The 109,315-nt window shown below is 38.9% G+C and overlaps 2 protein-coding genes across 3 annotated transcripts; both read left to right on the forward strand.

Annotated features, from left to right (window-relative positions):
* Positions 1–10,297: 10,297 nt before the first annotated feature.
* On the forward strand, positions 10,298–53,383 carry erap2 (endoplasmic reticulum aminopeptidase 2). Its single transcript, XM_061986475.1, has 21 exons — positions 10,298–10,391; positions 19,342–19,605; positions 19,688–19,874; positions 19,940–20,109; positions 23,214–23,352; positions 23,426–23,560; positions 23,637–23,757; positions 23,833–23,987; positions 28,317–28,430; positions 28,517–28,648; positions 31,707–31,838; positions 33,920–33,988; positions 34,054–34,229; positions 34,311–34,390; positions 35,780–35,963; positions 36,614–36,770; positions 36,835–37,019; positions 37,105–37,266; positions 45,121–45,261; positions 45,336–45,417; positions 51,389–53,383. The coding sequence occupies exons 2-21, from the start codon at positions 19,442–19,444 to the stop codon at positions 51,539–51,541; spliced, it is 2,838 nt and encodes a 945-aa protein (XP_061842459.1). The 5' UTR covers positions 10,298–10,391; positions 19,342–19,441; the 3' UTR covers positions 51,542–53,383.
* A 2,372-nt stretch (positions 53,384–55,755) lies between these two features.
* lnpep (leucyl/cystinyl aminopeptidase) lies at positions 55,756–89,567 on the forward strand. 2 transcript variants are annotated; one of them, XM_061986478.1, is made up of 22 exons: positions 55,756–56,096; positions 69,919–70,013; positions 71,706–71,908; positions 73,023–73,134; positions 73,233–73,475; positions 73,773–73,963; positions 74,054–74,192; positions 76,430–76,564; positions 76,645–76,765; positions 76,882–77,033; positions 77,120–77,233; positions 77,296–77,427; positions 77,505–77,639; positions 77,719–77,879; positions 78,824–78,912; positions 78,997–79,180; positions 79,265–79,421; positions 81,771–81,955; positions 82,109–82,270; positions 83,366–83,506; positions 83,581–83,662; positions 86,704–89,567. In XM_061986478.1, the coding sequence occupies exons 1-22, from the start codon at positions 56,069–56,071 to the stop codon at positions 86,833–86,835; spliced, it is 3,093 nt and encodes a 1,030-aa protein (XP_061842462.1). In that variant the 5' UTR covers positions 55,756–56,068; the 3' UTR covers positions 86,836–89,567. The 2 variants fall into 2 exon arrangements, with proteins under 2 accessions (XP_061842462.1, XP_061842463.1); XM_061986479.1 differs by lacking the exon at positions 69,919–70,013.
* Positions 89,568–109,315: the final 19,748 nt, after the last annotated feature.

Here is a 109,315-nt window from a genome sequence, read left to right on the forward strand (position 1 = left end):
AAAAGTTTATCAGTTTGAACATCAAATATGTTGTCTTTGTAGCATATTCAACTGAATATGGGTTTAAAATGGTTTGCAAATCATTGTATTCCGTTTATATTTACATCTAACACAATTTCCCAACTCATATGGAAACAGGGTTTGTAGATCCACTCTACGTCCATTGCACCGGTCGCCCAGGGCGGGTGCTCCCACATCTGCGATCCCCTCCAAGGTTTCTCATTGTATCCCATTGGGTTTTTTGCCCTGATGTGGGATCTGAGCCGAGGATGTTGTTGTGGCTTGTGCAGCCCTTTGAGACACTTGTGATGAAGGGCTATATAAATAAGCGATTGATTGATATTGTAGTTTCTTCAAAATAGCCACCCTTTGCTCTGATTACTGCTTTGCACACTCTTGGCATTCTCTCGATGACCTTCAAGAGGTAGTCACCTGAAATGGTTTTCACTTCACAGGTGTGCTTGAAGCTCATCGAGAGAATGCCAAGAGTGTGCAAAGCAGTAATCAGAGCAAAAAGTTGGCTATTTAGAAGAAACTACAATATTTTTCAGTTATTTCACCTTTTTTTGTTAAGTACATAACTCCACATGTGTTCATTCATAGTTTTGATGCCTTCCGTGACAATTTACAATGTAAATAGTCATGAAAATAAAGAAAACCCATTGAAATGAGAAGGTGTGTCCAAACTTTTGGCCTGAACTGTACATTTAAAAAACAAAAACATTTTAACCACAAAAAACTATTATAGTGTACATCTATATATATACCAGTATACTGTCATACATCATAATATGTTGTTCGCGACTAATGTCAATATTTTAACAGAGACCGAATATCAATAATAACTCCAACAAGGCCATGTAGGACCAGAGAGTCGTGGATCCTAACAAGGCAGTAACTCGACATTAAGATCCTGGAGTGGCCTGTCGACGGCCGAGACTGAGATTTGCCGAGCAACAGCCTCAAAACCTTTCGGATTTGGAGAGTATCTGTAAAGAGCAGCGGACCAAAATCCCAAGATGTGTGCGACTCTAGTTAATGTCGGACCTCTGCACTTACAAAGACAGGTTTCCCCATCGTGTCATATAATATTTATTTCTGGATTTTTTTTGTTGATATTCTATTTTCTTTGTATAGGTATCCATCCATCCATTTTCTATACATTTACAAAACCAGCTGGGGATCAAATAATTATTTCCCCTTCTGTAAATGTGATAATGTACTTCAATGACACAGCGTACCTCAAAGTTTGGCAATACCTCAATTTTGATGCAGTAATGCCTGAGGGATCGAAGGTCACGGGCATTCAATTTTGGTTTTCAGCCTTGCTGCTCACGTGCAGTGATTTCTCCAGAATCTCTGAACATTTTGATGATATTACAGACCATAGATGGTGAAATCCCTAAATTCTTTGCAATAGCTCGTCGAGAAATTTTGTTCTTAAACTGCTGAACAATTTGCTCACGCATTTGTTGACAAACTGGTGACCCTCACCCCATCATGGAAGCTGCTTTTATACCCAATCATGGCACCCACCTGTTCCCAATTATCCTGTTCACCTGTAGGATGTTCCAAATAAGTGTTTGATGAGCATTCCTCAACTTTCTCAGTCTTTTTTGGCATTTGTGCCAGCTTTTTTGAAACATGGTGCAGGCATCAAATTCTAAATGAGCTAATATTTGCAAAATATAACAAAGTTTTCCAGTTCGAACGTTAAGTATCTTGTCTTTGCAGTCTATTCAATTGAATATAGGTTGAAAAGGATTTGCAAATCTTTGTATTCTGTTTTTATTTACGATTTCACAACGTGCCAGCTTCACTGGTTTTAGTTTTTGTACAATATATGAGTGTAGAATGTTTTCTTACCACTTTCTAACGGCGTGCGCTGTCACCACACAGTTAAAAACAAGAAGCTTTAAGAGGAGCAGCCTCAAGATGAAGACCATCACCGTGTTGGTCCATACTGCAGCATCTGGAACGTGCCAGATTACACAATATTTAATAGGAATTCTTTGCTTGTTTTTTTTTTTGCTAATTCTGATAATACCAAGTATGCTTTGTCACTTCACAGAGAGAAAAAGACAATAAGATAAGATAAACAAACAGACTCTAGGATAGGGGTGTCCAAAATGTGGCCCATGACTCAAGCTTTGTGGGCCCACAACATAATGTCAAAATGAAATCAAACAAAAAATAACAATAAAAAGGGGGGGGAAAGACCAAAAAGATGTACTTTTATGAGAAAAAGCAGATATGTTGACACTAATATTTAACAATAATAGACATTGTCCCCTATAACGGGGGTTCTTAACCTTGTTGACCTCGCAGCCCAACTTTTCCACAACTGAGGGCCCCAGGTCCCACTCAAATATCAACACTGAATTAGTAATCTTACTCTTGATTTTGTCACGACGAGGATTATGGGGGGTTTGTTTTCCCGAGATGCAAGAGAAGTTGGAGTGGACATGGCGTGAAGGTAAATACATATTTATTCTGACTATAAAAAGAGTGAACAAAAAGCGCGCACAAGGCGGAGATAAAACTTGGCTATGAACAAAAACTTACACTTAACGAAGACTAAGGACATGAAACAAAAGAACTGCTAAACGTGACATGAATAAACAAAACTTACTTGGAACAAGCATGGAACAATGGCATGGAAGAATAGCATGATAGGCAAGGGTAACAGAAGCAATGTCGCCAGGACGACCAACAGAAAAAGACAGGCTTAAATAACAGAGACATGATTAGTGACAGGTGCGTGAATCAAAATGTGCAACAGGTGAAACTAATGGGTAACCATGGTGACCAAACAAGGGAGCGTAAACATGAACTAAGAATCTTAAACAACCAAACAGGACATAACTTAAACAAAACATGATCACAGACATGACAGATTTTAATGGTAATCAATAATTATATCTAACCTGCTTACAGTTTACAACCTTGCCAAATGATACGAAACGGTATTAAGCACAAATATTATTATTTATTTAACACATAAACCCAAGGTTTATAAGGTACCAACTAAATATACAGAGACTCATAATTAACTGATGGAAAATGCCTTTACATACATTTATGTAGTGCTAAAATAAATAAACGCAATTACTCATAATTAATACTAAATGTATTTTTTAACCAAACTGTCGATAACATTTTTAAATAATACAGCTCCACCACTTTAGTCATAATTTTTGCGCTTAAGAAACTTTTACATCACTTCAAGCAACACTGACCTATCACACAAGACTGACACAAATGTCTGTCCTTAAATAAAGACTGTTTTCAGCATTTAAAAAAAAAAAAAAAAAAATTCTAAAGAAAATATCAAAATGGCCCACACATGCTTTGAATATATAGTACCTTGATGGAAAATGTTTGGACACCCTGTTCTAAGTCATAAAAATATGTATCAGTATATATGTAATAGTATATACAGCTAATTCAATTATTTTTAAAAGAGGTTGAGATTGGAAAGTAGAGAGACAAATGTTACGACTTATACTTAAAAAATGTTTTAAAAAAAAGATGTTTTTTTCCCTGACAGGCTTGTAGGGATGATATAGCCTCCGTATTTTTTCCTGACCAAACGTATATACATATACATACATATACATATTAATATATATATATATATACACACAGGTAAAAGCCAGTAAATTAGAATATTTTGAAAAACTTGATTTATTTCAGTAATTGCATTCAAAAGGTGTAACTTGTACATTATATTTATTCATTGCACACAGACTGATGCATTCAAATGTTTATTTCATTTAATTTTGATGATTTGAAGTGGCAACAAATGAAAATCCAAAATTCCATGTGTCACAAAATTAGAATATTACTTAAGGCTAATACAAAAAGGGGATTTTTAGAAATGTTGGCCAACTGAAAAGTATGAAAATGAAAAATATGAGCATGTACAATACTCAATACTTGGTTGGAGCTCCTTTTGCCTCAATTACTGCGTTAATGCGGCGTGGCATGGAGTCGATGAGTTTCTGGCACTGCTCAGGTGTTATGAGAGCCCAGGTTGCTCTGATAGTGGCCTTCAACTCTTCTGCGTTTTTGGGTCTGGCATTCTGCATCTTCCTTTTCACAATACCCCACAGATTTTCTATGGGGCTAAGGTCAGGGGAGTTGGCGGGCCAATTTAGAACAGAAATACCATGGTCCGTAAACCAGGCACGGGTAGATTTTGCGCTGTGTGCAGGCGCCAAGTCCTGTTGGAACTTGAAATCTCCATCTCCATAGAGCAGGTCAGCAGCAGGAAGCATGAAGTGTTCTAAAACTTGCTGGTAGACGGCTGCGTTGACCCTGGATCTCAGGAAACAGAGTGGACCGACACCAGCAGATGACATGGCACCCCAAACCATCACTGATGGTGGAAACTTTACACTAAACTTCAGGCAACGTGGATCCTGTGCCTCTCCTGTCTTCCTCCAGACTCTGGGACCTCGATTTCCAAAGGAAATGCAAAATTTGCATGGTTGGGTGATGGTTTGGGGTGCCATGTCATCTGCTGGTGTCGGTCCACTCTGTTTCCTGAGATCCAGGGTCAACGCAGCCGTCTACCAGCAAGTTTTAGAGCACTTCATGCTTCCTGCTGCTGACCTGCTCTATGGAGATGGAGATTTCAAGTTCCAACAGGACTTGGCGCCTGCACACAGCGCAAAATCTACCCGTGCCTGGTTTACGGACGATGGAATTTCTGTTCTAAATTGGCCCGCCAACTCCCCTGACCTTAGCCCCATAGAAAATCTGTGGGGTATTGTGAAAAAGAAGATGCAGAATGCCAGACCCAAAAACGCAGAAGAGTTGAAGGCCACTATCAGAGCAACCTGGGCTCTCATAACACCTGAGCAGTGCCAGAAACTCATCGACTCCATGCCACGCCGTATTAACGCAGTAATTGAGGCAAAAGGAGCTCCAACCAAGTATTGAGTATTGCACATGCTCATATTTTTCATTTTCATACTTTTCAGTTGGCCAACATTTCTAAAAATCCCTTTTTTGTATTAGCCTTACACAATATTCTAATTTTGTGACACACGGAATTTTGGATTTTCATTTGTTGCCACTTCAAATCATCAAAATTAAATGAAATAAACATTTGAATGCATCAGTCTGTGTGCAATGAATAAATATAATGTACAAGTTACACCTTTTGAATGCAATTACTGAAATAAATCAAGTTTTTCAAAATATTCTAATTTACTGGCTTTTACCTGTATATATACATACATACACAGGCCAAAAGTTTGGACACACCTTCTCATTCAATGGGTTTTCTTTATTTTCATGACTGTTTACATTGTAGATTGTCACTGAAGGCATCAAAACTATGAATGAACACATGTGGAGTTATGTACTTAACAAAAGAAGGTGAAATAACTGAAAACGTGTTTTGTATTCGAGTTTCTTCAAAATAGCCACGCTTTGCTCTGATTACTGCTTTGCACACTCTTGGCATTCTCTCGATGAGCTTCAAGAGGTAGTCACCTGAAATGGTTTTCCCTTCACAGGTGTCATAGTTGTGATGCCTTCAGTGACAATCTACAATGTAAATAGTCATGAAAATAAAGGAAACGCATTAAAATGAGAAGGTGTGTCCAAACTTTTGGCCTGTGCTGTACATTGAAGTAACATAGCCTACCTGCAACTTCATCTTCATTGCAGATGTCAAGTTGGTCCTCTAGAGTGAAAGTGACAAAAACGTTTTAATAATGGCGGAATGAAGTAATTATTAATGAGGATTATTATAGTTTGTGCTTACCTGAGAAGGTGTAGTGATGTCTCCTCCTGCTCAACCTGGGAAGTCGGCTCACAGAGCAGCTGTATGACGGCCATTGGCTGGTTGCCACCGTGATGGCGGCCACAGCGCGGCGGTCAGGATGCTTGCGGTTGGCAGCCAAGCGGACCAGCTGATTGGACGTGTGGCCTTGTGAGGGCGACCTCCAGCTGATCTCCAACGTCCCTCTCCTCAAGTCCCTCACCATGCATAGCAGCAGCGTCCAGCCCTGCCTCTTCCCTGACAGGTGGACGGGCGCTGCCACTGATGCCAGCATGGCACAATCTCCTTTTCAAAATAAGAGAAATATGTTTTTATCTGGGAAGGAGTTCCCGATAGGATCAAAAATATTATCATTTATTACTTTTGGTTCCAGACTGTCACGAGAAGACTGCATTGCTTGCAACGTGACCCCCAGGATGTAGAGATAGAAGACAATGTGCAGGTAATAAGATCATTCATTTGGCAGAAAAATAAAAACTAGTGCAGCGAGTTGGAACCCGCTTGATTCAGTCCCAGTTCAGTTCTCAGTTCCGCCTGGGACTCGAAGCTGGGTTGTGCGCATGAGAGACGAGCGGGTTAACCACAGAGCTAAAAGCCCGGTCTATCAACCCATTAACCAGCAGTGCTCTTAAGGCTGTCAGAGAGTGAGGTTTACTAAAGTGCTAATCCGTGACACACTATTTCAATACCTTTGTGGCACTTGGTGTTATGTCCAGTTGCAGACGAGGCGCCGGCTCAAGAACTTGGCCGAGAAACAAGTAATCAAGCACTCAGAACGGACTCAGCCGGATTGCCTTTTGGTTATGCTGCAATGTCCATGCCAAAAGAGCTAGAAAAGGCGCTGAAAAGTACAGTAAGGCTTCACTTTTCAAAATGCGCTAGCTCGATGCTAATTTACATTGGCATGCTACTGATTAACAATAACTAATTTTTTTCACCGACTCTAAATTTGGTAATCAAAACTACAACTAAGGCACAAGTTACTGTTAAAAAGCTAGTGTATAAAAAGTACAATATTTACAGTATAAACACTTTGTTGGGTTCAACAAAAGACCAGAGCTTAATGAAAAAGACTACATCCTGGCTAAGGCAACACACCATAGCCAATACAGTACTGCCATCTAACGTCTTGGAATTGCAACTGCATTAAGTCTACTATAAATTACAGTACAGTACAGTACTTGCAAATGAGATGTACAAAACAAATGCAAGAAAACAAGATAACTGACAGCAGAGCTCAGTGTTAAATGTTTGAAAAAATAAAATAAAAACTTTTTTTTTCAAACAATTAACATTAATTAACACATTTGAACACACAACAAAGTATCGAAAATTGGTATCGTTGAGTACCTGTATCGATACTCAGGTATCGGGAATTAGTGGCGTATCATTTCAAATGTAAAAGGTGCCCAACCCTGATTGTAATAAAATAAAAAAATACAAATCAACATGCAATATTTCTATTTAGGAAAAAATAATGTTTATTGGTATAATTTTTTTATTTTTTTTTATTCAAGCCATCAAAATAAATTCCTCCTAAAATCTAAAATGTGGTTGACAATTTGCACAATTTGTTTCTTTTTTATTTCTTTTTTTTAATTTATTGGTATAGAGCAGATCTCAGTTGGAAAACCAGCATGTTAGCTTCGTAGACGACCTTTTTAGTGTCCATTTTAAATCATGAACAGTACTTTTTTTAGTTATTGTAAATACTTTTGACCCTCTGTTTTGGCGACATAATCACAACCACAACCCTAAATGTTGAATATTCACAATAAACATTTATCATGCAAGACAATAAAGGATCACAAGAGGAACACATAGGTCAGAAGGTTGTTCAGTATGTTTACATTTGTAACATTAACTTAACTAGACAACTTTTGTTGATCAGTTACTGTCTAAATCAAAGATATACACATATATATATATACATATACATATATATATATATACATACATATACATATATACACATATATACACATACACCTATATATATACACACATTGTGTGTATATATATATATATATATATATATATATATATATATATATATATGTATATATATATATATATATATATAAACATCGTAGAAATGCAAAAGTTCTTACCTGTGCACGTGTAGATGATCATAAAGAGGAACAATAAAGCTTTGTGTGATTCTGCCATGTCTGCAAACTTAATAATGCGTTCATGATTAATGTTTCTCTCCGCACTTTGTCCCCATGTTGCATCTACAAAAAAATGTGTGTGTGTGTGTGTGTGTGTGTGTGTGTGTGTGTGTGTGTGTGTGTCTGTGTGCGTCTGTGTGCGTGTGTGTCTGTGTGTGTGTGTGTGTGTGTGCGTGTGTGTGACTGTATCAACACACATTTCGACACCCCCAAATACTAGAGATGTAAACGAACGAGTCGATTAATTTGAACGACTCTTCATAATGAACGATGAGAACCACTTGCTGGTTGTGAGGCGTTCTTCATAAGCACATTTCCCTCGCTGTCTTCAAGTGAACCTACTTTTTTTTTTTAAACTAACAAAACCTTAAAATTAGTTTGATTCAAAGGAAAAGTGGCAGGAGTTGCATAAACTTTTCAGGTTCACTAGTTCATCCATCCATCCATTTTCTACCGCTTCTCCCTGTTTTGGGGTCACGGGGGAAGCTGGAGCCTATCTCATAATTGTTGTTATTAATTGTATTTTTTTTTTCTATACTGTTAAATGCTTTATTGCAATTGTTTAAGGAAATGACTGTACATACTGTATTGTCCTTCAACATTGCTTATTTACCCCAAAAAGAACAATTATATCAAAATAATAATGTCACAATACACCATTTCACAATATTTGTGAAATCTTGACCATTTATGTCAGGTAGGTATTGTTTACTTTTTCATCTATTATCATTATTATTTTTCTTATTTTTCTGTCTTCTCATTTCAATCTCTTACTACCATTATTATTTTTATTATTATTATTACCATATTATTTAGACTATAGCTTCTTGTTTTATTTGAATTTTCTTTGGCTAACACTGATGGGTGAAAATTGGGGAAAAATAAAGTTAGCATTGTTTTTTTTGTTTTGTCATGTTGTCATGTTATTTGTTTAGTTTTACTTTATACCATATTATTATTTTTGCTTTTTTCTTACTCCTCCTATGCTATGTAACTATTACCACCATTATTATGATACTATTTTTGTTTATTTTCATTTTCTTTGACTAAACCTGATGGGTTCATTGTTTCACTTGAAAAATAAAACAAAATGTAAGCATTGTTGTTTTTGTTTTGTCGTGTTGTTATGTTATTGCTTATTTATAGTAATTGTTTTGAATGTAATATAATTATTATAATTGTATTTTTCTTTCTCCTCATTTGTATATTTTACTATTATTATCATCATATTTATTTTACTTTACTATTTTGTTTTATTTTTATTTTCTTTGGCTAACCCTGATGGCTAACCTGAAAAACATGTGATCATTGTTGTTTTTGTTTTGTTATTGTTATGTTGTTTATTTATTTCAATTGTTTTAAATGTATTATCATTAATATGATTGTATTTTTCTTCCTCCTCATTTGTTACACCTTACTATTAATATTATCATATTATTTTTACTTCAACATTTTGTTTTATTTCTATTTTATTTGGCTAATCCCGATGGCTTGCTTGAAAAACACGTGAGCATTGTTGTTTTTGTATTTTGCATGCACTGTATTATGGTAAATTGTCTATGTGCAACGAAGAGAAAAAAGAACAAAACATATTAACATTTCAAAGTAAATAAACAATAACTACAGCGAATGTCATTTATTGCTAAAAAAAATACCTAAATAAGGTAACACTTTAGTATGGGGAACACATTTTCCCCATTTATTAGTTAATTATTAACATGCAAATTAGTAGCATATTGACTCCTAATTAGTCATTATTAAGTACTTATTAATGCCTTATTCTGCATGGCCTTATTATACAACCAGTAAGCCATTAACTAACAGTCTTCCCTCAATAACTTTAGAATTATTGCTTATTAGTAACCCTAACCCTAACCCTTATATGTTCCCCTATTGTCCAAATAATTGTAAATTAAGTATTTGTTACTTTAATAAGCAACTATTTAATGGTGAATATGTTCCCCATACTAAAGTGTTACCATAAATAAATAAGTAAAAATGCACTCACTTACTGTCAAGTTATGGCACAACTTATTATGACATTGCCTAGTTTACAATGAAAACACAAACCAAATGACATTATAACCAATATTTTACAATCATTCCCAGTAGTAGCGTATATATTGGGAGTACATTTTAATTATTCTGATCCAAATGTTATTTTGATTCCTAGCAGGGGTCTTTTTTTATATATATAAAAACTAGTTACTTGGGGGGATCAGAAATATTAGATTTTTGAACGATTTTTTTTTTAAGAACGGCTCTTTGAAAAGAATGTAACAAACACACTCTGTCTGTCGTCTTTACTCGCGTGCTCCCTCTAGCGGCCCTTCAAGTCACTGCAGTAGGCGGGGAGCTTAAAGAGAAAACGAAAGTGTCCTGTGGCGCCACAAAACGGGAGTGATGAAGCTAAAATGATCGAGGTAAATCTTTCTTGATATTTGCTGCTATTCTTCGCGTCCATCACTTGTTTTTGGTAGTATTTTGATGTGAATGTCGTGTACACTCGAACTGGGCCGTCGTGTAAACTGCTTTGAAGTCATGTGCTCCTGCAGCTGTTGTCACCTCGCCTTGTAGCTGCCTGCTGACTATGACCTGCTTTTGTCTTGGCGACTATCAAACTTTCGTCTGGACTAAATATCAAAACTCACCAAGTTTATTTTCTTCGTTTTTCTTTTGCTTTCTTCTTCACTCTTTTTGACGCGCACCTGACCTTGTCAGCCATGCCATGTGGGACTTTTAGGAGGCCTCACTTTGACTGTTACCTGCTCTACTGTCCGGCCTGTCATCAGCCTGACTATATTTAGTTCCCTCCTGCAGTGCTACAGAATCATTATGAATATATATTTTGTCTAACTGAAAGTGAAACTTTAATATTCTTGCATTTGATCACCATAATATTGGCCGCAAAAAGTTTTTCCAAGATTCTACTTTTTTTTCTTTTTTTTTTTTTTTTACCCAAAATGATATAATATCAATAATTTGCATCACAGCATCTACTTTATATTTGCTAAAAAAATTACATGATGCAAAGGTGCTTCTTAATGAGACAAAATAATGTGCAAATGTACAGTACAGGCCAAAGATTTGGACACACCTTCTCATTCAATGCGTTGTCTTTATTTTCTTGACTATTTACATTGTAGATTGTCACTGAAGGCATCAAAACTATGAATGAACACATGTGGGGTACAAAAAAAAGTTGAAATAACTGAAAACACGTTTTATATTCTAGTTTCTTCAAAATAGCCACCCTTTATTCTGATTACTATTTTGCACAGTCTTGGCATTCTCTCAATGAGCTTCAAGCACACCTGTGAAGTGAAAACCATTTCAGGTGACTACCTCTTGAAGTTCATCAAGAGAATGCCAAGAGTGTGCAAAGCAGTAATCAGAGCAAAGGGTGGCTATTTTGAAGAAACTAGAATATAAAACATGTTTTCAGTTATTTCACCTTTTTTGTTATATATCATTTATATATAACATGTTTTATATTCTAGTTTCTTCAAAATAGCCACCCTTTGCTCTGATTACTGATTTACACACTCTTGGCATTCTCTCAATGAGCTTCAAGAGTTAGTCACCTGAAATGGTTTTCACTTCACAAGTGTGCCTTATCAGGGTTGATTAGTGGAATTTCTTGCTTTATCAATGAGGTTGGGACCATCAGTTGCGTTGTGTCCAAACTTTTGGCCTGTACTGTGTGTGTGTATATATATATATATATATATATATATATATATATATATATATATATATATATATATATATATATATATATATATATATATATATATATATATATATATATATATATATACAGTCAAGGTCAAAAGTTGACATACACGTGTAAAGAACATAATGTCATGGCTGTCTTGAGTTTCCAATAATTTCTACAACTCTTATTTTTTTGTGATAGAGTTATTGGAGCACATACTTGTTGGTCACAAAAAACATTAATGAAGTTTGGTTCTTTTATGAATTTATTATGGGTCTACTGAAAATGTGACCAAATCTGCTGGGTCAAAAGTATACATAGGTTGTCCTGCAAAATTTGGAAGTAATCCTCCTTTTTCATTGTCCCATTTACTCTCTGTAAAGTAAATAGAGTAAATGGGACAATGAAAAAGGAGGATTACCTCCAAATTCTTCAGGACAACCTAAAATCATCAGCCCGGAGGTTGGGTCTTGGCCGCAGTTGGGTGTTCCAACAGGACAATGACCCCAAACACACATCAAAAGTGGTAAAGGAATGGCTAAATCAGGCTAGAATGAAGGTTATAGAATGGCCTTCCCAAAGTCCTGATTTAAACGCGTGGACAATGCTGAAGAAACAAGTCCATGTCAGAAAACCAAGAAATTTAGCTGAACTGCACCAATTTTGTCAAGAGAGGTGGTCAAAAATTCAACCAGAAGCTTGTGGATGGCTACCAAAAGCGCCTAAATGCAGTGAAACTTGCCAAGGGACATGTAACCAAATATTAACATTGCTGTATGTATACTTTTGACCCAGCAGATTTGGTCACATTTTCAGTAGACCCATAATAAATTCATAAAAGAACCAAACTTCATGAATGTTTTTTGTGACCAACAAGTATGTGCTCCAATCACTCTATCACAAAAAAATAAGAGTTGTAGAAATTATTAGAAACTCAGACAGCCATGACATTATGTTCTTTACACGTGTATGTCAACTTTTGACCACGACTGTATACATATATATATATATATATATATATATATATATATATATATATATATATATTAAGGGTGTACCGGTACGTGTATTTGTATTGAACCGGTTCGGTTCGGTTCGGAGGTGTACCGAACGAGTTTCCACACGGACATATTAAGTAGCGCACCGCACGTTGTGTAAACAATGCACACTGAGGCACAACACACGGCATGCTAGCAACGACCAGGCTACTACAACATGCAAAAGCCAGAGCTGGAAGACCCTCCTGCCTCGTTAAGATCTCCCGTTTGGGAACATTTCGGCTTCGCGGTGCGACACAACAATGGATAACATCGCTTCAACGAAAAGAAAGAGAACAAACACAGCTCCCACCGCATTCAAGCAGCTTCTCCTCGGCGAGTCAGGCAGGGCTAAAGCAATAACAAATGCTGTTGTTGTTTTTATAGCAGCAGATTTAAGACCATATTGCATTAAAAACTAGATTTTGACCCACTTCTATGGTGGAAGAACAATGAGCCCATATATCCTCTTACTGCCAAGTTAACCAGGCACTACCTCGCCATACCTGCTACCTCAGTGCCCAATGAAAGGGTATTTTCCACAGCTGGAGACATTTTAACTGCAAGCAGGTCTGCTCTTTCTGCAGACAATGTGGATAAACTAATTCTTCTGGCAAAAAACATGAACATTGAGTGAAAGTCACCAGGGGTTAAAGGCTGAGGGGGGGAAGAAAAGTTAATCTGAGGCTGAGTTGACTTGAAACTGTTTAATGTTGCACTTTTTGTATGTAGAAGAAACGTTTTGTCATTTTATTTAATCTGAGCAACAACTTGAAGCAGTTTAATGTTGCACTTTATATGAGGAAATGTTGCACTTTATATGTAGAAAGGTTTTGTTAAGAAATCAATTCTGAGCCTTATCTTATTTAGTTTTTATTTTATCTATGTTGACTGCATTAACCCTGACAATCAACCCTGTGTGTATATGTATGTTATTGTTATGTTAAAAGGATAAAGCCATCGTTTACAAATGTTGGTAAATAAATAACCAGAAAATGTATATTTTGTTGTTTTCTTACTGTACCGAAAATGAACCAAACCGTGACCTCTAAACCGAGGTATGTACCGAACCGAAATTTTTGTGTACTGTTACACCCTTAAAAAAAAAAAAAATATATATATATATATATATATATATATATATATCTGTGTGTGTGTGTGTGTGTGTGTGTGTGTATATGTATGTGTGTATGTGTGTGTGTGTGTGTATATATATATATATATATATATGTGTGTGTATATATACACATGTGTGTATATATATGTGTGTATATATTGGGGCTGCAACAACTAATCGATTAAATTGATTAAAATCGATTATAAAAATAGTTGGCAATTAATTTAGTCATCGATTGGTTGGATCTATGCTATGCGCATGCGCAGAGGCATTTTTTAAAAAATTTTTATAAACCTTTATTTATAAACTGCAACATATACAAACAGCTGAGAAACAATAATCAAAATAAGTATGGTGCCAGTATGCTGTTTTTTTTCAATAAAATACTGGAAAGGATAGAAATGTAGTTTCTCTTTTATCCGATTATTAATCGAATTAATAATCGACAGATTAATCAATGATCAAATTAATCGTTAGTTGCAGCCCTAGTGTATATATATATATATATATATATATATATATATATATACACAGTGTTTCTCCCAGAAAATTTGTTAGTTAAGGTGGTGTCTCTCCAGGGGGAAGGGGGTGGGTGGGTGTAAGGAACAGCGTAACCCGGCCTGTCGCCATCACGTCTCCATCTCATCACTGCCACCACAGCCTGGGGGGGTGGGGCAATAGACTACAGACTGTGGTTAAGTAGGCCGGCTTCGTCGCATGAGGAAGCCTACAATTTTTGGTTGTGTTTTCCGCTCCATATGCTGAATGCTGTATATATATATCTCGATATTTTTTCCGTAAAGTAAAAACAATACACAAAACTGTCCTAGTTACCTGAGATACTAAGTATGTCATTATTATGACTTAGTAAGTACATTTTTTGACTTACTAATTTACTAAGTCAAAATAATGACAAAATAATGTCTTACTAAGTCAAAATAATGACTTAAGTCAAATTAATGACTTACTGTAAATAAGCGTTTGCAATAAGCGTTTGAAAAAAAAGAGTTGAAAGTGGGGCCACATGCTGACATATGTTCAACTCATCATGCTTAATTTATTACAGCATTTGGAAAGCCTGTAGTTGATTTTTCTTATGTGAATGTTATATTTTTATCAACATGTGATAGCAGCGACCCTGCCATTCAAAACTAGCCTGCTACATTACTAATGATTAATGTAACTATAGCTGAAAAAATAGTACAATAGCAATAGGAGAGACTATTCATCCCTGAACACCATGGAGTTCATGTAGGCTTTATGATGCAGTTACATTATTATATCAACTATCAGAGACAGCGTCAGGAAACTCTTCATTTAACATAATGTCCTTTTTTGCTGCTTCAACACAGCTCAATCAACACAGAAAAAGGTAAAGTGAAATAACTTAGTTGTTAACTGTAGGTCAATAATGCTTGTCTTTCTCTCAGACAGACACACACGCTTGCACGCACACACACACACACACTGCACAGTGAGCTAACGTTACGCTAAAAGCTAATTAGCCTTCACCTCAAGGACTGCAAGTGAGCTGAGCTGCCGCTTATGTTTCTAAAACGTTCATGTAGGGTTGTCCCAATCCGATATTTGGATGGGATCGGCCGCCGATATTTGCCAAAAAATGCGTATCGGCAAGGCATGGGAAAATACCGATCCAGATCCAGTTTTAAAAACAATTCTGGTCCGTGTTTTCCAACGCACCGATTTAAATAATACATTCCACTTTTCTGCTGCTCCCTAATTTCCGTTCCCCATTTTCCAGCACACCTTCAACACATCCACAGGTCTGTGTCCTAACCGTCCTAATCGGAAGCGGATGCCGGTTCATGGTTCCGAAAGGCGAGCGGAAGTTACCGGTAAAAATGTCAGCTGTGTGGGATTATTTTACCCTACAAAACGAAAAAGATGAAAAGGTGGAGTGCAAAACATACCACAATAAAATCAAGCGTGGTGGTAAAGTTGTAAGACATTTTAATACAACGAATCTGATCAAGCATTTAGCGAAATACCACCGTAAAGAATATGAAGAATTTCTAAAGAAAACTGACGGAAAAAAAAGAACGGTCCTACCCAACTAACTCTGACAGAAACGTTCGCGAAGCGTGACATTCTGCCACTGAACAATGCTAAAGCCCAGGGGATAACTAGAGTAATTGCCGAGGAAATAATTCTGGATGATGAGCCGTTATCTCTCATGAGTAAAGTAGCCTTTCGACGCACCATCCAACACATCTCCCCATTATGCTCGGACTGCAGTCGGGGGGGCAAACAATTGAAGGGAGTGTGTAGATATATATATATGTTTTTAAGTTTACACTTGTTCAAGAGCAAGTATTGATGCTGAGTTATAGACATGTTATCCCACTCAGGTTGTTTGTGTGTTTTGCTTTTTTTAATAATGTTTACAGCATTATTTGTACTTTATACTATTCACTTTTTTACTGTTCAATGATGTCATTTCTGTTTGTCACGTATAATTTTGTCTATTTTGTGTTTATCCTTGAATTAACAGGTCAGATTCTTGTTACCAACCATTGTGTATTATTCAAACTCACCTAATTCAGCTGGCTAGTTGTTATCAAGAGTACTAAAACCCTTTTCAACATGAATCTGACAACTAAATAGGCTAAAAAACTTTAAACTTTAATACATGCTCGGATAGGCCAGTATCGGCCAGTATCGGTATCGGATCGGAAGTGCAAAAACAACATCGGTATCGGATCGGAAATGCAAAAACCTGGATCGGGACATACCTAGTTACATGCGCTCTAAATACGCACTGCTGATTGGCTGTTACCGCTCTGCGTGTAACCAATCAGATGGTTGTGTGGGTGGGACAATGCTGGGTGCTGCAGAGACGTACTGCAGAGGCAGAGGCAGAACGTAGCAGCTTGTTAAGACTTTCGTTTAGGCGGTGGCTCGAACAGTGTAACTAGGCCTGTCGCCATCACGTCTCCACCTCATCGCTTGATGTTAGTTTGTCTAAATTGTCAGACGATCGCTTCTCTGATGTCTCCATCATGTCCATAAGTCTCTTCTTTATCTGGGCTTCGTCTTCTACTGCATTCAGGAAACTTTGTCTCGATTGGAAGTTTTCGTTTTATTTTGTCGTGCTTGTGGCTGTTGAGTTTTGCCTAGTGAAAAACATTTTTTAATAAGGATTTTTACAAAATAATATTCAATAATCATGAATACATTATTTGGGATAAACCCACTTTAGCACAGGTGTAAGATAGTGACATGTTATTTACAACATGTCGAATGGCCCTCAACATCGTCGGGAAACATCCATCCATCAATTCATTTTCTACCGCTTGTCCCTTTCGGGGTCGCTGGAGCTAGGGCTGGGCGATATGGCCTTTTGTTAATATCTCAATATTTTTAGGCCATGTCACGGTACACGATATATATTTCGATATGTTGCCTTAGCCTTGAATGAACACTTGATGCATATGCATAGCAGTATGATGATTCTATGTGTCTACATTAAAACATTCTTGTTCATACTGCATTAATATATGCTTATTTTAAACTTTCCTGCAGAGAGGGAAATCACAACTTAGTCAATTTACCAAAACTGTATTTATTTAACAGTTATTAAGCAGTGGCACAAACATTCATGTCATTTCAGAACAGAAAGTGCAAGATTGTCAGAGACATTTTAAAACAAGCTATTAGTGCACTTTTGTGCATGATGTCACTAAGATGACATATCAAAACAACAGTAAATTAAAGTGCACTTTTTGTACAGAACGCCACTACAATAGTTTAAAACAAATAAAGTGCACTTTTGTGCATGATGTCACACAAGATATTTCAAAAACTGCCAAATAAAAATGAGCTGCATATCAAATAGTATATTGTTTATTGTTTATTGTTTATTGAATGCATCCCCATTAGCTGACGCCAAGGCGACTGCTAGTCTTCCTGGGGTCCATATAGGAGCATACAAAATAAAAATACAAAGAATACATGCAATAACAGACATTATACAATGGAAAAATACAACATAAGATAAAAAGCTAGTTTAAACCAGTATTAAAAATTCACGTCATGTGGGCAGCTGCAATAGGTGTATCTTCAAAGCTGTCTTGAATGACAATTTACTTTGCGAGAGATTAATGTGAGATGGCAACCCATTCCAGAATGATGTACATCTATACATGACTGTATGTTTGAGGAGATTGGTCCTGGGAGCAGGAAGTGCCAAATAGCCATTGCTAGCATTCCTAGTGTCATGAATATGTGTGTTAGTTGATTTTAAAAACTGTTTGTAAAAGTAAAAGTACAAATAGTATATGTCCTTCGCTATGTGGTAGGTTCCTGCGGACGTTATCTCCTTTGTTGTTGACTATTTTTTTCATACGGTGTTGATCTGGAAATAGTTGCTTCAGCATTTTGTGGGTGTGGCACCGAACTGAGATGTTGACATGCAGAGTTTCAAGCACTCTTCATTCTCTAGCGGGTGACTTTTCAAATGATGCGACATTAGCAGTGGTGCTACTTTTTGTTGCAACGCTTTTGCCGCATACTTGTTCAACATCTTCCCGCTTGAAGCCAAACCACCGTCAGACGATGTACCCCGTGCTGTTTTTCTTGGGAATTCATTATTCCTTCATTTGTTACCAGATTGGCACCTTCTTTCTCTCGTATTACCACCCGCACTGCATGCTTACGTTACCATGTCGCTACCTGTCTGCTCCGCGGGAGCGTGTGACGTTGCACACGTGATGTGTGTAAGAAGGTGCGCTTGTTTTAAGTCTCTGTGAGAAGGAGAGACAAGAAAGAGTGGGAAACGCATGCCGTGTAATACCCGCAGCTAAAAGCAACTGCGTGAGAACGTATACTCGAATATCACGATATAGTCATTTTCTATATCGCACAGCCCTAGCTGGAGCCTATCTCAGCTGCATTCGGGCGGAAGGCGGGGTACACCCTGGACAAGTCACTACCTCATCGCAGGGCCAACACAGATAGACTGACAACATTCACACTCACATTCACACACTAGGGCCAATTTAGTACTGCCAATCAACCTATCCCCAGGTGTATGTCTTTGGAGGTGGGAGGAAGCCGGAGTACCCGGAGGGAACCCACGCAGTCACGGGGAGAACATGCAAATTCCACACAGAAAGATCCCAACCCAGGACCTTCGTATTGTGAGGCACATGCACTAACCCCTCTTCCACCGTGCTGCCCCCAATTATAATAATATATACTATATTGCAAAACTATTTTTGTGACATAAAAACAAATAGTTAAATATCTGCTTGTCATCTTTAATCATGATTTTAAAGCAAGTTATGCATAAAAAAATCTAATAATCAAATGCATATGCATTTCGATGAATCATGATTATTACCCGCACGCACAATGTAAATTAATTTGAAAAAAGCGGCCCCTCTGAAAGCAGCCATTACTGCGATGTGGCCCTCAATGGAAATCAGTCTGACACCCCGGTTCTAAATCATTTCTTCTTACCATTGTTTTTTTTTTGTTAGATTTGAAAAGGCGGGAGAAACAAGACTTGACAGCGGACACGTCACCTTTACAGGCATCCAAAAATGTTCAGGATTTGACAGCCTGTCCTTTTCACTCAAAATGGCCGTAGTGAGGCTGTTAGTGCTGTCTCTTCTCCATGCGTATGTGCTTGGACTTCAGCCCACCATCATTTCACAGCAGGCATCAAACCCTCCTCATGGAGAACAATCTCCTTTAGAGACGGGCAATCTGTCCTTCCCCTGGAGCCGCCTTCGCCTGCCAAGGTACGTAATCTCCATCCCATATTTACCCGTCATTAAAAGGAAATTGGCAGGACTGTATTATCAAGTATTTTTCTTCCTATAGGTACATTATTCCTCTTCACTACCACATCTTGGTGCACCCAAACCTCACCAGTCTCCGTTTCACCGGCTCTGTCACCATCCAAATTGACGTCCAGAACAACACAAATTGGGTTGTGCTACACAGCAAGGATCTGCAGATCTCCAAGGCGACCATATTGGATCAGAACCTTGCTCATCTGTCTGAGCAGGTAGTGTTGAACACAAAGCAGTCCGATTGTAGTCCATGTGGATCCGACTTCTCCTTGTGTTCCAGGTGCTGCCGTGTCTGCACAACCCTGCCCATGAGCAGATAGGCATTTTCTCTCCCCGGGTGCTCAACAGCGGGCAGAAATACTTCCTGTATATCGAGTTTGGAGCAGAGTTGGTGGAAGGCTTCCATGGTTTCTATAGAAGCACCTACAGGACCAGTTCAGGAGAGAGGAGGTAAGAAGTACATTGGTCGTTCTACCGAATCGGTAACATTTGCTTGTAACGCAGTTGTTTTTCAACTCTACTGTATTGTAAATTTGATAATACACATATTGCACTACTCAAAACGTGTTGTTTTTGTACAAGGTCTCTCTAATGCTGAAAATAATGGCACTTATTTCATAGTTCTAGACCAGGGGTCACCCATTACGTCGATCGCGAGCTACCGGTCGATGGCGGAGGGTGTGTCAGTCGATCACCAGTCAGGCATTGAGAAAATAGACCTAGAATATAGCAATCATCAATATTCACTAAGACGTCACTTTCGTCACTTGATTGACATTCACAGCACCCGAGGGTCTTGTGAGATGACGCTGGCTGCTGCCAGATCGTTATTAAGAAAAAATGACCGACAGGAAGGCGAGAAACACTTTTTTATTTCAACAGACTCTCGCGTCGTACCTGCCGACAAAACTCTAAAGACCGACTGCACAGTTCCTGTCTTCACAATAAAAACCCTGCTTCATCCTGCCTGCGCTAACAAAATAAGAGTCTCAGAAAGCTGGTGTACACAAGCTAGCAAGCTACGGAATTTTCCGCCAAAGTATTTCTTGTAAAGTGTATAAAAAGGAGTATGGAAGCTGGACAAATAAGATGCCAAAAACCAACCACTTTCATGTGGTATTGGACAGAAAGGAGGACTTTTTTTCTCCTCCATTTGAAAATGTGGACGTTATCATCACTTTCTGTCTGATTCCAATCAATGCAAGTCATCAGAATCAGGTAATACACCAACTCATATTCTTGTCTTCATGAAAGAAAGGAATCTATATGTGTTAAACATGCTTGTATTATCATTAAACACCTTTAACTTGTTAACAAAAACATATTTTTCATGAGAAAAATGCAGCGGGTGTGGCAGGGAAGTGTTGCAGCCTTCCAGTTAAGCACACCAAGTCTTTTAGCCAACAAAGTAGTGAATGCCACTAGATTCTTTTTGGATTTGCTAAGAGAAGACGGGCTACACCGAATAGTTCGCTTAGAGGATTCGGTTCAATCCTTTCGCCAATTACCAAAGACAAAGTATCTGTACAATAGCTGCACAGGGATGGGCAGAGCCGAAACATAGGTATTAAGTTAGACTGGAGATTGTTGGCAATCACACCATTCAGATATTCCACCATACATCTTACAGTGTTGTACAGTGAGACAAAAATGCTCGCAAATGCGCCTAAAAATAGACGTGCGACTTTATAAAACATAAAAATGCGGCACATGTGCGAAAAGGGATTTCAACCCTTTTATCGCATTTTGGTCCAAAAGTAAATCCACCCAAAACTAGAGTAGAATTTTCGTCAATCTGTGTAGCATGTTTGAAATCAATTTAAACCATAACCAAATGATTGACCACTCCATCCCACCTGCATGGCCATGCAGGGCAGCGGGGCTACTTCTCCGAGCTCACACACACAGTTTTCCAACAAGGATTAAACTAGATCTTAGTTCGAGGAACTGGTCAGTAAAAGACAACACTTTTTTCACCACCACTTGACACAAACTGCACTGGGCGCTCGTAACTACGAGGGTCGGAGGGAATATTGAGCAACGAATCAATAATAGAAGTGACAAACTAGTGGACTAGCTGTTTTCACACTTCACTAGACAATTGGCCCCGCCTTTTAAAAGGCACACTCACACACTGAAACGTATCTTAAATGCGTTATGACGGATATTTGAAATTTATTTTTTAAGTAACACATTAACTTCCCTACTAACTAATCACATTTTTAAAGAGTAATTCCGTTAGTAATTCAATTACTTTTTGGGTAAATTAACAACTAATTGTAATTAATGACTTTTTAAAGGTAATTTTCAGAACACATCCTGGCTAACATCTTTGTGTGTGTGTCCTATAATAATGTTTACTAGGGATGTCCGATAATGGCTTTTTGCCGATATTCCGATATTGTCCAACTCTTTAATTACCGATACCGATATGAACCGATATATGCAGTCGTGGAATTAACACATTATTATGCCTAATTTGGACAACCAGGTATGGTGAAGATAAGGTACTTTTTTTTAAAATTCATAAAATAAGATAAATATATTAAAAACATTTTCTTGAATAAAAAAGAGAGTAAAACAATATAAAAACAGTTACATAGAAACTAGTAATTAATGAAAATGAGTAAAATTAACTGTTAAAGGTTAGTACTATTAGTGGACCAGCAGCACGCACAGTCATGTGTGCTTACGGACTGAATCCCTTGCAGACTGTATTGATATATATTGATATATAATGTAGGAACCAGAATATTAACAACAGAAAGAAACAACCCTTTTGTGTGAATGAGTGTAAATGGGGGAGGGAGGTTTTTTGGGTTGGTGCACTAATTGTAAGTGTATCTTGTGTTTGTTATGTTGATTTAATAAAAAAACCCGATACCGATAATTTCCGATATTACATTTTAACGCATTTATCGGCCGATAATATCGGCCTGCCGATATTATCGGACATCTCTAATGTTTACCTATAAAAACAACATTGTTAAAGGTCAATTTGTTCATGTTGATGCTGACCTTTAACATGGTGTCTTAAACCAGTGCACTTTATTTCACATTTTGTTCTTTTGTGTTTTTGTTAGCTAAAGAATTGAGCATAGCTAAATGTTTTTTTTAAAGAAGATTAGAGATTATATTTGACTTTTCTTATGTTATTTGCAAGGATTTTTCTTTTTTCTTATCTCCACACACCTTTTAAGTTAGGATCCTATTATGCAAAGCCTATTTTTCAAAGCAACAGAATATAAATTGGAGCACATAGCTAATTAATTGTTAAATTGATTAATCGTCACAAGTAAAATATAATTTTAGAGAGTGGTGACAGGGCAACAGGTTCTGTTTTTCTAACGTTCATGTTTAAAATAATATTTTGAATTGCATTCATTAAATATATGATTAAATCATGTGCAGGACACTTGGCTTCATTTTGATGTGCATTTCTACATTTTGCACTACCAGGGGAAGCAAATGGCACCGATTCGGTGGAATAGCCCATATCCAAGGATTTATAACAGGGTCAGTACCGTGAAATAACATGTTATGTCTCTTTTTAGAACCTTAGCTTCCACTCACTTTGAGCCTACGAGCGCTCGGATGGCGTTCCCTTGCTTTGATGAGCCAAGCTTCAAAGCCAACTTCTCGGTGCGGATCAGGAGGAGCCCTGAGTACATTTCTTTGTCCAACATGCCGATAGTACGTGCAATATCTCTCCCACTGCGTGGTCGTCTGAATGTTAAAAAATGCCAACCAAGTCTGCTCGTTTTAGGTCAAGACAGTCGAAGTCGACAGTGGCCTGCTGGAGGACCAGTATTCTGCAAGCGTCAAGATGAGCACGTACCTTGTAGCGTTTGTCGTCTGCGATTTTAAATCTGTTACTGCAACAACATCTTCTGGGGTGCAGGTATATGGCTTCGACAAAATAGTCTTCTCGGGAAATATAGAGATATTTAATGCATTGCTTTATTGTCATACTATAGGTGTCCATCTATGCTGATCCGGAGAAATGGTCCCAGACTCACTATGCCTTGGAAGTTGCTGTGAAAATGCTTGACTTCTATGAGGAGTATTTCAACATATTTTATCCCCTACCCAAGCAGGGTAAACTTTTTTAAATTATTGTAACCAAAAACAAACCCAACCACATGTTTACACATTTTCTCCTTTCCTTTTAAGATCTGATCGCCATTCCAGACTTCCAGTCCGGCGCCATGGAAAACTGGGGCTTGACCACCTACAGAGAGATCAGCCTGCTTTATGATCCTCATGTGTCGTCTGTTTCTGACAAACTGTGGGTTACCATGGTGATTGGGCATGAGCTTGCCCACCAGGTTGGAGTGTGTTAATTAAGCTTTGTCTCCACCAAGCGGTATGGCCTGGCTGCATTTTCAAGTAGCTCAACTTACAAGCTTAATTGGTTCTGTGACTGAGCTCTTTACTCAAAACATTTGTATTTCAAATCAACGTCGCTCAATACAATTAATTAAAAATCCATTTAATTGGTGCTTGGCCCACAAAACAGCACAGATTTAACATGTAACATGCCTTTTAAAAAGAAAAACTTTTTTTTAAGAAATACTGTATGACAATCAATACAATAGAATAGGGGTCCCCATACTATGGCCCGCCAGCGTCCAAAATCTAGCCCGCAGGTAGTCCCTTGTAAAAAAATATATATATATACTGTATATATTTTTTTAAATTATTATTATTTTAATCTGTTTTTTCTAGCCCATCCATCAATCCATTAATCCATTTTCTACCACTTGTTACTCTCTGGGTCTCCTAGCCGCTCAGGCAAATTATATTGTCTAAAAATGCATTTTCCCATCGGTAACGCAAACTGGCAAGTGCGCACTCTTTCAGTCGATTAGTGCACGAGGGGGAAAAATGGCGAAATCGTTGGAGACATAAAATAGATTCAGAGTATAGAGTTTTTAAACATCAGTGGACATATGACTTTTTTTTTTTGTTCAGTGTAAGGAATAAGCAGTTTTTGTAACCTGCAATGAGACAGATTATATATATATATATATATATATATATATATGTGTGTGTGTGTGTATATATATATATATATATATATATATATGTATGTGTATCTGTATATGTGTGTATATGTATGTATGTATGTATATATATACATACATATATATATATATATATATATATATATATATATATATATATATATATATATATATATATATATATATATATATATATACAGGTAAAAGCCAGTAAATTAGAATATTTTGAAAAACTTTATTTATTTCAGTAATTGCATTCAAAAGGTGTAACTTGTACATTATGTTTATTCATTGCACACAGACTGATGCATTCAAATGTTTATTTCATTTAATTTTGATGATTTGAAGTGGCAACAAATGAAAATCCAAAATTCCGTGTGTCACAAAATTAGAATATTACTTAAGGCTAATACAAAAAAGGGGTTTTTAGAAATGTTGGCCAACTGAAAAGTATGAAAATGAAAAATATGAGCATGTACAATACTCAATAATTGGTTGGAGCTCCTTTTGCCTCAATTACTGCGTTAATGCGGCGTGGCATGGAGTCGATGAGTTTCTGGCACTGCTCAGGTGTTATGAGAGCCCAGGTTGCTCTGATAGTGGCCTTCAACTCTTCTGCGTTTTTGGGTCTGGCATTCTGCATCTTCCTTTTCACAATACCCCACAGATTTTCTATGGGGCTAAGGTCAGGGGAGTTGGCGGGCCAATTTAGAACATAAATACCATGGTCCGTAAACCAGGCACGGGTAGATTTTGCGCTGTGTGCAGGCGCCAAGTCCTGTTGGAACTTGAAATCTCCATCTCCATAGAGCAGGTCAGCAGCAGGAAGCATGAAGTGCTCTAAAACTTGCTGGTAGACAGCTGCGTTGACCCTGGATCTCAGGAAACAGAGTGGACCGACACCAGCAGATGACATGGCACCCCAAACCATCACTGATGGTGGAAACTTTACACTAGACTTCAGGCAACGTGGATCCTGTACCTCTCCTGTCTTCCTCCAGACTCTGGGACCTCGATTTCCAAAGGAAATGCAAAATTTGCATGGTTGGGTGATGGTTTGGGGTGCCATGTCATCTGCTGGTGTCGGTCCACTCTGTTTCCTGAGATCCAGGGTCAACGCAGCCGTCTACCAGCAAGTTTTAGAGCACTTCATGCTTCCTGCTGCTGACCTGCTCTATGGAGATGGAGATTTCAAGTTCCAACAGGACTTGGCGCCTGCACACAGCGCAAAATCTACCCGTGCCTGGTTTACGGACCATGGTATTTCTGTTCTAAATTGGCCCGCCAACTCCCCTGACCTTAGCCCCATAGAAAATCTGTGGGGTATTGTGAAAAGGAAGATGCAGAATGCCAGACCCAAAAACGCAGAAGAGTTGAAGGCCACTATCAGAGCAACCTGGGCTCTCATAACACCTGAGCAGTGCCAGAAACTCATCGACTCCATGCCACGCCGCATTAACGCAGTAATTGAGGCAAAAGGAGCTCCAACCAAGTATTGAGTATTGTACATGCTCATATTTTTCATTTTCATACTTTTCAGTTGGCCAACATTTCTAAAAATCCCTTTTTTGTATTAGCCTTAAGTAATATTCTAATTTTGTGACACACGGAATTTTGGATTTTCATTTGTTGCCACTTCAAATCATCAAAATTAAATGAAATAAACATTTGAATGCATCAGTCTGTGTGCAATGAATAAACATAATGTACAAGTTACACCTTTTGAATGCAATTACTGAAATAAATAAAGTTTTTCAAAATATTCTAATTTACTGGCTTTTACCTGTATATATGTGTGTGTGTGTGTGTGTGTGTGTGTGTGTATATATATATACACATATATATTTATATATATATATATGTATATACATATATATACTGTATATATATTTTTTATATATATATACAGTATAGCCCGGCCCCTGGCCACATTTTTTAACCCAATGCACCCCCCCAGGTCAAAAAGTTTTGCAATAGAATCTACTACTAACAGAGTCATTTTATAATGAACAATATTTACCTTGAAAAGTGGACTTCTACAATATCTCCTTCCAGCTGCTTCTCTGGCCAACACAGCATCAGCAGCTTTTCCATATTTTCATGGATAAATGTACACCGTTTAGATATTCCTCCTGCTTCAATATGGTACAGACTTACAGTGATACCACCTTATATCACTTTACACTCGCTCTTTGTTGGGGTATTTAGTCCCTCCAAGATTTGGTGATGTTGCGATCGGGCCAATTCATGCAAATTCAACCAATCACCGAAAATTACGCGCAACCTCTCAACTTTGTCCAGTTTTCCAAGCACATTCTAGCCGACAAGCATAATTTTCAGCAATCGATTTTTTTCTCTGAGCCGTGCTCCAAAGGCCACATAAACTGTTAATCAAAACTTGTGTTTATTTCTTGTGTAGACGAAGCAGAAACAGTAAACTGTAACAATATTTTGACTCTTCATTGATCAAACAGCCGTCGTCCTGCTTATCGCTCATAGCTACTTGCAGGTTATTCCTTAAGGTTAAGCCTTCAGGTTAATGTGGTATGTAATAATTTCATTCCTAGTTTAAATGTATTTATATGTTCATTTATTTTGTTTTTATTCAGGGTAATGAAATTAAGAAAGAAATACAAATATTTGCAATGCTGCAGAGGGGCAGCATTTACATGACAGAGATGTTGACGGGTGATGATAATTCTGTTATGTTCTCTGTAGGCTAGATTAACTAATGGAAAACAGGTGTGCTGTCAGAAAACTGAAGAGAAGGTGAAGGTGCAGCAAAATAGAACCCTCATAGGGGCACCGGAACAGGAAATGATAACAAAACGCAGGAAAATCACGATCAAAGTCAAAACTGTCATGTGGGATCATGAGAAATCTCTCATTGTCTCTCATTTTCTAACAAAAAACAACCACTATAGATTCATCTCAATAGTTCACAAATGCTCTTAACGTGTTGAAATATAAATAAATTATTATATTATAATTACTAAATATACAAATAATATTAAGAACCAATCTACACAGAGAATGGACAATAGAGCATACAATAAGGTAGCCTTTGGTGGTGTTTATTTAATAACTATTATTAAGACAGTACAGTAATATCACAGTGAGCTCTAAGTATTTGCTTTTTCTGCTATCTCGTGTCTACTTTTAAATACTTTTTAAAAATTAGTAAAAACATGAATACATATAATATTTGTTTTCCCATTTTTGTTGAAAGCTTTTTTAGGTAGGGTTACAAGGAACACTTAAACATTGATAACACATTCATAAAAGCACAAGTTGATTCAATGTTATTGGAAAAAGTAAGCCTCAAAATATTGCAGTTTTTGCCGCAACTTTATGAAAAAGCTGCCGCCAATTCTGGCGTTTCAGGTCGCAACAATCACAAAAAAGGACAGCGAAATCCTGGAGGGATTGAGTGTTGTCGGTCGGTTCATGTTTTAAATTTAATTTCAGCTATATCCACTGTAGTGTTTTTCTTTCCTCTCTACACAACTCTGGTCTACAATCCAAACAAACTGAACCATACTGTATCACTTGGTGGAAACACTTCAGATTGCTTTAGGTTAAAAATTTGACCCTAAATGACATCACTGTGCAAATGTCATTTTCTTGCAGTGGTTCGGTAACTTGGTGACCATGAAGTGGTGGAATGATATCTGGCTGAATGAAGGGTTTGCCAGATACATGGAGTACATTGCAGTTGAGGCTACTTACCCTGAACTCCAAGTGGTATGTGCTAATCGGATGGTCCTGGTGAATGTTTGATAATAATTACCACTGTGAGGCTGACCCTTCCTCGGTCCACGTTCTTGCAGGAGGAATATCTACTGCACACATGTTTTGCTGCATTCGGTCATGATTCGCTGAACTCTTCTCGGCCCATATCCAGTCCAGCAGAGAGCCCTACTCACATCAACGAGATGTTTGACACTGTCTCCTATGACAAAGTATGATTTCAGTCGTTCATTCTTTTTCCATAAATATGCCCTGAATACTTGTTGTGAAAATGCTAGGTCTTTATTAGACATTCTGACAAAAAGACAATATCCATCTAATACAGGACAGGTGAGCTGTTGTTTTGAGACAATTACTGTAAAACACTTCAACGATACTATTCAATATTTTTTTAGGACAAAAATGTACAGAGAATAGGGATCAGTGTAAGCATCTATGTAATGTAAACATGCAAAATTGTATGTATGCACAACATGCAATGTTGTATGTATACACCACATAATTTACAATGTCGTATGAATCCACCACATACAATGTCGTATGTATCCACCACAAACAATGTTATATGTATCCATCACATACAATGTCATATGAATCCACCACAAACAATGTTGTATGTATCCATCATATACAATGTTGTATGCATCCACCACATACAATGTTGTATGTATCCACCACATACAATGTCGTGTGTATCCACTTCATACAATGTCGTGTGTATCCACCATATCCACCATATACAATGTCGTGTGATTCCACCATATCCACCACATACAATGTCGTGTGTATCCACCACATATAATGTCGTATGTATCCACCACATGCAATGCTGTATGTGTACACCGCATACAATTTGTACGTATCCACCACATACAATGTCGTATGTATTTACCATATACAATGTTGTGTGCATCCACCACATACATTGTCGTATGTATCCACCACATACAGTGTTGTATGTATACCAACATACAATGCTGTCCTTTCAAACCTTCCTAAGATATTCAATAATTTAACTTCTAACAAATAACAGGACAAAGGGATTATTGGCTGCAGGTGTGAGCTCCCATGACCATTGATACTGAATGAAATGATAACGAGAGTGATTCCATCCTAAATGTTGTGCTGGCAGAGGCCAGCTGTCGTTTTGCACCACAATAGAACAAAACCATCTTTGTCTGGGTGTGTCCCCTCTTTTAGAGGATTCATACTTTGGATCCTGCACCAGGCTCTCAGACTTGAGCTCTCCTATTGAAGTCTGTGAGCATGAATCAATGAGGCCTGCTAATATGTACAAACTCAGGGAATCATTTCCTGGACACAGGAGGACTCTGAGAGTGAAAACCAAATGATATAAATGAGTGGTATATATTAGGGATGTCCCGATCCAGGTTTTTGCACTTCCGATCCAATACTGATATTGTTTTTGCATTTCCGATCCGATACCGATACCGATACTGACCGATACTGGCCTATCCGAGCATGTATTAAAGTTTAAAGTTATTTAGCCTACTTAGTTGTCAGAATCATGTTGAAAAGGGTTTTAGTACTCTTGATAACAACTAGTCAGCTGAATTAGGGGAGTTTGAATAATACACAATGGTTGGTAACATGAAACGGACCTGTTTATTCAAGAATAAACACAAAATAGACAAAATTATACATGACAAACAGAAATGGCATCATTGAAACTAGGGCTGGGCGATGTGGCCTTTTTTTAATATTGCCATATTTTAAGGCCATATTGCGATACACGATGTATATCTCGATATTTTGCCTTAGCCTTGAATGAACACTTGATGCATATAATCACAGCAGTATGATGATTCTATGTGTTTTGATTGATTGATTGAGACTTTTATTAGTAGGTTGCACAGTGAAGTACAAATTCCGTACAATTGACCACTAAATGGTAACACCCGAATACGTTTTTCAACTTGTTTAAGTCGGGGTCCACTTAAATTGATTCATGATACAGATATATACTATCAGATATATACTATCATCATAATACAGTCATCACACAAGATAATCACATTGAATTATTTACATTATTTATAATCCGGGGTGTGGAGGGGGGCACCGGATGTAAGTGTCAAAAAGACAGCCAAAAGAGTTTGATATGAGAATAAATCTAAAGTTAAAATATAGGGTAGAAATGCACCCATTTGCAGGAAATGTAGTCTTGATTTTCAAAATGTTCTTTCAAGGCTTGCATGTCTACATTAAAACATTCTTCTTCATACTACTACTTTTAAACTATCATGCAGAGAAGGAAATCACAACTAAAAAAATCACTAATTTTTTCATACGGTGTTGATCTGGACATTTTTGCCTCGGCATTTTGATGGTATGGGCGTGTGGCACCGAATGGAGATAAGCGTCTCGACAGACGTTACAATATTTGAACAATGATGACGAAAACTGTTTTCTCTGTCGTGTCCGTGTGTCGAAAATTGTTATGCGCTTATTTTTTTTCTTTGATTTTGTGCGTGGCATATAATTGCTATGCGCAGAGGACGCTTGAGCAGTGCGCAGAGGGAACGTTGGTCACACGGTTGCGCTAGCATCACAGCTAACGTTAGCCATGCTGCTACCTCTCTGCTGGGAGAGGACGTATACGTATGTGACGTATGACGTGACAGTATGTGACGCATGCCATGACAGTATGTGACGTGTAAGAAGGTGCGCTTGCTGTCTGTGAGAGGGAGACACAGAAAAGAGTGAGAAGAGCCTGTCGTGTAATGCCAGCAGCTAAAAGCAACTGCGTGAGAATCCACAGACCTGTGGATGTGTTGAAGGTGTGCTGGAAAATGCGGAACGGAAATTAGGGAGCAGCAGAAAAGTGGAATGTATTATTTAAATTGGTGCGTTGGAAAACACGGACCTGAGTTTTTTTTTAAACTGGATCTGGATCAGCATTTTCCCATGCCTTGCCGATATGCATTTTTTGGCAAATATCGGCGGCCGATCCGATCCAAATATCGGATCGGGACATCCCTAGAATATAGCAGTTTTTGGTTAGTTATTGTGTATTATTGACTTAGTTTTGCTCAATCCATTGTATTTAATAAAAGACAATAAGGAAGTAGTGTAAATGTTGTGTTGATATGGGTAAATATATGTGATCGGTATTGGTATTGGCCGATCTCACACATGGAGGATCAGAATCGGCAACATACAACCCCGATTGGAACATCCCTAGAAATTGCAATGTTTTTATCTGCTTGATTCACAATAACGCAAACTTTTCCCTCTTTCTACCAATAGGGAGCATGTATCCTGCACATGCTTCGCCACTTTCTATCAGAAGAGGTGTTCCAAAGTGGGTTAGTGCGATACCTCCGCAAATACAGCTACAGAAATGCACAGAATCAAGACCTGTGGGACAGTCTGACCAACGTATGAACACAAAAAACACTGCAGTGGAACCTCGATTTACGAATTTAACTGGTTCTTGAACATGAATCGTAAACCGAAAAGTTTGTATAGTGAAGCAGAGTCCCCCAAAAAATCAATGTAAACATGAATAATTGGTTGTAGTCTCCACAAAATTCCCTATTCAAGTAAAAAAACAAAAACGGCACACTTTGAAGACACTAGAATGTATATATACCAGTGGTGTGCCGTCAGGGCCAGCAAGACCTTCTCTGCTAACCTAACATAACCAGAAATCATGATCATAATTAAAGATAAATGTAATGTTTTATTTACTTTCCCTAAATATCTAAAAGTATTCATATTCTTTTCATGTCATATTATGCTCTTTCCAGTGCTGTTGTTTTTAGTTTTAGTTTTAATCCAATCAGAATTAAATAGCTTATGTTTCTATGCTGTACGAATCTGCCCGGGGCCTTCAGAATCAACAATGCAGGCGTCTGTGCACTGTAAGTGAACAGGGACATACAGTTGATAGATAATTGCGATAACCAATCAGATCACGAGTTGTCAGTAAGGCCTTCTAGCTGGCCTCACGTTGAACGTGACATTTACGCGTCCTGTGATTGGATACTCACCGGGACCGTTAGCAGATGAATTTGAGAACACATACAGTTGATAGACAGTTGCAATAGCCAATCAGATCACAAGTGAGTATCCAATCACAAGTTGCAATTTTCAGGAAGGAGGAAGTGTTGACCCACAAAGAAGGAGAACAAAACGTTGATTAAGTGGCAGATATATATTTGCAAGGCCATTTTCAAGAAGGATATTTAAAATGCCCGTAATTTCCACTTGAATCAACCGACTACGAGTGGTACCATTGGCTTATACGGCGTCAAATGAGTGCTATAAATTGTGAGTTCAAATATAAAGTTTTTTGATATTTTAATTTTGACAGTACCACATAAGATATGTTTTAATTGCTGATGCGGGTTTATTGATTTTTAAGTGCGCCAGAAAATAACCTGTTTTGTACATTGTTGAGGTGTGTAAATGTATTTCTGTATTATATTTCTCCAGCAAAAAGTCAAAGTTAAAGTGCCAATGATTGTCACACACACACTAGGTGTGGTGAAATTTGTCCTCTGCATTTGACCCATCCCCTTGTTCACCCCCTGGGAGGTGAGGGGAGCAGTGGGCAGCAGCGGTGCCGCACCCGGGAATCATTTTTGGTGATTTAACCCCCAATTCCAACCTTTGATGCTGAGTGCCAAGCAGGGAGGTCATGGGTCCCATTTTTATAGTCTTTAGTATGACTCGGTCGGGGTTTGAACTCACAACCTACCGATCTCAGGGCGGACACTCTAGCCACTAGGCCTAGGTGGGAAACGCACGGCCCACCACTGATATATACAGTATACTGTATAAATAGTATATCAAACCAACATAACAAGAAGGTAATGGCTCAAAAATCTATTTTTTATCAAAACAACACAACATTACAGCAAGCTTAAATGTTAACAAACACATACAAAAGTTCCGTTGATGCGCTCAAAAATCCTTGAACTGAAGGTGCCGCTAGCTGGAGGCTAACTATCTAAAGCGCTAGTTCAAAGCGGTTTTCTATCAGCCCGAAGCTATACAGCAAGAGAGTAAGAGTTTGGAAACATTTAAAGCGTTTCTGATCACACAAAGTGATTTCTAAGACAGGCTGACGCAGCTCTGATCGGTGCAAGGTACGACAATTGTGGAAATAAGCAAGTCAGAAGTGGCGCTCGCCGTGGAAGCTCTTTGAAATGGCTGCGCCGGTGTGTACAGGATGTAAACAGGATGTGACGTTGGGCACCGCCTCTTCAAAATGGCCGTGCTCGCGTGTACAGGAAGTGATGTCATCAAAACGGCAGCTCTCAGCGGCTTCAAAGAAGCATTGAAAATGAATGAAGCGTTCGTACGCTGAGACATGGTCCGCACACAGAGGCATATTTGGCGCGATGTAAACGTTGGTTAACCGAAAAGGTCGCAATTGGAAGCGTTCGTAAATCGAGGTTCCACTGTACTTCATTTGTATTGTACATTCGTATTTATTGAATGTCTTTTCTCAGACATGCTCAGAGGAGGATTTTGTCTCAGGGAAGCACTGTTACAACCGAGAGCAATCCCATAAAAACTCAGTGAGTAAAACTTGCTGACTTCCATCTTCGTGGTTTACAAACTGGTAACTTGTTATGTCCCACAGTACCTATTTGCAGGAGAACACTTAGACTTGACCACCATGATGAACACTTGGACTCTACAGAAAGGTGTCCCTCTGGTGATCGTGAAAAGGGTCGGGCCGCGTCTGTTTCTCAAACAGGTCCGGTTCCTGAGGACCGCGCTGCCTTCTGACCCGAACTGGTCGACATTGCAACACGGGTAAGGATGCAGTAAAGGTCGGATGATAACTTTTAAATTGTGTTTACTGTTTATTTTAATCTCTCGTTTTCTCTTCTGCAGTTATTTGTGGCATATCCCTCTGACTTACAAGGTTGATACTTCCAGCACCATCCATAAACACCTGATGACAACACATACAGGTGAGCAGGACCTTGTGTCATTAGCACTATCACTACTTCTTTGTTGAGTTGCTTGTAGCAAGAAATATTTAGTATTACTATTGTAGTTTCCGAACTATAGAGCGCAGCATACCTACTAAATAAAATATAAACGTGCAGATATAAAAGTTGTGAAATTAGTTATTTACACAGAAAGATTCAGTAAATATTTACCTTAATTGTTTCCAAACCGTGTCTATAACAGGGCAGTAAAACGGCTGATCAAAACAGAAGTCACCGTCATGGACCCACTAGCTGCGGAAGCTAGCTCTCCGATCAACTAAACAGTCTCTATAACTCCACGGTGTCGTTTTGGTGAATTTACCGAGAAATTTACTGATGCAATACAAAAAGTATGCCATCGTAAGTTAATAATACTAACAGACACTTGTATACGTGTTGGCATATTGGCTAATGTCAGCGAAGCTAGCTTGATTACATTACGACAGCACGTACATATATGCATGAAAACACCACTATTTAGTAAGTATGAGTTGTTTTAGTTATATTGTAAAACTTACAAAGGTTGCTTTAAGTGATGAATGAAGAAACCGTAGGAGTAAAAACGCTATGGAGGACGAGTAGACGGAATGGCACTTATACTGTCAGTTCAAGGCATTAAGCAGAAGGAAATACTGTAGACGTTCAACCAGCAGCACCTGCGGTAAGCGAACTCGTCCAAAAAAATGGCGCCATGGCACAAACTATAACACACCTTTTCAATGTCTGTGTTGTTTTTTTATGAAAAATATTTGTTGAATACAAAACATTATGGCCGTTCGCGAAGAAAAGCCCATAAATTAGCCGCACTGTTTTATAAGCCGGGGCTTATAGTCGGGAAAATATGGTACATTTTGGTGAGAAATTGTATACATTAAGATAGAACGCTTGTGCAAAGTTTTGAAACGAATTGAAAATTGCTGACTTCCATCTTCTTGGTTTACAAACTTGTAACTTGTTATGTCCCACAGTACCTATTTGCAGGAGAACACTTAGACTTGACCACCATGATGAACACTTGAACTCTGTAGAAATATTTTGTTTATTTATTTTAGCACAACATAAAGTAATTGTACTTATTTTTATTTTTCGTCAGTTGTTGAGTCCCTTCTTAATGCAGTATATTTGGTTCGTAGTTATTTTTTGTAATCATCCTGACCTAAGCCCAAAGTTTAAATAAATAATAATATTTGTGATTAACACATGCTTTCATATCATTTGACCAGGATCTAAACTGTTACGCAGACTAGAAACCAATTATTAAATACAAATAAAATCAAGAGTAAGGTTTGTTTTGAGTTGCAGACCACGATGTCCGTACCCCGTAGTGTGTTTTTTTTCATTGTTTGGTTCGTGTTTGTATCATCTCAGACAGCGTCTACGTAGGAGAGGAGGTCAGCTGGGTGAAGGTGAACGCGGACATGACGGGCTACTATGTGGTTCATTATGAGGATGGCGGATGGGAGGCGCTCGCAAAGCTGCTGAGGGAAAACCACACTGCTCTGAGCTACAAAGACCGGACTCATTTGATCCACAATGCATTTCAACTGGTCACGTAAGGCTACAATATATACTTTATATATACAGTTGCTCAAGTTTGTGGTTGTTTGTTTGGATCTGGGCTTCTCAGATCTTATCTGTCATGACCCCTCTGAGAGTTAGAAATTGCCACGACACCCCTGAATTTAATTACTATTGCGAACTTGGATCATATTTATTTGTACATGTGTCACATACATTTGTTTATATATATATATATATATATATATATATATATATATATATATATACATACATACATACATACATACATCTGATGACTCCTTTTTCCCTTTCACGCCGCTCACAAAATTCTCCACCTCTCTGCCTTTGTTAGCTCTGTACACGTGTTCCTTAGTGCTTAATACTTCTACTGGGTGTCCCGTGAAAAACCGTCGGACCGGAACTCTCTAATAACTAAAGTTCCTTGGGTGAATAATGTAAACTCACTACACCGGTATGTTTTAGCGCTTTCATGGCGAGTTTACTGACAGATATAAGTAAGAACTTTACACTACTTTATATTAGAAATGGCAACAGCGGAAGATGAATGTCTCATAACAAGAAGATAGAAAAAAAGAAGAAGCTTATCGACTACGGTGTCGGCATGAAAGTGGTTAATACTGATCGGTGACCAAAAATAATATTTTTGTTTGTGTTTTAAAGGGCAGGTTATCTTCCACTTAATAAGGCCTTGGATATAATAGGTTATCTACAAGTGGAGACACATACAGTACCTCTTCTGCAAGGACTCGGCTACCTGGAATTTTTTTATCGTGTGAATGAGAAACGGGGTGATGTGGAACTGCTGCACAAGTTTAGGGTAAGAAGCCCAGAACATGAAGAGGCTGTTTTAAATGTGTGAGTAAATCTGGTTCTCTCTGTAGATGCACATTCTCCACTTTTTCCGCGGCGTCATCGACCAGCAGACATGGAGCGACGAGGGCTCCATGTCGACGCGGCGTTTGAGGTCAGAGGTGCTGTCCTTGGCGTGCCATCTGGACGACCCTCCATGTGTGGAAGGGGCACGTCGGCGTTTCGAAGACTGGCTTCAGTCCAATGGATCTCTCAAGTGTGTCCATCTATCAGTCTATATACCTCATCATGGAGAATTTCTACTATAAATCTCCTGCCTTCTTTAATTGTGTCAACTCTAGACTCCCCACTGATGTAACCGATACAGTGTATGCAATTGGTGCTCAGGACGACCACGGGTGGGCCTCACTCTTGCACGTGTACGAGATCTCGCAGTCGGCAGCACAGAAAAACAAGATTCTGTTCGCTTTGACTTCCAGCAGAGACACAAGCAAGTTATACAGGTACGTCCTCTCCTTAGCCACTTGTGGTTAGGATTTGTTTTGTTTCAAACATGTTTGACAGGTTACATTAAGAGACATCATGTGGTTGCATTTGCACCATTGAACATGTCTGAAAAGGAATAGGAAGACCTTGTCTTTTACTCATAGTACATTCACACCATAACTTTTACATGTTTACATTCAGTTCACTTCCTGTGTGAAAGAAATGAAGATGTTGGAAAAAGATTAATTAATCTCAATAAGTAGTACAAAACAAGCACATTAAGAAAACATACTTACTGATCTGAACATTTTGACTCAGCCTATTTTCCGGACTATCGAGTGCACCGGTATATTAAGCCACACCCACTAAATTTCAGAAGAAGAAAATATTTTTCCATTTTGACTGGAATTGTTAAAGGGGAACATTATCACAATTTCAGAATTATTAAAACCATTAAAAATCATTTTCCTGTGGCTTATATTTTTCGAAGTTTTTTTCAAAATTTTACCCATCACGCAATATCCCTAAAAAAAGCTTCAAAGTGCCTGATTTTAACCACCCGTCCATTTTCCTGTGACGTCATATAGTGAAGCCAACACAAACAAACATGGCGGAAAGAACAGCAAGATATAGCGACATTAGGTCGGATTCAGACTCGGATTTCAGCGGCTTAAGCGATTCAACAGATTACGAATGTATTGAAACGGATGGTTGTAGTGTGGAGGTAGGTAGCGAAAACGAAATTGAAGAAGAAACTGAAGCTATTGAGCCATATCGGTTTGAACCGTATGCAAGCGAAACCGACGAAAACGACACGACAGCCAGCGACACGGGAGAAAGCGAGGACGAATTCGGTGATCGCCTTCTAACCAACGATTGGTATGTGTTTGTTTGGCATTAAAGGAAACTAACAACTATGAACTAGGTTTACAGCATATGAAATACATTTGGCAACAACATGCACTTTGAGAGTGCAGACAGCCCAGTTTTCATCAATTAATATATTCTGGAGACATACCCTCATGTCAGCAGGCCAGGGAACCTAGGGTCGATATTCTTCTCTTGATCATCTTCGGGACGGTGTGAGCCAAGACATCCAGGGGGTTTAGCTCGCTCGTCTGCGGGAACAAACTGCCGCCATTGCTTGCCGTGCTAGCGAGGTCCTTTGTCCCTGAATTGCTCACACACTCCGGCAGATTCAATGGGGGTCTGGCGGCAGATTTCTTTGACTTTATCGTTGGAAATGCATCTGCTTTGAGTGTCGCAGGATATCCACACATTCTTGCCATCTCTGTCGTAGCATAGCTTTCGTTGGTAAAGTGTGCGGAACAAACGTCCAATTTCTTGCCACTTTCGCATCTTTGGGCCACTGGTGCAACTTGAATCCGTCCCTGTTCGTGTTGTTACACCCTCCGACAACACACCGACGAGGCATGATGTCTCCAAGGTACGGAAAACAGTCGAAAAAACGGAAAATAACAGAGCTGATTTGACTCAGTGTTTGAGAAAATGGCGGATTGCTTCCCGATGCGACGTCACATTGTGACGTCATCGCTCCGAGAGCGAATATTAGAAAGGCGTTTATTTCGCCAAAATTCACCCATTTAGAGTTCGGAAATCGGTTAAAAAAATGTATGATCTTTTTTCTGCAACATCAAGGTATATATTGACGCTTACCGGTACATAGGTCTGGTGATAATGTTCCCCTTTAATTGTTTCCAAACGGTGCCTGTAAAACGGGTAATCAAACAAAACAGAAGTCATCGTCATGGACCCACCTTGTGGTTAGAGTGTCCGCCCTGAGATCGGTAGGTCGTGAGTTCAAACCTCGGCCGAGTCATACCAAAGACTATAAAAATGGGACCCATTACCTCCCTGCTTGGCACTCAGCATCAAGGGTTGGAATTGGGGGTTAAATCACCAAAATGATTCCTGAGCGCAGCCACCGCTGCTACTCACTGCTCCCCTCACCTTCCAGGGGGTGGAACAACGGGATGGGTCAAATGCAGAGAGTAATTTCACCACACCTAGTGTGTGTGTGACTATCAGTGGTACTTTAACTTTAACTTACCTTTAACTAGCTGCGGACTCTAGCTCTCCAATCAGCAAAACAGACTCAATAAGTCCACGGTGACGTTTTCGTGAATTTACTGAGGAATTTTTTAAACTGACACTATACAAAAAAATGCCTTTGTAAGTTAATAATACTGACACAGACACTCGTAAATGTGTTATGTTAGCGTATTAGCTAATGCTAACACCGCTAGCTATATTACATTACGAAAGCACGTAGAAAAATGCATGAAAACACTCCTACAGACATTACACATGGGATGGTTTAGTAAGTATGAATTGTTTTAGTTAAATTGTAAAACTTACAGACGTTGCATGGAGTGATGAATGAAGAATCCTTTCGAGCAGAAACGCCATGGACGGTTTTACTTTCGGCTCAAAGCATTAAAACAGGAAGTATATTTTCAACCCGCAACACCTGCAGTCCAAAAGATGACTATAGCACAAAAAATAACACAGAATTTCTGTGTCCCTGCTTGTATCTAATGAAAACTATTGAACACAAAACATTATGGCCGTTGAGCTGCACTGTTTTATAAGCCGCCGTGTTCAAAGCCTAGGAAAAAAGGTCCATCGCCGACTAGACCAGAGGACATGTGTGTCAACGTTTTCACCGAGACACATGACAGTGGGATAAAAGATGTAGCCGTGAGGACAGGTTGTTCACCAAAATAAAAGCGTATTTTCGGGGCTTCGTGTTGTTGACAGGGAAGGAGTTTGTTGCGTCTTTGCTGCACTGTCCTCCGGAGGAATGTCGGAGCAATAATATCTCCAGGTAGCTTGCAGTCAATCCAGATTAGAATGTTTGTGTTAAAGACAACAAAATACATTTCAACTTTTCACTCTAATTGTCTATTTCTGGTGCTCAAATTTATCAAACTTCACCATGCAGAGCAGACAGGGTCTCCAAGATGTTGTCCAGTTTGCGATTTAGTCCAAAATCACAAAAGTCTGATTGCCTGCATCCCCCAATCATTTGTGGCAGCTTTGGGGTGCCTTGAACTGTGGTTAGGATTCATCTTCAAATTTGTCGATACACCTGGGCAACGCTTACTTCAATCAGCAGATGTCCTGTTATCACGATTCCGAATAGGTAGATATCTTCAACGTACTCCACTGAAAGGGTTGCCAGGCACGCAGCAGTCCGCTTCTCCCAAGAGTCCATCTTGTGTCCAGCAACAACCATTCCGTCAGGACAGGCAGGTCCCCCCGGCCCCCGAACCTGAAATCTTGTCTATTTTGTTGAGAAGCCAGTTGATCAATACCATTGTTTAGATTTTGGAGAGCAGTGCAAAAACAGGATACAAGAAAGTTAAAAAAAGACAAGACAAGACAAAGAGGCGAGCAGGGCAGGTATGGAGAGGGATGGGAGTGTGACCGCCTTCGCCTAGAGCCAAGAGACATCCATGTTAACGTCGCTTCCTTTCAGCTTGACTAGCTGTTTCAGCAAATCCACCTTGCTTTTTTAGTTAGTGAACTTCATGATAATGACAAGTGTGTTGTTATTCCTGCTAGATATTGGATTGCACGTACCAATACTGTTGACATCCAGATTAATTCTCATTGGTAATTTTAATTAGTTGCTATGAACAAATAAAATATGTATAGATAAAACTGGAAGAGTTTTTAGCCCGAAGGTAACATATACGAGCTAGTTGTGTTCTTCTTATGTTTTGGTTGATACACACTAGCTATAATTAGGCACACTAGTACACAAAATAAATAATCAGTTTTGACACCTATTCAACAATATTTTTGTTATTGAGATAACTGCACAGTATCACACTGAGAGGTTTATCAAATTTAAGTGCAGTATAAGGACTCATATTGGGTATTTTATACACTGAACAAAAATATAAACGCAACACTTTTGTTTTTGCTCCCATTTTTCATGAGTTGAACTCAAAGATCTCAAAATTTTACTGTATTATATACACAAAAGACCTATTCCTCTCAAATATTGTTCACAATTCTGTCTAAATCTGTGTTAGTGAGCAACTTCTTCTTTGCCAAAATAATCTATCCCACCTCACAGGTGTGGCATATCAAGATGCTAATTAAACAGCATGATTATTGCACAGGTGTGCCTTCGGATGACAATAAAGCAGTTTTATCACAAAGCACAATGCCACAGATGTCGCACGTTTTGAGGGAGAGTGCAGTTAGCATGCGGACTGCAGGGATGTCCACCAGAGCTGTTGCCCGTCAATTTAATGTCCATGCCTCTACCATAAGCCATGTCCAAAGGCGTTTCAGACATCCGGCCTCACAACCGCGGCAGACCACGTGTAACCACATCAGCCCAGGACCTCCACATCTTGCAGGTTCACCTCCATGATCGTCTGAGACCAGCCACCCGGACAGCTGCTGCAACAATTGGTTTGCATAACCAAATAATTTCTGCACAAACTGCAAGAAACAGATTCAGGGAAGTTTATCTGCATTCTCGTCGTCCTCTTCTGGGTCTTTTCCTACACTGCAGTTCGTCGTCATAACCGACTTGAGTGGGCAAATGCTCACATTCGATGGCGTCTGACAGGTTAGAGAGGTGTTCTCTTCACGGTTGAATCCCGCTTTTCACTGTTCAGGGCAGATGGCAGAAAGCGTGTGCGGCGTGGTGTGGGAGAGCGGTTTGCTGAAATCAACGTTGTGAATCGAGTGGCCCATAGAGGGGTGGGTTATGGTATGGAAAGGTGTATGTTATGGACAACAAACGCAAGTGCATTGTATTGATGTCATTTTGAATGCACAGAGATATCCGTGACAGGACCCTGAGGCCCATTGTTGTGCCGTTCACCCGAGAAAATCACCTCATGTTGCAGCATGACAATGCACGGCCCCATGTTGTAAGGATCTGTACACAATATCTGGAAGCTGAAAATATCCCAGTTCTTGCATGGCCAGCATACTCACCGGACATGTCACCCATTGAGCATGTTTGGGATGCTGTGGATCGGCGTATACGACAGTGTGTTCCATTTCCTGCCAATATCCAGCAACTTGGCACAGTCATTGAAGAGGAGTGGACCAACATTCCACAGATGAAGGAGATGTGTTGCACTGCGTTAGGCAAATGGTGGTTATGCCAGATACTGACTGCTTTTCTGACCCCCCAGATCCCCAATGGAGCAAAACTGCAAATTTTAGAGTGGCCTCTTATTGGGCGCAGCCTAAAGCACACCTGTGCAATAATCATGCTGTTTAATCAGCATCTTGATTTGCCACACCGGTTAGATAGGATGAACTATCTTGGCAAAGAAGAAGTTGCTCACTAACACAGATTTAGACAGATTTGTGAACAATATTTGAGAGGAAAGGGTCTTTTGTGTGTATAGTAAAAGTTTTAGATCTTTGAGTTCAACTCTTGAAAAATGGGAGCAAAAACAAAAGTGTTGCGTTTATATTTTTGTTCAGTGTATCTTCAACCTAACCTGGGCTAATAATTGTATATTTTCACATGGATAATGCTGCCACCATGTGGAAACAAACGATGCACTCTAATTGCCTGTTAGGCTTAGACTTAGACAAACTTTAATGAAGGGAAATTGTTAGACACAGTAGCTGAATTACAAGAGGAATGGAAGGATAACTAAACACTCATTAGAGCACAAAAAGAGGACGATATAATCAATCTAATATAGACCAACAATACGAGAGATATTTTATATAGAATAGCAGCAAAAGATTAAGGCAGCATAACAGAATTGCGCATTGCAGAATTTTGGGACTCTTCTGACACCATACTCCTGGGCTACATAAAATTAATTGACACATGTGCACTAGCTTTTGAAGCTAGGTCTTGATTCAACTAAACAGTCTCTAATGCCACGGTGAAGAAGGTTTCAAGGGTTTTCTGAGGGTTTTGTGAACCCAACAATATGAACAATAAATGCTATTGTTATCCAAGATCATAATACTAGCGACGTTAGCTTATCGATATTAGCTTTGCAAAGTAGCTATTAGCCTACGGCGATCATAACCCAGCAGGCACAAAACATTGATACAACATTGATTAGGTAGGTAGGTGGGTTTTTATTGTCATTGCACAAGTACAACAAAACTTAGTTTTCAGCACAAACCCGTTCAAGATTAGACAAACAAACAGTGTACAGGGTTAGGAACGTTGATGGGTCGCCACAAGGCGCCCCGTAAAATATTGGAAAAATATAAACGCTGGGGGAGGATGAGTAAAAAATACAATCTAGAACACTCCAGACTGGGCCCCCTTAGGAGCCCAGTCTGGAGTGGGAAAAAAAACCTCCATAACAAAGCACATATACAAATTACAACATACATTTCGAGACTTGCAACAGAGGAGAGGGAGTGGGGGCTACGATGGAAGGCTGCAGCTCTTCAGGCGCTGCCCAGCCATCCATCACCCCTAAGGGATTTGCGTCAAGGGCGTTGGATGGGTGGTGGGGTATGTGTGTGAGGCATATATTTTTGTGGATACATGTGTGTGTGTAAGCCTGCCGCGTGTCTCGCGGCCTTGGTGTTCTTGCCAGTCAGTCCAAAGTCAACAACAACAGGTGTGTGTCCATGAGAGACAACAACGTTTCAAAATAGTTGTATTTGTAAATTCAGATGGCATTGGATCCACGTTGTGGCGGGAAATTACCAATGTTCAATGGTCAAATCAACGTCACAACCTGACATTGAATAAATGTTCTCAAAAAGCATGTTGGTTCAAAGTTGTTTTTGTGTTGTAGAATATTGGTTGGGAAATGACCAAAATTCAACAGTCAAATCAACGTCATAACCGTACATTGATTAAGCATTGTCAAAAAGCATGTTGTTCCAACGTTAGGCTTGAGTTGCTCAACGTCAGGATCAAAGTGCTCAACGTTATTTTAATGTCTTGTGCCTGCTGGGAACATACGAGGGACAAAGTGTCAGGATATTTTATTGTCGCATAGACGGCATAGTAAAGACAGCAAGAGTGCCGGTGCATTTGGTTGCAAAATACACGGTACACTGAGAATAATCTTTCGCAGGAAAGACAAGTTTGTGTATTAATAACACGTTTTACGTTGATGATAAAGCAAACTATATGAAAATCTTATGACGAAATAAGAAAGTTACATTTCATTTTCAATATGTAACCCATTCTTTTGCATCGTTTTAATTGAAAAGATGACTAAGATGGCTGCCATGCGTTGACGTACTGTAACTAGTTACATCTTGTAGATACTTGCAATGAGTACATTTGACCACAAGATAGTGCTATTTTTTTACTAACAACTCATCATATACACCAGGGGTAGGGAACCTTTTTGGCTGAGAGAGCCATGAAAGCCAAATATTTTTAAATGTATTTCCGTGAGAGCCATATAATATTTTTTAACACTGAATACAACTAGATGCGTGCATTTTTAAGTAAGACCAACATTTTTAGAGTATAATAAGTCTCTTATTGTTTTTAATAACATTGTTATTCTGAAGCTAACCAATAATAAATAAAATACGTCTTACCATTAATGCAACTTCTTGAACAGGTGCGGTAGAAAACAGATGGATGGATTAAAATGCATGAGATTGTTTTATATTTTGAACGTTATTTTTAACACTGTGATTACCAGCTGAATTATTAATTACTTATCGTGTGCAATGTCAGCTAAGATTTATCTGAGAGCCAGATGCAGTCATCAAAAGAGCCACATCTGGCTCTAGAGCCATAGGTTCCCTACCCCTGATATACACCATTAGACTGGGGGCATAACAGCACGTACTTAATAACCAGCGATGCACTAAGACCTTATTAAGTGTACCAATAACTGAAGTGTGTATTTGCATTGCAGACTGTTGGACTTGGGTCTGGAAGGTCAGGTGATACGAACTCAGGACCTATCCACGCTCATCTTGTTGGTGGCCAGAAACCCAAAGGGACACCACATCGCCTGGCACTTTGTCAAAAAAAACTGGAGCAAACTGGTTGAAAAGTGTGTATGGAGTAAAAGTTTTTATCTTTGATATTTGATCTGATGGTGTCTGTTGTCTTCCTGCTGTTCTTCAGACTGCAGTTAAGCTCGACCTCCATCAGACACATCCTTGTAGGCACCACAGGCCAGTTTACATACCCTGAGGAATACACTGAGGTAAAGTAGACACCTTCATTGTATGTCTTAAATTATATTATGTGTCCCCGAGATTATTCAGGAGTACACTTTCTGGGGGGTATTCCAGAAAGCAGGTTAAGTGAAAACTCAATGTAAAGTCTGAGATTAGGGAAATATAGGGTTTTTCGGTTGAACAAAAACAGGCACAGTATGTCAAATTCAGAGTCAGTTACCATGGTAACTTACTCTGTGACGATAACCAGTTTTTTTAAAACACCCCCAGTTTTTTCATGTCCCATTCTTCCTCATAAATGTGAACCAAGCTGTCAGACATGATAGGTCTGTTGTTTTTAAACCAGTAGATGTTAAAACAAAAATAATTCCTGAAAATTAATGTTGTGAGAGAATTATTAGGCAATGGTTAATTTAGATAAAATACCATTATATAAAAATATATTGTTAGTAAAGTATCCATATATTTTCTACTGCTTGTCCCTAAAGGCTTGATTTTAGATATTCAATATTAATTATATTTGTTTGAACCATGGCTGTGCAAAGTGCAGCCCAAGGCCATTCTAAAAATCATTTTGCCTAGAAAAAATCTTAAAAAGTGAAATTAAAGACAAACAGGTGTAAAATATAATGTGAAAAAAATTGAAATGCTGACGCTAATAACACAAAGCTGACATGCAGGCTGTTTTTATACTGCATAGTATTGGTTTTTAAAATGAAATATAAAAATAAAAAGTTAGGACACCCTTGGTTGAACTAAAAAATAAAAACATTTAACAATTTACAATAGTAAAAGGAACAGTGTCAATATTTGTTTTAAATGTATTGTAAATATATAAAATAAATAAATAATAAAGTAAATATATAAATAAAACTTAAATCTGTATTAGATATGTGTATGTATATCTGTACTGTGTGTGTATATATATATATATATATATATATATATATATATATATATATATATATATATATACATCCAAACATCCATCCATTTTCTGCCGCTTGTCCCTTACGGGGTCGCGTGGGGTGCTGGAGCCTATCCCAGCTGCACACGGGCAGAAGTCGGGGTACAACCTGGATCAAACCCAGGACCTTCGTATTGTGAGGCTCACGTACTAACCCCAGGTCCACCGTGCTGCCCATATATATATATACCGTATTTTCCGCACCTAAAAACCACAAATTTACTCAAAAGCTGACAGTGCGGCTTATAACCCGGTGCGCTTTATATATGGATTAATATTAAGATTCATTTTCATAAAGTTTAGGTCTCGCAACTACGGTAAACAGCCGCCATCTTTTTTCCCCGTAGAAGAGGAAGCGCTTCTTCTTCTACGGTAAGCAACCGCCAAGGTAAGCACCCGCCCCCATAGAAGAGGAAGCGCTTCTTCTTCTACGGTAAGCAACCACCCGCCCCCGTAGAAGAAGCGCGCGGATATTACGTTTCATTTCATTTGTGTGTTTACATCTGTAAAGACCACAAAATGGCTCCTATTAAGAGACACGCGTACAACGCAGAATTCAAACTCAAGGCAATAAGTCACGCAGTAGAACACGGAAATAGAGCAGCAGCAAGAGAATTGAAGCAACAAGATGACCTGCGCCACTAAGACAGGGAGACAGCGCCGGACGACATACGCCAACATCTGCCAGTGGATTGTAAATGCCTGGGCGGATATATCGGTCTCAACTGTGGTCCGAACTTTCCGGAAGGCAGGATTCACAGAACTGCTGGACAACAATAGCAACATTGACTCTGATGACTTCGACGAGACGGAGCCGGCCATTTTGGATCCCGTATTCGCCCAACTTTTGAATTCGGACACCGAAGGAGAAGAATTCGAGGGATTTATGAATGAAGAATAACTTCAGAAAGTGAGCGTTATGTTTATTTTGTGTGTTGTGACATTGCTATTGCTCTGCACTATTTTGAATTTTACTATGTTTGTGATTGCACATTTGCACATTACCGTACATTTTGGGAGTGAACAGAGTTGTTAGAACGCTGGTTTTTAATATATTATTAAAGTTTGACTGACCTATCTGACTGTTTTTTTGACATTCCCTTTAGCGCAGTTAGATGCGGCTTATAACACGGGGCGGCTTATAGGTGGACAAAGTTTTGAAATATGCCGTTCATTGAAGGCGCGGCTTATAACCCAGGGCGGCTTATGGTGCGGAAAATACGGTATATATATATATATATATATATATATATATATATATATATATATATATATATATATATATATATATATATGTATGTATGTATGTATGTGTGTGTGTGTGTGTGTGTGTGTGTGTGTGTGTGTGTGTGTTTGTATATATATATATACATACATATATATATATATATATATATATATATATATATATATGTATGTATGTATGTATGTATGTATGTATGTATGTATGTATGTATGTATGTATGTATGTATGTATGTATTTGGGTTGTACGTTATACCGGTATTAGTATAGTACCGCGATACTAATGAATCATTTTCGGTACTATACCGTCTCTGAAACGTACCGGTCCCGCAAACACCCCCCGTGCCCGCGTCGAAGTCACGTCGTGACATTTCTGGTTTACGAGCAGAGGAGCATGTTCGGCAGCGCACAATCACGGAGTACTTACAAGCAGACACAGAGTGTAGACAGAAAAGGGAGAACGGACGCATTTTGGCTTAAAAACTAACGATAAAGGTGAAGTTATAACACTGAAACGCCCTCAGGAAGAGGTGTTTTAAGACATGGCTAATTAGCTAGCGGCCAACGTCCAAATGTAAACAAACGCCTTTGGTGGATCTTCACCTAACATCCACTGTAATGATATCAAGTACAGGCACGTATCTAGTCGATACTACTATGATTACGTCCATATTTTTTGGCATTGCAACATCTTCTTTCATTTTTTTTAAATTCATATTATGTTTATAAACTCAGGAAATATGTCCCTGGACACATGAGGACTTTGAATATTACCAATGTATGATCCTGTAACTACTTGGTATCGGATTGATACCCAAATTTGTTGTATCATCCAAAACTAATGTAAAGTATCAAACAACAGAAGAATAAGTGATTATTACATTTTAACAGACGTGTAGACATAACATGTTAAAAGAGAAAGTAAGCTGATATTAACAGTAAATGAACAAGTAGATTAATAATTAATTTTCTACCACTTGTCCTTAATAATGTTGACAAAATAATAGAATGATAAATGACGTAATATGTTAGTAGACTAATTAGGAGCCTTTGTTTGTTTACTTACTACTAAAAAACAAGTTGTGTAGTATGTTCACTATTTTATTTAAGGATTTAACTGCAATAAGAAACATATGTTTAATGTACCCTAAGATTTGTTAAAATAAAGCCAATCATGCAATTTTTTTGTGGTCCCCTTTATTTAGAAAAGTACCGAAAAGTATCGAAATAATTTTAGTACCTGTACTAAACTATTGGTATCGTTACAACACTAGTATGTATATATGTATGTATATATGCATATATTTGTATATTTGTATATATGTATATTTATACTTATATATATATATATATATACACACATGTATATACATATATATACATAGATAGATATATATGTATATACATATATATGTGTGTATATACTGTATATATATATATATGTATGTATATATGTACATATATATATATATATATGTATATATAGATATATATATATATATATATATATATATATAAACACACTATACTAGTGCTCTCAAATGGTTACATTGTTTAATCAGATGAATCACACAATTGAATTGGATTAATCATGATTGATCACAGGTTATTATTTGCTTGCATAATTTAAATGAACTTTAAAAAAGAGCTCAATATTGTGACACAAATGCAAATTTATTGTCAGAATTTCATGCACAAACATTTGAAAATATACATTTTAATTGAATGCTTGTAATTTTTTGCTCAAAACTTGTAAACAGTATTCTATAACTAAATTCCTGTCTGGGTATATTTTGGAGTGAAATTTGCAAGTGAGTACACCAGATATTTAATGTGTTTTAGTCATAATACAATTTTAATTTCATAAAAGAAAATTCAAAAGTATTTTTTTATAACTTTCATTGGTGTAAGTATAATTTATAATCTATATTACTTACAATACGCAAAATAACATGACAAGAGCTGAAATGCCAGATTATTGTTCTTATTTCAAGATATATATCTTACCGGTACATGTTATTACATAATATTTATGTCAAGCAAATTGGTCTAACAAAAAGGGCCTGGCTTGAAAAAAATATAAACATAATTTACTTTGCATTTACATTGACTTTACATATCAACAAAATATCATCATAAAAATAAATGAGATATTATTTCAGATGCGTCAATGTGCATTATTCACGAGTGGGATTACACCTAAATTAAAATGATTTAATTTATTATAAATATTATTTTACTGTTATCCTATTCTTTCTAATAAAAAAAAAAGTGTTCATATTGTACTCACAATAAACATGTTTTTTTTTTCTATTTTTAAAACTTCATTTTGGTGTACATAACATGCAAGGATGCTTTTTTGATGGAAGATTTGCATATATTATGTTTTACAGACCTATTTGTAAGCCATATGTTTGCTCTCTTTAAAAAACAAGAGGCCCCCTCACGCTGAGTCAGCATTCGCCCCTGCCCGGCAAAAAAGACTTGTATTTTTTTTAACTTTCTAGTTTTTATTGTGCACTTTAGACTTTTATGACTGGCACCAGGCATCTGTTTAGGGTGACTTTCACCACAACACAACATCCCAGATGATATAGCGAGACCAACGGGCTTACCGTGTTTTATTGCAGGTCTGTAACTATACAGTAAAGGTAAACTTCTACCGAGTTTTTCTCTCTCCAATGTTAAATTCTGGCAGTATCCATGTGTATATTGACCATTGTTGCTGCTTTGAAGACTTGTAAACAATGGCACCTACGAATGTGTCCACTAGATGTCGGAATAGCAGTTCTTTGTATCTCTTGCTGTGAGAGCGCACATGACTTCAGAGGGGGCAGAGCTATGTGCAGAGCGTCAACACTTCCGTTTTTGGATACTACGTACTTACGCTGCTTATTAGTGACAGTACACAAAATGTGGAGGCAAGATAAATATCTCCATGGTTTGATTTCAAATTTTCGAGAGTTATGCAAATCCCAAATACACAAAAACACATTTGTTGCCGGAAGTTGGAAGTGCGCTGCTATGGAAACGGAAATAAGTGTGCTGAGCAAAAGAGCTCCAGCAATGCTTAAAATGACCAAAATACGGTAAATATTGCCGTGTGTATTCACAACCTTGATGGAGGGTTTTGAGTTGTTTTAGAGGGCCTTGAAGGCTACAAGGGTGACTCACATTCGCCGCATCTTGCAAAAAAGTTAAAAGTACCATTGATAGTCACACATACACTAGGTCTGGTGAAATTACTCTCTGTGTTTGACCCATCCCCTTGTTCCACCCCCTGGGAGGTGAGGGGAGCAGTGAGCAGCAGCGGTGGCCGCGCTCGGAAATCATTTTGGTTATTTAACCCCCAATTCCAACCCTTGATGCTGACTGCCAAGCAGGGAGGCAATGGGTCCCATTTTTATAGTCTTTGGTATGACTACCGATCTCAGGGCGGACACTAACCACTGAGCCAGCAACAACAAAACAAGTGTTTTTTTTATCATCAGTAGAATCCTAAAAAAAAAAACATGTGCGTTCTTGTCTCTCATAATGATTGTGAACGAGAGGCAAAATTCCAAAAAAAGTGAAGTTCCCCTTTAACTCAGAGTCATCATACTGCGGATTGATTCAACTAGCTCAAATCAGGCATTCTGGAATCCAACACTCAGAGTTACCCATCAACTCAGACTTCAGGTTTAGACTCAGAGTTTGTTTAACCTCCTACCTGGAATACCATAATCAAATTCAATTCTAATCTGATTTGATGGATGTGTTTAAATGTGCATGTGTTTGTCCCTCCCAGGTTAAGCTGTTCTTTGAGTCCATCAGAGAACAGGCATCTCAGCTGAGAGCTCCTCAAATCGCACTGGACAACATGCAGAAAAATATTCTCTGGATGCAGAGGAACCTGCAGACGTTAAAAAACTGGCTTAATGAGAGGACATATGGCGGCTGATTTTTAAATATTTTTTTAAATGGTGTGTTGCGTGTAAAAAAATTAAAATAAATCACGGAGGATCCTTTTTTCACATGGAAAAAAAAAAGTTCTGTTAATTTTACCGACTTATTTGTGAGTAAGTGAGATAAAATGATAATGTTGCAAAAACAAAAAGTTTATACTAATGGTGTAATTGTGTCTGCTTGTACCTGTTAAACCAAGAGTTTAAAGGAGAACATTATCACAATTTCAGAAGGGTTAAAACCATTAAAAATCAGTTCCCAGTGGCTTATTTTATTTTTCGAAGTTTTTTTCAAAATTTTACCCATCACGCAATATCCCTAAAAAAAGCTTCAAAGTGCCTGATTTTAACCATCGTTATATACACCCGTCCATTTTCCTGTGACGTCACACAGTGATGCCAATACAAACAAACAGCAAGGTATAGCGACATTAGCTCGGATTCAGACTCGGATTTCAGCAGCTTAACACTGTCTGATAAGATAATTACTAACAACTATGAACTAGGTTTACAGCATATGAAATACATTTGGCAACAACATGCACTTTGAGAGTGCAGACAGCCCATTTCAGGCGCGCTAAGAACATATATTTTTCCACGATTTCAGCACTCAGGTTAACCATACCTAAATAGACACAAAATACTGCATTACACAAGACTACCCGAATGTACTCAAATGATTGAAAAAAATAAATGTTTTTAAGCTAAATTATTGGTAAACACAGTTTATGTATAATCATTTACGTAAAACCGCGAGTAATGAATAAAGTTTTCATCAATTAATATATTCTGTAGACATACCCTCATCCGCTCTCTTTTCCTGAAAGCTGATCTGTCCAGTTTTGGAGTTGGTGTCAGCAGGCCAGGGAAGCTAGGGTCGATATTCTTCTCTTGATCATCTTCGGTGGCATAAGGGACGGTGTGAGCCAAGACATCCAGGGGGTTTAGCTCGCTCGTCTGCGGGAACAAACTGCCGCCATTGCTTGCCGTGCTAGCGAGGCCCTTTGTCCCTGAATAGCTCACACACTCCGGCAGATTCAATGGGGGTGTGGCGGCAGATTTCTTTGACTTTATCGTTGGAAATGCATCTGCTTTGAGTGTCGCAGGATATCCACACATTCTTGCCATCTCTGTCGTAGCATAGCTTTCGACGGTAAAGTGTGCGGAACAAACGACTGACCATTTCGTCGGCTTACCCCACACCCTCGTATTTTGAACAAATGTCGTCCAATTTTTTGCCACTTTCGCATCTTTGGGCCACTGGTGCAACTTGAATCCGTCCCTGTTCGTGTTGTTACACCCTCCGACAACACACCGACGAAAGTGAGAAAATGGCGGATTGCTTCCCGATGTGACGTCACGTTGTGACGTGATCGCTCCGAGAGCGAATAATAAAAAGGCGTTTAATTCGCCAAAATTCACCCATTTAGAGTTTGGAAATCGGTTAAAAAAATATATGGTCTTTTTTCTGCAACATCAAGGTATATATTGACGCTTACATAGGTCTGGTGATAATGTTCCCCTTTAATCGCCTCACAGTTGCAGGTTTGTTTGTTTTTTTTTACCAACAATGTCATCCTAATATTCATGGATTTAATATTGCACAATCTATTTCAAAAAGAGCTTTGACACTTGAAATAATTTATTGCTGCTAATCCGAGTTAAGAAGAACAGTACACGCAGTATCATTTTTCTGCCACAACTCAAAGCAAGACGGATGAATAGCATAATGAAAATGATTATTTCAAATGATGTTGAGATGCCGGATCTGGACCCCCGGGTGTTGAGTTTGGCACCTGAGCCTTGGCTTAGATTAGACAATAAAAAGATTCATTGTACTGTTGTGTTATGTATGTTCCGTGTGCTCACGGGCAGAGCACTGAACTCTGGGCCCCCATCACCACCACACCCACACACACTTGATATGTTTACATACGTTCAAGAACAAATATTTGCATGGGTTTGATTGAAGCCAGCTTTTTTAAACACATGTAAAAACCCTAATCAGAGTTTGGATTGGTAAAAGGATTAGCATACCTCTAACATATCTAAATAACTCCCCTAAATAATTACTTTTTGTGTACTAAAAGGGACCAGCAAGTTAATTACAAATTACCATAAATTAATTTAAATAATCTGCCATTTTTCACCTAAATATGACGATAAATACAGTATGTCAAATTTTCCTTTACTTCAGAGTGTAATGTATAAATTAGCTAATTCACGTATTATACAAATACAATACAATACAAGAAAATACCAAGTTATTATGATTATATTCTTAGTGCATCTCCTGGGAGTTCCTGTGTTTAAAAACTAGTGACACCTCTGTTTCTAACTTTAATCAAGGGTCTTTAAACGCACCACATTCATGGCAAATGAAAGGGACAAGCGGTAGAAAATGGATGGAGATGTAAAAGTTTAACTTGTACGTAACATTTTCTTACGCTGCCACAGATAGATTTATTGTATTTTTACCATTCTTCTATCATCTCGCATTGTTTAAAAAATGCTGGTGTTGTGTTGCTGCGTGTGAATGCTGAAAGGTGACCTTTGATGAGGGTATGACGTTTGTGTTGAGGGAAGTGTTCCAAATGTGTCCTGGTGGAACAAACTATTTTGTATTTTTCATAGGGTGGGGGGTGAATTTGAAGGTTAATTTGTGTCTTTATTATGTAAGCTTTTTTGGACACTGAATTTATGCGTTTAAATTTTGTAAACTGAATTTTATTATATCAAATTATGCGTACAATTTCAAACCGTACAGATTCATTTTTGCCCATATTTGTTTTGGTGTAATATATTTTATTTATGGTATTTTATTCTGGCTTGTCACAAATCTTATCTGATTGTGATTTTATATGTTTTCATCCTTTTTATGGGGAACTTTGAGTACATTTACAATTTTATAATCTTACCAATGTTTGTAATGCTTGTTATGTGGAAGGTCTTTGTATTGCATGTCTAAGATTTTACTTTTCCTGTATGCTTTAATGGATGTCCTGATCTTGCTGTCTGCAAAACAAGTTGACCTTTGGGTACTAATAAAGTAACCTTACCTAACTGAATAAAAATCAGAGTATAAATATTAGTTGTTCTTTATCAAATTTCAGTCTATGCAAATGCACCACAAAAATTAAGTGCAGAATTGTTTGTTGCTTCAAAACTCAAGACCCGCCTCAGGTAATTTAAGACGAAAGCACCTGATTGGCTGGTTCTGAGACAGGATCAATTGCTGCAGTCTTAATTTACCGGAAGCGATTCTTGAGTTTGAAAGCGAGGAATATTTCTACATTTTTTTAATTTTATTTTTTAAACCTACTTTTTATACAATGATTTTTTCACACAATATATTTTAAAACACTGTATTTTAACAAACTGAACTTTTAACATGCATATTTTGCTCTCAAATTGTATTCAATGAAATTGTCAGCATAATTAGAGGGGAAAAAATAAATAAATAAATCAGTTCACAAAATACAAACGCAAAAAAATATTTGACATAAATTCAATGTAAAAAAAACTTAAATAAAAAAGCTTTCGTCATGAAGACACAAATTAAACTCAGTTAGGTTCATCTTTGATGTTCTTAATTTGATTCAAGGAACCTTGTTATTGAAATTTCACGGCTATATTTGTTGTATATTAACAATTAATGACTTTTTATAACTTTTATAACCTATTTAAAACACTGCAAACTTTACAAAAGCCTTTTACATCGACACCCCTGCTATCTGAATGTGCTTATATATTCAGGAAAATGTATTTTAATTTTGAACATTGTAAATATGTGCTAGATGATTTATTTTTCGTGACACACAACGTTCAACTTGTAAATTTTTTAAATTATGTAAACCTTTATTTATAATATGCAACATTTACATACAATCAATAAATATTAATAAGCAAAACAAGTACAGAAACAGTACAAAACAGCGCCAGGGTGTTGTAAACTCAATAAAGTAACTAAAATAGAATGCAAAACATGTATATGTAACAAAATGTAAAGCCATAGGCTCACACAAGTTCCGTAAATAATCCACATTTGGAACACAGCATCATAGGTTTCGCAGCTTTTTGGTTCAACATCTCAAAAAATGAGTAGGAAAAAGCAGAGCCCTACGTCATCAGTACGTCATATTAGCCCCGTCCATGATATTTTCAGCCAATTGGATGCGAGCGCTGTCTGTTGACCGTCTGCTGTCAACAACTGGTCGGCGAGGAAGCAGAAGTGACATTAAACTGCTAACGTCACACCACTATTTTTTTGTTTTTTTTAACCAACTCTTGGTTTAATTTCCGCATTTGTGTTGTTAGTCAGGAAAAAGTCAAGTCGTCGCGTGAGTTCGCTACAATGACAACTTGGCTCGTTCCAAGCTAGCGCTAGAGTCGGTGGTGTTGTAGTGAAAGACCGACGTTGTAGTCAAGTGTGGTGGCGCGACCAGCCACTAAATCTGCTCTAAAGGTGCCCAGATAAAGTACTGCCAGCCGGACTGAGAGATCTTTAACAGAACCCGTCCGCCATGGATCCGTTTGACAGCAACAGCACAGGTAAGGAAGTATGCAAACATGGTGGGTGAGTAACATTGACAGGATGCTAGCAGCAGGCTAGCTAAAAATAACCAAGCACTGTGAGTGACTTTCATGTTGCGAGGGGTCAGTTTGACTTTTTGCGACTTTGATTAAAATTACATGATTGTATGAAATAAAAATAGAGTTGAGTGACTTGCAGATGCTGTTCTAACCACGTTTATTTATAATTTCATGTCTGACATTAGCCACATTTTAATCATTGCGTGTTGCGCAGATACATCGTGCGCAGATGGGCTTTGCCTGAGTAACAGAATACAACTGATCAATAACCTTTATCACTGCTCACCTACACTGACGTGCGGTGAACTAAACACCAGGTGAGGCATAGATACTTTTGGAGTTTTTTTCTTCTTTTTTTTTTTTTACTTAAATTTATATAGGGCAGCACGGTGTAAGAGGGGTTAGTGCGTCTGCCTCACAATACGAAGGTCCTGAGTAGTCGTGAGTTCAATCCCGGCCTCGGGATCTTTCTGTGTGGAGTTTGCATGTTCTCCCCGTGACTGGTGGGTTCCCTCCGGGTACTCCTTTCCTCCCACCTCCAAAGACATGCACCTGGGGATAGGTTGATTGGCAACACTAAATTGGCCCTAGTGTGTGAATATTGTCTGTCTATCTGTGTTGGCCCTGCGATGAGGTGGCGACTTGTCCAGGGTGTACACCGCCTTCCGCCCGATTGTAGCTGAGATAGGCTCCAGCACCCCCCGCGACCCCGAAGGGAATAAGCGGTAGAAATGGATGGATGGATGGATAAATTCATATAGCAGTGCCTCAGACTGGAAGTCTCTGCAGAGAGTGGTGAGGACGGCGGAAAAAAGCACCAGGACTCCTCTTCCTCCTATCCAGGAGATCGCCAAAAGCCGCTGCCTGACCAGGGCTTAGAAAATCTGCAGAGACTCCTCCCACCCCCACCAAGGACTGTTTTCACTGCTGGACTCTAGAAAGAGGTTCCGCAGCCTCCATAGCAGAACCTCCAGGTTCTGTAACAGCTTCTTCCCTCAGGCCGTAAGACTCTTGAATGCATCATAATAATCCCCTCAATTCCCCCCAAAAATGGATGAACTCGCTGGAATATAAAGACAATATAACATACATCCATAAATGTGGATGCATATGCAAAAGTGCAATAAAATTATCTGTACAGTAATTTATTTATTTATATCTGCACCTTATTGCTCTTTTATCCTGCAATACAACAAGCTAATGCAACAAAATGTTGTTCTTATCTGTACTAGAAATGCTTTAAAATGTAATACCGGAAATTATCGGTATCGGTTTCAAAAAGTAAAATTAATGACTTTTTAAAACGCGGCTGTACAGAGCAGTACACGGAAGTAAGAAGAAGTACAGAGCAGATGCGTCTCCCAGTCAGCAGCCCCTCCCCTCTCCCACACACAACACAGGAGTTGACGACTGCAGCATGAGAGGTTTACTGGCGACGCTTGATGACCTCATCAAACCGCCGCAAGCGGAGCATAACAACAACAAGAGTGTGTTGTTGCCGGTGCTCTAGCCGTGGCTAACAAGACAGCTCGTACGATGACTGACTAACGACACCATGTCTATGGTTTGGGATTATTTTAAAGTGTCTCTGACGGATAAAAAACTGGCAATTTGCAATGACTGCAACAAGTTGGTTATGCGAGGAGGAACCAAGACGTCTTCCTTTAATACGAGCAATTTGATCTCCCACCTCTTCAAGAATCATAAGGAGATACACGATGAATACAAGCGGAAGATGGATGAAAAGCAAACACCGAAAAAAAGTAGTACCACACAGTTGTCGCTTAAAGACTCCGCCGAGATTAAACAAAAATACAACAAAAACCACCCCAGGGCGAAAACCCACGTTGTGGTCACGGACAACGCAAGCAGTATGGAAAAGGTTGCGGTGGAGTTTGGATGGCACACACTTTGCAGCTTGCAGTGAGCGGAGCTGCCCTATCTCAACGCAACATTTCAGAAGCTCTGGCTGACTGGTAGGTTACTTCAAGCACTCACCACTAGCTTGCAGCACATTTGTGTTACTCATACAAATACGTTAGAGCAGGGCAGATTGAGCCCAGTTTATAATTTCCTGTTGTACAGTATGCCAGGCAGTCTTGCACTAAAGGAGGACTATGCTATTGTGTACTTTATTACTCGAGTATACTCTGGACTGAAGGTGTGTGCCTTCATTGTTTTTGTAGCTGTTGTTTTGAGGCATGTTTATAAAAAATAATGCACTTTGTGAAAGTCAAAGTATAGTATTTCCCATAGTTGTAGTTGGGTATCAGGATTATCTCAGGGAGAGCATGTCCCAAATTCCAAGCTGCTGTTTTGAGGCATGTAAAAAAAAAATAATGCACTTTGTGACTTCAATAATAAATATGGCAGTGCCATGTTGGCACTTTTTTCCATAACTTGAGTTGATTTATTTTGGAAAACCTTGTTACATTGTTTAATGCATCCAGCGCGGCATCACAACAGAATTAGGCATAATAATGTGTTAATTCCACAACTGTATATATCGGTATCGGTTGATATCGGAATCGGTAATTAAGAGTTGGACAATATGGCAAAAAAGCCATTATCGAACATCTCTAATCTGTACTGTAAAGTTCAAATTTGAATGACAATAAAAAGGAAGTCTAAATCTCTAAGTGTAATATGCAGCTCTAATCATTGTTGATTTAGGTTGCACATTAAAATGACAGGAAAAAGGAGGGAGTTATTCCCTTTCATAAAAACGTTATGATAATGATATTATGATATGATAAATGGGTCCAATAAGTATTTGATAAAGTTGTTATTAAATACTTTTTGGTCCCATTTGTTTTTAACAAAATTAATCAAGTACTGTGAGTGTATCTTACCTTTCTGTATTTGTATCTGAAGCAGCAATGGCTATCCTCCATGAAAACATACTTTGTATGGTCACATTCATTTTGTCTTAAACTCCAGTTTAGAGAAGTATTTAATCTTGGCTGCAGTATATAATCCTCCATATTGGCAGACACATTCATTTAATTCAATTTCATTCCAAGCATTAAAACAATATAAAATAGAATGCCTTTTACTGTCACTGTACACAGGTACAATGAGATTAAAAGCAACTCCAGTATCAGTGCAACAATCTACAAATAACAAAAACTGTAGTGTACTCAGACCTGAATAACGAGGTGATGCACACGTTTAAATACTTTATCTAGCGTACCTTGGGAGAACAGCATTACAGCGTACACGAGGGGTAACTTGTTTCTTGAACCTAGGCAATAGGCATGCGCAGTAGGCACTTAGATACTACGACAAGACTGAAAGGTCAAACAGTACACAAAAAGCATTAATACACCACAAAAACATAGGAAGGAAAGAGAAGAAAATAGTGCACAGTCCAGTCCTGAGAACAAATGTTCTGAATGTGTTGTTTAAATATTAAATATTATACTATATACATATATACAGAAGCATTCAGACTATTTTTGCATCTGACAAAAAACACCCACAAATGCTGACTTACTCTAATAAAAATGCCATGTTTTTGTAAATACAGTTTTAAAAAAAAAAGGAAAAAAAAGGCTGGCTTCCGCTGGAGAGACATGTCTGCTAGCTTGAGCGCCCCCACTTCTCCCAGTGTGGCGAGTCAGAGTACTGCTGAGGCATTGAACTGCAAGTTGACAATATATCGCCCCCTACTGTGAGGCAGAGGTACTTGCTGCCTCATGGCCTGCCTTTTCCTTGTGGCAACAAGCACGCGGCCCCTCGCACACACACACGCTCAATACACTTTAGCTGTGTCCCAATTCAGGGTCTGCATCCTTCGAAGGCCGCTTACGTCACAACGCTGCGCGAATTCTGTCCCAATTCATTCAAATTCGAAGGCTCCTCCAAATGCAGCCGACGAATGCGCCCTCCTTTTCCCTGAATTCGGAGGATGCACCGCGACTATCCTTCGTGGCCTCCCATATCCCAAGATGCTTTGTGCGCCTTTGTTCAACCCGGATCATTTTGACGATGGCGGCAAATACAAGCAGCGGCAGCGTATACACTTTCAAATGTAAGTATCCTCCGCAGGCTAGACTGTCCCATTTAACAACAGGTTACGCATCCTTCGGAGGTGCCTCCGAAGGTCCAGCTTTCTGTGGCTGCGTAGGCCGGGTTCTCCGAAGGATGCAGACCCTGAATTGGGCCACAGCTCCAGTACTGCTGAGGCATTGAACTGCAAGTTGACAATATATCGCCCCCTACCTTGAGGCAGAGGTACTTGCTGCCTCATGGCCTGCCTTTTCCTCGTGGCAACAAGCATGCGCCCCCTCGCACGTACATGCTCAATACATTTTGTGTGTAGCTGTGGAGGCACCACCTGTGTCTGCCTCACTTCTTGTCTGCCTTGGTATTTTCATCAGGAAACACGGAATTTCCGCGATTTTGACCATGAAAATGATCTAAATATACAGGAACCACACCAAAATCACTTAGAACGCATAGACCATAAGAGAAATAGTACAACTTATTTAATTGTATTACTTCGCTTTTGAACATCTCATAGTTAAGCCTCCCCTGACAGCACATCACTGCTCACTTAATAGTAACATAAACATAGTATATGCTTATGCAACAATGGCGTGCTGTCAGGGGAGTCAAGTGAGGCAGTGCCTCACCTGAGTGAGGCAGACACAGGTGGTGCTTCCACGGCTACACACGAAGTGTTTTGAGCGTGTGCGTGCGAGGCGGCGCGTGCTTGTTGCCACCGGGAAAAGGCAGGCCATGAAGCAGCAAGTACCTCTGCCTCACAGTAGAGGGCGATATATTGTCAACTTGCAGTTCAATGCCTCAGCAGTACTCTGACTTGCCACATTGGGAGTGGCCAAACAGCTACATTTTTGTTTCATCTGACATCACATGGACAAAGATGAGATTTTCTGGAGGAAAGCTCTATGGTCAGATGAAACAAAAATTGAGCTGTTCGGGCCACAATACCCAGCAATATGTTTGGAGGAGAAAAGGTGAGGCCTTTAATCCCAGGAACACCAATTCCTATCGTCAAGCATGGTGGTAATAGTATTATGCTCTGGGCCTATTTTGCTGCCAATGGAACTGGTGCTTTACAGAGAGTAAATGGGACAATGAAAAAGGAGGATTACCTCCAAATTCTTCAGGACTACCTAAAATCGTCAGCCCGGAGGTTGGGTCTTGGGCGCAGTTGGGTGTTCCAAAAGGACAATAAAGCCAAACACACGTCAAAAGTGGTAAAGCAATGGCTAAATCAGACTACAATTAAGGTTTTAAAATGGCCTTCCCAAAGTCCTGACTTAAATGTGTGGACAATGCTGAAGAAACAAGTCCATGTCAGAAAACCAACAAATTTAGCTGAACTGCACCAATTTTGTCAAGAGGAGTGGTCAAAAATTCAACCAGAAGCTTGTGGATGACTACCAAAAGCGCCTTATTGCAGTGAAACTTGCCAAGGGACATGTAACCAAATATTAACAATGCTGTATGTATACTTTTGACCCAGCAGATTTGGTCACATTTTCAGTAGACCCATAATAAATTCATAAAAGAACCAAACTTCATGAATGTTTTTTTGTTACCAATCACTCTATCACAAAAAATAAGAGTTGTAGAAATTATTGGAAACTCAAGAAAGCCATGACATTATGTTCTTTACACGTGTATGTAAACTTTTGACCCCGACTGTATATATACATTTATAATACCATTTAATACTTACGTATTTTGATCAATGTAAGCATACGCGGTGCATAAATTTAAAAAACGAATGGCGGCGTTTTCTTTATTTTATCATCACTGATTACTCCCTGCAGACTTCATGAGAGCCAAAAAACATAATAAAAGATCACTTACTGTACAATGACTGCTGTAATCAGGATGGCGATTGATAGAATCTTGTTATAGTCCTGTTTTGATGAAGAATGACTCATCAAATCCTTGTGTTGTTCTTGCCATTTCCGGGTCTAAATTAGCTGTCAAAACAACTTGTCAGAATACGTCCTTATCCTTCTAGTATTAAGGAGAGAGGCATGATTTATGAATAAACTTCCACGAGCAAGGAAGCGAGGAAGTAGCTTACAACTCCACGATGTCAATATAAGCACACAAGCTTGTGATCATGGCGCCGCTATTGTTTGTCTGTGTTAGTGCCGATAATAACAATATCGCTAATACTTGGTTTATATTCAAGTCACAAAATGTTAAAAATTGTATTAATGTTTATTTAGGAGTTATAGAATGCATTAAAAAAAATCGTCATGTTTTTCATAATGAATGTGAACGATAGGCAAAATTCCCAAAAAAGTGCAGTTCCCCTTTAAGGTTTTTTTTTTTCCCATGTGCTTATACTGTATTGTTTATATTGTTACTCTGCACTTTTTGTTTGAAAAGGTCCTAACTTGATTGTCAGTTAAGTAATGTACAATTCTACCTCTGCCTACATTTTCAAAATTGAAGTCCATCTTTGTTTGTCAATACTTTATTAAGCTATTTTTTTATTGTTTTGGTTGTGTATATTTGAGGGACCCCAATTCTCCTTAAGATATGTTATTGCTTTTGGTTGTGATTTTTATTCAAGCGCAACATTTTGCTAACAAAGTACATTTTATTGTTTGTTTTATTTAACTTGGAGATTTAAAAGTTTACATTTAAATTGCAATTCTAAAACTATACGAGAAATACAAGTTTATTGCATTTGAAAGGATTTACATACATTAACAAATAGTTTCAGCTGACGTCATCGTTCATACGTTTTTACTTCTTGCTATACTTCTTACATTTGTATGTATTACATGTGGTGCAGCTTGTGTGCTTGAAACGGGACAAAAGCACGATATAATGCTGTACAGTGGCCGTGCCAGCAACTCGAGGGCTCCAGGTTCAATTCCAGTTTACGGCATCCTAGTCACGTCCGTTGTGTTCTTGACCAATACACTTCACCCTTGCTCCTAATGGGTCTTGGTTAGTGCCTTACATGGCAGTTTTCTACCATCAGACTGTAAATGTGTGTGAGATGGTGAATGTGGAAATGGTGTCAAAGCGATTTGAGTGCCTTGAAGGTAGAAAAGCGCTATTCAAGTATAATCTACCTACCATTTACTGTAGGCGGCTGCGTAGAGGTTGCAAACAGTCACTTTAATAATAAGACATTTGACAGTCTTGCAGAAGATCCAAACATCCAACCACTTAATGCTTTGTAAGTAAGGCCTCGTTCACACTGCAGGTCGATTCCAAAAATTTTGCTCATATGCAATTATTTTAGTTTTTAATACATTTTCAAAATTAAAAAAACTTTTCACATTGTGTGTCGAATTTTGAGGACAAAAATGAATGTATTCCATTTTGGAATAACGTTGTAACATGATAAAATTTGGAAAAAGTAATTACTTTCAGGATGCACTGTATATAGGGTTATTTTCAGCTGGATGAATGCTTTCTGGCCTTGTTCACAATGCAGGTCAATTACAATTTTGTTTTGTCCATATGCGACCTGTATTGGATTCTTTCATGTTTGTGTGATTTTGAAATTTTCATATCCGACTGAGCCTCTTTTGTAGGTGGAAATAAATCGGATGTATATGCGATGTGTCCTCAATGTGAACGTTCCCGTGCTTGGGTTTCATTCATCTGACCAGAACGTCATCAAAAAGCGATAAGCGTCATAATTATTCGCCAAAATAAACCGTAACAAAATAAATGGTTGATAATGGAGTAGAAACAGGTGAAAATAACCACTCCTGTCTTTGACTGCTCGCCCATTGACACATTCTTCAAGCAGACTTCAAAGCAAAATATCCTGTAAAATTGCGAGATCCCAAAATACTTTTTCCCCTTTCTTCATAATCTTCTACGCACAATAATTCTGTTTAGAAAATGTTGACTTTGAATGCACAAACTCTGTGAAATTGCCCCAAATTCGCCAGCACTGAGACAGATTAGAGTTAGAAGCCATGTTTACTTTTGTAAACACTAGTGCGTGCGACGACACGACATCATGTTCGCTTGCAGGACAGATTACATTCACATTTCAAATTGCATTTTTTTTTGTAATGTGAAAAGCCATTAAAAAGATCGGATTTGACAAACAAATCCAAATTGGACATCCAACCCTGCAGTGTGAACGTAGTTTAAGTCTTATGTGACATACTGTAGCTTCCGGTCTGTGCTCTTGTCACATGGCCCTCACAAAGCCAAAAAAAAACAAATAGGCTTATTTGTTTTATTGGCCATGTTCAACCTCAGCAATCTGACTTGTTTGGGGTGATATTCTTATCGCCTCTGAACCACTACTGACGTTTTTACTTATTAATAGGCATGTATGCAGCCAGTGTGAAGCCGAGAGACAGACAGTGACCACTTATGTGTCAGAATGTACTGTATAAATGTGTAAGATCAACAAGGAGTCAACCCTCCCTTTTGCATTTATAGTTTGCGGTTTTCTTTCGGGACTCCTGTTCAATAGGATCTACTACTTTCAATTACTGATAACAAATTTTGCTTGACGATATTTTGACCTACAAATTAATCCCGACATTATTTTGAGAACAAATTTACCACTGATGTAATAATACATAATAATAATAATGCAAGTATACCCTTTCAAATGCAATATACCTATATTTCTTGTATATTTTAACATTGTAACTGGAATTTAAACATTTAAATATCCAAGTTAAATGAAACAAACAAACAAATAACAGTACAATATACTCTGTCTCTGAGCAAAATTTTGCACTTGAATAAAAATAACCAAAAGCATTCAATTAGATTTGTCCTCGTTAAGGAGGGGCTGAGGGACCCTCAAATATACACAACCAAAACAATAAATAGAATGTCTTAATAAAGTACTAACAAACAGAGTTGCACTTCAATATTAAACATGTAGACAGAGGTAGAGTTGTCCATTACTTAACTGATAATCAAGTTAGGCTCTTCGGTAAGAATATAAACACTACACTACAGGCAGTCATATGCAAAAAAAAACTTGAATCTGGTAGTTTCCAAGCGAGGAACACCATCATGGCATGACAACATGATAAATGTCTGTCAATTGTTTGCAGCATTTTTGGAAAAGCTAGTTTTCACCAGTATTAAAAGGCGGCATGTCTTTGCCGATGTCGTGAACCACACTTTCAATAAGTGCACACCATTTTGCGCTGTTTTGTTTGCACTGTTCCTGTTCACCAAACGCCTCAGTGAGAGTAGACTGTCAGGACAAAGGCTATGCATCTTCATGTGCACATCTTTTGTTTGCACTGACCTTGTTCACCAAACGCCTCAACGAGGGTAGACTGTCAAGACAAAAGCTATGCATCTTCATGTGCACATCTTTTACCAGTTGGAAATACTCAGTTGGGTGTTTGTGTTTCAAGTGGGCATGGGAGTTTGTCGTATTGGATTTGTTTGTTGGCACCATTTTCAAACAAATTTGACAAACTGGCTCCAGGGTGCTTGTTCCACTGGTTTAGAATCAAAATATTCCCACACTGTTGCGGTGGCATTAGGTTTTGGTTTCATTTTTTTTTATCCAAATTTCAACTATCGCTAGCTGTGTTTGTCACAGGCTAACTTGTTGCCCTGTGTGGTGCTTGCAAATCGCGACACCGCCTCTCCGCACAAAGACACTTAATAAATGACAAGGTGTGACTTGTCCAGGGTGTACCCCGCCTTCCGCCCAAATTCAGCTGAGATAGGCTCCAGCGACCCCGAAAGGGATGGGCGATAGAAAATGGATGGATGGATGGATGGATGGATGGAAGATGTTTCGCCTCCTTCTTTTCATTCCACTATGGGTAAAACGTGCGCAGTTGCTGAAACCGATGAAAAGACTGAATGCCCTTGAAATCCGTAAACACGCAAGGACATGGAATGTATCGCTGCTGGCAAAGTCATAAAGTTAATTTATTGTTTGATTAATTGTCTTATTGAATATCGACCAAGGCATATTACTTACCACATAGGACTACTAGCTTGTGGCACTTTTTTTTACCACAATGGCTGTAAATGAATTAAGAAGCCAAACATTCCATGTAGCGTTTGGAGAATGAGCAGAGAAAGACATTTACTGTCGGGGACTGTCATGTATATTGCAAGACAAGGCACATCTCTTGTCCCGCTGCTCAAGATGCGATGCAGGTTGTGGAAATGCATGCTTGTGTATTGTGTGGTTGCATGTGACCCCAGTAGACAAAACACTGTCATTGTGCTTTCTTTTTACTAGTTTTCTGTTCATTTTCTTGTAGCTTGTAGGGCCACTGTGGCTATTAATTTCTTTGGAAGCCGCTATATCAACATTTTTATAAACTTATATAGGTCAAAATACCAGGAAGTGCTGTAAGAGATTTGATACCCAAAAAGAAACTGAGACAGTGGTTTGTTAAAACGGATGCTTTGACTATCATTTCTATCTGTAACTTTCCTCTCAGGCTCCTATCACTTATGTTAATGTACAATATGTGACAATCATAGAGATCCAATGTCTTGTCTTTTTTTAATTCATTTAACATACACCTGCTGTAAATTGGGTGTACCTGCACAATCAAGGACAAAGAAAAGTATTTCATGTTTAAATCAAAGAAGGTTATCTGTTAAAGTGCACCGTAAACAAAATTGTTCCTAACACCCTCATATATGGCTGCAACGATTAATTCCAGCGATTTAAAAAAATCTTCAATACAGATTATGTTGCTTTGACTAATCACTTAATGAGTGTATTTATTAAAAATTATACAATCCAGACCACATGGAGTGCCTGGAACTTTAAATATGTGGGCATTGTTCCTACAGGGCCTCTGCAACAGAGCGCAGATGAGGCAGTTGTGTGGGTGCCGTGATCTGTGTGGCGAACAGTGGAATGTTTAAAAAAAAAAAATCCTTACTAATAAACATGTCAAAAGTGCAATTTCAATGTTGATAATCTGCATTTATTACAAATAAAATTAAGGTTATGTCAAGCAGTAAAATCATTGTTTATTTAGACAATTTTTCTTAAAATATGCATTGAGGCTATAAAGTGTATTTTATTCGATTACTCATTTAATTGAACAAACAATTCTGTAGATTATTCTATTACTAAAACAATCAATAACTGCAGCCCAACCCTCAAGTATTTGCAGTGCAGTTCTCCACCTCTGCAAACTAAAAACACAACATTGGACTTAACTTAAACATTATTGATCCATGAGGGAAATTGCTTGACACACTGTAGCTCAATTGTAAAACAATTAAAATCTCAGGGGATACTGTGATATGCTGCCACTCTTTCAGGCGCACATCGAAACCATGTGGTTGCAGTACAGGTTCAAAAAGCCCACAATGAACTAGGCAAAAACAAGAGAGAATGTGACGTCATCATGTAATTTGTAATGTCATAATAAAAAGGCTACAGATAAACGTTATCCATACATTTACAAATATTTGTTTTTTGTTCATTAATAGTATCAACGTGTCAACTTTTTCTCATTACATGATCCTTTTGTCTCTAGTTTTACATTTTGATAGAGAGGTATTTTTCTTTTAAATAATGTACATCAGTGCTATTCAACTAGCGGCCCGGGGGCCAAACCCGGCCTGGGATTGACACCATACAGGCCCTTGTGTTCAATTCAAAACTTGAGAGACAAACATTTTTGCAGCAAATTCTTAAAAATACTAGCATCCTGCTGTTGTATAAAAGAACTTGGCCCACTGTAAACACACTGGCTGATACTAACATTGACATTTGAATCTTGCTAGCAAACATAAAACACTGGGGTCCATACGTTTGATTTACATAACTAAGGCATTTCTCAAGGCACCCCTTTTAAGACCTCTCCTTTATGGAAGTTATTTTTCATAATGTGATTTGTGTAACTATATAGTGTTGCTGTAGCTTGTTTCCTTTTAGATACAGTCAGTAGTCGTTCATTCAACTTCTTTAGTTATACTGGTGGTGTTCCTCAAGGTTCTATTTGAGAGCCTCACTTTTTCATCAATTGGGCTATTCAACTGGTGGCCCACTAGTTCAGTTCAAACAAGAGCATTTTGCAGCAGAATCTTAAAAACACAAGAGTGCTGTGAAAGAGATGATTTTTGACTTAGGTTTTTTTTTCAGAAAGTCCTTAAAAACAACAGAACAACAGAACGCTCTTTTAACTCTGACAAAATAAATAGACCAAATCAAACGTCTATTGTAGAGGACGCTGATTCTCTGTAAAATACAAAATGAGATCAATAGTGAAGGGAGAAGTCTGGCCCCCGAGTCCTTAGCTTTTTGGAAATGTGGCCTCAAAAACAATTTAGTTGAACAGCCCTGAAGTACATTTATATGTGCATGTACATACTGTATCAGGACAGATTCATTTAGAGTTTGAGCAGAAATATGTTGTATAGGAATTAACTATACACCATACAACATTAACAAAATTATATGTCACATGAATGGTTTTTAAAGTACTAACTTTGTGACATGAAAAAACCCACAAGTAATGTAAAAAAAACCATGGTGTTTACTTTTTGATATCAATATAAAACACAAGCAATTTGGCTAGTGAAAATAAAGTCTAATAAACAAGCTTTGTTCTTCTCTAACACCAAGTGGTTCAGTGCAACAGAATGGCCAACAAAAATAAACTGGAGTGATACCTCTCACATCAAATACACAAACTTCACAGCCTATGTTAAATTCGACAAGATGACAAAACATTATAGCTAGTATTTATGTTATTTGAATACTGATAAAGGTTACAGGTAAAGCATCCCAGTAAACAAAGTAAAGACTTTATAAACAAGTTGTGGCAACGTTCCCGACACATCGCCAGTTGCATGGTAACTCTTGTCAGTAACTCTCAGTCACGGCAGCTGATAGACGCTATATTGAGAAAATGAAAGCAACATCAAATAGTTTTGTCTTTCGGCGTATACTTTTATTGTGAGACAAATGAGTCTGTCTCCAATATTGTCCACAACTGTCGCCATCTAAAAACAGCAGTGCGCTCTTGAATGCACGCCGAGACACAACGGAAATGAAGCAAAGGAAAATTAAGTTAAACCAAGCGCTTGGCTCTGTTTACTCAGAGGGTAAATCTCCGTAGCAAAGTCTGTGTAGTTGTATTTTGCCATGTTTTTTCAAGCCAAACCACGCTAATAAGTGAGCAGTGTTGCCTAAATGCATTAATAAATTATGTTATTTCAGTAATTAAAAATTTAAACGGTATTACTAACCGTCTTGAATTTTACTGCGGTTTATCTTTATACCGTTTACCATTACATCCCTAAAAGCCACCAAGACAGCCGACTGCGTCCGGGGCTGCCCACCAGCCCTCGGCCAATGTCCGTTCGGCGTGGATGAGCGAAAACTGAAGTGTCCGACACATGCTCATCCAGCCAGGATCCCTCATATTCGACATATTGTTATTTAAAAATAACTCCTGATAATAGTGTAATTCGGGTCTAAATATTTATGTCAGGTATAGTTAATATTGTAGTTGATAAGTATCTGTTGGAATTAATTTTTTGGAAATGTTGAAAAAAAAACCTTGCCATTCCCACCCTTACTGCGGTTACAGGGTGGTTTAGCTGATTCTGCTGGTTCGTTCGACAGGTACAGCGTTAAGAGCCGCTATGTTGTCTAATTGAGTTTCCATGAGAGAGTAAGTGATGCCAAATGAAATTAGACCTAGAATGGAAATCTGTGGCACGCATCATGTTAGGGAGGAGTTGAAGCCATGTGGAGGCGCTCATCTTTTAACATCTTTCTTTTCCTCTTGTGAGACCTGTTTTCTTTATGACTCGTTCTTTCTTCCGACTGTAGAGCGAGCAAGCCTGCCAAGGAACATGATTGAAAATAGCATGTTTGAAGAAGAGCCTGACATTGTGGATCTGGCCAAAGACTCCACAGCATATCCGGTACGCTCAAATCATCTTACTGTATATTGGGACTCGGGAGTGTTGTTTTTTTTTTAATTGTTGCATCTGTCGCGCTTTAAAACACAAATTCAACACTCACTGTTTACACCTGCACATTGTAATTAGATTTTGCTTATGTAATTTAGTTATATAAGAAGGGAAACATTATAAATACATTTGATTAGTAAAATTACATTATCATCAGTAGGGCACAGATCTCTGTCAAGGCTAAACATACCAAATCCAGCCCTGGAATAACACCAAACCAGCGAGTTCAGTTCAAAAGAGAAAGAGAAACTTTTTTGCAGCTGATTCTTAAAAATATGAGAGCGCGTAAACACATTGGCAGTCGGATTGGGCGATATCAAGATCAGAATCAGCTGCATTGGCCAAGTATGTTTAACACATTAGGAATTTGACTTGGTAGGCTGTGTTGTCTTGTTCAATGTAAAAAAAAATAATATTAACGCTAAACAAAAATATAAACAAGTACTTAGGTAACTAATATATGCAAGGCAAAATTTGGGTGACAATAAAGATTTTAATATCAAGAATTCATATTTTTTTTAAATGCACAATATAGCCGTCTCTTGCCAAATTGACAGTGACAAGCGAACGGCCGCGTCCTAAATTGCAATGTAGCGTCCTTGACACTTTTATCGTAAAATCTTTTTTCATCTTTTTTGCAATTGTTTACAAACTCAGGAAATAAGACCCTGGACCAAAGAATGACTTTAAGAGCAAAACCAAAGTATATAAATCAGAGCCTGCAGCAGTTTTTGTTTGCTTAGTTAGGTTATACTATTGACTTTCAAAAAAGGGAAAAGGAAATAATTAAAATATTTTATTTCTATTGTTGTACTACTGTCTTGTTTTGTTCTGATTACAAATGTGATCAAAAATTAGTATTGCATCAATACCCAAATTTTGAGTGCCGCCAAAAACTAATATTAAGTAGCCAAACAACAGAAGAATAAGTGATTATTACATTTTTATCAAAAGTGTAAATAGAAAACCAGTTATAACAGTAACCAGTAATCAGCTATTTTTAGTAAATTAGCAAGCAGATTAATAAATTCTGAGAATCGAATACAAACAGAAATAACCACATTCGTCATTAGACAAATCAGGAGCCTTTCTAAATTGTTTTGACATTGTTATATTATCAGTTTAATGCCAAATAATATATAGTGATATATATTGTTATTGCAGGAGTCTGCATTATATATCCCAATGTAGATTTTAGCCCATATCGCCCATCCCTAATTAGCAGATTCTTTCAATGACATTCCACTACAGTGGACAGTTGTGTTTTGCATAACAGCAATTTTTTGAAATTTTCTGAAATTTGTCAATCTGACAAAACAAATAGAGCAAAAAAAAAAACGGCCACTGCAGGTTATCAAAATAAGAAGAACATTGAAGAAAGAAGTCCGGCTTCCTGGTCTTTAGCTTTCTGGAAATGTGGCCTCGAGAACTATTAAATGGCGGTAATGAAAGCCAATAAAAAGCCCTCTTCTTTGGATCAAAATGTTCTAAGTAATACATTGAAAACATCTAAGTTTGATTCCCTACAATATTGTGACTTTTTCTGATATAGTGCTGTTATTAGATCACATTAGAATTTGCAGGCGTGCCTAAAGTTGCGTCCATTGATTGTATGTAATAATGGCTTTTGCACTGTGTATACAGACATTTCCGGCACTTGACCCAGACGAGGTGGCGTATGAGCCTCGCAGCTCTCGGCTGCTGGTGCGAGGCCTAGGGGAGAATGATGTGGATGACGATGAGGAGGACTGCGAGTCTTCAGCTCGACTACTAGGAATGTCCTTTATGAATCGCAGCTCTGCCCAGAGATCTCACTCCTCCCCTTACGTCAGACAGCTTCCACCCAGGTAACAGGCTTTTTCTCGACTTTTTACTGTGGTAATGGTGTTAGAAATACTATAGTTTATTTCGAACATGCCCTAACAAAGTTACAACAAGGAACATCATGTTATGACACTTGGAACTTGCTTTAATTCAACATTCTGAAAAGCAATAGGAAGAAGCAGATTATTCATGTCTCAGCAAGTACTGATGCATACCTTTGATGACTTCAATCTACATTTAACACTTCCTTGTGGTATATATAATATGTATTATATTCCACAAGGTGTATATATATATAATATGTATTATATATACTGGGGTGTTAATTTTGCTCCAGAGGTACTTTTATAGCCCGCTTTTTGAGTCTCTCTGCAAGATGTTCGCTTCTTGAGGCGTTCCCAGATTACAAATGAAACGACGTCCCACCCCACCTAAATGTATCATAATTTATCGTTTGAAAATGTACACTGTTTAATATATACATCTTGAAGTCATCACCGCTGGGTTTTTTTTTTACACACATGGTCAAAAATAAACTTCATAAGCATTATTTACTAAATCAGGTACACCTGCACATTCTCCGATCGATTCAAAGAGTGCATAAAAAGCTGTTTTTTGCAACATCTATGTCACTGCATGTCGCATGTTAATGTTATTGCGCATATGCTAAGATTATATGAAAATAACACTTTATCCTACCTCATAGCCTGAAGCAGATGGGAGGATCTCCTATTGCTCTATAGCTTTACTTAATGTCTAAATAAGTGGTGACGTCACAACGTAGTCAGACTGCAAAACCCAGCGCGTATAGGCATCCAAAACTACATATGCAAGCTCACGCCAAAATGCATGAACCTTATAATTTGAAGCTTTGGCGTTTTTTAAAGGAGTATCTACATTTGTAACAACATTTAGAAGTCAGAAAATACAAAAAATCATCAACGGTCCCTTTTAACGTATTTACATATAAACATTTACTAAAACGGAATGAAAAGAATAAAGACTGTGTGCTAGATTACTCAGTAATTAAATAATAAATACAGGTGTATATACTGACAAACTTTTATGTGATAAATAAATAAACACTGACTATATGATTTACTGTTGATTTTGATGTTTACCCCTCCTCTGTTCTAGATCGTGTTCGCTTCCTTCAGTCCGCACCACAGTTGTTTGTGTGTTATTTCTGGTAATAGTGGCCTCCATGACTATGGTATTGTACTTTTTGCCTGGATGCACCTTTACTAAGGTAAGAAAAAGTAGTGCGTGTGTATTTCTTTGCACATTTATCTCACTCTGTGTTAAATGGCTCTCCAGAAATATTTGATTATCTATCAAATTTTGCAGATGGGTTGCCCAAAATCAAACAACAAGACTTCTACTAACGGCACTGATAGCGAACCCTTCCCCTGGGCAGAGTTTCGGCTCCCTCGCAGCATAAGTCCCCTCAGCTATGACCTCACTTTGAGCCCTGACTTCAACAACATGGATTTCACCGGCCACACTGTCATCAACATGTCTGTACTTCACAACACCAAACGCATTGTCCTGCACAGTGAAAATCTCAACATTACCAAAGCGACCTTCAGGGTGAGAAGAGACCAGATAAGGCTGTTTAATCTTGCAGAGCGAGTAACTGAAAGCATTTTTAAATGTTTTCAATATAGCATTTTATTTTAGCGTTTTTTGGGTAATGCTGTTAAGATTTTGAATTTGCACAGGCAGTAATTCTCATGTTGCTGTTTAATTGCCCAGTTTGAATAGTGTTCAACCTGTTTCCTACTAAATTCCAATGCTTTTCTAAAGACAAACCAGATGCACTTAATTAGCAATAGTAGGCATTTTGATTTGGGCTCTACAGCTTAACCTAAGCATACTCTATTCCAGCTTGGTAATGAGGACGCCAGTGATGTTACTATACTTGAGTACAAACCCAGACAGCAGATAGCTGTTAAGTTCTCCAAAGAACTGAAAGCGGGCCAGAACTGTGTGTTGACTTTGGATTACACTGCCGACCTGTCACACACCTACGATGGTTTCTACAACAGTTCCTACACCGACCAAGATGGAAACAAAAGGTACACAATGCTATCTGTTTGTATCGTTGTGCAGTAAAATTCAACATTTAAGTGTAATCATCCTCATAACGTATACCTGTTTATCTTCAGGGTTCTAGCTGCTACCCAATTTGAGCCACTTTATGCTCGGAAGGCCTTCCCTTGCTTCGATGAGCCATCATTCAAAGCCATCTTTCAGGTTAAAATCAACAGGAAACTAGAGTACATGGCCCTCTCCAATATGCCGAAGGTACTGTCTCGTCTTATCTTGTCTATTATAAGTTATTATAGGAGGCAAGGTTTCCACTTGATTGGCAAGATACTACGAATGTTCAAAATAAACTGACACTATAACCATAACCATAACATGTGGCGGTGGGGGCGTGTTTAGGGGCTGGCATGAGTGTGGTCACCATGACATATAATTTGCTATGATGATATGATTTGCTGAATTTTTGGTGCATCAATAGGCAATAGTGCGCAAATAATAGGCTATATGTATGCATATATACTGTAACGACCTGCTGGTGGTAATGGTTTATGATCGTGTGGTTTTGATTTGATGTTCATTGTTCCCATAAACGCGAACACACCATCCGTGCCTGAAAGGGGTTTGGCAGAGAATGAGGAAGTGTTGTTGTGTGTTTAGAGAAGCACGCAGACGGACATGTGTTTACGGGAGGGAATACTGTTGGCATTGGGCCGGTTGTTAGCACAAGATTGGGAATAAAAGTTAAAATAGAGAGTCAGATTTTGCATGACTTCTTTTGGAGAATACAAAACATTATATAATTTGTTTTCACAGAAAAGCCCTTATTTTTAGGGGGAACGGTGTGGGGAGATCCTGTTTTGAATTTTGTCATGACCTACTTTCATTTCTTATTTTTTTTGTCTTATCTGTGTGTGTGACATTTAGCGTCTGCAAGGTGATAAAGTAAGGCATTTACTGTAAGTGCCTGGTTGACCAGTGATAATACAGAAGAGGTGCTTTAACACAGCCCCATTCTTTGGGGTCTTGTCTATTAGCACGTAAACATATCGTTAAAAAAAAAGATTTTAAAATGTGAGGTCCTAATCAAATTAGAGGCAACACTGGCCTCTACTTTAGTCAATGAGCGCATTGACTGCTTTAAAACAGTCGTGTAGTCATTCACAACAACGAAGCTGAGGTGTAAGAGAACAGTTGTCATAAAAAGATACTATAACTCTGCAGCAACAGCATCCACTCCTTGGACACATGCATACAGTAGTCCAAAAAAATACAACAATCCAGTGTTTTTCACGTTCTACAGAACTATAGGCTGGATAAGGTCCAAAACAGTGGGACAGTCAATCAAAATTTAACATTATCAGTCTAAAGACAATTGTTGTATTGGGTCTCATTATTTGTACAGATATATATACTCAATGTTGCGGTGGTATATAATCCTGTGTATTTTGTTTTATTATTATTTTCAAACTTTGTCTCTGGAGTCTTTTTTGTTCCTGCTTTTCCTTTTTTTTAGGGTCTATTTGTATTTGTTATTGCTAATTGCAAAAATGTGTGAGTAATTGAAATGCCCATAAAATGGCTATTTTTGACACCCCTCCAAACCCTTCTGCTAGCTTGACGTTGATTTTCTTCTCTGATTTTGGAACACCACTTGTAACGAAAGGGATTGTGGTAACTATTCGATCTGATTCAGCTGCAGATCTCTGCCCAGCTCTCTTAATTTTTCATTGTTCCTTCATAACGAAGGAAGCTAACAAGCTGAATGCATAGAAACACAATCCGGGTTTTAGCCCTAAATATGCCTCATCATGTGTGAAAAAAAAAAGTAAACTGTATTGGTAGGCTTCTCACCACTCATGAATGAGAATGTGAGATGTAAGATGGAACATTTGGAATTAGTGTCCCGGTCTATATTTTAGCCTGGTCATCAGGCTAGCAAAACAACTGCGTCATCCTACTCTAAAATGGCTACCGCAGGCTGCTGGGTTATTCCAGCTAGCTGTCGGAGAAGATGTTTCTCCAAGGTGCTTCTACATAATCCACACTGCTTGCCTGTTTAAATTCCAATAACGACTTCCAATTATATACAGTATTACCCTGTGTCCACCTCGCTGCAAATTTTGTGGCCAGATTTTTACTAAGTAAAATGTAGTGTTGCTGTAGCAACACACAGGATGCTACTATCTTACACTGACGTTACATTGTCATGCTGTGTACTGTATATGCTGTACATTTTATGCTGTATTATCATGTATTCACACAAAACATGAGTTTTTTTTCTTCTAAAAATGGGCTGTCTGGTGAAAAAAAAATAAGGATAACAGAAAATATATATTTTGTCCAAAAAGCCACATATTTGCGCGCTTGCGAATGCTGAATTGGGAACATACAGAGATTCAATGTGCTGTATTTACATTAAAATATAATTATATTCAGTCTCAGAATATACTAATTAGTTTTAGCTTTCTCACTTATTTTATTGCCGTGTATTTCAGGTGAAGACGACGTTGCTTGCCAATGGCTTTATGCAGGACGAATTTGCAAAGACCACCGTCAAAATGAGCACCTACTTGGTGGCTTTCATCGTTGGTAACTTCACCCCCACCAGCAAGAACGTCTCTGACATTTTAGTAGGTTTGACTTGTTTGCGTTCCCATTTGATCCAGTCAGACTGTATATACTGCATATCTGTGATGTTTGTGTGTGTTAGGTGTCCGTGTACAGTGTTCCAGAGAAGAAGGAGCACACTGAATACGCTCTAGCCACAGCATCCAAACTACTGGAGTTTTATAATGACTTCTTTGAGATAAACTATCCTCTTCAGAAACTAGGTGAACATATGCAAATAAATAACCCAACACCCCCCCCACCCCCCCACTCATGTTTCTCTTTCATAAAATTATCAAACCCTGTTAATCCATTGTAATCCCTTGTAATCTTTTGTCAGACCTGGTAGGCATTCCAGACTTTTTGGCAGGAGCCATGGAAAACTGGGGTCTGATCACTTTCAGAGAGACAACTCTGCTGGTGGGGACACAGTCCTCTCCCCTGGAAAAACAACTTGTGGCTTCAGTCATCGCTCATGAGCTGGCTCATCAGGTACTTATTATGCGTTAGTGTTGATTTGCATTTAATAAATGGTGATATCGATGCACGTGTAATAACTGAGCTCTTTTTTGTTCCAGTGGTTTGGAAACTTGGTCACAATGAGCTGGTGGAGTGACCTTTGGCTCAACGAGGGCTTTGCCACTTACATGCAGTACATGTCCTTGCAGACAGTGCTGCCACAGTTGGACATTGTAAGTGCAAAATGTAGAATATCAGATGCTTTACTGTGTGCTTATGTAGCATGTGTTTGCAGGGCAACTTGTTCTTAGCAATGAGGTTCCGTGCCATGGACAAAGATGCACTCAACTCCTCCCACGCCGTGTCCACTGAGGTCAACACACCAGAGCAGGTGCAAGAGATGTTCGACTCAGTCTCCTATGAGAAGGTGCACTTTTATGTCTATACATGGTACCTATCTATTATACTTCTTCGTATTTTGAAACTTATGCCTTGATCCTCCAGGGAGCTTCCATTCTTCTGATGTTGAACGCCTCCTTGCCAAGTGATCAGCAGTTCAGAAAAGGTATCATTCAGTATCTGAAGCAGTTCAGTGGATTAAACACAGACACTGATGACCTCTGGAACAGTCTTACAGAGGTAGATGCTCGGTTTTCATTCCTAAAATTTTTTCTCAGTAAATCATGAAACTCTAATGATTGTTTTTTTTCGTTCTTAGGTGAACCTCTCGAATCAGCACCCCAACGTGTCAGAGATGATGAAGTCATGGACATCTCAGAAAGGCTTCCCATTGGTGACTTTGTCCCGCAAGGGGGATCAGGTGACCTTAACACAGGAGCATTTCCTGCTCACATCAGACAACGCCTTACACTCCTCCAGGTGGGGTGCATCTTCCTCTTCTCCTTATTCTTCCTATTCACAGTACAGTAGAACCTTCATTTATTTTCTCTAACAGGGTTAGTAAATACAAACATTCATACATTGAAGCAAATGTATCCATATATAATACAAAGTTTGTTTATTCCACCAATTAGAATATATGACATAGGCTCACGACATGTAACTCAAGATATTTCAAGCCTTCTTTTGATATAATTTTGATAATTGCTTACAGTTTTAAACAACTTTGAAAATCTCAAAAAATGTAATTCATGATCATCAGAATATAAAGGCCTGATGTATCTCACTTTGCATGTAATGAGTTTATATCACATATTAGTTTCACACTAGAAGTTGAATTGCTAACCTGAATGGATTTTTGCACGATATTCACATTTTTATAGTTTCATCTGTATAAATGAGTTCCAGCCTCGACAAAAGTCCATATGCTAATATGTTTGTACACTTCGAACACAATATAAAGCATGATACAGTACTGTATATAAAACAAGCATAACAAGGGGGTAATGGATCAACTATATAGGTTTATTAACAAAGCCAAAATAACACATTTATGTATTCAGCCGCCCTGTTGACACGCACACTGTCACGAGCCATGTGGTACACTCACAGTTTAAAATCACAAAACTCCTTAACTTTAGTAGCACTGATATGCTGACTGAATGAGCACCGGAGATCAATCAACCCACCCACAATCGCTGTGCTGCCAACTATAAAATGGCTGCGCTGCGAGGCACACAATGGGTGTACGCTTAGACAAGGTTCGTAAATCCAAGCATATTTTTTTTAGTCGGTCTGTGGTTCATAAATCGAAAAGTGTGTACAACGAGTGGTTTGTAAATCGAGGTTCTACTGTATGTGCTTATAGAGAGAGAGTCAGCAGGCGAAACAAATTGTAATTCTAATGTCACACTCCTGTCTAGCATGTGGACTGTTCCAGTGACGTATGTGAATGACAACTGTAGTTTGGCTCCAGACTGCAGACAGTTGTTCACTCTGAGTGCCAAGTCAGGTAAATCAAAACGTTTTGATCCACTTGATTACGTTAACATGTTAAATGCTAATCCAGCCTATACCGTTTGCTATATTTTCTTAGGGACTCTTAAGGTGCCAGAAAGTGTGAAGTGGCTAAAGCTAAACTACAGGAACACAGGCTTCTATATTGTTGACTATGGACACGATGGTTGGGGTGCTCTGATAGACGCCATGTCTAACAATGCCAAAGTTCTCACACAAGAGGACCGCGCCTCGCTAATACACAACATATTTTCTCTCTCCAAGTAGGTTTGCCAATCACTCTAGTTTCGTTGTGTTGTTCGCTTAGTATGCTTTTTCCCCTTTTCACTGTATTGTGTCTTCATCAGACTGGGACGTGTGTCCTTTCGCCAGGTCCTCAGCCTTCTGAACTACATGTCCAAAGAAACTGAGACTACTCCTGTGAGAGAGGCCTTGCTGCAGCTCAACAACATTTACCATCAGCTCAACAAACGATACGAACAAGGCCTTGTCACCCGCATGAAGGTGCACACATACACAATAGAAATCAGTTTGCATGCTTAGAAGAGCTGAAGTATATTGATAAAAAGGTATGGAACACGCTGAACTGAACTGTACTACTTCATGTACACAAGGCTTCCAGTTGCAGTCAAAACGTATTCAGCCTTGATTGAAAATGTGATTTATTTGCAAAGGTGATACAGTAGTAATAGTCACTATTATTGTAACGACTATCAAGTCCTACCATTTCTTGTCGCTTCTGGCTGCGAGAAATCTAGACTATAACATGCTTGAAGAAAGAACATGATGTTTGTGGTATGTTCCTGTTTATTGCACAAAATGTATGAGTGTATTAGTCTATGGTGAGTGTGGAGTTATGGTGAGGGGCTAGCTAGCATGACGAAGTGAGGTAGCTGTAAGAACCTTATGAGCTACCATCTTGCAAACCTACGCCCACTCTCTTTTGTGCTTGTAAACAGTTGTTCAATACAGCCACCAAACATAAACAAAAGGCTAACACCAAAATAAACCCAAAACAAACTATACCCAAACAAAGAATACATGTCTTCCACAAAACATCTCTTTAATTGGTTATATGTTTATGAAAAAATACATTTACAAAGAGATTTGAATAATTTTGAGGGCAACTGTAATCATTGTGTACTTCCAGTAGTACAGTCAGTGTGGTACAAGGCGCAATATGTGGTATGTCAAAAGTTTTGGATGGTCCCAAAATAATACTAATTAAAAATCAGAATTGCTCAAGTACCCTTCTATTAGTGAGAAAACAGTGTGTGAATGTGAGTATGAATGTTGTACCATAATGAGGGTGAGTCCTTAACCTGCTAAATGGCTGACTGAATGTTTAAGTGCGTTTAATTTAATATGAATAATCTCATTGGTCCACCGTGACCCGTTCTGCAATTTCATTGGTCTGATGTGACAAGGTTAAATGTATTAGCGGCACAAAGCTTGTGAACGCGGAAATTATCCAAAAATTATCCGCAGCATTGTTCAAACATGGGGAAAAGCTGTGGCTTATACTTGGGACATTACGGTGCTTAAAACCTAAAGGCCTACTGAAATGCGATTTTCTTATTTAAACGGGGATAGCAGGTCCATTCTATGTGTCATACTTGATCATTTCGCGATATTGCCATATTTTTGCTGAAAGGATCTAGTAGAGAACATCGACGATAAAGTTCGCAACTTTTGGTCGCTGATAAAAAAGCCTTGCCTCTACCGGAAGTAGCAGACGATATGCACGTGATGTCACAGGTTGTGGAGCTTCTCACATCTGCACATTGTTTACAATCATGGCCACCAGCAGCGAGAGCGATTCGGACCGAGAAAGCGATGATTTCCCCATTAATTTGAGCGAGGATGAAAGATTCGTGGATGAGGAAAGTGAGAGTGAAGGACTAGAGGGCAGTGGGAGCGATTCAGATAGGGAAGATGCTGTGAGAGGCGGGTGGGACCTGATATTCAGCTGGGAATGACTAAAACAGTAAATAAACACAAGACATATATATACTCTATTAGCCACAACACAACCAGGCTTATATTTAATATGCCACACATTAATCCTGCATAACAAACACCTCCCCCCTCCCGTCCATATAGCCCGCCAATACAACTCAAACACCTGCACAACACACTCAATCCCACAGCCCAAAGTACCGTTCACCTCCCCAAAGTTCATACAGCACATATATTTCCCCAAAGTCCCCAAAGTTACGTACGTGACATGCACATAGCGGCACGCACGTACGGGCAAGCGATCAAATGTTTGGAAGTGTACTCACGGTACCGTGTCTGCATATCCAACTCAAAGTCCTCCTGGTAAGAGTCTCTGTTGTCCCAGTTCTCCACAGGCCAATGGTAAAGATTGACTGTCATCTTTCGGGAATGTAAACAATGAAACACCGGCTGTGTTTGTGTTGCTGAAGTCGGCCGCAATACACCGCTTCCTTTCTACAGCTTTCTTCTTTGCTGTCTCCATTGTTCATTGAACAAATTGCAAAAGATTCACCAACACAGATGTCCAGAATACTGTGGAATTTTGCGATGAAAACAGACAACTTAATAGCTGGCCACCATGCTGTCTCAAAATGTCCTCTACAATCCGCGACGACACGCGCTGACGTCATCATACCGAGACGTTTTCAGCAGGATATGTCGCGCGAAATTTAAAATTGCACTTTAGTAAACTAACCGTATTGGCATGTGTCAATGTTAAGATTCCATCATTGATTTATAAACTATCAGACTGCGTGGTCAGTAGTAGTGGGTTTCAGTAGGCCTTTAAAGTCAAATTTTCACATAGCAGTTTATCTTTGTGAAATACTTAACTTGCATTTGAAATGTTTGCAGTCTTATATTCTGACTCTCTTTGGCGCGCTGACGGAGAAGCAAACATGGACCAAGGAGGATAGTGTGTCCACTCAGGAATTGCGCTCAGCCCTCTTGGAGACAGCATGCTATCTGGAGGAAAAAAAATGCACGCAGCAAGCCAAAGTCTTGTTTACGCAGTATATTGCCTCAAACGGAACGTTCCAGTGAGTAAAAAAAACAAACAAACACAAAATGGTTCACAATCAAAATTCAAATATGTCTTTTATGATGAAATTACTGTTTTACTACAGATGGTGGTTGAATGGCTACATTTATATTTGAAAACACACTGAAATCTGAAATATGTTTTTTGTAAGGATCCCAGGCGATCTGCAGAGAGTTGTATTCAGCGTGGCAGCTCAGTCCACTGACGACTGGGGGACTCTGCTTACCATGTATCAATATGCCACTTACGACTCGGAGAAGCAGAACATGCTACAGGGATTAGCATCCACTCGGCACACACCCAGTATTGTGTGGTAAGTATAGTGCCAGGATTAACACATTTATCATAATATTTCATACTGTTAATGGGCTATGTATGGCTTTTATAGTTTGCGAATTTGGGTACCGGGTATTCTCATTTGGGTCTTAGCTGAAATGGTTGAGCAAAAACTTAAATAATAAATAATTAAAAATAAATTATTAGGCCATCTCTGCGGCCAAGAGGAGCTTTTGTAACCTGTTTTTAAAAGGTTTTATTATTATTTCTATACCTGATATTCCAGGATGTACCAATATTAAAATCTCACGGTATGGTATTGTCACGGTATTAAGGCCACAATAATTTAAGCTAATGTTTTATCCATCCAGCCATTGTCTACCGCTTGTCCCTTTCGGGGTCGCGGAAGGCTGGAGCCTACCCCAGCTGCACTCGGGCGGAAGGCAGGGTACACACCCTGAACAAATCGCCACCTCATCGCAGGGCCAACACAGATAGACAGACAACATTCACACTCACATTCACACACTAGGGTCAATTTAGTGTTGCCAATCAACCTAGAGTACCTGGAGGGAACCCACGCAGTCACGGGGAGAACATGCAAACCACACCCGGGAATCAAACTCAGGCCCTTCTCTGTTTTATTTATTTACTTTTTAATAATGTGCTCAAGTTAAAAGTACAATTTCAATGTTGATGAAGTGCCTTTATAAAAACAATATTGCAGGTTATGGGAATTAGAAATGTCTCTCTTTTTGAACTATTGTCCTTAAAGTGTATTTTATCCGATTGCTCGAGTAATCAAGCAAACTTATCGATACATTGCTCCATTACTAAAATAATGGATGTCACTAATCTGTGTTTGTTAACCACAATGAATTTAACACATATCTATTTGTCTATCCTGCAGTTTTGCAAATTCCCAGTTTATTCCTGTTAATTTCTATAAATTCCACTGGATTACGTGGAGTGTCTCCTATACTTCAAGGACTTACCTTGTCCTTGCAGCTCTGATTGCCCCACTTTGACATAAACTTTACCTTAAACTGGTTATTTGTTTTAGCTCTTGGTTTACTTTTTTTTCTTGCTGAAATGCATTTCACACTCATTACACTCTTGTTTTTGTTTGCAGGATTCTCAGTGCAGGTTTGAATGGCAACATCATTCCAACACAAGACCTTCCTTCAGTCATCAGCACTGTCTGCAGAAGCTTTACTGGCAACTTGATTGCTTGGGATTTCATTCAAGAGAACTGGAACCAGCTCATAGAAAAGTGTGTGCACTGAAGTAGAGTTTTGTCTTACTCATGAAGATGAAACGGTAGCTAATCTGTGCTTTTGTTTGTAGGTTTCCAATGGGTTCCTTTGCCATCCAAAGAATAATCAAGGCTGCAACCTCTCAGTTGTCCACACAGTCGCATTTTAATCAGGTAATTTAGCTGTCTTGATGTTTGAACAATATTACGTTTTTTGTGGCCACATTTCAGTCTTTAAAGTACCAGCAGATTGGAAAAAGAAGTTAACTTTATATGTTTAATTGTGTTTCATTGTATCCATAAAACAATATCTAATTGTATTTACAATCTGCAAAGTATGTGAAAATACCGTCTAAACGTCACAAGAGGCCACAAATTCCGTCAGCCATTTTGAATATTCCGCCCCGAACGTCTTCGGTAATTTCTGTAGATCGACGTCACTGGAGTAACACTTCTGCACTCTGACCATAATATTAGATCTGTCATACTAGAAATACGCAAAAATTACAGAGAGCTGTGCTGTCTATTATTTTTAATCCTTATGTAAGACATAAACACATATGTTTTTCTTTTTTTTTTTTTATGCATTCTAAATAAATGGATAAATAGTCTGTTAATGGGGGCTCTCTATTCCGCCCACAAACCCTCTAAATAACCATCCAAAACCCGCCAACAATAATTTATATACATATCGTGACCTAAATTTTAACCAAATATTAGTGATGTTGTTATTATAAGCGCTAACGCAGACAAACTAGTTTGTAGTGGCGCAATGATACACACAGCTAAGTAGCCTTCTGCTGCTTTACTGTGAGCTGGCCGTGATGTCCTCCTGCTCCCGCATTATCGCGTCTCGGCTCGTCAAAGTTATTATAGATTTTAAATCTTGCCTCTCATCTGGATAGTAGCATGATTTCAGTCAATCAATCAATGTTTATTTATACAGCCCTAAATCACAAGTGTCTCAAAGGGCTGCACAAGCCACAATGACATCCGCGGTACAGAGCCCACATAAGGGCAAGGAAAACTCACCCCAGTGGGACGTCGATGTGAATGACTATGAGAAACCTTGGAGAGGACCGCATATGTGATTTAGCTATAAATCCAGAAGTTGTTCATATGTGACATTCAATTTATACCCGACGATGAAGACAACCACACACACAATCGAATACAGTGTCTGCAGGGAGACTTTTCCTTGTTAACCCTTCGCGTGCATCATGATTAATGCTTCATCTAAATGGGAAGATATCAGTCATCATCAAAGTGAGAGCAGACATTGTACAGTAAGCTATTGTTTTATTATGTTGGTGGTTTGTATTTCTTGTTTAGCACTTAGCAATACTGCTACGTGATGCTATAGTGTTTCACTAAATCTGGATCTGTTTAGCAGAGCTTTTAAAACTTGTAGCTCATCCTCCTTATATTCAGGACCAACCAAAATAACTTTCTGGATCATAATTGTCCCCAAAGTTATCATTGTTGGCTCTCACAAGGTCTGCATGATTTGTATTGTTGTTGGTGGGGAAGGGATCTGCGGTTCCTACCTCTATGTCATGCGTTCACGCTAGCTCATTAGCTCTCAAAATGGCTCGGCAATCTCCGTGAGATTGATACTTTTTTGTTCATATCTATTTACTTGCAAATCTTGTAACTCTTTCTGTGTCATACATCAGATATATATAATAATAGCTTCAATATAAAGGCAACTTGTTTCTCCACTCTATTTTTACTTGGATATTACTTGTGTGACATGCTAGTGCTATAGGGCTGACTCCAGCCTAGTACAGTCTTATCCCTCACCACATTACGCTTTGGAGTTTGCAGCTTGTAAAGATTACTATATTGGTGTTATTTCATGTCTACAGGGCTTTCTTGATGTTAAAAAAAAAAAAAGCCGTAATTTTTTTTTTCTGCTCTATTATTAAAAAATATTTTATTTATAATCATTTGTACTTCCAGGCTAGGAACCAATTAACAGTGATAAACGAGGGTTTACTGTATTACTCTTGGTGACAAGAGGTAGATTTGGCTATGGGAGTGTGTGCATAAGAGACAGAACCAACAAAAATGCACTTCAAGTATGTTTATAACGATGTATTAGGAAATGTATTGTTAATATTTTACAAGTTATATAAATATTTGAACAATGAAGAAAACAACTGCACTGAACACAATTCAGTTAAATCAAAAATGTTCAATTGTCATGTGTTTACATTCCCAATAATGTCCAAAATGTATATGGAAATGTAAAAAAATATGTCGATAGATACAAAGGGGAAAGAGATGAGCGTGCGCAAACAGGAACACATCACCCCCATCCTTCACTGGCTCCCCGTCAAACTCAGAATTGAGTATAAGGTCTCCCTCCTCACCCATCGGTGTATCCCCGGATATGCCCCCCCCCCTTACCTCCAGGAGCTCCTCACCCCCCCAGACCATTTCACACACCCTCCGTTCAACATCCACACACCCTCGTCACACCAAGGACTAAGCTCTGCACTGTGGGCGACAGGGTTTTCTCTGCTGCTGCCCCAAGACTGGAACGCCCTCCCTGAGCACCCGAGGGCCCCACAGACTACAGCTGCTTTTAAAAAGAGCCTTTTGCTAATTTCGTGTTTTTTTTTATATTAGATGTGTTTTACTACTCTTGTATCCTTTTAAACTCTGTAGCACTTTGCGATTGACTAATGTAAAGTACTTTACAAATGAAATGTATTATTATTATTATTATTATTATTATTATTAGAAGTGTTGGATATCTTCTACCACAGTGAAGCCAATTTCAAACTCCTATGTCGCCTCAGCATTAATTGAAAAAGTAAACAAAACCCAATAAATGGGCAAGAACTATTAAAAAGATATTTCAGATGCTATATTTTTGGAGAAAACGTTTGACTACAATATAATCTTAAATAGTGTTGTTGTTTTAGAAATATTGCCGTATCTCTTTGGGCTTTGATGCTGTTAAACCGAACTAAAACAATTACAATGGACATATTGGCTCACCGCTGAATAGAAGTTTAGCAGAAACAATGTATAATTGTATCATGAGGTAATTCAGTCCATCAGAGTAGAACAAACACCTTCAGCAGATACTAAAGTGACCTCTTGTGGTTGTGGCCCTAAACAACCTCATAGAGTGTTTATGGCAGGGGCCAGCCACTGCATACACGTGTTTCAGTGTGCATCACGTTATGTTGTGTGTGTTGCAGGTGCAGAGTTTCTTCTCCAGCCTGAGGGAACGCGGCTCTCAGTTGCGGAGCGTGCAGGAAGCGCTGGAAACCATCCGACTGAACCAGCGCTGGATGGAGAGAAACCTCCCTTCGCTTGATAAATGGCTGTAAAGCCGGCACTCCTTTCTTAACCTGGCCCTCTGGGTTACGTTTGTCAAGACACCTCCAAAGTTTGCACTATTGTCTCCCAGCGCTGTTTCACCAGCTCCGAGTACAATTCTGGACCGGGCGATCCCCTCATGTGTTGCCCCTGTGAGACGTTAACTGGCTCAGGACGGCTCTGATTGTATCTGACAGCGTGATGTCAGACCCAAACACTCCTCTCACTTAAAGCTGTCGACCAAACCTTCTATCAGACAATCACACTATCCACTTTACACACTCCATCGGCTTTTTTCCCCAACAACTGCGTGAGCTGGTCAAGCTCTGCTTCTAAAAAAGATGAAGAATGACAAATGTACAGTATTTTTCTGCCCATAAGGTCTGGACTGTCTCTCTGCTTTAGTACAGTGCATCCAGAAAGTATTCTCAGCGCTTCACTTTTTCCACATTTTTTCCGCATTTTGTTAAAGTAGCCATATGTAGTAATGTGGCCAGAAATTGTATTGCAATCACGGTCAAAATTCTGTAGTCCCCTCCCACTCTCCATGACTGAGGTTCCAAATCCTACTCCAAGGAACTTCAAATGGCAATGGACGAGTCCTACTTTGTAGGTTTCTCTTCTTTATGCTTCTTGCAAGATGGTTTAGTAAGTAAATATGCCTCGTTTTACTGACGTCCATCCATCCATTTTCTACCGCTTGTCCCTTTCGGGGGCGCGGGGAGGTGCTGGAGCCTATCTCAGCTGCATTTGGACAAGTCGCCACTTCATCGCAGGGCCAACACAGATAGACAGACAACATTCGCACTCACATTCACACACTAGGGCCAATTTAGTGTTGCCAATCAACCTATCCACAGGTGCATGTTTTTGGAGGTGGGAGGAAGCCGGAGTACCCGGAGGGAACCCGCGTCGATTAGCCCAATGTATTTTTAAAGTTACGCAGCAATATTTTAGTCGGGACAGATTGTTGGCATTACCCTGCTCAAATGTCTAGTTTGACCGCACGTACCACCATCGAAATATATTCTATGAGCCAACCCACGTTAGGCATAAATCATATAGCCTACTACCATGTCAATACACAAAGTAGAAAATCATTACATGTAATGCATTACCGTATCTTTCGGACTATCAGTCGCAGTTTTTTCATAGTTTGGCCGGGGGTGCGACTTATACTCAGGATTGACTTATGTGTGAAATTATGAACACATTACCGTCAAATATCAAATAATATTATTTAGCTCATTCACGTAAGAGACTAGACGTATAAGATTTCATGGGATTTAGCGATTAGGAGTGACAGATTGTTTGGTAAACGTATAGCATGTTCTATATGTTATAGTTATTTGGATGACTCTTACCATAATATGTTACGTTAACATACCAGGCACGTTCTCAGTTGGTTATTTATGCCTCATATAACGTACACTTATTCAGCCTGTTGTTCACTATTCTTTATTTATTTTAAATTGCCTTTCAAATGTCTATTCTTGGTGTTGGGTTTTATCAACTAAATTGCCCCCAAAAAATGTGACTTATACTCCAGTGTGACTTATGTATGTTTTTTTCCTTCTTTATTATGCATTTTCGGCCGGTGCGACTTATACTACGGTGCGACTTATATTCCGAAAAATACGGTAGTTATCATGGACGATTTTAATATTCACATTCTGGGTGTGGCACTCCAGACTATAATCGACAGTTGTTCTTACTGAAATAACACATGAAGCCGTGCATCGCAACGGTAATACGATAAACTTTGTCCCCGTCCGTGGTGTTATTGCATCTAACGTATTGGTACTCCCGTACACCAAAGCAATGTCCAATCGCTACCTCAAAAAATTGGAATTCCTCACACATTGTCAATGTTCTGAATATAACCGATGCTTTAGCAGCTGTAATATAATATTGCTGCGACAACAACGACTTTCTATGGCCGACTGCTCTCAGTGATGGCCCTTCCCCAATTATCTGGCTCAATCCGTAACCTCACTGACGACTTTAATGATGCCTTGTGCCACACCATTTGCGTTAAAACTAAAAAAGGCCCTTAAGACGCGTACCCCTTTGGTTCGCGGAAGAAAACAAAGCTTCTAAACAATCATGTAGACAGCTTTAGCGATTAGGAGTGACAGATTGTTTGGTAAACGTATAGCATGTTCTATATGTTATAGTTATTTGAATGACTCTTAACATAATATGTTACATTAACATACCAGGCACGTTCTCAGTTGGTTATTTATGCCTCATATAATGTACACTTATTCAGCCTGTTGTTCACTATTCTTTATTTATTTTAAATTGCCTTTCAAATGTCTATTCTTGGTGTTGGGTTTTATCAAATACATTTCCCCAAAAATGCAACTTATACTCCAGTGCGACTTATATATGTTTTTTTCCTTCTTTTTTATGCATTTTCGGCAGTTGCGACTTATACTCCGAAAACTGCGGTATATGGTGCCAAGCAAATACCACCCCACATGTGCCTGATGCACATACAGTACCAGAAACCACAAATAGCCGTGCTAATGTTGGAACCCATTTCCTCAGTATATCAGCACATTGAGAACGAAATAGGAACTGACACTACCCATAGCCATTGTCATTAATGAGTAGAATTTTAAGGACAACAATGAATGTATTCCATTTTGGAATAAGGCTGTAACATAACAAAATGTGGAAAAAGTGAGGCGATGTGAATACTTTCTGGATGCACCGTATATTGACTCTGCTGTCAGGGACTCCAGTACAGAATGAAGAACAGCCTGTAATTATGCTTTCTGCATATTAATGCAACATGTTGATGCTTTGTTGAAGGTACAGGAAGGGGGGAAAACACCCTTCCCACTGTGTACAGTAGATGGCACAGTCCGCCACTGTTCTGATGTTAAAGCCACCAAGGTGTCTTAAATGAAGCACTGGATACACATTGACTTCATTTTTTTTTTTTCATTTCTATCCAGAGCCTTGTTAGTTATCTAAAGAGCAGCGATCACAAAGTTTATTCTTGTAAATGTGCTTGTAGTTCAAATGTAAATACAGTATATTCCCCACGACAGACTTCAGTCATGGACGTGCTATTTTATCTGAACAGTTTTCGACGTTGCTCAACCAGATTTTAGCCTTGTGTACATAGAACGGAAAGAGAGATATTTAATCAAGACTCTTGTCCATCACCTTTTTATTGCCTTTGTTGGATGCACACCAATGCTGGGAGGTCACTTTCTGACCAAATCACTTTCATGTTTGTCTAAGGGCTAATTATGTTTATGTGGAGTATGTCCCGATACAAAGGTTTTAAAGTTACTCCAGCTTAACTATATATTATCTTTACTTCACCCCCCTTGGTGTGTTTAGTAACAGAGATTTACAGTATCTTCTCACATTTTGCTTGAGGTCAGAAAGTTTGTTTGAAAAAAAAACAAGTTATGATGTAAGTTATTTTTTCTTGTGTAAACAAAACCAATTGGTGTGACGATTCGGAGATAACATCATGAGGCGTAACCTTCTAGAAGCTCTATTTAAGGTCAAGTATGCTGAGGGTAGTCACACGGAATCATCAGCACATAATGCGCACGTGTTTCTTCTGTACTCGGTTGTGCAGCATTTGAAATATAAAGTACTTGTCGTGGAAATTGAGCAAAAATGCAGAATTTGTGGCTGGTTTTTGTTTATTTTTTTTAAGTGTGATTGCATTTATATAATAAATTATTTCCAGAGGGAGCGACATTTGTGTTTGGCTCACTGGTTCCATCCCTCCTCCTCTTTCTCCTGAGTCCTTTGCTCTTAAAAGATCCTTAGACAACTCCGCAAACATCGCATTCATTAGTATTGCCTACTCACTATTTATTATTCAAATGTACAACTATTTGAGAGACACGTGCGTAATCTGATGAGATCCATATACAAACCCCAAGTTGGCACGTTGTGTAAATCGTAAATAAAATTATTTTCAACCTATATTCAATTGAATAGACTGCAAAGACAAGATACTTTGCAAATATTAGCTCATTTGGAATTTAATGCCGACATGTTTCAAAAGAGCTGGCACCAGTGGCAAAAAAAGACTGAGAAAGTTGAGGAATGCTCATCAAACACTTATTTGGAACATCCCACAGGTGAACAGGCTAATTGGGAACAGGTGGGTGCCATGATTGGGTATAAAAGCAGCTTTCATGAAATGCTCAGTCATTCACAAACAAGGATGGGCCGAGGGTCACCACTTTGTGAACAAATGCGTGAGCAAATTGTCGAACAGTTTAAGAACAACATTTCTCAACGAGCTATTGCAAGGAATTTAGGGATTTCACCATCTGTGGTCCGTAATATCATCGAAAGGTTCAGAGAATCTGGAGAAATCACTACACGTAAGCAGCAAGGCCCGTGACCTTGGATCAAAAAGCGACAACAGTGTGTAAAGGATATCACCACATGGGCTCAGGAACACTTCAGAAAACCACTGTCAGTAACTACAGTTTGTCGCTACATCTGCAAGTGCAAGTAAAAACTCTACTATGCAAGGCGGTAATCCTAAAACCCGCTGGTGGACACCAGCGGTAAGGGATGCCGTCAAACTGAAGAAAGAGTCCTATCGGGTTCTTTTGGCTCATAGGACTCCGTAGGCAGCAGACAGGTACCGACAGGCCAAGCGATGTGCGGCTTCAGCGGTCGCGGAGGCAAACACTCGGACATGGGAGGAGTTCGGGGAAGCCATGAAAAACGACTTCCGGACGGCTTCGAAGCGATTCTGGACCAGCATCCGCCGCCTCAGGAAGGCGAAGCAGTGCAATGTCAACACCGTGTATGGTGAGGATGGTGTTCTGCTGACCTCGACTGCGGATGTTTTGGATCGGTGGAGGGAATACTTCGAAGACCTCCTCAATCCCACCAGCACGTCTTCCTATGAGGAAGCAGGGCCTGGGGAATCTGTGGTGGGCTCTCCTATTTCTGGGGCTGAGGTTGCCGAGGTAGTTAAAAAGCTCCTCGGTGGCAAGGCCCCGGGGGTGGATGAGATCCGCCCGGAGTTCCTTAAGGCTCTGGATGTTGTGGGGCTGTCTTGGTTGACAAGACTCTGCAACATCGCGTGGACATCGGGGGCGGTACCTCTGGATTGGCAGACCGGGGTGGTGGTTCCTCTCTTTAAGAAGGGGAACCGGAGGGTGTGTTCTAACTATCGTGGGATCACACTCCTCAGCCTTACCGGTAAGGTCTATTCAGGTGTACTGGAGAGGAGGCTACGCCGGATAGTCGAACCTCGGATTCAGGAGGAACAGTGTGGTTTTCGTCCTGGTCGTGGAACTGTGGACCAGCTCTATACTCTCGGCAGGGTCCTTGAGGGTGCATGGGAGTTTGCCCAACCAGTCTACATGTGCTTTGTGGACTTGGAGAAGGCATTCGACCGTGTACCCCGGGAAGTCCTGTGGGGAGTGCTCAGAGAGTATGGGGTATCGGACTGTCTTATTGTGGCGGTCCGCTCCCTGTATAATCAGTGTCAGAGCTTGGTCCGCATTGCCGGCAGTAAGTCGGACCCGTTTCCAGTGAGGGTTGGACTCCGCCAGGGCTGCCCTTTTCACCGATTCTGTTCATAACTTTTATGGACAGAATTTCTAGGCGCAGTCAAGGCGTTGAGGTTATCTGGTTTGGTGACTGCAGGATTAGGTCTCTGATTTTTGCAGATGATGTGGTCCTGATGGCTTCATCTGGCCAAGATCTTCAGCTCTCACTGGATCGGTTCGCAGCCGAGTGTGAAGCGACTGGGATGAGAATCAGCACCTCCAAGTCCGAGTCCATGGTTCTCGCCTGGAAAAGGGTGGAGTGCCATCTCCGGGTTGGGGAGGAGATCTTGCCCCAAGTGGAGGAGTTCAAGTACCTCGGAGTCTTGTTCATGAGTAAGGGAAGAGTGGATCGTGAGATCGACAGGCGGATCGGTGCGGCGTCTTCAGTAATGCGGACGATGTATCGATCCGTTGTGGTGAAGAAGGAGCTGAGCCGGAAGGCAAAGCTCTCGATTTACCGGTCAATCTACGTTCCCATCCTCACCTATGGTCATGAGCTTTGGGTCATGACCGAAAGGACAAGATCCCGGGTACAAGCGGCCGAAATGAGTTTCCTCCGCCGAGTGGCGGGGCTCTCCCTTAGAGATAGGGTGAGAAGCTCTGTCATCCGAGGGGAGCTCAAAGTAAAGCCGCTGCTCCTCCACATCGAGAGGAGCCAGATGAGGTGGTTCGGGCATCTGGTCAGGATGCCACCCGAACGCCTCCCTAGGAAGGTGTTTAGGGCACGTCCGACCGGTAGGAGGCCATGGGGAAGACCCAGGACACGTTGGGAAGATTATCTCTCCCGTCTGGCCTGGGAACGCCTTGGGATCCCCCGGGGGGAGCTGGACAAAGTGGCTGGGGAGAGGGAAGTCTGGGCTTCCCTGCTTAGGCTGCTGCCCCCGCGACCCGACCTCGGATAAGTGGAAGAAGATGGATGGATGGCAAAGCGAAAGCCATTTATCAACAACACCCAGAAACGCCGCTCATGTAAGATGGATTGATGCAAAGTGGAAAAGTGTTCTGTGGTCTAACGAGTCCACATTTCAAATTGTTTTTTGCAAACTGCAGACGTCTTGTCTTCCGGACCAAAGAGGAAAAGAAGTCTTTTGCTCTTAAAAGATCCGTAGACAACTCAGCAAACATCGCATTCATTAGTGTTGCCTACTCACTATTTATTACTCAAATGTACAACTATTTGAGAAACTTGTGTTAAATGTGATGAGATCCATATAAATGTTTCAAAAGAGGTTACAAAGGCTCCCAATTTGTCTGCTGAAAAAATATATTGCATCTTTTCTGGTTTTTTTTGTTTTTTTTTCAAAACTATTCTTAAATATTTGCCAATTTAATGTTTATAGCTGGTTATTTTCTGTTGGAACATGGTTCGAGCGTCATCCCTGTTAAAATGTAATAAGGACTTCTTCCGTGGTTTGGTTACTTTACGTTAGTTTTGGGCGATACTACAAATGTAGATATCGATTCAGGACTTCTTCCGTGGTTTGGTTACTTTACGTTAGTTTTGGGCGATACTACAAATGTAGATATCGATTCAATACCAAGTGGTTACAGGGGTAGTATTGGCCATACCACCGCTGATACTTCAAATCTGTAAGATCATTGAATGATTTAGTTTTTGTTTACAATAATAATCAGACAAAAACACAGAATGGCGGTGTAACGATATGAAATATTTAAATTACTGGATATTACAGATTATAAGCCGCAGATACACTATATTGTCAAAAGTATTTGGCCACCTGCCTTGCGTCACATATGAACTTGAAGTGCCATCCCATTCCTAACCCATAGAGTTCAATATGATGTCGGTCCACCTTTTGCAGCTATTACAGCTTCAACTCTTCTGGGAAGGCTGTCCACAAGGTTGCGGTGTGTACTTATGGGAATGTTCGACCATTCCTCAAAAAGCGCATTGGTGATGTCACACACAGATGTTGGTGGAGAAGGCCTGGCTCTCAGTCTCCGTTCTAATTCATCCCAAAGGTGTTCTAAAGGGTTCAGGTCAAGACTCTGTGCAGGCCAGTCAAGTTCATCCACACCAGACTTTGTCATCCATGTCTTTATGGACCTTGCTTTGTGCACTGGTGCACAGTCATGTTGGAAGAGGAAGGGGCCCGCTCCTAACTGTTCCCACAAGGTTGGGAGCATGGAATTGTCCAAAATGTTTTGATATCCCGGAGCATTCAAAATTCCTTTCACTGGAACTAAGGGGCCAAGCCTAACTCCTGGAGAAACAACCCCACACCATAATTACTCCGCTGACCCCCTCTCTGTCAGTTTACGTGGCCTACCACTTCGTCGCTGAGTTGCTGTTGTTCCCAAACTCTTCCATTTTCTTATAATAAAGCCGACAGTTGACTTTGGAATATTTAGGAGCGAGGAAATTTCACGACTGGATTTGTTGCACAGGTGGCATCCTATGACAGTTCCGCGCTGGAAATCACTAAGCTCCTGAGAGCGGCTCATTCTTTTACAAATGTTTGTAGAAACAGTCTCCATGCCTAAGTGATTGATTTTATACACCTGTGGCCGGGCCAAGTGGTTAGGACACCTGATTCTGATCATTTGGATGGGTGGCCAAATACTTTTGGCAATATGGTGTATATACCAGTATGTTGTGAAATGAGATATTTACATAGAAACATTGTGTAAATGTTTATTTACATACTTTAATTGTTTCCAAATAACACGGCAGTAAATCGGCTGATCAAACAAAACAGAGAAGTCATCGATGTGTTTATTCATCCTTTATGAAATGAATAAGATGTTTTCTTTTTTAATAAGGTTCAAGATGTTTACCAGGATTTGTATTCCTTGTACTTTGTATACACCTTTGAGTTGGAACAGTTTCTTAAAGTGGAACATTTTAGTCCATTGTTCGATTTCTTCGCTTAGTCCATTCCATAACTTGGCCGTAAGCAAAGAGGAATCCTTAGATGAGGCGCACTTTTGTATAAGTCGCAGGGTTCAAAGCTTGGGAAAAAAAAGTAGGCCGGAAAATACTGTATTTTCTACTATGGGCTCTGATTTGAATGTTTTTGTTTTTTTTCCTTAAAGCCCAACTGTGTCCAGAGACTGACTGTAAATTTCGCACTATAAGCCGCTGGTTGTTTCCTACGCTTTGAACCCTGCGGCCTATAAACCGGTGCGGCTAATTAATGGATTTTTCTTTGCTGATGGCTGTCAGAATAATTGTATCTAAGTTATCACAAAACTTTGTGTTACATTGAGTACAGCTCGCCCTGCGAGAGGACAAAAGCCGTCTTTGATCCTACCAAGCAAAAGGCTTGTAAAACTCCACTGTGTAGGATGGGGAGCGACGTGAGCGTGTCAGTTTCGTTGATGTATTATAATCAACAGGAAGATTTTGTCTTGACCCAATCTACAAAGCGGAGAGGAAGCAGGGCCTGACTCCCCTCCAGGCACCTTTTCTTTGAACTGTTTTGTAACCATAGGCGATGGCTGTTTACGACCCCCCTCCCTTAGAAACAGCTGTTGCCATGTAATCAGAGAAAGTCCAAATAAAAGAGGAGTCGTACAATCTTTCGTCAGAGCGTGGGACGACACAGTACAAGGGCACAGCGTCTACGTGTTTCTCCTCATTGAGCCAAATTTAATTCTGTCTCAGTTTAATTCCTTGCTTCTTGTCTTGTTTAACAGATGCCATCAGTGTTTGAACCTGACAATGGCCATAATGCCATTGTTAAAAAAATAAAAAATACAAGCAAATGCACGGATATTATTGTTTGTGCTATGGCGCCATCTTTTTGACGGGTTCGCTCAGTGTCTTTTCTTTTAGTCTTTTTAACCGGAAGTATAATTGCAGTTCCGGTTACTCCATTCATCACTCCAAGTAACTTTTGTAAGTTTTACAGTATAACTAAAACTGCCCTAAGTGTGATGTCTGTAGGAGTGTTTTCATGCATGTTTGTACATGGTATTGCTATGTAATGAAGCTAGCGTCGTTAGCATTAGCTAAATGCTGACATGTTTGCGAGTGTCTGTTTTAGTATGATTAACTTACAATGGCATTCTTTTTGTATTGTCCTAGTTTCACAGATTCCGCAGTACACTCACCAAAACATCACCGGGGAGTCATTGAGTCTGTTTAGCTGATTGGAGAGTTAGCTTCCGCAGCTAGTGGGTTCATGTTGATGACTTCTGTTTTGTTTGATCAGCCGTTTTACTGCCGTGTTACAGACACCGTTTGGAAACAATTAAGGTATGTAGAAAAACATTTACAAAATCTTTCTGTGTAAATATCTCATTATGCAACGTGTAGATCTGCGGCTTATGGTCCGGTGTGGCTAATATATGGGGAAAACCCCTAAAATTTAGTGGGTGTGGCTTATATACTGGTGCCCTCTATAGTCCGTCAAAAAAGGCATTTCCTGAATTTGTAAAAAATAACAAAAATTACAAAAGGTTTAGTGATAGTAAAAGAATATCATTCTAACCACTCTAGTGTCAACCGTATACTGACGCTATAATTGGTTAGTTAGTAACAATCTATAATTTTTGTTTACATTCAAGAGCCCTAGCTTAGCGGTTAGCATATCCTTTTACGGTGTGTAGTGTGGCATGTTTAGCTAGTCCTCATCCTGCAGTGAAAATGACATTTGTAAGAAACAGTTTATTTGCCGCCGTCGAGGCGTAGATTGCTGACCTAAAAGTGCCGTTGCACTGTGGCGGGATGTTAGCCGCTGGCAAGGACGCTGCATTGCGTTCATTCTCTTGTCGCTATCAAAGTCCCAGCACACGGCTACAATGTGTCCTCAAGGTGCATTATCACGATATAACGACAGTATTAAAACCTCTATCAGCCAAATTGATATAATTTTTATCGTATATCATCTATATCAGCCATTACTAGTAATAGTACTTCTCTTGACTTTGATATTCTTGCAGGACAGTCAGAAATCCAATATTCATTACAAAAAATCATGATGTAATAATTGTGACTTTTACAAGGAGCAATGAAAAGTAGAAGTTACATTTAATGCCTAAAATCCTAGTAGACCTAGCAGTATTACTTCTTCCAAGACCAAAAGTGCAACGCATGGAGGTATTTTTGCGATTTACTGTTTAGTTGTTTGCAGGATTACGCCACAAATAACGATTTCCATTCAACTTTTTGAAATAGAGTACAGGCCAAAAGTTTGGACACGCCTTCTCAATCAATGCCTTTTTTTATTTTATTTTCATGACTATTTACATTGTAGATTGTCACTGAAGGCATCAAAACTATGAATGAACACATGTGGAGTTATGTACTTAACAAACAAAGGTGAAATAACTGAAAACATGTTTTCAGTTATTTTATATATGTTTTCATTACCTGTTTGGTGTCCCTCACAAGTCACTTCACAAACTTCAGCTTCTCCAGAACTCTGCAGCCCGGATAATCACCAGAACCCCTTCAATCCAGCACATCACCCCTGTTCTGCAGCAACTCCACTGGCTACCCATTAAACATCGTATCCACTTTAAAATAATTCTCCTCACTTTCAAAGCCATCCATAACCTCTCTCCATCATATCTCTCTGACCTGATCCATGTCGCCACACCCTCACGTTTCTCTTCATCCATCCACCTCACTGTCCACCATGGGTGCCCGAGCTTTCAGCCGCTCTGCCCCACATCTTTGGAACTATACCTACTCAGTGGCCTAGAGGTTAGAGTGTCCGCCCTGAGATCGGTAGGTTGTAGGTTCAAACCCCGGCCGAGTCATACCAAAGACTATAAAAATGGGACCCATTACCTCCCTGCTTGGCACTCAGTATCAAGGGTGCATGGAATTGGGGGTTAAATAACCAAAAATGATTCCCGGGCGCGGCCACCGCTGCTGCCCACTGCTCCCCTCACCTCCCAGGGGGTGATCAAGGGTGATGGGTCAAATGCAGAAAATAATTTCGCCACACATAGTGTGTGTGCGACAATCATTGGTACTTTAACTTTAACTTTTTTAACTCTCTACCACCAGATCTTTGTAACTTAGACTCAATATCCCTCTTCAAATCAAGACTCAAAACACACCTATTCCTGACTGCTTATTCATTGTAATCATATTTTCTGTTCTATCTTTGTTGTTGTTTTTATCCAATTTGATTTTATTGTTTTGATTTTGTACGGTGTCTTTGAGTGCCCAGAAAGGTGCCTTATAAATTAAATGTATTATTATTATTATTATTATTACTGCTTTGCACACTCTTGGCATTCTCTCTATGAGCTTCAAGCACACCTGTGAAGTGGAAACCATTTCAGGTGACTACCTCTTGAAGCTCATCGAGAGAATGCCAAGAGTGTGCAAAGCAGTAATCAGAGCAAAGGGTGGCTATTTAGAAGAGACCAGAATATAAAACATGTTTTCAGTTATTTCACCTTTTTTTGTTAAAGGGGAACATTATCACCAGAATATGTAAGCGTCAATATATACCTTGATGTTGCAGAAAAAAGACCATATATTTTTTTAACCGATTTCCGAACTCTAAATGGGTGAATTTTGGCGAATTAAACGCCTTTCTATTAATCGCTCTCGGAGCGATGACGTCACAACGGGACGTCACATCGGGAAGCAATCCGCCATTTTCTCAAACACCGAGTCAAATCAGCTCTGTTATTTTCCGTTTTTTCGACTGTTTTCCGTACCTTGGAGACATCATGCCTCGTCGGTGTGTTGTCGGAGGGTGTAACAACACGAACAGGAACGGATTCAAGTTGCACCAGTGGCCCAAAGAAGCGAAAGTGGCAAGAAATTGGACGTTTGTTCCGCACACTTTACCGACGAAAGCTATGCTACGACAGAGATGGCAAGAATGTGTGGATATCCTGCAACACTCAAAGCAGATGCATTTCCAACGATAAAGTCAAAGAAATCTGCCGCCAGACCCCCAGGAAAAGAGAGCGGATGAGGGTATGTCTACAGAATATATTAATTGATGAAAACTGGGCTGTCTGCACTCTCAAAGTGCATGTTGTTGCCAAATGTATTTCATATGCTGTAAACCTAGTTCATAGTTGTTAGTTTCCTTTAATGCCAAACAAACACATACCAATCGTTGGTTAGAAGGCGATCGCCGAATTCGTCCTCGCTTTCTCCCGTGTCGCTGGCTGTCGTGTCGTTTTCGTCGGTTTCGCTTGCATACGGTTCAAACCGATATGGCTCAATAGCTTCAGTTTCTTCTTCAATTTCGTTTTCGCTACCTGCCTCCACACTACAACCATCCGTTTCAATACATGCGTAATCTGTTGAATCGCTTAAGCCGCTGAAATCCGAGTCTGAATCCGAGCTAATGTCGCTATAGCTTGCTGTTTTATGCGCCATGTTTGTTTGTCTTGGCATCACTGTGTGACGTCACAGGAAAATGGACGGGTGTATATAACGATGGTTAAAATCAGGCACTTTGAAGCTTTTTTTAGGGATATTGCGTGATGGGTAAAATTTTGAAAAAAACTTCGAAAAATAAAATAAGCCACTGGGAACTGATTTTTAATGGTTTTAACCCTTCTGAAATTGTGATAATGTTCCCCTTTAAGTACATAACTCCACATGTGTTCATTCATAGTTGTGATGCCTTCAGTGACAATCTACAATGTAAATAGTCATTAAAATAAGGGAAACACATTGAATGGGAAGGCGTGTTCAAACTTTTGGCCTGTACTGTACCTCTCAGCAAAGTAACTACTTTATAAACATATTTAGTTGTGTATTAATTTTATGAATTGTTAGGTTAGGTTTCAGGCAAAACTGGACAATCATGCATTACATACTATACATTACCTTTTGCACTATATTCATTTATATTATTATGTGTTGTCAACTTTGTCACGTTCAAACACAGGACATCTATTAAACAAGACAAAAGGCAAGGAATCAAACAGAGACAGAATTCAATTTGGACTCAATTGAGGAGAGACATGCGTCAACCTGTAACCTCTTACAGTGTCTTAGCACGCTCTGACGAAGAAGGTTTTCGTCTCCTCTTTTAATTCAGATGTTCCATGTTCACGCACCAACATATGTCACAGCAGGAATGGTAAGTGTGTAAAAGAGTCATTGTTTTCGGTCGCTTTGAAGTCCAAGAAGAGGATTTCTCGGGCTTGGGCTCTTCCTGGATCCAGCTGGGGCAGGTGTTGGAGGATAATGGATAACCCCTCCCGTCTCCTGACCACAGGGACTTCAAGAGGGCAGCGGGTCGTAAATAGCGTTGACTTCAGTTACCAAATAGTTGGAAGAGAGTTTGTGAAATACTTCAAAGAGAGTTCGTTTAACACTTCAAAGAGAGTTCCTCTGGGAGTTGAGCAGATCCTGCCATCTGTCCGTGTTGAAATCACAGTGGCATTTCACGAGCCTTCTTCCTCTTGTTAGGCCTCGAAAGACAGCATTCATAATACCACGTTTCTTTTGTGATAACTTACAAACAATTATTCCAACATTTCCCTCCTGTTTATCGCAAAAACTTCCCCAGACTCTCTTCATCCCCAATAACTTCTTCTTGCGATTTTCAGTTAATGGTTCATTTTCCTAGGGCCAAGTTATGTTTACACTCAGAGTTCAACATCAATTTTTCTCATCGTTACTCGGGTCTGGAAACAGATCAGGAACACCATCCAGGTAGGTATCTCCATCATCAGATTCATCTTCCTTATCGTCCGCCAGGAGGTGCATCTGAACAGCTTTATCATCTGCTGGGCTAATCGCTGTGGTAATCAGACGGTTAAGCAGAGAACGCAGACAGGGAATACAACAACATCCACACAACGTCAGTATTGCTACAAACACAGCCATAGATACTAGAATTGATGATACCAAAGACTTGTATTTGCCGAAACCGTCCATCCACCCATCCCACATAGATGTATCTATGCCTGAGTGCTCTTTCATTTTACCGTTGAGGGTGCGAAGGCCTTCCAGTGCTTTGGTCAGGCTACCTTCTGCGTCGGTGTTGTTTGGTATGAACGTGCAACACTGTTCACCAAATATTGCGCACACACCCCCTCTTTCCGCTAACAACATGTCCAGCGCCATACGGTTTTGAAAGGCCATAAGGGAGGTGGCGGCCAGTTGATCAGCGACTGCTTCAAGTCCGGCCTGTGTCCAATTTCCCAATCTCTGTACGTTGTAGTGGACATAGTTTATTCTGTCAACATTCTTGTTAATCATACACCACCAGCAGACAAATGATTCAAATCCAGCTGCAACTTGATTTACCAATTTATAGTCGTCAGGTACACCTCTTGGGACACCTATTGCATCGATATAAGTTGGATCTCCAACACTTTGCCAGTTTACATGTCTAGTTATTTTCCAATGTTCAGATATCAAACTGTTCAGGCGTGTTAACAATTCTTGTACAAATATTGATACATTTACTATGTGTATGCAGTTATCTGATGATACGTTTCCTAACTGTTGTACAGAGCCTTGCATGTTAATGCAGGTATAATTAGCTTTTTCACATATTTATCAAATATTGGTTTCTGTTTTGTCTCTTTAGCTACAGGGTCAATTTTGTTTTGCTCATTACTTCAATTCAACTTTTTTTGACTCATCTTGAGTAATTGTCTGGGCTTATACATACAACACAATCAGTTTTTGTAGCCTTTTCCACTTGCTCCGCCATAAGGAACAAATTAATTACCAAAACAGGAACCAATTATTATCAAACTTTGACACACCATCAAATGGTATGCTTACTATTTTGTCACAGTGGAATTTGTAGTGTGCTAGTTAACATGTCCCTTTGATAACACAAATACAATTCCGAATACTTTTTTTTCCATTATATGACCTTTTTAAATACAATCCCAAATACTTTTTCCCATTATATGAGTTTTTACTATGTGCTAAGTGTATTTAGCTTGGTCTTTCCACTATCTTTCAAATGGTGTTAGTCCTGTTGTACTTGTAATGTTAATGTACATTTTTACTAAATATTTGCATAATGCTTTTGCTACTGTCAGCACATCTGCTTTTCCTTTAGGAAATATTTCTACCTACTTTGAAAATGCATCTACTATGACCAGACAATAATGTTTTCCTTCACTCTTATTTAGTTAATTGCATAGATGTTTTATACAAACATTTTTTTATAAGAATTAAACTATAGGAAGTATAGTACTTCTGTATAAGGGCATTCATATCCCTCCTGTTGAGCCATGAGTTCAACCTTGGCTCAAAACTGCTACCCACTTATATAGATTTTTTGGTAAGATTAGTTTATTGTCTGGACATACATAGATGTCTTCTTTGATCAACGTGACTCCGTTTTTAAAATCCATTTATCTTTTTCTTTTGGAGTACTTTGTTGTTGCATGTCTTTTAGTATATCATTATTCATGTCACTAGTTTGTCGTTTGAAATTTTTATTTCCTTTTCTGTTGCTTGTTTTGCTGTTTTGTCAGCAAACACATTTCCCAGTGTTACTGTGTCCGTTCCGTTTGTGTGTGCCGCACATTTGCATATTGCTATTTTAGCTGGTAGCTGTACTGCTTCTAATAATTCTTTTAATAGTTCTCCATGTGTTACAGGTTTTCCTGTTGACGTTATCATCCCTCTATTTTGCCAGTGTTGTGCAAATGTGTGCACTGTTGAGAATGCGTATTGACTATCTGTGTATATTGTAACCATTTGATCTTTCATTACTTTACATGCTTCTATTAGTGCTTCTAGTTCTGCCGCTTGCATTGAGCAATTTGATGGTCATTTGATAGCTTTCAAAATTTTCGTTACTGTAACAATCGCACATTCTGTTCTATTTTTATTTCACAGAATGCTGCTTTAGCTTCTGAATTCCACTCTACAGATGATTAAATTTTTTCATTAATTTACTTAAAGGAGCTACTACTTCAGCATAATTTGGTATCTAACTTCTACAATAATTCGTTAATCCTAGAAATTACCTCATTTGCTTCTTTATTTGTGGTTTTTGTACTTGTAGTACTTTGTTTTTCTATTTTCCACAATAGTGTGTCCATTTTTGTTTAGAGAACGTCCTAGATTCTTTACTTCTCTTTTGCATAATTGTACTTTTATTTTGCTTATTTTGTGTCTTTCACTATGTAAATTATTTAATAACGCTAATGTTATTTTTCCTCCTAATTCAAATGTTATACATATTACTTTATGTATTTTTTAAGTAATGTTTTAAACTCACTTAACTGTCTATACGCCACTTAATCTATACTTTTACACTCAGAATTTACATTCTTCCCATTGTTTATATTTTTTATTTGCAATTACTATTCAATAATATTCAAAGCAATCAGTTGTCTATCGCTAGCTGATAGTTTTCCTGATTGCCATACCTCCTTATTTATTCTATGTTATGTCCTTATCTTATCTTAGCTCAACACTCAGATGTATGTTGTTGCAAATGTCTAAAACATAATCTAACCTAAGAATGTTATACTACACTTCAAAGTTAAACCGACTTTAAATTTACATGTAATAAATTCACTTTCACACCTCCCCCACTGCGCCACGCACACACACACACACACACACACACACACACACACACACACACACACACACACACACACACACACACACACACACACACACACACACACACAAGGTGGCAAAGGTCAGCAACACTTGAAGAGATTTCTCTTCTTTTTTTTTTTTCTTCTTTCCTCAGCTAATAACCATGTAACCCACTTTATCATTTTATCATACTATACATCTCAACTCTTATTATAGTTATTAATCTAGGTTTTTATTTGTTCCATTATTTAATTATACATATATATATTTGTATATATAAAAGCGCTCTTTATATATCCAAACATACATGTATGTCTTCAGTCTACCTTTTCTTCATCTCTTATTTCAATACCCCCATTATCTCTCTTTCGCATTAGTTTATTTCATTTTGCATTCATTCTTATTATTGATTTTTCCCCATTTCTTCATTTATTTTTACTTTTCTCTCACTTCAGCACTTTGAGATTTTTCTCCTATTTGCTTTTTCTTTTAACCTATTTTTATTTTTATTTGAAACTCCGGGGTTTTTACACAATTTGTACCTGGAAAGATACACACTTAAACACACACTAACAAACAAACAAACAAACAAACAAACACGTTTGCAGCGATCTTACCACCAAGGGCATACGCTGACAACATGACTAATTGGTGTCGTCTTTTAACAGTCATGCTGAGTTACTTTGATGGTTGATTTCTCAGGACAGTTTCTTGCAAAATGCCCTTCTGTGCTACAACGCCAACATGCAGTCGGGTGTAACCGCTGACGTTGTGGTTGTTGTCTTCTATTTTGGTTTAAATAGATTGTAATAGACCATATTAGATCTGCGTTTCTTTGTGTCCCTCTTTCCATTTTGAGAATTTGGAGTAATCCGTCGTCCCCTACAGAGCCGAACTTATAAGGATTACTTTTGTCTTTGTTGTAAGATAGTGGTTTAATTTATTATTGTGGTGCACGTCGCTTCTACTGGAGATGGTTCCCCAGTGGAGGTGTCTTGCCTAGAGCATCCACAATAACCCACTATTTACTTCTCACAACTTTAATATGGAGTGATAGCCTAATGGTGATTACTCCCACACACTTTCACATTCACACCTTTCAGTATATTGATCTACGGAAATTTCAATGTATATTACATGAGGACCCCGTCGCTCTCCAGGTTATTGTTTTTTACGGACAAAATTCAGTTTTTATTCTGAATAGACCATTTTAGGTCTGCATTGGACGCCGTCGTCCCCAGGATAATGGCTTACGGATATTACAAATTATTGTGGGCTCCGCCTCCCCCTAGTATATTTGTTTACGGATATTACGGATTCCAGTTTTCGCGGTTCCGTTTACCTGCAGTATATTGGCCTCTTCAGTTTTAGAATTTTAGTTTTTAGTTTATTTCGGGTATTTCAGTTTTCGCGGACACCGACGTCCTGCAGTAATTTTGGCCTTTTTACCTGTTAGAGCCTAGGATTTACAGGGTTTGTCTATGCGTCGTAACCCTCAGTCACACGCTTTTTCTTAGTCGTTTCTTTCTTCGTAATTCAAAACGTACTCACTGCTCTCTGCGTTCCTTCCTGTTGTCCTCGGATTTTCCGTCAGTCTTTCAATTCCAGCCCGAAATTAAGAAAAAGCAGTTCCTCAATCAGGATTTGGTTGCCATGGTCTTTCTGGTTTCACTCACTCCTGCTGGAATCGCCAGACGTGTTGGAATCCGGCTCGAAGGACCAATTAGATGTCACGTTCAAACACAGGACATCTATTAAACAAGACAAAAGGCAAGGAATCAAACAGAGACAGAATTCAATTTGGACTCAATTGAGGAGAGACATGCGTCAACCTGTAACCTCTTACAGTGTCTTAGCACGCTCTGACGAAGAAGGTTTTCGTCTCCTCTTTTATTTCAGATGTTCCATGTTCACGCACCAACATATGTCACAGCAGGAATGGTAAGTGTGTAAAAGAGTCATTGTTTTCGGTCGCTTTGAAGTCCAAGAAGAGGATTTCTCGGGCTTGGGCTCTTCCTGGATCCAGCTGGGGCAGGTGTTGGAGGACAATGGATAACCCCTCCTGTCTCCTGACCACAGGGACTTCAAGAGGGCAGCGGGTCGTAAATAGCGTTGACTTCAGTTACCAAATAGTTGGAAGAGAGTTTGTGAAATACTTCAAAGAGAGTTCGTTTAACACGTCAAAGAGAGTTCCTCTGGGAGTTGAGCAGATCCTGCCATCTGTCCGTGTTGAAATCACAGTGGCGTTTCACGAGCCTTCTTCCTCTTGTTAGGCCTCGAAAGACAGCATTCATAATACCACGTTCCTTTTGTGATAACTTACAAACAATTATTCCAACAAACTTTGTACTTTTTTATGTTATTGCCTGAAATAAATAAATAAATGGAAAAAAAAGAAAGAAAATGAATCACTTGGCAAAGGATCTAAGAGGTGATAATTGTGATAATTGTGATTCACTTTTACTTCTTTCATGATCTGACAAGGCCAATTGGCATGTTTGCTGTTCTACTCATCATAGCAAATTTCCAATGCATCACTACTCAATAGTGCGCAAAAAATAAACGGTGTATATCCATTCATACTGTAGCCAGCTGCCGTTGTTAATGTATATGTTAGTATGTCAGAATGTTAATTTTTCCCATGGTCTGTGAACACACCGTGTCGGCAGAGAATGAGGAAGTGTTGTTGTGTGTCTGGGAGTTAAACACGGAGGAATTACCTTTTGGAATTGGCCTCGTTGTTTGCATAAAATTGTTTATTTTAATTTTTTTATTTTTCGTCGAAAGCTCACACAAATGTAGCCCCTGCAAAACAAACTGGCTATCAACTTGTACTCACTGATTTTAACATGGTTTTTTTAGAACATATTAGACTTGCAATAAAGAAATGAGGTCACAATTCAAGTTTGCAGGAACATGGTGATTGTTTGCATTATTCCACATCATCATGTCAGGTGACCCCCCATCACATGGCCTGATCTTAGATGGCCGCTTTCATATCAACACATTGGCGTCACGATTCAGGTGATCCGTTTGTTATCGCTGGCCTTTTTCAGTTGCATAATTTTTACAAACATTTCAACAAAGCAAATGAAAGGAAAAGGTTACGCTGACACATCAGCATCAGATCACTGTGACTCCGCAGATTTGGCTTTGTTCTTATTTTTTTTTAAAGACAGGCCATAGTGCAAGAAAAAAAGGCTCCACAATACAGTATTAACTGTTAACAATTACTGCTATACATCTAGAACATTCCAACCCTCTATTCATTGAATCGAAAATACCGAAATTCCACGACATAGTGAACTTGCAAACAGCTAAAATGATGCACAAAGCAAACTACAATCTGCTACCCAAGAATGTACAAAATTAACGTCATACGTGTTGTCCCGATACCAATATTTTGGTACCGGTACCAAAATTATTTAGATACTTTTTGGTACTTTTCTCAATTAAAGGCACCACAAAAAATGGCATTATTGGCTTTATTTTAACAAAAAAATCTTCCCGTACGTTCAACATATGTTTCTTATTGCAATGTTGTCCTTAAATGAAATAGTGAACATACTAGACAAAACAAAACAAACAAAGGTTCCTAATTTAGCTGCTGACATATGCAGTAACATATTGTGTCATTTATCATTCTATTATTTTGTCAAAATTATTAAGGACAAGTGGTAAAAAATTAATTATCAATCTACTTGTTCATTTACTGTTAATATCTGCTTACTTTCTCTTTTAACATGTTCTAGCTACACTTCTGTTAAAATGTAATAATCACTTATTCTTCTGTTGTTTGCAATAGTTTTGGATAATACCACAAATTTGGGTATCAATTCAATACCAAGTAGTTACAGGATCATACATTGGTCATATTCAAAGTCCTCATGTTTCCAGGGACATATTTCCTGAGTTTATAAACATAATATACATTTGTTTTTAAACGAAAGAAGATGTTGTGATGCTCAAAAATATTGTGGCAGACCGGTACTTTTTAGATGCGGTATAGTACCGAATAAGATTATTTAGTATTGCGGTACTTTATTAATACCGGTAAACCGTACAACCCTAATATCAGTTTTTTTTAAACTACATTTTACACCAATCTTTGCAAATGAATGAATACTCTTTTAATTAAATGTGATTACAATATTAATCAAAATAATTGTGATTATTATGCCCTACTTTACTGTACTGTACCTTGAATACCACATTTCTAATTGAGCGGGCCCACGTTCCTGTTTTAGCTCTACACGTGTTTTGAAAACTGTGGGCATCTTGATAAGGCTGACCTAACTGTACTATGACGCATCAACACAATGGGCCTGAACAACTGAGACCCAAATACCTTGCACTAAACAGCGTGGTGTGAAATCTCTAAAATGGCATGTACTATTTAGATCTGGGCTGATATTCAATAAGTCAATTAACGAATTGAAGTTAAAAAAAAAACAACTGAAAATGATGTCTGTAAGTTTTCAAGCGTTGATAAATCGCCAGGTGTGTACTTCAAGAGCATTCACACTTTTCATCGGTTTTAGAAGCTGCGCTGAGATGGTTTGTCATCTCAGAAATATTTCTAAAGTGAGAAATTTGTTGTTAAAGGGGAACATTATCACAATTTCAGAAGGCTTAAAACCATTAAAAATCAGTTCCCAGTGGCTTATTTTATTTTTCGAAGTTTTTTTCAAAATTTTACCCATCACGCAATATCCCTAAAAAAAGCTTCAAAGTGCCTGATTTTAACCATCGTTATATACACCCGTCCATTTTCCTGTGACGTCACACAGTGATGCCAAGACAAACAAACATGGCGCATAAAACAGCAAGCTATAGCGACATTAGCTCGGATTCAGACTCGGATTTCAGCGACTTAAGCGATTCAACAGATTACACATGTATTGAAACGGATGGTTGTAGTGTGGAGGCAGGTAGCGAAAACGAAATTGAAGAAGAAACTGAAGCTATTGAGCCATATCGGTTTGAACCGTATGCAAGCGAAACCGACACGACAGCCAGCGACACGGGAGAAAGCGAGGACGAATTCGGCGTTCGCCTTCTAACCAACGATTGGTATGTGTTTGTTTGGCATTAAAGGAAACTAACAACTATGAACTAGGTTTACAGCATATGAAATACATTTGGCAACAACATGCACTTTGAGAGTGCAGACAGCCCAGTTTTCATCAATTAATATATTCTGTAGACATACCCTCATCCGCTTGCATATTTCTTTGACTTTATCGTTGGAAATGCATCTGCTTTGAGTGTCGCAGGATATCCACACATTCTTGCCATCTCTGTCGTAGCATAGCTTTCGTCTGTAAAGTGTGCGGAACAAACGTCCAATTTCTTGCCACTTTCGCATCTTTGGGCCACTGGTGCAACTTGAATCCGTCCCTGTTCGTGTTGTTACACCCTCCGACAACACACCGACGAGGCATG

The sequence above is a fragment of the Nerophis lumbriciformis genome, linkage group LG12 (assembly GCF_033978685.3).
Source record: "Nerophis lumbriciformis linkage group LG12, RoL_Nlum_v2.1, whole genome shotgun sequence".
Classification (NCBI taxonomy): Eukaryota; Metazoa; Chordata; class Actinopteri; order Syngnathiformes; family Syngnathidae; genus Nerophis; species Nerophis lumbriciformis.

What these genes read in the sequence shown, in the direction of transcription:
- lnpep (XM_061986478.1), top strand. Translation starts at nt 56,069, where the DNA reads ATGGATCCGTTTGACAGCAACAGCACAG. An exon ending in CTATCCTCTTCAGAAACTAG is followed by an intron (nt 76,766 to 76,881) that starts GTGAACATATGC and finishes ATCTTTTGTCAG; the next exon opens with ACCTGGTAGGCATTCCAGAC. An exon ending in TGGAACCAGCTCATAGAAAA is followed by an intron (nt 83,507 to 83,580) that starts GTGTGTGCACTG and finishes TTTTGTTTGTAG; the next exon opens with GTTTCCAATGGGTTCCTTTG.
- erap2 (XM_061986475.1), top strand. Translation starts at nt 19,442, where the DNA reads ATGGCCGTAGTGAGGCTGTTAGTGCTGTCTCTTCTCCATGCGTATGTG. An exon ending in TGGTCGACATTGCAACACGG is followed by an intron (nt 34,230 to 34,310) that starts GTAAGGATGCAG and finishes TCTCTTCTGCAG; the next exon opens with TTATTTGTGGCATATCCCTC. An exon ending in CAGTCCAATGGATCTCTCAA is followed by an intron (nt 37,020 to 37,104) that starts GTGTGTCCATCT and finishes TGTCAACTCTAG; the next exon opens with ACTCCCCACTGATGTAACCG.